This window comes from Candoia aspera, chromosome 2, assembly GCF_035149785.1.
Source record: "Candoia aspera isolate rCanAsp1 chromosome 2, rCanAsp1.hap2, whole genome shotgun sequence".
NCBI lineage: Eukaryota > Metazoa > Chordata > Lepidosauria > Squamata > Boidae > Candoia > Candoia aspera.
Window position 1 is genome coordinate 126,249,339 of NC_086154.1, and position 110,127 is coordinate 126,359,465.

Here is a 110,127-nt window from a genome sequence, read left to right on the forward strand (position 1 = left end):
CAACAGTGATAGGGGGAGATATGCCCAATTAAATGCAAAATTCCAGAGGTTAGCCAGAAGAGACAAGGAATTATTTTTAAACAAGCAATGCGCGGAAGTGGAAGACGACAATAGAATAGGAAGAACAAGAGACCTCTTCCAGAAAATTAGAAACATCAGCATGTAACCAATGTGAGTTAGGTCACACACACCAACTAAAGTTACTCAGTTGTTATTAAGGGAAGCCTCATGAACGCAACAGCACAGCAATCTAATCCAATCTGACAAACTGAAGCAGAAATAAAACGGGGGCTCAAAACACTAAGTGGAGTCTAGCCTGCACCAATACATAGTCAAAAGGTTTGGGCATTCCTGCCTGGGGAAGACTTATCATGCCTGTCTACTTTCTTAGCAAGTACAGTAGCAGGACACAAACCATTGGGCACTTTTCCCAGCTTTATCTAGATAACTGACTTTCTGTGTGGAAAGTGTGAAGAAGGTACTTGTATTCAGAGCTACAGGTAACTACCCAATGGGACATAGCAATCTAGATGGGACACAGGGCAAGTTATTAAAACTTTAAGTCCATTAAACTTATTGTAAATGACACATATAGCAATAGAATATATATAAACATTAAATGTGGCATTTTGGAAAAGTGGGTTTTTCCCTCATGGTGGGACTCAGGCTCTTTGAGAGAAACTGGCGGGACTGAAGATACAAAAAGTTGATTGGACCAGATATAAAATACTCTTTAAGGCCTATCCTTTTGTGTGGTTCAAATTCCAGTTCATTCATTCTCCATTTTGCTCCTTTAATTCTTAGGATTTTGTATGTCAAATCCACTGACGATTCTGCAGAACTCCAGCAAACCAGGCCTTTGAATATCAATGTTATCCCATAGCAGAAAACAGAAGTTTCTTTATCAAATTTCAGCCAATTTCTTCACACTCCCCTTCTTAAGTACTGATCAGCTACTAAATTCCCATCTGCCAGTGCCAGATTTAGCAATCAGTTGATTGGAGAAAGCTATTTTCATATATTACCATGGCAATATCTACATCCTTTCTTATTTCTTGCTGAAAGTGAAGTCAAGTAGCATGAAGCATATAGGATAGTAGAAATGTGTTAAGAAGAGAGGCAAGATGACAGCTGATTTTTTAAAGGATAAGTAGAAAACGTGATTGGAAAAGGATTCACATCTCTCTAAAGATCTCTGTCCTTCTCCCAGGTTTCCAAGACATGTAGCAAGGTCACCTGAACTGAGCCTCCACTTTTGTGTGTCATATGATTTGTGACATAATGTCTAATATTTTCCTCTTTTTCCTTCCATGGACAAACAGACATACTATAGAATATTTCCATGGAAACAGTGATGTATTACAGGAGGCAGACTACCTCTAGGTAAAGGAAGAAAGGGGGCCAAGAGAGATGGTTCCAATGCCAATTCTCTGTTAACAAAACAGCTTCTGAATTTCTGAACCTTAAAATATTCAAAATCTGTCAAAGGGTGGGAGACTCTATGGAGCCAATTGAAAGGGAGGAAAGAAAAGAGGAAGATAACATTACATCATGCAAGCAGAAGCCAAGTTACACAATGCTGGATTTTGCCCCTTTGTAACATAGCAACTGAATATTGAGGCATTCAGTGAAGAGTCAGTAAAATCCTCAATGAATACTATAAATGTAGCAGATTTACTAGGGAATTGACTGACCATACCCCGAATTTTATTTGAGCCTTGAATATTCAGTTGATCAATAAATAAATGCCACCCAATACTAAACACAGTCCTTAGTATCTCACGTTAAAAAACATGGGTAGCAAAATGTGCATCAGACTCTACTACTACAAAGACAACAGTACCTACTATCATCACTGGAGTAGACAATAGTTGCTAGGTGTTGGAAGAAAGCACTTGCTCAATTACACACACCCCCACATGCACACAGAGTAAGAACAGAACTTTATAGATTTAACTTGTTTTATGCTTTTTTTCTGCATCATGGTCTTTGTGTGCTTGTCTATGGGACACATCCAGTAGCCTTTCCCTCACTCTACTTCATATGGGCAAGTCCTTCTTCCTGCCCATGTCCTGGCAGGCCACTATGGTGCACAGAATGCTGATGACCTGATGGCCTGATCCAGTGGGGTTCTCCTTATGTTCTAAATGTCATAAAGTGCTAATCACTCAGTCTGCTATTATAACTGGGTTTTCCAATTTATTCAGGGTGACCAAAACTTCATCTTCAGTTTGTGTAGTTTCTTCAGGGGGAATTCTGTAAGGAAACTTTATACCTGCTGTCTATCCTAGGAGTCAAAGTAGCTCTTCTCCTCCTCTCTTCTCAGAATTTTTGAAAACTTCCCATTTTAAGCTGACATCTGTGTGAAGTATGGAAAGTGGCTAGCTAAGGCTGTCCCATTGACATTAATGACTGAGCAGGAATCTGAATCAAGAGATAAAACAGTTCTAGGCTGGAAATCAAGGACACAAATGGATCAATACCACAAGCAGAATGTACGGTACAGTTATTTATTGAAATACTTGAAAAGGCCAGTGCTGGGGAAAAATGGACAGGAGGAACCTCCATTTAGTTAACCCTCTTGGTTGGTTTAAAAATGCCACCTACAGGTCATTCCAGCCAAATACAGGATGCAGTACAAACCATGCAACTAATTTACGACCAAGAAGGGTAAAGTACAGGTGTTACTACTTCAGTTCTACCCCACACAGCTTGTAGGGGAATGACTTTCAGAACTAAGGGAATGAAATACAGACTTCTGGTGAATTATAAACAATTATAATACATTGCCCATAGGACTGGAAAAGGCTATAAAACATCAAGTGGAAGATGAGAGATGCACAGAATGGCACACGGTGTCAGATGATGATGGATTCCATTGATGATACCTCCTTTTCATTCAACAAAGGGAATACCTTCCTTCTCCCCCCTTCTCTGAACTGTGGCACATTTAGCTGCATGAGAAATAATAAGCTCAAGCCCAGTCAAATCTGCCACAGTAGGACACTCCTGTCAAATACAAGCAGTGGCTACCAGAAAAGTTCAGTTATTAAAGAGATTTTTTTTTTAAAAAAGACAGTCCTCAAACCCGGTATATCAAGAAAGAACTTCCAATACCCGTGAAATAAATAAATAAACACATGAACGCTGATTCTGAACTTACACCTATGCTGCCGAAAACAAATTCTAGTTGCATTCTCTCACTCTATTTGAAACATTTACGAATGGTAGTTCTAATAACCTTTCGGGACATTATGCCTCACTGCCTTAATATATACAAGTTATTTTACAATAAGTCCCTTTTGGCTTTTACAAAAGTAGCCAACAGTAGCCACTGTAATGCAAATCCTCTTTTCCATACCCTATGCAATACTGTGAGTTTAGAACTATTATTTAAAATAATCTTATCCATGAATTACAAATAATAAGGTACTCCGCATATATAAATATTTCTAGCAGGTTTTAGAATGTACATAAAAGATCCCCCCCTCACTTTGGATAAGCCCCTCCCCCCAAAAGAACCATGCTTTCCTCCAGATCACCGCTGTTTTAGTAATGCTCTGTACATGGCGAAGCCCAAAACAGCAAAGACTGTAGCACCAAAACTTGCTCGAAGCCAAAAGGTAGAGCTCTTGAGGTCTGCCTGTGTCACGTGCCTGAAATACAAAGAATATTTTTTTTTTAAAAAAATTAACAAATATTGAGATGATATGCAACCATCAAAATGTGTAAGCTCGCCTTCGGAGATCTACTATGTACGTTTTAAGGCATCTGTGAACTAAATGTTTTTGGTGAAATGTGGGGAAGTGCATGTTTTGCTGTAGCTATTCAGAAGAGAAGTGTTATATTTCAGTTTAGCTAACAGGTCAACCTGACTGATCTGTAATTCCATGAATTTTTCACAGCAGCATAAAGTAAGTAAATCATATTTTGTAGTATGCCACCCAGAGACACTTTTTGTGAGATGGCCGGCCACATAAATTTGATATATAAATAAATGTAAAATAAATAAATATTTAGGCTTCTCTTGCAATGTTAAGCCAATTGCTTTTATGCTGTTGTAAAAACTTGAGCGTGAAGCAGAGTCAACGCATGGCTTGTAAACTTGCAGCTGTAAAAAGACTAACAATCTAATCAAGGAATGACTGTTCTAGAATCATCTAAATATAGATGACTTATATAAGTTAATGATCAGAGAGCTGTCTGTCTGTCCATCTATCCCTATATATCTACCTAGTTTTGTGAGCTGCCCAGAGTCCACTGGAGTTGGGTGGCCAATAATTTTCAATAAATAAAACAACTGGAAAAGGAAAACCTAATATGGCCTGTGTTGCTTACTAGTCAGCATTTTCAGCAAATCTGTCCCTTCAGATTAACCACACAAGTGACTTTATATGCTAGTGTCTTTGCCATGGTGCTTCTATCCAAAGGCAGAAGGCCTAACCACAGTAAATAACTTCGAGCATCATCACACAGTAAAACTGTTAGGGACATTATATGAAACACAGGAACTATTACAGGTGAAACCAAAATGCAACAGAACAGTATGGTAGATGGAAGAAAGCTACAGGTTTAAGATCAAAATAGCAAAAGTTTATCAAAAACCAATGATCCAAGCCTGCCCACATGCCAGTTTGTAAGCACGCTCAGTTAGCTTTCATGAAAAACACAGCCAACCATAATGCAACAGATAAAAAGCTATCAAGCAAGGGTTATTACAATGACCTTAGTTCAAGGCATGCTGATTCTCAATTGAGTACTACAGAATTGATATAGGACTGCATTACAGAGTAGAACACAAGAAAGAATTCCCTGGCCTAAGCACTTTTACATCTAAATCAGAAATAATGGGATAACTGCAAAAGTACACACCATTATCTTCAGAAGAACAGATTCCAAAGTTTAATTTAAAAAACTACTGTAATGTATTATGCTAGAGATTCTTAAAATTTCTACCACCTACTTGAGAAGGTTGAAAATTACTGAATCAGCCATTCATAAAATGGCAGCATATATAGGAAGAACCAGAGGGCAAAACAATTATCACTTAAAGGAATATAATCTGATTTTTATAAGAGAAACGTTTATTTTAAGCAGAAAAAAAAGTCTGCTATTATCTTAAAAAATAACACATTTTCAGGCTATTTGCCTCTAGCTCTTCTCCCACCATCTAAATTGGGAAGTCAGGGGAGAGGAGCATGAAGACTTTGGGATCCAGCTACAAGAAGACTGGGACAAAGCCATAGTTGGAGAAAGTCTGGAACAAATGGCATAATCCAGTTTATCAGACCAAAATAGGTGTTCTTTTTTAGACATCTAGGCAACAACACTTTTAGCATTCTGCATAGCCAACAGCCTTGCTTGTTTATTGCTAGCAACCACTTAGCAAGCCGGGTACAAAACTATCTGCAGTTAATTCCCAAAGTTTGGTTCTTAAGGGATGTGACCTGAAGCAGATCAGCAGGCTGATGGGTTAGTTCTTTCCAATCTCTCAAAGCAAGACATTTACTAGATTTCTCCTCTATAAGTGGTGGGTTACCTGTCTTCCAGTAACTGTGGATCAAGGGATGACCCCATGAAGATGGAATCCTCTACCAAGCTGATGGCATGTACTTGGTGAACAATACTGCTCTCCTCGTCTGACAACAGCAAGGCACCCAACTCATCTATATGGGCTCTCAACCTTTTTACAGACATGCACACAGACGGCAGTTCATAGCAAGGCTCAAAACAGGAAGTTACACATCAATATGGCTTATAGTCAGCTTCAAAATCTGCTTTTAATAAGAATGTCTTTGCTGTAATGTGCAGGTTAATGAAGTAGCATGGAAATTAATGACAAGTTCCAAGGAAATATAAGTTTCTCCTTCTTTTCTACCCCAAGTAACAGAAACTTCATTCTTCCCAGAGTTATTATTATTCTGTTTATTTTGTTTTCAAACTACATTTATGTAGAAGTGCAATTTTTAAAAGCAGGCCTAATGCAACACTGGACAGTGGCAAGTAGAATGTTATACTAGCAAATTTCTGCACATCAGTTGATTAACACAAAAGCATTTGGGAAAGGAGTATTTTGATTGGAGTGTCTGACCAGTCCTGTTTCCACAACAAGGCATTTCCTCCCAAAAATGGTCTGGGATCTGGCTAGTGAGAGATACAGAATTGCTTATGTGGAAGAACCAGGGGCTAAACAAAGTTCTGGCCTCACATGACTGAAGAAGCACAGATATTTCCCTCATAGATTACATCCCACTCTGGGAGGGTAGGAGGACGATCCTAACTACTTTTTATAGTCAGGCACACAGAGGGTTAAAAATGCCTGTGCATGATCAATTATGTTCAGTGTTAGGTATGAGCTGGGAAATAATTGTTTCAAGTTCATAAAAGAGACATTCATATACTTGTGATTTAGAGAGACACCAAAATGCCTACCCCACTTCCAGATCCTGTTGTTCTAATTTTTTTCTCCTCCTGCAGAACAGGAGGGAGAAATGTTTAACTGTTGTTCTCCACTCACAATTTAACAGTAGTTTGCTGTACCATCCCAACTACAAAACTGTGGTTAAAATAAACAGTGACCCATTTTGAACAAGCCCGTTAAAAAAAAAACCTACAGCTTAAGATTGCTTTGCTTGCAATTAAACTCAGTTTGTCAGCCTGGATGGTTAATCAAAGCAGAAAGGAGCGTTTCTAAGCTCCTCCTCCCTGACATGCAAAAGACAGGGGAGGGGGGAACCCTGGAGGCGGCCACCCTTTCACATTTGCCTCAGCCAAAGATCAGTATGATGTCCAAGTGCTGTTGTTCTCTTCATGCTTTGTGCACTCATCTTCAGATATTTATGTATGAAGGACAGAAACTAAAGTAAAACAATTGCTCATTACGGGTCAATAAATACCCTTTCATAAACAAAGTTCTTTATTTCAGAATATTTTTTTTGAAAAATAATGTGTGAGGAAATTGCTGGGAATGCAATTCATCTAAAGATTTCTTTTTTGGGTCCATGAAGCATAAAACACACACACACATAATTAAATAGAAAACTATGTTTGAATTGGCTCTGTGAGCAAAAAGTGTATTAGTTGCCTCTCTTTTCATCACATTAATTTTTAGCCATCTATTATTTCAACATTATAGTCACTGGGCGCAACAGCAGAAAACAGCAAGATATAAACCAATTACATATTGGTTCAAAATATTAACAGAGAGGAACTATCAACTTTGCATGATTCCTAGATATATTAAAGAAGAAGACAGACCATGGGGAAGCAAGGCAACTATTTGCTTTGTATATTGTTGAATTCTTATTCCATCATCAGGAATTAGCAAAAGTTGCAACAGGAGTCCTGAATCCCTGTATTGGAAAACTCTAGATAGTAAGAGATCTTGTTGGATCTGCCATCAAATGTCCAAATCAGTGCCCTCCTCCCCCCAGTAAAATACGCTGCATTGGGATGATATGGTGCTAGATTTTATCTCTTTCATTCACTTAAAATGAAGATATGTTGGCATCTTATCTGATAGTACCAACCATAAAGTAATGTGAGTTAATTTCAGGCTAATCACTGCTGAAATGCTTGCATATTTTATTAGTCTTCAGACAATGCTTTATTTTAAAAAAATTGTCTCTGCATTTGCGACCTTCACCTGTTGAGTAAACAGAACCTACACATAGACAGGGAACATACTGGCTGACATATGCTATTTGCCAAGATGATTAAAACAAGAGTAGCCTCATTGGCCTCCCATTCATTTGCCTCCAGCTTCCCTTACAAGAGGGAAGATACACCTAATCTGGACCCCAACAGAATAAGAGAGACAAACTGGGCATTCACCTCCTCCCTCAATTATATTTATTTGCCAACTACATTTTAGGGCCTAAGGAGCTTCATTTTATTTTTCAGTAACTTTTCCTAGCAATCCCATGTTTTGAGCTTCATGAAGAGAGGGGCCAGAGATCTTGCCAAGACTCATTTCTCCCATCACATAAACAGTAATCCTGTGATTAAGGGAACATCGAAACAGAAGGCCAGGAATGTGGTGAGAAAGATAGGCTTACACGTGCAACAATGACTAGGACTCGTGGATCAAGAAGCCGAATGACCGGAATGCCCAGAATGCAGGAGGAATGCTCTGCAAAACTACATAGGACAAATTGTATGGAAAAAGCCAAATGTGGATGAAACTCCTTTCCAATAGAGTATATATATGAAATCCCAGTACCATGCAATTCGCTGTTTCTCTTTCATCTATAGTAAGATTCATTTCCATGAAACTCAACACAAACTCAACACCTGTCACCAAAACTTGTATTTTGTTTACAAAAAATGAACTTTGAATAAGACAATCTCAGCTGTTTAGAATACTCTCCAATGGAGATTCCCCTTTTTGAACTGATATGCCAACATAATCCACTAAGGTCTGGGTACCCAACCTCGCATGATGATGCCTCCCTAGAGACCTCCCAGGCTCTCTTCCCATGACTGTACCTTAGGTTTTTAAAATCTTATTTTAATTTTTTAAAAATTAAATGGAAGCAAGCATACTGCAAGCAAAGCACCAACTTCAACCACCATTTTTATTTCTAAAAGATAAAAGCTGGGTTTCACACAGGCACCAAAGTCATTCATTGAAATTAAACATTGTGGATGACTGTACACACTATTTACTTACTTTCTCTGGAAGTGTGTCAGCCTGCCTTAGGTAAATGGGAGCTTTGTGCCTCATTATGCCCCCTAGGGCAGCCAGGAGACTCAGTGTTGGTGCAGTGGTTAAGGGTATTGGACTGTCACCAGTGAGACCCAGCTTTCTGTGCCTCATGCACAGTAACTCACTTCACTACTTTGGGGTAATTGCTCTATCTCAGTGTGGAAAAATAGGAAAAGAGAATACTAAATATGCCCCCCTGTGCTCCCCCAAAAGGCAAGATAACAAATACTTTTTCTGTGAGCATCCCATGGTATGTTCTCAAACAATGACCCCAGCTGGCTCAAAAATTTAGGAACTTTGACATTAAAGTATACTAATTAAACCAGAATAAAATAAGGAAAATTCTATGAGAGGTACAAGTTTTTTCTTTTTAAATTGATGAGGCAGAGATCAATCTTTAGTCCAGTTTGGTCTAGTGGTTAAGGTGCTGGGCTAGATAATCAGGAGGCTGTGAGTTCTAGTCCCGCCTTAGGCATGAAAGCTGGCTGGGTGACCTTGGGCCAGTCCCTCTCTCTCAGCCCAACTCACCTCACAGGGTTGTTGTTGTGGGAAAATAGGAGGAGGAGGGTGTATTAGATATGTTCGCTGCCCTAAGTTATTTATAAAAATAATAAAGGCAGGATAAAAATAAAAAAAAAATCCATGACACATGCAAATGGCCAAAAGGCAACAGCCAAGCTGATGGTTTGAAAGCACACAATGAATTAGAAAGTATACAAAAATGTATTTTTTTTAAAAAGATGCACAGGAATGCAGTAAGAGGAGTGTAAGTGCCAGCCAGAGAAATGAAAACGAACACCTAGAGGAAAAAACAAATTAAATCAAAATAATCCAGCATGGTCAAATGTTTTCTTTTCCTAAGCTGTGTGTGGTATATATACACTGCTTTACATACAACCCCATTCCTTTTTAAGCCTGTACAGGCAGAGGTCCTGGGCAGTTCAAACCAACAATCTGTGTCTCTCAATGGAGACATTTCCACAATAAATGAAATCCTAACTTTATAATGATAGAATTCCCCATCCCACTCAAAAGACAGGTAGAGCTAAAGCCCTTGTCAAAAGTTCTAGTAGTCACCTTTAATATTCTCAGAATGGTAAGAACTTCACTGTCCCTGTCTTGTCATTTCCTGTTTACCAATGAGTATAAAATCTGATTAAATTTCTAGACTTAAGGTCAATAAATCCCTTTTCAAATAAGGCTATAATTAATGGAATGCATTTTCTTCATTAGAATACTAATTTCTAAAATATAAATGGTTCTCACTTATTTAGGCTTCAATTGCATGGCATTAAAATTGGGAATGAGCTCTCCTGACCTTATTGGGATTTCTGAGAAGAGATGCATGTAATTACATTATGTTAGTAAAACTAACATAACCCTCCACCACAGCTGTGCAAAAATGCCTAATAACAACTGTGTTACCCAGTGAAATGTGGGCAATCAGGAGGGTAGTGTGTAAAAAGAAATTCAGGTTATAGTTTCTTCAGTTCCAAAGAGACTGGTAACACATACCGTAGTTTTGACTGTGTGATCTCCCCCATCCATCCACCCTTTCAGTTGTGTGCAAAAGCAGGACATCACATGTGGGAAAAATAAGGGCTGCATCTTCCGAGCAGTGTAAAATCTGCTCTAACAGATCAGAATGGAACATGCCCTATTGAGATTGCTAATGAATTTGCTTTCTTTGAGAGAGGCTAGCTCTGGTAGTTAACCTGGAGAAAAAGCATTATTCTAGCACTGCTTAGATGTCACATGGAGGACAAGGGAGAACTTTTTTCTCAGTCACCATACAAGGGAACTGACAAAGCTCTCTGCTAACAACCATCTTCAAACTAAATTACATGCAGCATTCAGCAAAATTAACAGAAATACTCAGAACCCAGGGTTCAGAGAAGGGGATCAATCATATCACAGGATAATGCAATGGATGGGGAGAGAAATGGAATATATCCCATCCTCCCTTTGATGGAATATTACAGATCATATGACAAAGTACCACCATCACAGGTGAACCTAAATGTCTTCCTTCCAAATCAGAAATTCACAGGTGAGCACCAAATTTGATTTGCTTTTAACAAGGGCCAGACAGCAAATATTTTAGGGAATCAGAGGAAGGGAATCCTCCTGTGACCCAGCAGGATAGGCTGATGGCTAACCACAATATTATTTCACCTACAGCTGCAGATTTCTGCAAGACACTTCGGATAAAGGTAATTTCTACCACAACAAAGAAACCCTACAGCATTTGGTGAATATCCAGGCTAAGAACTAGGTAGCTTTCTCCAGTCAGCCCGCAAGTCTACCAAAGCCTCAGGTCTATCATAAATTAAGCTCAAAAACCTCAGGCTATATAGACAGATCTATAATTTCTTCAGTACATACCAAAACTTTCTGGATTTATTTTATGTTTCTGGAAGGCAATGCTTCCAAAAAGGCATCTGAAAGGCTGGTCTGGGGTAAGGTCTCTCAGTGACTTCTTTTACTTTGCTGGTTGGGTGTCTAACACTGTTAAATCAGGCCTCTGTATCTATTCTATACGGTTTAGAGATGATAAAATTGGAATGGATATTTGGATATTTCACTTAATCTGACTTGACACTGAGGAGAGTAAACTGAGCTATTTTACCCCAAATATTGTTAGCTCTAAGTTCAATTAAAATGAGGAGCTTAGGGCTAAACTGTCTGATTTATCTCAGAACATTTTGTGGAAGTTTATTTAACCTAAAACATTTATCATTTAAACTTTTTCATATGGGTACTATTGCAGCTTGTCACAACTTGTCAAAATTGGATCAGAAAAAGAATCTGTTTGAACTGGTTGAATGGTCAATTAAATGGCAAATACAGGACAATTTTAAGTAAGTGAAAAGTGATGCATATTGGGGCATAACACGGGTGGGCTTTAAGTGGCTGTTATGTATTAGGAAGAAGATCTGAAGGTTGCAAAGGATATTTCAATGAGGTTGCTGACTCAGTATGTTTCAGCTGTGAAAAATGCAAATTCCATGTGAGGAACCATTAGGAAAGGGACTGAAAGTAAAACCATCAACACTGTGAGGCCTAATATAAATCTATGGTATGTTAGCGTCTGGCAAACTCTGCGTGATTCTGCTTGCCACGTTTGAAAAAGGATTATGAGCTGAAAAAATGCAGAAGAGGGAAACCAAAATGATCAGCAGGCAAAAACACCATCCTTATGAGAAAAGGCTAGAATGTTTGGAGTTCTTTACCCTATAGAAATGATAACCAAGACAGAGAGTATGTGATCAAAGTGTATAAAATCGCACATTGCATATTGCTGGCTGGGGAATTCTGGGAGTTGAAGTCCGCACAGTTTAGAGTTGCCAAGGTTGAGGAAAGTAGATTGTAGTTTTTCTCCCTCTTAGAATGCCAGGATCAGAGGTCATTTGCAAAACTGAGTGAAAGATGACTTAGGAGAGACACAAAGAAGTACTTCTTCCCACAGCACATAGTGGTGAATGGTCACTAACTTGGATGGCTTTAAAAGGGGAATGGAGGACAGGTCTGTCTCAAGAGCTAATGTCAGATTGTGGACATCCTGCCTCCAAATACTAGTTGCAGGAGAGCAACTGTGAGAGAAGGCTACATTCTGCTTGCAAGCACCCCAGAAGCAGCTGGTTGGCCTCTGGGAGATACAAAGGCTTGAAAAAAGTGAGCTTTTGCCTGATCCAGATGTTCTAAGATGAAAGTTGGATATTAAATTACTATTTATGTCATATCCAAAATAATGAGTGGGAATCATCTGCAAGGACAGATTGCTTTTAAAACATAACCCTCTTCTTTTTACCACTACCATAATTCCATTCCAATGAAGAGGCACGGGGAAGGATTTTTAAGCAGTATAATTCCTTTGAGCTGTTTTACCTATGATTATATATTTGCTTGCATTTTTCTTATTTCATGTATATATTAGCACTGTGCAAATCCTCTACAGAAGTGATTCACAATAGGTGGGAAAGCACAGAAAGTGCCTCTTCACACCTAATTAAAGCAGCTGTGTCTTTTTCTAGGTCCATGTAGCTGCTTTGGAAGCTACTCCCAGCTGTGTGCATGCAGCTGCTTTGCTGGGGGAAAAATGGAGGAAAAAAGAAACTCTAACATCCTCCCCTCTCCCAGCATGAAGATAGGAAGTTACGTGGAGACTAATGGGAAGCCCCTCCTCCTCAAAGTTCAGCTTCCATAGGGACCAATGTGATGTTCTTATTTGTCTGCCTAATTTATATGGGAGACTAAGTAGCTAGTCCCCGGCCCTTAACAAACAAACAAAAATCTTAATCCCTTTAATTTAATTCCCAAACTTTCCAGCCACTGGTGTATTGAACAAGAAGCACAATGGGGTCTTTTACTTGAATACTTTTATATTCCTCCACACACTGAAATAGTGGAGCAGACATTAATGTATTCCAACTTTATATTTCAAAATGCATACTCACAAGACATAAAATAATAATGTAGCATAGAAGGAACTGCAGTACCACTGAAAAAGAATTTGATTTGAACTCCCATTCATTTGTTGGGCCAATTTGCCATGAACTGGACCATGTATTTAACAAAGGGTCCATTAAACCCTTTTTTGTTTGTATGGAAACGTTTAAACAATTTGTGATGTGGTATAAGTGAGATGCAGCACTGTTTGCAACAATGAAACAACTTTACTATTTCTTTATCTTGAATTATATTTCTAGTACACTAGAATATCCTGAGCAGAGAATCATTTGTGCATTCTTAAAATGAAAAAATAAGTAGCATGTTGTTAAAGAGGGTTGACTTAGTTGTTAAAACGCCACAGATCTTATCACACCATATCCATTTACAAGGACCAAACACAGATATTCTGAATGCTGGAAGTAAATGTGACTAATATCCAGAATGTTTATCAACTAATTTTCTGACTGCCAAGTTCAGAGGCAAAACCATGGCTTCAGGGCTTACAGGACTCACTGACAAGCCCATTTTACAGATGGAGAAATGAGGCTTTTGACTCCCTTCTCAAAGAGTCGATAGGAAAACTAGATGCTGATGAAGACTGTCCTGGGCAATTACTTCTGAATGACTAGAAGGAGTGTTGCTTTCACAAGCCGACTCAATGCCTCAAACTGGTACTGATGCCTAGTTGTCAGACTGATGTGCTTCAGGATTTGTCAATTGGAAGAAAAACAGTCAAACAGAAAATCTATTATTTACAATGGGATTGTCTTCTCCCAGCCATCTCTGTCCACCCAGAAAGTTCTAGGAGGGCAGGCGCCCCTGGAGTCACATCCTTGAGGGCCATCATCAGGGACCACGAGGGCCTGCCTTTTCTGTTGGTGCCCCTCTGCTTTGGGTCAGTGCTCCAACCAAGGCCAAGTCAGCACCAGCATTGTTGGTGGTCAGGAAAGTGGGCCTGGTTGTTTCAGGAAGCCTTTAAGTCTTGATGGTATGGCAGTTCCTCCCTGAAGGAGGCAATTATTAGTGTTAGGACTATATTCCTTGGTGTGCTACCATTACTGGAGTTTGGTTATTTTTTCTTTTAATTCTTCTATTTTCATTTTGCACTAACCTTAAGCCACACAGAGCTTTTGTGGAACTAAGTGGCAAATAAATAAGCAAATAAATAACTAGCGGAACATTTGGCTGCTTAATGGATATGGAGCGACAGGCCTGTCAGTTACAAAGTTCAGCAATTGCTTTAATTAATGTAATTTTCAAGCACACCTGGTACCTAGTAAATAAAATCAAAGACCTGTTAAGAACTGCAGTGAAGAGTTTGTTCTTTACAGATTGCAGCAAGTCTGAGTTGAGGAGGTTCTGACAGATGCAAAATGTACACCTGTTGCAGGTGCACAAACAGCGTAACCGGGCATGGCTGCGAAAACACACAGAAGGACAGGAATTGAGGTCTCAGGCAGAAACCATGAGAAATCTGAGCCAAAACCAAGAGAAATGGGAATTGGAACATTTGGGGGGGACAGGAAGCGAGGCAAGGGTAGGGTAAAGCTGTGCAGATTTCCAGGAGGAGCATAATTTAAGGGACTGTGCTGGTACACCTGCACCCCCATAAGCAAAGAAAACAATCTGTTTTCCATTTATGTTTGGTTTAGAAATGAAAGCCTAATAGAATATGTGCTTGCACAGCAGGGAGCAGCTCCTCCTTAATCCACAGAAAGATTGGAATCCTTCTTTAACTGAAAGTCATTAAGCAACAGCTACCCTTACCTCTGGCATCCCAACGAACATATACATGCTTAAGGAAATCAAGGGAAGAAAGTCAAATACACTATTGCTTATATTTCTCAAAACATTTAAATATCCCAGGTTGCCAAATGTATTAAGAAGAGCAGAATTTCCTGAAATTAAGTGTCTTTTTCTCCAAATCTGGACTCTCCAATGAAAGGAAGCAACTTCACCTTCACTGAACGACTACCAGCCTCCACCCAGCCTCACTGATCCTTGCACCTTCAAAATGCTTCCCTGTTGTCTAATTGAGTACAGAATGATGACAAGTAGTGTTTTTTTAAAGAAGAATTTGGCCTATGTCGACTGCCTAGGTCAATAGCTATTTACTGAGAGCTACAAACGAAAAGTCAATGTTCAAAGGCAGCATTCTTCCAATTAAAGGGTGTAAGAGCAAACAGGTGAAGCCTCTTGCCATATGGATTTTTTGGAACCCTGGAATAGAGGCTCCCATGCACACACATTTCCTTTGCAGAAAAGAGTAAGAAGCCTATATTCCAGCAAAGCCATATATATTGAGGCATGTAAGCCCACCATGAAGCCTTAGGAGGCACTTAACATCAGCTACTGCACAGTTCTGGATCTGCCATCTGAAGGACCACCTGAATCCAATCCTGCAGGAAAGGCCTGTCCTGTCAAATGCAGGAATTGCAAAGTGGGCTTGCTTGGCAACAGAGTGAGATGCTTTGTGAGCAATAGCAACCTTTAAGAGAAGACATCTCCAGCTTGACAATTATCTACAATGCGCAAAGCCCCGACTGTTCAATTTTACCAACAGCGTGTACTTTTGAGAGAGATAAATAAGCAAGAGACCATCGTCTAGCAGTTCTTCTCTGGGTGACTAGAAAGAAATGAAAGGTACACTTCAAAGAAAAATTAAAGCTTTCCATTTTAGCAATGATGCATGTCAGTTTGCTTTAGTATAATTATGCCTTGAAAAAAAAGGCCTTCCCTCCCCGCCTTTTACTGAATTATGAGATAAAGTGGAATGCTTTTAAATACGTAGACTGTTATATAAATGTCAATTCTAAGCCCATTATTTTATACAGCTTTTGGTAACTAAGGCACTGAAAGATATCTATCAAGTGGATTGCTAAAAAGCTCCAATCAGAGTAACACATACCTACTCTACCTTGTTATGGAGTTCACCACAGCAAGTCTTTTAATTAGAATATTTGTACCTTCCGACTATTTTAGGAGAATGCTAAATTCATATGTACTTTAGAGTGGTTATTTTTCCTCAGAGTCTGAAGTTCAGAAAAGCAAGCAAAATCATTCAAAAGAGCAGCAGTCCTTGCTTTAACTTCCTGAGCTGAAAGAGTATGCCTATTATTGTCCCCAGGGAAAATGAAACCATTTACAATTCAAGTAAGAATTGTCCCCTAGAATCATGTTACTACCCTTCATCACTATTATAAAATGTAACCAGCTGATGGAGATCTGAGGAGCTTGATTTTTATGTGATTTTTCTGATTTTTTGCTTTGAATAACAGGCTATAATGCCACATTTCCAAAACAACGTCAAACACTTGCTTATATAGAAGCGCTTTGCCACTAGGACCTGCAAAACTTCCCATCATGCAATGTCCCGACCTCAAAACAGGTCATTTCAAGTGGTCCAGATGTGGTCTAACCCCAACATGGGCTTGTTCCAATGTCAGCACACTCTGTGATGAAACATTTTGCACATTCCCCTAATTTGACATCTGGAGAGAGCTACTACACAAACCAAAGACCTAGTGGGCATACAGAACTAATTTCATGATCCTTTGGATCCTGGATCTTTTGTACAAGGGCTTACTAAGGAAATGGGCACCAACTGAATAATAAAGCATACTGAGTGATAAGCTGATGAGAACGAAATGATCCAGGTTTATACATATACCTGAAATTGGTTTCTTATCCATTTAGGAAGAGAAAACATTTAGTGCTGATGACTTAAAAGAAGACTAACACTTTATACAAAACGGTATTTATATTTTTTTTCAGTATAAGAGTCCAATCTTTTTGGGACAGATTCACAATTCTGCATTAATGAATGAGTAATGGTAACGAGCAATGCAATGCATGTGTATATGGAGAGAATCGAACCCCATGTTCTTTAAACTAGATCTAATTCTGCACAGTCTTCAGACAAAAATTCTTTGTCAAAGGATTATGTGCAAAATCTTGCAGATAAGAATTTTTTAAATTTAAAAATGTATTTATACTTCTCTGCCAATTTTGTGTTATTTCCCTTCATTTATATCCATCACTAACATCTCCCTCTGTTGCTAAACACAATTTCAGTGTGGCACAGAGTTCCATCCTTATGGCAACCACAGCATGCAACACTGTCATGATCCATGCAGTATGAAGATAAGGGTATTTTGGATACATACGGATACATGGCCATTGTTGTCAGTTTAACAAAGATATCTTTACTTGGTGCATCAACGGTGTTACAAGTAAAGGCTTGTGGTGGAGGCATTTTGTGTTTTTTGCAGAAGTCAGCTGGAGAAGTGCTATATTCCTGCCGAACTTCATGCAGGTCTGACTTGGCAGCTATCACCAAGCAAGGTATCCTGCTGTCCATGAAGTGTTGCTATATATTTAAAATAAAAAGGAAATAAAAGTTATCGACCAACTTGAATAAAATACATAGGTTTAAAATCTACAGAGCTGTGATTAGTGAACCCAACAGCCTGCTATACTTCCAGTACACAGGGTGCAATCTATGTTTTTATTAATGTATACTCCATCCTTCTTTCATGGAGTTCATGTACCACATATGGTTATAATGCTGTTTTCCTACTGTAGACACACAGCTGTTTTGTGAAGTAAGTAATGCAGAGCATGAAAAAGATTGGCTTGATGTTACTCAGCTTGATATGGAATTTAACACTAAGTTTCCCATGGTCTAATGATGAATGCTTTAAGTATCATCCCACATGGGCTAAATGAACACACAAACTCTAGTTATTCCCATTTTAAAATTCTGAAGAGACAGAAATAGCCACGTCCTATTAAAACTGCTGTTTTCTCTGCAGATTTGTCCAACTTTTTTCAGATGTTTAAAAGATATACACAACTTTCACCATCAGAATTAATTTCCCAGAAGTTCAGCTGCTTTTAAAAGCTCCTTGGATCTCATTAAGTAGATCCATTTGTCACAGATGCTTTAATGTGGATTTAATGTGGATTCTCACACTGAGCAGGATGAACTCAATACCCTATATAACCCCTCCCAAATCAATGACTCTATGACTCAATAATTTTCTATGTAGATACAAACCTTGAACATCCTGGCACAATATTCAAATGATTTGGGATTGCTGACATCATATACTAGGCAGACTACATCACACATGATTTCAGTGTCACATAAGAAGTCAGATTCACAAACATTATGTAACTGAAAAGAGAAAGACAACGTCAAACATTGTAAAGTATTTTACTAGTTTACTTCTTTGTACTCACTACAGCCCCTAACCTTTTCCAATCTATTCTGCAGGACACAGATAGGTGCTGTATTAAAAAACCCAAAGACCCAAAGCTGGTATTGCAATTTTTTCAGTGGGTTATATCTGGTTCCACCTTTATGCACAATATTGCACAGATACAGGCTTCTCTACATTTTATTGCCAGTACATGTACTGTTCAAGCAATGTACAGTTCATTTTATAGTCTCCAAAGACATACTCTTAACCCAAACCCAAGGGATCAATAAATACTCATGCAGGAAACACCACAATAAAGAAGGATGAGTGGAGCATGGATGTGACAGCTCCAACCTCAACTTAGGATATGCAACAGGCAGAAATGACCAGGCAGATGCAACAATGAGACTGGGATGATACATGTACAATAATATGGTCCCAATCTAGTATTTCAAACTATACAACATCTTCTTTGTTACAATACAGATCCATTCTATGAATATTTGTTATCCTGCTCTCTATACTTTCAATGTTTATATATTGTATTTTAGTTATTTTAAAACTTTTTAAAAGTTTAGACTGTTATCAGCAGTGTTAGGAAAATCTTGTCGTGAACAATAGGATGTACATCTTTAAAGTAAATGAATAATACTAGAAATCTGCTAAGTTCTTCATTAAATAAAGAACAAGCCTTGCTATGAGAGACAGCTGTTTGTAATAATCCTAAATTCCAACGAGTAAGAAGGTTCACAATAGTTCATTGTTCATCCCAAGCATGCTTTTGAACATAAACAATGGAAAAGTAAACAGCATTGGGGGGGGGACATGGATTGCATTAAAATACTAATGACTACTTCATTAGTCCTCATAAAAGGGAAAAAGTCGATTTTTAATGTTATTATATGGATAACTTACCAGTAAGTATTTTTCTTGCCCGTACACATAAACAGTATTAATTGCATAGTAGGATTTGTGATCTGGACGTATATGTCTCTGCCTCTGAAAGCATAAAGGAACAAAATTATAAGCTATCACATAGTTTTCTAATAAAGTGGTCTTCACAAATCCATTTAGGCCTTACCCAGACTATAATACAGGATTAGGCAATGTTGTGCCTCTCAAATGTTTTGGATCAAAATGATCACAATTTCTCTCATCACTGACCATGTTGGTTGCTTACCTTTTCAACATTGTAGCATAGGGGTCGGCAAACTATGGCCCATGGGCCAAATTCAGCCTGCCACCTGTTTTTACTGTATACAGCCTACAAGCTAAGAATGAGTGGGCAGCAGATTGCAGGCCTGATCCTCTGCTGAGCCCTTGGGGGTGAGGGCTGGGGCCAAGGTATCCAGGGCAGCAGTGGCCTTTCAGCAAGCTCCTTGCTGGCAGGCCAGTGCTGTCCAAAGGCTGCCACACTGCTTGGCCTGCAGACCTGCCAGCTATGCCAGGAGGCGGAGGAGGGGCGTGATCTGGCCCTTCACAGAAGAAGTTTGCGGACCCCTGGCATAGCACACATTCTTGATAAACAACCTTTAGTCTGTTTTGAAGACTACATTAAAAAAGATCAAATGCCAATATATTGCACTGAACTTCAGTTAGAAATATTTCCTCAGTCAGAGTAAGTTATTTTTCCATCTAGCTGTGGATCTGAATAGCAGAGCAGCAATGTCGGAACATTAAATGTTGGTACGTGACTAGCTTAGCAGCATGCTTCCTTTGGGCCCCAAAGGACCCACAGTTAATTGGTTGCACAGCTGTCCTGTCTCAAAAACTTTTGAGTTGCTGGGTCACAAATAAAAATAAAAAGAGACTGGATGAGAAGTTGGGATGGGGAAAGCTGCTAAAAATGATTTTAAGAATGCATCGTAAGAGCAGCGGTCAAGTGCCGCCAACAGGCAATTCCATCCTACCTCTAACTGTGGTTTAAGGGTCACAGTTTATCTTCATGGAGGAAATACAAGAAGAGTCTTCCTTACCAGGAGATTTCTTCCAAGCAGTGCATGGAGAACTCCACTTTTCCCACAGCCTTTCAGCCCAATTAGATTACATCTGAACACATTCCTCTGAGTCTGTTTTTTTTGAAGGTCAATCTTTTTGTCTCTAGTTACTTCAAAACAAAAACAATAAGGAAATCTTAGTTTTCCAAAATCTTCCCAAAATATGTTGGGAAGATTGCAGGCTATTACCTGTAATTGCTGATGCCTGGGATTCCTGTTCAGTCAATATTGAATATCCTAAATAGCCCAGATACTCAAGGCAGCGCTGTACATCCAAGTATGTAGTTAGTCTACAACAGAGAACAAATATGTTTCCCAAGTCCTCGGCATTCATTGTTGCCCTAAGGCACTTTGCAGTACAAATCTATCAGTGAAATCCAGGGCTGATTATTATTATTATTATTATTATTATTATTATTAGAGTATATAATGTAGTCATGAAATGGAATTTGCTCCTTCCCTACTTGGGGACTCTGAAACAGATTTTTTTAAGCTATCAGAGGCAGCAGGACACAAAATTATTATTATTAGTATCAGTATTTATATACCATTGCTCACCTACCAGATCATTAGGCAGAATGCAATTAAACAATACTGGATTTCAGCTCAAGATTTTATAATGCTAAGGTACATTATGCATTTATCAGTTTGCATGCCATGTGTCAAAAAGGCAAGATAGTGGAATGGGCAGCAGAAAGAAAGATCCCTATAATCTATTTCTATCCATAGTAAAAGTTTTCTTGGATCACCTGCTTGTTGTGTGAAACAGGCATGGGAAGCTTTATTAAGCAAGTCTTAGAGGGCAATTGGCTTTTAATTGCGACAGAGAATCAATTTATGAAACTTTGCCTGGATGACAATCATAGGATTTCTATACTTCCTCCCTAATTAAATCATACAGTATGGGAAGAAGGGTATTTCAGCTTCATTTCTCTTTCAAACACACTTGTTTCTTAGAGTGCAGGGAGTTTGCAGTCACATGGTCATGTATCTGCAAGTTGAAATGGTCATATCCAAAGAAACAACCAATTAGTACCAATCACATAAACTGTCTTTGAAAGTAATTCATTTTCACTTTGTACCTTTAAAAGAATTAGCTGATTCTAAACAAGTTATGGGCAATCCCTAATTTATATGCTACACTTACGTCCACTGAGAAAGAAATCCCTGATATGTTATCCAACCCCTTTCATTTGTACAAACAGTGCTGTTGACATCTGGTCCCCATGGCATGTAAGGGAAGATTTTGAACAAATCCTTGAGTTCATCAGGAGACAAAGCACAATCTCGGTCCTGAAAATAGATTTATATTTATTTACAGCCAGTTAGCTTTGCTTAGTAAGTCAACTGACATAGCTTGTTTTTCCATTGTTCTTTTAGTCCTGCCTCAGATGGCTCAGATTAAGAACTTCTGGGAAACAGAGCCATATATTTGTATGTAATACAATCACTTGATTGGCAAGTCCTAGAAATACACTATACAACAAAACAATTTAAATAATTTAGATATTTTAATCATTTCAACTGCCTTCAATAGCAAAGATAAAGTTTGAAGGATGTACACACAGGAAGTAACTGGGGTGGGGGCTAGATGGCAGGCCTTTCCTGGAGGGGCCTCCATGTTTTGGGATTCCCTATTCTCAGACATTCATGAAGCACTGTCTCTCCAAGTGTTCCATAAAGCAGTTAAAACAACTATATTCCACCGGTGCTTTTAACTCTATTTAATTGTTTATGGGCATTCATTTTGAGGGTGGGTTGAATAGTTTTAATATTTTGTTTTTTTGAATGATTGCTCTGTTGTATGCTGCCCAGAGTCTTCAGACTGGGGCTGGTTACAAAACACTATCCAATAAATAAGTAAGTAAATAAATAAAGTGTTGTGTGTTCATCTTAAAACAGTCCCAAAATCAGATTAAAAGCTTACCAAATCATGTTTATCAAACATGCTTTGAAGGAACAAATACGCATGATGGTTTAACTCTGTCGTGCAGTCAGAAGGTATTTTTAACCTGATTAGAGAGAAAATAGTATCTTTGAAAAAAAAACCCATATGTTTACTCAGCGTAAGAAGAACAGGTGAGTCCTCCAATTCAGACCAGAGGCATATTAAGCCCAGTACTCCTTATCTCCAATGACTAATCAGATAATCTTAAGAAGCCCATAACCAGGACATGAGCAGTTGCTCTTTCCTGCAGCTGCTCTCTAGGAGCTAATATTGGAAGATGCAATACTTCACCTTCTGAAAGTAGTATGTCCCGCATCATAACCAGCATGCATCATTTGATGCTTATTCTATCATGCAGGGTGCTTACATATACAGAATGTACCTAGACAAATTCAAGCACTTTGAAATCCAGTTTGCTTGAATGAGAAAAATTAAGCATGTTCAAGGAGTCTTGCAAGCATTCTACTATCATGGTTTTGTCAAAATCCAGGGCTATGTAGGTATTCAAATTTACTTCCACCTTCTCCAGAACTAACAGAATTGCCCAATAACTTTCCAATCATCACATACTACTTTCAAAATATAAGACACTGGCTAACAAAGTTTTCCTCTTAACGAGCCAGACTGGAATCATTTCTCGCTGTGTGAAATACTCTTAAAAAATAGGTCCAGTTCAGTAAACTATTTGTAGATTGAAGACAACAACTGTGTTACTATCTGGGGTAGAAATATCCAAAAAGTACTTGGTTGGCCACAATGGAAAACAACACTGGATTATATTACTTGGTCAAGCCAACAGAGCTTCATGTTCTAGAAACTCTGTACATAACTTTCTGCAGTGAAATATAGAATTTACATTTTATAGGTCAATAATGCCAACTAAATTTATGTGTTTTAATTCTGATTGTAAACCGCCCAGAGTCCCCTTTTTGGGGGAGATGGGTGGTGATGGAAATTTGAAATATATATAAATAAATTTAAACTAAACTAAAAAAAAATCAAGTCTATTGATACGTACAGGGGAAATAAATACTCTGGTGTGAGCTCTAGGTCATCATCGTACCCAAAGCGCCGCAACACTGTCCATGTTGTTTCGTGCCTCCCTCGCTGAATGAACAGTGTGTGAAGAAAAAGGAAGCCTGAAAAGACAGTTGTTCAGTTGCTAATCTAGAACACATATCAGGGAGAGATTTAGCATTTTAGACACAATAAAGATGCTTCAAGCAAGTAAGTGAACCTTCCAAGAAAGATCCTACCAAAAGCTAGGAGAGCATCCTGCTCCTTTAAAACTGGCTGAGCGCGGTCAGCAGGGCTGAGAAGCCATCTGGGGAAAAGGTGATTCAAAGCATGTGGGCACAGCTATCATTTCTGTCAGCAGCTCCTTAAGAATGTGCAGCTTTTCCTGGGCCTGCATGGGAACCCAAGGAAAGATGCTTTTAAGAGGTGCCAACAAGTATAACTTGAACATGTAAGCACACTCCAGATCACCTTTTCCCTTTTGAATCTGGAAAACTGCTAGTAGGCAGTTATATTTTCAGTGTAAAAATTCCAGTAGCCAATTCTCTCATAGAAGAGGAATTACCGCCACCCCTCCAGCCCACCTACAGATGCAGGCAATGTGTTGGCCCAGCTGTTTTGAGCTTAACAAAAATATATCTAGAACGTATGGACTAAGTGAGTTAATGGACTGCGTAAGTTATGGACTGAGTGAGTTAAAATGAGTTAATAAGCTGCCTTTTTGGAGTAACCAATTCCACACACAAGCTAATGGTCTATACAGGAAGGCCAAAGGATTAACATCACCTCAGCATAGCACATTTAAATCCATGCAGTTCTGTCGGCTTCCAAATTCATAAACAGAGATCAAGTCGTGGTTTTTGCTATAGCTCCCAGTTATCAGCAGATTCCCTTCCCATATTTCATACAGTAATGAGAAAGTAGGTAGTCCCTACCCTTCAACGTTAATCCATTATCTACAACTCCGTCGCTTAGGTTTTTCCTTACTACATTCTTTACATCTTCCAACGCTTGAGACGCCAGTGGTGTGTTAAAGCAAATTCTCTAAAAAGGAAGAGTAGAAATATTTCAAATCAAAACTCATTAATAAGGATTCAGAGGGCTGCAAACAGCTCCCATGATCTCATGTTAGAATCCCAGTTACATACAAGTAACACAGTAAACTACTAGCCCTGTGGTTAAACTACTAGCCCTGTGCAGAAGAAGCAGGTTGTGGCTTCTCAGCCAGCCGTGCAACCAAGCAGAAGCCAGTTGCGTCTGACCATCTTAGGGGACTTCATCACTTCTGCAAGAGAGTTCTGAGTACAGAATCCACAGCACTGCTGGTAATATAGAGTGGCTACATTCTGGCATCTTATTCCTCTCTCTCTCAGCAAAAAATGAATAGGGGGGAATGGGGGGAATCTTTAGAGTGTTGGTATTTTCCCCTGCTTCTCTCTAGGAAGAATGGAAGACAGAAGTCCAGTCATAAAGGACTGCTGTAGTTTTGCAGACACAAGCTCGTTGCTCCCATCTCTCTGAAAGGAGAGAATGACAGCAGAAATGCTGCAGCATTTTCGTCCTTCCTTTCTGCAGCAGCTTCACCCCATACCACCACCACAATTAAAGTCCTCTACAGGGAACACAGTGTCCTGGTTCTGATGGCTAAAACATTAAAATACCAGCAGTGACTCCAACTGAGGTATTTTTCTTGAGATTTAATGGACAGTTCAGGATGAAACGCAGCAGAAAATGGAGGAATACCTGAAAGAAGTTGAGTTCTGCATCATTCAGGGTGCCATCATTATCTTGGTCCGAAATTCGGAAGATCCGAGTTAGGGCTTTTATACAGGCAGGTTTCATCTACAGATTAAGGGAAACCAAAGAGTGGGGATTGTTGTACTTTCTTTCCCTGCCATATTTTGCTTCAACATAAAAACTCTACAGTTTCCACAAGACACAACCAACCAAAAGAATCTGAATAAATATTCTCACACAGGCTGCCTTCCTATTTCTTTCAAAACACCCACAGACATTTTTGTTTACATGCTGTAGATTAGCCCTCCTAAATCTGGTATGTTTCGGAAGTGTTGACAAATGATTCCCACAACTGCAGACAGTTCTGCTTAGCTTCATGTAGTAGAAACAGTATTTTATAATCTACCAGTAAGCCTTAAGTTAAAAAAAAAAAAGTAAAAAGCAAACCTGGTCTGATGCTTAATCCTTACTCCAAGAACATAAAGGGGTGAAGCTTGAATGCTGGCATGGTCATGCCTGGGAGAATGAAACCTATGATTGAATTAAATAGCTAGGATACCTTAGGGGCCAATCTGGCAAGGAATTCACTATCACATCCTGGCATTAGATTTGACAGTGATATCCAAGCAACTATAGAGGATCTTACAGGCCAATCTGGGGCCAGAGATGGTAATGATTTTCCTGGATGGATCACTTATGGGCTCAAGCTAGTGGTGTTCCAAAGTACTGGGTGGCTGACAAAGTCCCAATATAGATTCACAAAGAGATGTGTGAGTGGAAAGAAAGGGAAGTATGCAGATGAACTGTGGGCATAATAAAAGTAAGTTTCAACAAGAATGATAGCTAGCTTAGTATTCACTACCCAAAACCTCATGTTTGTAATATTTAAGATTATGCAGGGCTTTGGATTTCATCTCTGAAATGGGTCTTCCCCTCTGAAGCACTGTAAAGCTTTACCTATCCTGAAATAAAATTCAAAATTCAAAAGTGACATTTTCTAGATTATGTTTAGTTTAAGGTAGGTGGTTCTGATTGTTTTTTATTTTGGGGTTTTTGCCAGACTGGCCTCATAATGTCATTCATAAATTAGCATGCAGAAATAAGGTACCTGAATTCAGCCTCTTTTGCATATGACATTTCTTGCCTAAAGGCTAACTATGATAGCTAAATTTCAACATTTACTATCCACTGATTCCTTAAAGCATAGGAACCAATACCACTAACTCATCCCTCAATCTGCAAGCTCAAAATACCTCAAAACATCACAACATAAGACGTAGCCATTATATGAGGGAGAAATCTATTAAGCATTGAGTTATAAATTAGTCCATTGATTTCATTTAAGATTATTCTTAATTTACAGTCTACATAAACAGAAAAGAATAAACTGTCAGATTACACAGAATACTCTGTGGCCCAGAGTATCAAATTAATATTTACATACATTTGACAAATATACATTTTGCTCTAGACAGTTATATCCAACCTTTATTCATTTAAAATGATCTAAAATGGTTTCTCCTAAAATACAATAAAAACCAGAGAATAGCAGAAAAAACTGCCAAAAGATTAAAATAACATAGGGAGAAAATAAAAGTGCAACAGATTGAAATTAAGCCTGTGCCCTAAATGCCTGTTAAATCAGATAATTCTTCACCTTTAAATGGGAAGTGGAGTTTTGAGCCTAGATGCAACAGCCAGAATGCCCCATGCTTATCACCTTTATTCTTAGAGGGACACAGTGAAAGTCCTCATCACCTAAGTGCACTGACTTGACTTGTGAGAGAAGGGAACTCACATGGAAATCCAGTAGAGGTTTTAAAAATACTCTGAAATGGGCCAAGAAGCAAACAGGGAGCTAATGCAACTGACACAATACTGATGTTACAAGTACCAGTTGTAGGCTCCAGTTAGATTGCTCACTTCCACAGATTACAAAAAATTGAAGTTTCCGAACAGTCTTCATTAAACAGCCCCAGCTACAATATGTTATAACAGCCAACTTGGGTTCTTCTAAACTATGCTGACATATATCCCAATCACATTTTATTAACTGGTTTATCAACATCACAGAGTAAAAAGTGCTCCTAGCCATCTTTGTTACAGCGGAGCTGGGTCCTGGAATATTCCCAAATCCTTCTGCATTAGCTCACATGTCTTTTGAAGCCAAACACCTAAATCCAAATCAAGCTCAGCCATAAACAAACTGAACCCTCTTGATCTAAACTTGTTTGTTAGCCAACATTTAGTACTTCATTGTTCCCAAGTACTAATTTCGGGGAACAAAATTGGGCATTAGCCTCCAAATTACACAGCCAAAATGAAATGGCATCTTCAGGTAGCATAGCATCCTAGCAAAACACTGACAGAACCAAAGCTGCAAAAAAGTAAAAAAAACCCCAACAGACATATGACCCTAATAAATTGCTCTAAGTCACGTACTGCAGCAACAAAGACAGTTTCAGTCAAAAACAAGACCAAAAATCTGAAAGAACAGAATCTGCATCAATTAGATTTATCCAGAATCACCTGAAATTAATCACCCAAAATGATAATCTAAGACTCCCTGATAATTATTGAAATGAGCAAGCTTTGTCAACTCCCCTAGCAGTGTCCTAACCACTGCTTCTTTCTGACTACAGACACCCTATCCTCCCTAAGATGATTTCGGGACAGGCAAATGTCAAGTGAGCAGGCAGTAGGCCTCACTCTTCCAAATATTTTGCCAACATACTTAGGCTGCACAAGCTGAAAAGTATCCACACTGACAAGAAAAAAGTGGAGTTGTGAGAACATCCATTATAATATCTGTAATCAATGTGGAGTCATTTTTTCAGTTTTTATCCACAAATATTCATGAAGTAGTCATGTTGGAATATTGTATGTTTCCTACTTCCCCTTCACAAGGGGCCTGTGTGCAATATGGCCTTTGCCACTCAGAAAAGCAACACATATTGGTACTGTGTGATCATAATGCTAGAAAATCTCTTTGTTAAGTAGGCCCTAAAACAACTTCTAACTCATTCTGAAACTTGTCATTTTTTTCTCTATTACTGTAAAAGCCATCATCCCTGTCACTTCATTATTTCCATTTTGTAGAAAATCAGGAAGTTAGGCAAGCCTTTACAAATAGGAGAGATAGAAATCTTTGTCAAGGATTATACAACATGCTAAATCATGGTTCAATAAACCACAATTAACTTGGCATGCACAATGTGCTAAACCAGCACCAAATATATCACATAATGGCTCAGTATGATGCACTGACTTAGCCACTGGGTCAACCTTTTGGGTATTTCAGGAAACAACCAGTATTTTGACAGTACTGCTAGTTATGACCGAAGAAAACTACTCAAGAGTTATTAGGAAATCATCTATCTCATACAATCTTTCATCCCTGAAGTAGCAGGAATGCCCTCTTAAGATTAATCTCTACAAAGACGGTGAATTGATTACGGTGCTTGATGTTCAGGATAAAAACGACTGATTAAGAGAATGAACTGTCATGTAATCCTTAGCAGCAATAACGAAGAGAGGGTCAACGTCATAATGAAGGCTTGTAGAATAATTAGTTTGTAATCTTCAATAACATCTCTGTCTGCTTGGGAAAGTAGACTACTAGGGAGTGCATGGACAATACTGCAAACAAATCTCTAAAAACAGGAAGATAGGTGACACATCAACTCTGAACCTTCTAACTTGGAGAAGGACCAGAAGAAAGGAACAGTGAAGATATTTAACTTCTATTTTCTTAAAATGGTATATCTGATTCCAGCCACTATATTTCTCTACCTTAAATTGCACTCAAGCTTCCATCTTGGATTTTTTTCTCTAAATACACTGCAGATAATAAAGTAAAGAATGGCAAAACGCTGAGAACCAGAAGCTATAAAGATCACTTCAGAATATTCTGGGTGTCTCTTTTAGCTTTTTAAGACTGGAAATTAGTGACGAGACGGATTTTATAGGAGAAAAGTATCAATATACCTCTTTTTCCTCTGGACAATAGAGGGGCCCCGTAGGGTGTAAAACTGCTTTTTGTGCATAATAAAACAATTCAGATATATTCTTCAAATTCTTTGCTGAGCACTAGAAAAAAAATTGAGAACAATTTTGAATACTTTACCACAATATGGAAGAAAAAGGCTTAATATATAGGTATTAGATTAAAAGTTTATTCACCCAAGCATTTTAATCTTCTGTTTAACAAACAGCGTCATGATCGAAGAGGTTTATTTTTGTATTAATATCAAAATGGTTTAAACTTTTTATCTTGTTTAGTATGTAAAGTTTTAGTTCTCAAGCCTGTTACCTTGATCTTACTGTTCCATAAGCAGCAGTTTTAGTTTTAGTTTTAGTTGCTTAAATTTTGTTTTTAGATGCAAATCCTTGAAATTAATTAACATGAAAAATGATTTCAGGAACACTTGAGCAGTAAAAACAGTTACATATATCATTACTATTTCACTTAATTATATTTTAATCTTACTTTCCAAATAAATACCTTCCCAAAGCAACTTACATTAAAAAAAAACAACCTCTCAGACTTACAAGCTAGAAAACATTCAAGGAAAAAGGAATGGTAGGTTAAAAAATGACACTGGTATTCAATTGGGAACAGATTTCTTTTCTTGCTGCTCCGGGTTATAAAAAGATATTGGTGGCCCAACTGTTCATTTGTATAGCAAATGACAGAAGACAGTGTGTCCTTCCCCACAATTCAATAGTCCATGGAAAAACTACCAGTCAGAGCAGTACTCATTCTGGGAAAAAGGAGCTCCTTGTATCTGTACCTTTTTCTGACCAATAGCTGAAGCCAAGCTGGTCTTCTTGTTCTCCTGGCATTTTCTAGGACAGAAGAGATGCAACTTCTCAACAGTCCCTATTCCCCTAGCTGGTACAGCATGCGTCTCCCTTCACCGCTGCAGTCCCAGAGCTATTTAAAACTAGAATTCTGATTTCCATTAAACAACTATGAATACCCACAAACACATTTTTAGTACCTCTACACAAGTTTCAATCTCTGTGTACTGGTTCATGATGGGAAGGATGGTTTCCATGCTACTGTACTCAACCAGATCTGATTTGTTCCCTACCAGTATAAGAGGAAGCCTGGAAAAAAAAATTAGAAGTTCTCACATTGAAAAATAAAAAATAACTATTAGATGGCTCATAAACATACAGTAAGGAATACTATTATTTGCTATTCATATTGGTAATTCTGACCCCAATACTATAGAAAGGGAAGATAATTTCTGAATTGATAGGAACATCTCGCAAATCAAGCATGTGTCAGATAGAAAATTCTGGTTTTCTTTGGCCATATAACACAATAGTTTTAACTTAACAAATCAGTTATATGGCTGATTTGAAAGCTATATTTGATCTTTCACTGCTATAGCAGGGGCTACATTCTGATAAGTAAGCATGGCTAGGACAAAAGCCATGTTAACTTAATTTAAATTACTTATGCACAATTAATATGTTCATTAAAATGTGGGGAGTGGTTTTCCCTTAAATGGAAATCACAGTTTAGTAACAACTTCTGGCCTCCTGGGGGGAGGCAGGGGGTGTCCATGACTATAAGTACCTTACCATAAAAGGATGCCACGCAGCATTTCAATTATGTTTCAAATGCAAGTTAAGAATCTCATAATTTAGATTACCACCTAGACACTTTACATATATTCACTGAATTACCCAGTGCCGTAGACAAATTCACTTACTATTTCCAAACCATATGCAAATTACAGCCAGTGGGGCATAGTGGTTAAGATGGTGTTTCTCAGCCTTGGCAACTTTAAGACATGTAGACTTCAGCTCTCAGAATTCTCCAGCCAGCCATGCTGGCTGGGGAATTCTGGGAGTTGAAGTCCACACCTCTTAAAGTTGCCAAGGTTGAGAAACACTGGGTTAAGGTATTGAACTAGACTGGAGATCTAAGTTAAGTCCCTCACACAGCTATGGAAGCTCCCTGGATGACTCTGGGCCAACCGTCCTTTCTCAGCCCAATGAACTTCACAGTGTTATTGTTGTGGGGAAAAATTAGAGGAGGGAATGCTATGTATACTGCTTTTAGCTCCTGGATGAAAAGCTAGACAAAAATCTAACATAAATAAATAAAATTATTTTTTAAACTTCAGTTCCAGAAATCTAAGCAGTTTCCAATAGTACAACAGTAAGCATGCTAATGAAAAGCCCAGGAAATATACCTTGATCTTATCAATAATCTTCCTCTGAAATGTAATTATAATTGGTATGTATGTATGTATGTATGTATGTATTTATATTTCAAATTTCGTCACTGCCCATCTTGCACAAAGCAACTCTGGGCAGTTTACAATAAAACTAAAAATAAATACAAATTAAAATACACTAAAAACCATACTTAAATACAAATGTAGATATACATATAAGTATAAAACATAAAATATAAAATCCAAGATGGCTGTATTAACAGTTCTTAATTTATATTTGTAAATTCATAAAATCGCGGAGCCTCTTTAGGGCACTAACCCTAAATTCCAATAATACTCTTTAGGTAGGCATGGTTATTCAACTATCTGAGCTTAAAATGATCTTAATGTGCACCTGCTGTCTTTGTCTGTTCTTTCACTGATGAGAGGGATCCATCGGCTTGTTACCTAAAGCAATAAACCAATATTCATTTTAAAAAATTAGGCTACACTATTCTTTCCATTATATATTTCTACTTTGCTATTTGCTTTCTGGATGCTTAAAACTTGTTTGAAGAGGAGTGAGAGTGCAAGGGGTACGAACAAATGGACACCACCAGCTAATCCTTTGGGCAGATGTACAAAAATTAAGTTTGCTTTCCTTCACTGACAGTTGTGAAGTGATAAATCCCAGTGTCAAAGATAAGAGGTGAAAACAGAACAAAAAATCCATTCAGTGTAATTGTATGCCCAGAAAATACATAATCTGCTTTGTAGGAACTGCACGTCTTCCTCATAGATATCCACTAATGCTACGACCAATCTTCCCCCACCCCACACCCCAAAATGAGTGCAACTTATTAAATAAGTGGATCTTTCACAGATTCTGACATAATTACCACATGCCACATCCACTGAATTCAAACTACTTTTTCACTCCATGCCTAAAGTTTATTGTATCAACACTAATAACACAGGTTACTTATTTATTCTGGGAGAAACACCACAAGATTGCATCAGAGAAACTAAAAAAACTGTGGACTCCTTGGTGCTGAGCTTGGTTGTTTGCTTGCAGACGTTTCATTACCCAAGTACATAACATCATCTGTGCAAATGAGTCTGGGGTTTGCTCCTTGTTTATATACAGTAGATTGCCCTGCCCCCGTTGGTGGCGTTGTGGTTTTCTCCTTGGTAGCTCCTTGATTAAGATATTGTTTTCTGCTTGATTGGTTGTCTGTTGTTAATCCCTGGTTTGTCTGGTGTTAAGCCAAATCCAAAACCGCTACAGAATTCCTGGAAGCTTGGCATTCAGACAAATCAGCCATCAACAGACACATAGAAATAAACCATATTTACATGCCATTCAAAAGAGGCAACAAAAAGCTAAGAAGAAAGCCAAAAGACAACCTCTCCAGCAGCCAACACCCAGATAAGCAGAGCTAAATACCAGACAAACAAGCAAAAACGATACCCTTAATCAAGGAACTGCCAAGAAGAAAACCACACCCCCACCAACACTGGCAGGGCAAGCTATGGTATATAAACAGGGAGCAAACCCCACACTCACTCGCACAGATGATGTTACCGAGTTGGGTAATGAAACGTCTGCAATCAAACAACCAAGCTCAGAGAGCATCCAGGACTCCACAGTTCAGCCCTAAGCTATGCATATTCTCTTCTATGGAAACTAAAAAAAAAAGAATTGCATTCCATGGCATTTAATCTTTGTTTGAATTCTTTTAAAGATGGGATCTCTACTTTTCTCATCTGGAATGTTCAATCTGTTAAATTAAAAAAGCAAAATATGCCCTTTCATTAACTGATTACAAGTGAAAGGGCCACACACTATTAAGAAAACAATGCAATTCTGCCACACCTGTCAGGACTAAATAAGAAAACATCCTTTTGGATTGACAGAAAATTCAGCAAAGACAAATTCATTACATCTTTCAAAAAGGCAATCTTAATACCTGAAAATAAACATATTCAAGAACAAGAAGTATGCTATATTAATATGTGGAAAAAGTAAAAAGTGCTTTCCCCATACCTTATCAATTGAATTCTTGTTGTTAACTGCATATACTATGCAAATTACATTCGCCTGGGACAAAGAAGAAGCAAATGGTTTATAACTGTTAAGGTTTTCCTAGAACACATCTCAAAAGACGTTATGAAAGGCCACTTGATCGTTTCCTCTGATATTCAATAAATGTGAGATATTAAAATTGCGAACCAGCAATTTGCTTGTGGATTTTGTACTGTGGGCAACTGGAATCAAAATACAGATACATATATTTTTAAAGACTGTAAACTTGAACATAGTTTGGTGAATCCTAGAATAGGCCAGAAAAATCATAAATGGATTTGCAAGGATGTGGAATCATATGCTTCAAAGAGAATTGTACTCACAAAAAAATTCACTGACTTTTCCACCAAAATTTATCAGTAAAAGTTTCAACTTCTGAAAAAAGCAGCCTATTATTTCAATAGAAAGCCTTCTGCAGGTGCAAAGGACATTTCTCCCCCATCTTTTCCCCATTACATTCTCTCTTGTTGTTCTATGGGATGGGTATACAGAGGTTAGGTAGGAAAATTTCATTCCATAAGTGGAACTCAGTTCATTCTTCATTAAATCAGTACAAAGATCCACTTGCTTAAAAAAATAATCATCTTGTAGGCCACTTGTGCCCATTCTAGTCCAGGAGATGCTGCTCATGGCCACTTATGCCTTAGTCACTTCCCAGCTGGACTACTGCAATGTATTCTACACAGTGATACCCTTGAAAAACACTCAGAACCTTCAGCTGATCCAGACTGCAGTGGCACACGCAGTTCTGGGTGCACTAAGGTTTGTACCTGTGCTACACTGCTGTTGTGTGCGCTGCACTGGATCCCAGTATACGTCAAGATATAATTCAAGGTGGTTAGCACCTTGAATCAAGGTGGTTGGCACAGGGCTGTTACTTCTGGACTTCTGTTTTCCCGGCAAATCTGATAAGGTGGGCATGCTCCAGGTCCCCTCTATAAAACATCATCTGATGGGACCTAGGAGCTGTGCCTTTTCTGTTATAGTGCCTGCCCTATGGAATAGCTTCCCCAAGATCAGGAGTGTCCCAACCTTCCTGGCCTTCCAGAAGGCCAGGAAGACCTGTTTCTTCCCTTAGTCACTGGACTAAGATGTTAGTTGAGCCCAGCGCAGGTATGGGCGCATTGCGGGTTTATTAAGGTGCCTGCCTATTGTACTATGGTTATTTTTAACTTAGTTTGTATTTGTGTTTTGAGGTTTAATTGTATATTTTTTGTGAATTGTTGTTAGTCACCCAGGGTTATGTATTTAAGATGGACGGACATGTAAAATTTCTAAATAAATTCATAGGAAATGTTTTGCTTGAAGTTTTTTTCCATACCATTCTGGCTTCTTTGAAAACCTGTGCCTGTTCTGGATAACTACACAGCTGCAGGGATATACATTACTGAACATCCCACCCCAGTTAAGACATTTCAATTGACGGTCTAACGGGAAAGGGCAGAGACTGAGGGTGTTTTACAGCCTGAGGGTAAATTTGCCATTGTACAGGCCTTCCTCATTCCTACATCAGTACTCAGATAAATCATGTCCCTTAAATGATGATGTGGCCAAAACCTGGCTCACCTAAAGCAACCAAATCCCTTTGAAGATACAACATAAATGTATTGTGTGTGCAAACAAAAAAACTGTGTACACTGAGCTCCCAGCAAAGCACTGGCAGCTTGCTGAGTAGCCCTGAGGAAAAGCAGAACCAGGGCTTATATACATTTGGCCTACTACATTTCAAAGTCAAGACAAAGGAAAGGGCAGACACAGTGGAAATCACAGCACAACGTTGCAATGCTGTTGATAATCCCATCTGGATTTATCCCTTCCTACTAAGTCAGCATGTCAGCTATACTATCTGTGAGATAAGATGAATATAAGCCATTTGGTTTACTGGGCCACTGGTCTGATTCCTCCCTGTTGCCACTCAGGGTCAATCCGGCTTGCTGTGAATGCTTTATTACAAGGGCACTTTAGCAGTTCATATATGGGGGGGGGGAGTTGGCATCTAAAAGATCTGGTAGTGAATGCAGCTCACATGTGTACGGGGGGAGGGTATCTTTTACCACCACAATGATTTCATAATAATCAGAATGATTACAGTCTTTCTTGCGGAAAGAAATTCACCTGGGCATGAAGTTACAGAAGACCGGTAAAACACAAATATTTCAGGACAGAAGACACATTCCACTCACCTGAGATATTTCATGATGGAGCTGTTCATCACTTTGCTCAGTTTCTGCATAGAAAAGAATGTTATAGTTATTGATCTAAATGGTCAAAGAAATTCCAGTAAGTATGCTTAAGAAGTAAGAGACAAAATGTTTGCCAATCTTAATCAGGCTTTTGGTTGAAAAGGCATTTTATCAAGTGCAGACTCATTTTTATTTTGCACCTTGTACGTGCTATTTACAAATGAGTAAGTGAAGCAAGAATGCAAACAGCAACAGAACATATTTGTCCACTACAGCATTAAAGTTAAAGTGCCTTTTCTCTCCTCAAACACATTTTAAATTTTTTAACTATATCTGCGTCTACTTTTGCTACAGAAACTAATTCTACAGGTTACAGTTTATCTACCATACATGGATGCTCCCCAGAACTGCAAAGGAATTTGTAACACTGGTCAGGCACTAGGCAATTGCTTTTGAAAAGAGCTCTGAACATACATAAAACCACAGAAATGTTGCTATCAATTAAAATCACATGAAATCTGCAATAAAGTATTTTAGTATGGAATGTCATATTCATTGTTAACATGGATTTTCATGATGCTCCATTACAAACCACCTTAAGCATCTGCATAAAAGGTGGGGTATAAAATAAATAAATTTCCAAATACTATTCTGGCTTTCTGTTATCTCATCAACCAACATTCTCAAACCACTTAATGTGCTATTCCACTTGTAATTTCTGTTATCAACCCACTAAAAGCCAGCTGAGAAGTCCCTCTTATATTCAGCTGATATCATTTTGACTACGTAAGCATCATCATTTTGGAGCCAGAGAAAATGATGAGATCATTTTAACATACAGTTTCACTGCATTGGAGAAATAAAGTCATTAAGTTACTCTTTTTGGTTGTGCAACATAAGACAATCCTTGATCAGCTGTTATTTAGGTTCTAACCTCCCCAAAAAAGTCACATAAACTGGGAAATAATCAAAAAGAGAATGGAAAATACTGTAAAACCCTGATTTAATGGACCCCAGAAGAGAAGCAGTATCTATTCAATGCAAATGTCCATTAAATTTCTATTATTATTATTATTATTATTATTATTATTAACTGTTCAAGCTATAATTAAGACGCATAGTGCAGAATATAAGACCGACATAATACTAGTCTAAAATGAAGCAGGAAAGGCTAAAACACTGAAGGAATAAGCAGAAAAAGCATATCAGACCAGTGGCTTTTGACCTTTTCCAGCACAGATATTAAAGTACATGAAAGACTTCCAGACGCTATTGAATGATATTGACAAAATGAAAAGTATGCAAATCAGCAGATACAGCATCCAAGGAAAGTGAACAGAAAGCTGAAAACTCAAAACATCAAATTAAACATGTAGGAAAAAGTTACATCCTTCAAGTTAGATACAAAAATAGTAGCAGAGAGATGCTTATTTATTCTCAGTCCTCCTTAAATTTTAAATGGGAAGTAAGCCAGCAGTTAAAGGAAGGTTTTAAGAGTAATCCATAAACGTCAATGTTTAACACCAAGACATTAGTTTCTTCTTGCTGTGGAGAGTTTCTCTTGAGGTACGAAACTTAAAAAATATATAAATGGGGTGATTTAGGAGTGAGAAAGGCTCAACCTAGTGTCCCAAAGGGGCTGCAGCGTGGTCTGGAAAATGGTGATATCCCCCATCTCCTGTCTCCTCTAACCAGATTAGCGCCAACGCTGTTGACAATCGTCAGGCTACGAGGTGACATTCCGAAGTACAAATGGGGTGATTCCAAGTGTTTTCTATCCATGAAAACACTCTAGGGTAACAGGAAAAGCCTCCCTGCGCCCCCCAAAAGAGTCACACGCTGCCAGATCTGCCCGCTGAGCTCGCGGGGAGGCTGTTCAGTTGGCCATCTTCCCAGAAGTCGCAAATGTCCATTAAATTTCAATGTGCATCACTTGCATACCTTTATATCATTAGCAAAATTGTGCAATAATGTAAATTATGTCAATTGTCTGCACTGAATTCAGATCAGGAGGACTTGTCCACTAAATGGGGTTGAGCTACCTGCTAAATTGGGGGGAAGTCTGGATTAAAATTTTGTTTGTTAAATGTATAATTTGTTAAATCAAGCTCTGTAAAACCAAGGTTTTACAACAAAATGTCACAACAAAGAAGTATGAGAGTGAGGATCTGGAAAGAACTTCAACAAGTTCTTTTCTTGACTCTAATCTCAAAAGTAATTTGACAAACGGGAACTTTCCATGTTTACTATCTGTCATAAATGAAGTCAGTAGAAAAAAAATACAAAGTCATTTCTAAGAAAATGATTCTTGGTAAAGTAGTATTTAGGGAGCAATAACAATTTTATAAACCTCTATTACCTGGTAAAGTCTAAGCACTGAGAATTGCAGAGCCACCATTTCATAGCCTGCTGGGCTCATTCAAAGCTGAGATTCAGGCTTCACATAATCCTAACTAGGCTGGCTTTAAAACCATGGGACCTGTGAATATCTTCACTGAGGCAGGATTATATTTCGAGAACATAGTAATTAGAATCAACTCCTGGCAATTTGCAAACAATTAAAAACAAACAACAAACCTTAAACATAAAAGAGTAATCAATAGATAACTTAATATAGCAATCAATCAATCACAAAAACAATGCTGGCACCAATCCCAACCAACAGTAGCAAAAATTAGGCCTCAGGGCCTCTGAAAAAGCTCCTTCTTCACAGCTTTATGAAAGGATTAGAGAGTGGATACTCCTAGAGCTCTGGTAGAATGCTATTTCACATGATGGGGGCCACCAAAGAAAAACATGGCATATGGGCTTCCCCCTCCCCTTACTGCCCATGTGTGGGGAACACTGACAAGCATACAGGATGAGCCAACTCTATTTGAAAGAGGTGGTCCCAAATGTCTCAGACGACTTCAGGCTATAAATCTGTACTCTTCCAAAAATTCAACCCAGCATTCAGGTGCTAGATAAAAGAAACTTCAAGGACTTGATACCTCTATATAAGGTTCTTTACTGCATATACACAAGAAGTCACATACGTACAGAACACAAAAAGCAAGCACCAAATCTAAAGTTTGGTTTGAATCTTTAGACTTTGTCTCTCACCCTTTTAAGTCAATGGATTTTTAGCCGTTATTTCCCCAGCTGTATCTGCTCCATGTTTACACAATAGTTCTGTCAGGCCTTGGCAGCACTGGTTCCCACCACACAAGCTTCAGCCTTCACATTATTTTTAAAACTAGTAAAACACCATGTGATTGGTCTTCATGCTGAGTGGTGCCTAAATGGGTACATCAATATTAATTCTGATGTCTCATATTTTGCATTACCCTCCAGACTGAAAAGCAGAGAATATTTATCAATATTCAACAGAACGTATCTATGATGGTTACCCTTCCCCACAATAAAGCACCACTTCCAGTAGTATGCATGCAAGAGTCCCCTTTTGGGAGAGATGGGCGGTGATAGAAATTTGAAGAATGAATGAATGAATAAATAAATATATAACAGGCAATTCTAGCTCTACTTTACTGGTAACATTGGGTAGAACCCAATGTATTTCTGTATCAGCTTTACACTAGCACCCTAAACTAGTGCTTTATAGTTACAAACAGATGACAGACCAGCAGCTGGCCATTTTATACCATAAGTCAGCTGCCATGCATCTTCTCTATAATCTTCCTATCTAAAAAAAATCCCCATCTCATTTATTTTACGATATTTAGCAAGCTGCCACAGAGTACTGGCTCTATTGGGGAAATGTCAGAGGAAATTGCTCCATTTAACAGAAGCAGACTTTGTAACCAATTCATTATTTTATGAAAGACTAAAGGATTATTAATGCATTTGTGGGACTAAGGAAGGAGCAGAGAGACTGATTTTTTAATCACAGTTATCAGGGGAAGGATGCGTAAGCTATAAAGATGGAGAAGCACCACTAGTTTGTATGGATGGACAGAAGAGAGGATTTTTGGTACATTAACCTTGGAGTGCTATATGCTACTGCCCATATCCTTCCTTTCTGCAGCTGGCAAATTGTTCTGTGATACCTCCATCCCCAGGGCAGCCAGAAACCATAAAACAGAGGCATTACCTGAATAGTCCACTATATGGGTTGGCACTCTCTCTGGGGTAACATCAGCTGGGATAGTGATTTCTTCAGCTCGTGGAGGAACCTCGGTATATGAAAAACAGAAGTTTTAAATACAGAATTATTACATAAATTGCAAAGCCTGTAACTAATAATAGCACAAAACCGAGCAACTAGCTATAATATCCCATTAGACACCAAACCCAGTTAAGTAAAACAAGTTTTTACCATTTGCCATCTCATTTGATTTCACCAGTCTCTATTAAGGAAATTCAATATTGTGTATATTATCATAAAAGATCCAATTCGTTCCAAATTCATTTCATGACTGCTCTATAAATTGCCATTTCTAACAATTCCAAGTACTTCTGCTACCCAGCTTTCTAATCAATGAATCCTATGACTAAGGTTATGATATGAAATGACAGTGAACAGCTAGAACACTATATTCCTTATCCTTATTGATTTTTTTCACTGAACATAATGGGTAACAATGAAGCTCTTAGAGCCTATCCATTCCATTCCAAACTTTCAATGATTTTTAACAAGTCATTCATCACAATACTCAGCCTCATATATTGGCATATTTTAGCCTAATGGAAATTATGGCAATAAAATACTGCATGCTAGTGACTGAAATCTATTGTTAAACCCAGAGAAACCTTGGTATTAATAAAAGAGCCTTAGAGATTAAAGTGCTGAATAACTTGCATATGGTAAACATGCAAATTTATTTACATTATGTCACAATTTTTTAAAAGCCTATAAAGAAATCACTCTTTTGTGTACCTAGAAGAAAGAGAACATAAAATATAAACTTTTAGAAGCAATTACTCACATTGGACTCTGAGCTTATGATTTGGAGTTTCTACTAGGGGCTTTAAAAATACATTGAAACACTAATAGATTAACTAGGGGGAGGAGTATCTGTTATTAACAAACATCTGGTATATTGACAAGTATGTAATTAGTGTGATTGTATATAATTTTCCCAATCTATGTGAAGACATCATTATACAGACAATGCCAATGATGCAATCTGCATCAAACAGCATTAGCAAATGTTGTAACTCACAGAAGAATGCTGTCTTCTGTATGTGTAGTCTGTTACATCAGGATTCAGCAAATTGAGATTTAATTGCACAAGGATTTTTAAAAATCAAATTTATTAAATAACATGGAAACTTACCTCTTCAGGAAATTCTTCACTGACAAGAGACATAATAAGTGATGTCTTTCCAACTCTGGCTGTGAAAATGAGAAGATGAACATTCATGAAAGATTTCTATAGGCGATTCTTTGTTTTGGGGGGTTGGGGGGCAGAGACAGTACACTGACCAGCAATAAAGCTGTAGGCAAATCCGTATCAAAAAAGAGTCAGGCTTCCTTGAAGCGACAGATACAAAGGTAAGGCAAGTACAATAAATAGGTGATTTCTATAAAACTTTCTCATTTCTTTTTAAAGAAAATCTTAATATAGGTTAAGTAATAGGAAAAAATACCCTTGCGTGAATATACTGCAGCTCCTCTTCTATCAAGATCAGAACTACAACACCCTCATAATAAAGAGTTCTGACAATTTAACAAATGATACTTCAGAGAATCACCTTATATGCCAAATTTTGAAGACTACTTGATCATTATACACAAGGATAGCAAGTGATTGTGACTTTCTTTCTACAACACATTTAACTAGAACAGCTGTGGAGAGATTAGAATATTTGGAGAACATCATAACCAGTCAACTGATCTAGTCAACTAATCTCCAGGGAGACAAATATAGCCCAAAACATACCCAGTGTGCACAGAGTTAAATTAATTCTACCTGGTCAAATGTGATATAAGTACACCCAAATGAGTAATATTAATATTAACTGGCTGTAGTGGGCAAGCAATGCTTGCTGCTGCCAGGTCCATCAAGAAAGGGTTAATGATCTATGGAAGTCTCATTGGTACTCTCCTGATTCAAAGGCTCATGGAATTGCAGGAAAAGTGGGCTGGGGCCTATGTAATTCCAAAATGGCAACTTTTGGCCCAGTTTTTGTGATTGTGCACCACTTCCATTTTTAAGGAAATCTGACTAGGTTAGTGACTGGATAGGCTGTGTATGTTGTGGAAATGGGACTTAAATTTATACCAGCTAATAGCTAATATTTTTGAATGAAAGACAAATTGTATTTACTATAAATTAAATTTGCTGAGATTGAATTAAGAAGTGTCAGGAGAAATACACCAGGTAATGGTCCAGAATTCTGACTATTTAACCATGAAACAAAGAAGGGTAGATAGCACATGTCAACGTCATTTAAAGCTAAAGTTGTCATCTAAGTGGAAAAGGATGGGATATAAATTCTTGAAGTCTAGGGAAAGGATCCCCCAAAAGAGTGAGAAAAGTGAAGACCTCAGAGGACACTCCATCTGGAACGTTTCCTCCCCTTTAGTTCCATCTACCTCCGTCTGTCCTACTGGAAAGGTCTTTTTCAGTTATATTCTTCAAAATATAATTGTTACTGCATTTTTCTTTTTTCCTAATCCAGAAGCCATCACCTTCCCAGTTTTGGGGCTAATGGAAATAGTTCAGTTGGCAGGAGGCAACCAAACAGGATATTTTCTTGTAGAGAAAGAACAGGCCTCATAGGCCGTATGTGGTTGATGTTTTAATTAATGTCAAACTATGCAGACAGTGTACTGCACAATGTACTATGTTTGGTTCAAAATGCTTCACAACATCTTGGAAATCATGCCTAGGCTGAAAGCAAAGAGAAGAGCCACTCATGCTCTTAAAATAAAGTACTGCCATTTTAGGTCAGGCAAACTTTATTTTTATTAATATTTTGGAACATTATTTCTGGAAAGGTGGCTCTGGTTATCTGGGTTGACCATTTTTTACACGGATTCTATTTTAACTCTCTAAGACAACAGCTCAGCTTATACTAATTGATTTTATTCCACAGAGCAATATGGTGGTATGTGGTATTTAAACTTCTTTCTTTACTTTTTGGGAAGGCAGGGAAGCTGCTGCCTTCCTGTCACTTAGAATTTGGGTTCTTCTCTGAAAATTACTGCTTTCTTGACAGGCTCCTCCCCTTTCCACAAAATCAGGATTTCATTCTCAAAAACTCAACAAAACTAAGCCTGCACACAAAACTAAACTACAATAAAAACCCTGAAAGTGTGAGCAGAGGGACTAGAAGTTTCTTTCCTTACTACTGGTTAAGTTCCTTAAGATACAGTTACACAAAAGGTTTCTTAGACATCTTCAGTATTAAACAGGGAAAAATCCTTAAAAAATGCAAATGTTTTGATATTATGTTCACTGCTGTGAGACTACTACATGCTCAAAAATGGAAAGACTCTGATAGTCTTGTAGTACCACAATGGAGGTAAGGTTGTTGGAGATGATGGAACTAGCAGAGATGGCAAAATTAACTTGTTTGCTTAGAGAAAGATCAACAACTACATTTATTAGTGACTGGAAACCCCTTATGGACTTTTTGCTGAAAAAAGAAAAAAAAATGAACTTGTGATTTCTGGGTTTGACAGTTAGAAAGGGTAGCTTATGGAAGAAGGAAATTATGATGTAACCTTAGAGAGGGTAAAATATAAATGCATTTATAACTGCTGTCAAAAATATCAGAAGCTTCTTTATAATCTTTTCCTTTTCTATTTCTCTATTTTCTTTCTTATTTATTCACTATTCTTTTTTTCTTAGTTTCTTTTCTAATACTAGTATTGCTTTTATCTTGGTAAAAATTTCTTCAATAAAAATTATGTTTAAAAAATGCAAATATTTTGGTGAGAACAATATTAGCTACCCTATATCCACAATTTCCTGTGTATGCAGTTGACACCAATTATGAGTGGTGTAAGTGATTCAACAGTATCTGGAGATAAACTATCCACATTCACTTCATCTATATAGAGGACTATTTGCAGACCTTTCCTTCCTTCCTTCCTTCCTTCCTTCCTTCCTTCCTTCCTTCCTTCCTTCCTTCTCTCCACTTGCATACTGTCAAATCAATACAAACTAAAACAGTCAGCAAAAAAATCTGTAACAACGAATGTTCTTTGATAGATGCATGTTTTAAAAAAACCCAGAAATCATATTACTGCAATACCTTTATAGGGCGAATTCAGATGCATGCAAGTTTTCAAGTTCTGCAAAACTCTTTGATCACATAGTATATTTTTATTATTTAATATCTATGCCAATCGAATAAGAAAGAATAGGACAAAGCTAAGTTACTTCCCCCTGGGCCAAGAACACTTTTGATGATGATGCTTTGGAAGATTTTTTAAAGGCCTTTTAAAGTCTTTTTCTGACAGGAGGAACTGAATGAGCATAATGACTTCATGCAAAATGACTGCTGGCCAAATAGGATATTCAAATGACCCTGTGCATTTCCTAAAGTTAGGCCTTGCTGAATCTTGCTATCAGAAATAAAAGTGCTATTAATACTATGTTAGATTGCTGTAACTGGTAAAGCACTGAGTCTTCTTACAGATTAGCATGCAGTTACCTAGGAAATGTAGAAATTTTCTTTCATCTTTGTTTTGTATATGTCCTGACTGAGCTTGGCAACGCAAACTTAGTTCTTTATATTTGAAATCATAACATGCTGACTGGATTAGAATAATTTTCCTTTCTGTTTAAAATTTCCTTTGTTTTCTGTTCATATATCAGTCTGGGCAAAATCAACTAATAAAAACCCACCAGCAAGTTTATTTTAATTTTTAGCTTAGTGTTGACTTTGTGAGGCTTAAGACAAAAACATTCATGGAAATGCTTTGTGGAAAAGCAGAACCCAGTTCCTTTTTATTGCACATAAACATACAACTCTGTGTGCTTATAAGTAATCTCATATATGAAAACATTTCCAAATACAGGAAGCTCATGGCAACTGCTGAAGGAAAGGGAGAATTCAATCTGCCATTAGTATCTGTTCCACTATCAGCAGACCCTGGATATATCACTCTTTTGCTTTTAATTTACCAGATAAATTTACTGTAATCAACAAACATAAATAAATGGGCACAACCTTGCTATATTTTAAAAATAATTATATTCTTAATTATTATATTCTGAAAGTGAGCATTCTCCCTGAATTACAATTATAAGATTGCTTTAGAAATGCAAATTTAGAGGCACATTCATGCATATATTTGTACGCATGTGTGCAACTACCACAAATCAATCCAAAGGGCTCCTACATCACCAAACAGTATTTTTCTATAGTAGCAATGCACTTGTTCAGATTCAAGTCAAGTACTGTGATCCAGAATGATAAAATTATGCAAGGTGTGATTTAGCTTCCCATATCTCAGATTTCATAAAAGTTATTAAAAAATTGCCAGAGGCTCTCTTATGCAAAATTTTATATGAAGGCATTTTAGCTTTCCGAAATATTAAAGCAACTATGTCGCTGAAACTGAAGCACACTATTTCCAGAAAATAGCGCATGTCCTAATTCTCTTTTCAGAAAAAGTTGAGATACCCACACAACTAAACTTCAAATACATTGAATGCTTTATAGCGCACATCTACCACAAATATAGTTTAACAATTGGTATATTGCTAAAGTTCTTTCATGCCAGAATCTTAAAACAATTACATTAGCTGACTACCCTCTGTATCTCTCAACGTGAGAACTCTTTAATGCAGGAACAATTAATGCATTTAAGTGAAATCCTTCACTGCTATACTTCTGTTTTATATTGAACTTATGGAATATGGTACAAAATGCACACAGGAATATTTATTTAAATTAGTGATACGCAAAATATTTCAAATTAAAAAAAATACTGGATACATTCCAACACAGTTCTGATCATTCTGGAACTGTTCCAGAACAATTTCAGCTTGAAATACTTCCAGGATTGTCAATCTCCTAAATAAAAAACTGTAAATGTGCTCTTGATATAATGGGACGTAGGAAGAGAGGGAAAATATAAAACATATTATAGGAATTATAAAAAAAATACATCAAAATGTATCCATTGCAGTGATGCAAACCATTTTTCTAGAACAGAACGTTATGTACTATGACAATTTACGAAACCAATTTGGTTCTAAGAGGACACATCTCTATAACACTGTCAGCATGCAGGGTTTTTAAAATATTATTTTCAGAAAATATTGTGAAAATTAAATAATGTACTGAAAAGGTAAGTTTGGGGTTTCCTTAATGCATAAGTATGCATGACACTGCTCAATGTATGCTTTGGATTTTTTTTTCCTGGCAAACAGCATTTCCCTAAATAAGAATTCTGTTTTCTAAATTTAGGCTCTCAATTTCAACAGTCACTAGACAAATCAAAGCCCAGCTAAAGAACAGCTTGAAGATTTTGGTCTCAGACCAGTCTTCTGAGCAGCACAGATCTTGTCGTATATACTAGTATGAACCATTTCTTTTTTTAATTAAAGTTTTATTAATACTTTTCAAAATATAATTAAAATACAAAATACAGAATATAAAACAGAATACAGATCTAAAAAGAAACAAGTAAAACTAAAACAGTGCAAGGATAGAAAGGTATAAAAGACAGGTGACTTCTGACCTTCTTACTCACAGATATAAAAGCATATAAAAAGTTGATCTCTTACTCTTAATTAAATTTTTAAAAACATTATTTCTCTAAAATCATACCATTTAATTGTCAAAACCCAAAATCAAAAACTTGATTTTGTATTTGCTTGTACATTTTTTTCTGTACAAGCAAATAGTCCAAAAGTGGCTTCCAAGTAGAAACAAACCCATGCAAATTTACGGTATTTTCTCTTATCAACGCTGACAGTTTAGCCACTTCTGCCAGCTCCATTAATTTAATCATTCAGTCCTCCATTGAACGGATTTGTAAGTCCTTCCATTAGCATGAACCATTTCTGACAGTACTTTTCACAGCAGCTAAAACTCCCTCTGAGATAGCCAGTTTGGTGTATGGTTAAGGCACTGGGATAGAACCAGGAGAATGTGACTTCTAGTCCCGCTTTAGGCACAGAGCCAGCTGGGTGGCCTTGGGCCAGACACTCTCTCAGCCCTAGGAAACAGGCAAGGGCAAACCACTTCTGAAATCTTGCCAAGAAAACTGAAGGGACCTGTCCAGGCAGTCACCAGGAATCAACACTGACTCAAAGGCATGTACACATGCGTGCACACATGCACGCATGCGCACACACACAACTCCCTCCAGAGCTAGATTTGCAAGCCTACACTTTGATGGTTTTAAACTTAACTTCCTCCTGCTTAGTCAGATAGCACTGTAGTCTATTGTCCTTGTAGTCAAGGTATTCATCAACAGAACTTTACGAGATGTGTATCTTGCTGTGATTTGAGGACAACACACTTTATCTCAAATTGTCCTTTACTGTCACCCTACTGCCCAGCTTTTCTGATTTTAAAAGTTGTTTGCAATCTGCATAAAATGAATAGTCAAGCAGTTCAAAAAAGCCATGCTATGTATGGTTACAATGTAAATCTCACTGCTTGGCTTTAGGAAACTTTTCCCAAGGTCACAAACAACTAACAAAACAAGTCAAGAGACAGGATAATAATCTCTTTAAACAAATCATTCTTGATTTAAGTCTTCCAAGAAGATAAAACTCCCTCTCCAGGGCTGAATTCTCAAAGACTATTTTTAACACCTTTGACCTGGTAATTTAAACTAAACACAAATAAACTAATAGCTAAATACATGTACATTCTCAATGCAAGACTATTTCATCCTGCATACACATATAAATGTCCTAATGCCCTCTAGATAATTTGGACTTTATCTCCTATCAATCCCACTATCATAGCTAGCAGCAAGAAATATGAGTGTAGGAGATTAAAACTTTGGAGTGCATCAGGTTGCTATCCTGATTTTATACTTGGTGTGGAACACTTGGTGTGGAAAACAGGAATTCCTTCTGAATTATAAATATTTCACAATATCTGACAGGTATACATGCATGCAACAGAGTCCTCTAAGTAATTTAAAAGAAAAAATGATGGGGCAGATAGGAGAAAACAAGCTCAAATCCCATCCATAATCTCATCAAGGCAGTAACAGAGCTTTAAGGAACACTCCAAACTCTCAATTCTTGAACTATCCTAAATATATCAAATCAGTCAAAAGATTATACTATTTTAATTAGTCTCTCAATCAAATTTCAACAGTAATTCATAATTGCTAGCCCACAGACATCAGACTCATTAACATGCAGAGCAATCTCGGTAACTTTGCACAGTATTAGCAGCCAGGCATCTATTTTTTGACACTATTCACCTTTCACACATCATCCTTCAGCAACATACAACCCAAAAAAGCACATTCAATGACACACTAATCAGAAAATAAATCCTCACCAATCTGCATTACACTAAATAGGTTGCTGTTCATTCTGTAATAGATACGCATGCACAAAGATCTCCACCTGCAAGTAGCATGTCCATATTTAGATTACAGACCTATTAGTTTGAATTCCATATGCGGGACCCTTGATAGCCAAGCATAACATGCATGCCAGAAGACTGATGATCAAAGGCACGTAATAGTTCAGTAAACAGCTAGATCTGTGCTTAATTGTAAAAGCCACAGACAGAATGACCAATGGACAAGTAAAAAAACCTGGACTCTAATGTATTTCTGAGATGCTCTGTCAGTTTATATTATTTAGGAAGGAGTATATCTTCTGCAAATATATTTTTATCTCAGTGGAAAGCAGAACTCTTTGCTCTAAAATACATTGTTTAGGACACCTGCTGAGGGGGCATACAGTAGGTAATCTTGTTTAAAAAAAACCACAATTCTGACTTCCATATTTAGAGCTAAGATGAGTCAACAAAGCCTTAGGCCAGGCATGTCCAGCCCGCAGCCCAGAGGCCGCATGCAGCCCTGAACAGCTAGTAATGCAGCCCCAAGGATGAAGCACACAAAGAGTAAAATTAGAATTAAAATTTCTGATGAGCACCTTGAGACCTCACTGAGAACTGCAACCACTTCCATTGAACCAGACACTGATGCATTAGTTTCACAAAAACAAGGTCAAATATCCCACTTATGTTGCCCTTTTTAAAAAAATTATAATAAAAAAATAAAAAAATAAATGAAGCTTTATTACTTATATACATTAACTATATTATATATTTTATGTGTGGCCGAAGACAATTCTTCTTCACTCAATGTGGCCCAGGGAAGCCAAAAGGTTGGACACCCATGGCTTAGGCCCAGATCCCCAGACCTCTAGGTAGTTTATGTTTCAACAACCAGTGAAAGACTAGCAAGGGCATATTTCCGACAGTGAGCAGCTGATTTGGGGGGGGGGGGGGAGAGGAAACTTGGTGACTGTCTTATTTGGAGGAAGTACCGCTGGTGCCCTTGTAACACCAACTTGCTACTGAATAAAGACAAATGTTTTGGTCCAAAATATAAAAGCAGAAGATGAGCTGGTATTTACAAAAGATGGAAAGAAAAGAAAAATACCTTTTCCAGGTGAAAAGATCAAATTAGTTTGCACATTTCTATCCTCATCTGTCCTCCAGGGAACAGCTGGTCCAAAAATTAAAATAAACCGAATCCCTTAAGGAACCAGTCTCTGGGTGCCCATTGACACCTCTTCCACTTCTTCATCCTTCCAGTTTTGTTCAGCTTCTTCATCTGCCCTTTCTACACCCACTTGCCAACTTTCTGCATCTTCTAAAACTAATTCCCCTCTTCTTCAGCCTGCCCCCCAAGGTCCTATAAAACCCCATTTCTGCACACTTAACCCTCTGCTTTCTGCTTACTTTCTAACTCACTGTCCACTGTCCTTCCCATCTCCTACCCTCGCTTAAATCCCAACACCTCGTTCTCCCCAACACCTTCTCACCAACGACCCCCTTCATTCCGCTAAAGGAAGACAAAACAAGACACACGTGTATCCTACCTCGGTAACATCACTCTTTCTCCCCCTCCTCCCTGAGGCTCGGCCAGCCAGCCCTCTGCCCTCACCTGGTTCATTCACCGGGGCGGGCGAGCTGGCTTCCCTTCTCTCCGGCCCAGCCGGCGCTTCTCTGCCTTTCCCCTCTTTAATGCTGACCTTCCCAGTCGCTCCCTCCCTCACTCACGTTCTCCCACCAGCAGGATCCTCACGTCCTTCTTCATCGTGCTGTTACTCCGCCTTCTGGGCCCCGCGATCCGGCTGCCGCTCACATCAGGGCTCCAGCAAGGCGGGGGAGCCACGGCCTACTACGGGCGATCCGCTCGTGCAGCCCCGCCTCCAACAGCCAGCGTGCGCCCGCTCCCGCGGTCGCCCCCAGCGCCTCGTTCGCAACCTTTCCCTCCACCAACCATAGACGGAGGGCTAGAAGGACAGACGGCTTTGAACTTCCGGAGCTATGTTCGCCGCCCTTCAATGGCGGGAAAGGCTCTCTTCCGGGTGCCGCTCTACATCGGTTTGCTCTATAGTGAGCGCTCCTTAAGGTGCCGTCGGCGTTTCCTGGCCGTACGGAGCGGAGAGGCAGTCCAATGGGGAGCGAATCGGAAGTGTAGCCGCGTCTGATGCGTTCTAGAGAGTTTAATTTTTAAAATAACGTGTGTTCAGGAGCACAGAAATGCCTTGTTTTTTTATTGTAATTTAATTTAATTTGGAAAAAATTGGAAAGTAGCATGCAAGTACTTAGGGCCACAATACATATCTGCAATTCAACCGATTGAGAGAAATGGATTGCTGGAGAGATGGAGATAGATTTATCTTTGCCATCATTAGAGGTATTTGTTGTATTGTGTAAGATCAGAGTTCCTTTTACTTTCTTTTATTTTTGCAATTTGTATGCTGTCCTTCAAAATAAAATTTTCTAAGTTACAACTACTGCAATTACAATCTAAACCCGAAGGTAGGGCATCTGGCTCTTGTTCCTTTACTGGCCTTCACTACAGTAGTGTCAAAATCTCAAGTCTAAAAAGTTTTCACCTGCCGCAGACATAATTGATTGATGTGATATCCTTGTGATTACTGCATGAGTACATAAATCCACACAGGTAGCTGTCAATCATCAATTGATAGTCCTAACTTCTTTGGTGAGAAAAAAAAAAGCACAAGGCAGCTAAAATAAGCAGACATAATCAATTGGTGCATGAAACTCACTGGCAGGCAAAAAAGGAACAAGAGCCAAGCATCATGGATGTTATTTATTTTAGCTTCCAAAATAAGGAACTTTCCTGTAAAATGCATTACACCTTTTAACTAAGGTCCTTTAGATCGCTTTTTTGCATAGACAGCCTTCCGAAAATATGTAAATAGCCCTGTTCGTCTAGTTATGTACCTAAAAACAAGAATGTACTGAATTTTTTTTTATCTGTTCAATTCTGATTTTCAGAGACTGCCTGGACAAGTCCCTTGTCAAGGTTTTTCAGAAGTGGTTTGCCATTGCCTCCTTCCTCGGGCTGAGAGAGAGTGGCTGGGCCAAGGTCACCCAGCTGGCTTTGTGCCTAAGGCAGGACTAGAACTCATGGTCTCCCAGTTTCTAGCCTGTCTTAACCACTATACCACATGGCTCTGTACTGAAAGATAGAATAGTGTATTTCCCTAGTTCAGTATCTCAAAACTAATTCTTTTGGTCTGCCTTTGATCATAGCAATCCTGATGGCAGATCTGCAAGGCCTTGAAGGAGCTCTTGCTAAAAGTCAGGTCATTTAATGGCAGATTGTCCATTATAAATATCATCTAAGATTACCAGCCTGGACTTATCTATTCACAGTATTCTGAAATTTGGTTATATGAAGAGGATGAACTCCAATTTTTAAGAAGGGCTCATGGGGAGATCCAGAAAATTATATGCCGGTAAGCTTAACACCTGTCCCAGGGAAGATGGAGGGATGCTATTAAAGATAAAATTAGCAAACATCTGGAGACCCAGGCCTTGCTCAAGGATGCCCAACATAGCTTCACTAAGGGAAGATGCTGCCTAACTAATCTACTGTTCTTTTGAGGGTGTTAATAAACATGTGAGTGCCAGTTTGGTGCAGTGGTTAAGGCACATCAGGCTAGAAACCAGGACACCATGAGTTCTATTCCTGCCTTAGTCACCAAGCCAGTTGGGTGACCCTGGGTCAGTCACTCTCTCTCAGCCCTAGGAAGAAGGCAAGGGCAAACTGCTTCTGAAAAAACCTTTCCAAGAAAACTGCAGGAACTTGTCCAGGCAGTCTCCAAGAATCGGAGACGACCGAACAGATAAAAATAAATAAATAAACATGTGGATAAGATTGAGCCAGTAGACATCATCTACTTAGATTTTCAAAAAGCCTTTGATAAAGTTCCTCATCAAAGACTTCTCAGTAAGCTTAACAGCCATAGAATAAAATGGCAGATCTTCTTGTGGATAAACAACTGGCTAAAAAGTAGAAAACAAAAAGTAGGTGTAAATGGACATTTCTCACAATGGAGGGATGTAACTACTGAGATACCCCAGGGTTCTCTCCTTGGACCTGTGCTTTCTGACATATTTATAAATTACCTGGAATTGGGCATGACTATTGGAATAGCCAAGTTTGCTGGTGACACAAAATTGTTCAGAGTGGTAAAAACAGCAAGGGACTGTGAAGAATTCCAAAGGGTTCTCTGCACATTAGGGGAGTTGGCGTCAAAATGGCAGACGTCATTCAACATGAGCAAGTATACAGTGATGCACATTGATGCCAAAAATCCTAACTGCTCATACAGACTAACGGGATCAGAGCTAGACGTGACTGATCAGGAAAAGCAGTAATGGTAAACAATTCAATGAAGGTGTCATCGCAGTGCATGTCCACTGTAAAAAAGGTCAACAGTATGTTAGGGATAATAAGGAATGGTACTGAAAATAGAGATGCCAATTCCATAGTGCCCTTATATAAATCAACAGTGTGACTACATCTGGGAAATTGTGTGCAGTTCTGGTTGCCACACCTCAAAAACCTCATGGGCTAAGACCAATCTTCTGAGCAGCAAGGATCTTGTCACATATACTAGCACGAACCATTTCTGACAGTACTTTTCACAGCAGTTAGCAGTTAGTCTTACAGGTTTTTTTTTCTTTGTAGGCTCTTTTGTTTCATCCTTTTTAGTTTTATGTATATCTTGAAAAAAAATTAATAAAACATTTAATTAAAAAAAAAAGCTCTTGGGCTAAGGAATGCACTCCCTCTGTAGGTGCATTGGACTCCCACTTGCCAAGTATAAAAGGATATAGTGGAGCTAGAGAAGGTTCAAAGGAGGACAAGGGCCTGGAGAAGCTTCCCTATGAGGAAAGGTTGAGACATTTGGGGCTTTTTAGTCTAGAAAGGAGGCGAATGAGAAGGGACCCAATTGACATGTACAAAATTGTGCATAGTGTAGATAAAGTGGACAAAGAAGCTATTTTCCCCTTCCCAAAATTCTAGAACCAGAGGTCACCCAATGACATTGAATCCTGGAAGATTCAGGACAGAAAAAAAGGAAACATTTTTTTTTACACAACAAGTAATTAAACTTCGGAATCCGCAGCCACAAGGTGTGGTGCTGGCTACAGGCTTGGCTGGCTTCAAAAAGGTGTTGGACCAATTCATGGAAGTCATGGGGATCAATGGCTATTAGGCTGGATGGAGTGGGACTGCCTCTGAAGGCCCTCTGCTGGGAGACTAGTGGGCTTCCTTGTGCAGTTGGTTGGCCACCGTGAGAACAGACCACTGAGATAGGCCAGTGAGTTCAATCCAGCAGGGCAGTGCTCCTGTTCTCATGAGGTATATCTTCACAGTTGTGTCCACCTAACTACTAAGTTATGTACTAACCAAGAATTAAGAGGAGATGCAATTGCCCTGATCTAAAAAGAGACCATCCTTTGATCAGCTGACTGCAGTCCACTGATTGTGCATGCTTTTCTTTGTTGTGTTGGCTTTTCTGGTGATGCTGCCTAGCAAAAGGACCAGTAATAATTATTTTTATGGACAGATTGTCTATTTAAGATGGACTTTAAGGCAGGGAACAATATACTGCCTATGGGGACTTCTCTTGGGGCCTGTGTAAAAGTATGTGGGAAAGACTTTGGGTGACAGGGTGAAGCGATGCTGCCTAGGGAACAGTCAGAAAAGAGACAGTATAGTCCACAGCTGCATAGTGGGCAGAACAAGAGGCTCAGAAGGGACCCTCCCTAGTTTCTCAGGCAGTAAAGGAGACAGTGGGAGAATTGTACTTTCAGCCTTGCAGGATTGATGTCAGCCTTACCGGGTAGGCCAGACAAGAAAAACAACCAGATAAACTAATTCTACTTTATTGTAAAGCTATATTAACAGAATCTTGCAAGTCTGAATCATTTTAAAGCATTAAAGATTTTAAACCATTAAATCAACCAAGATTAAATGCAAAAATACTAGAGATCTTGCAAGATTTGACTTTTGGGGACCTTTTTAAATTCCTTGCACTGTTTTGTATTTTAGAACTGAGTTCCATTTAGGGGCATAGTGGGCACCATCCTGCCAATCCTCACCTTACATCTTCAGTACAGATTTTTGTTTTTAAGGTCACCTGTTTAAACTTGCCTTTCCTGAACAGATAATTAATAACTCACATTCATCAACTTGACACTTGGTTGAATTTCCAAATCATACATATTGCTAAGCCCAGTTTCTTGAATAAGTCACCAATGGCTGGTTTCAGAAAACACAGTAAAATATTAAACTATGATTTACAAACAACAATACTATATTCATACAGCTTACTAAGCCAGAATGAAACAAACGACATTATCACATAATGCAATGTACAAAACCCAAGTTTTATTGTCTGAAAGTAGTTTGAAACATGTATTTTTTAAATGTATACAAAGTCATCAACTAACTATAAATAAAACAGTTTTAGTGATCAAGCAAAAATATTTTTGTTTTATAACTGGGTTTGTAAGCTGGCTACTTCGATGTATCCTATGATAGAAAAAGCAAGGTGAAATTAAATAAAATAAAAAAGTATTGTTTTATTTATTCACATCCATCTCTATTCCTCTAAAAGTTCTTACTGCATTTCTGGATATATGAGTTACAAGGCTGAACGAAGTACTGCATGTGAGGGTTTTTCCAGAAATGTTGCTATTTTTACTCTTCTACCTTTTCCTTTTGTCACCTGTTATCAAGTTAAGGGTCTGTTTATTTTATAAGTACTTTAATGACTCTGCACATAGTACATTCTGAAATAATTACTTGGCACAGAAGCATACTCACTTGCAAATATACAGGGCTACATCTGCTCACCATCCCCCCACATTTGATTTTATAATAGTGCTTCCATTCTAATTTTCATCTGGGCACACATGGAAGTCCCCTCTCAATCCTGCAAGGTACCTGGATTGAGGGAAAGTAATGCGCAAAAAATTACTCTGTGAACCTCATGATTGCAAGAGAATTGGGGTCTCCTTAGTCTCTCTCTACTTTTTTAATGCCTTCATAATTATGTTATATGGATTCTCAATTATTATGTAGTGATTAAAAACTAGAGCTGATAGCTGGAGAACTTTAACTGTTGGATTACCTGCTGGTTCTCTACAACAATGCTGAGGTTATTGTTCTTACAGGACAGGGAAGTGTAATGAATACGGTAATTTGAGAACGCTGGTGACGTTTCATAAATTACTGGAAATGTAAGATTATAAAATATGAAAATCTAGAACATAAAAGTCATATTGCATACATATTAGGTTATAAAATTTTAGGTGATGTCAAACTGCCTGATTTTTCTGCCCATTTTCAGTAGGTAAGTGTTTAGCCCTAAGAGTTTCAGTAAACCCCACTGTCAGCCATGACGCTGCTGCAAAGGCAAAGTCGTTTGAAAGTACTAACCGGCTGCTCAGGGATTATGATGATAGCTGACAATGAATATGTATGCATCCCAAACCTGAAGCTCCTTTTGAAACTGTACATCTTCTAACCGCCATCCAATGGCAGTGCAAACTTCCAACAGGCCAAACTCATGTAAGACTCCTTCCCGCTCAGGGATCGGGAAAGGATGAGACACTTCACACGTCGAACAGCAAAACATCAGAATCTCAAAGCCTCTTTAGAGGGCAAATGCTTATAAAGGCAATATACATTTGTAGTGTGAACTTAATGCCTACTGATATCATTTATACTTAAAAACTCACCAGCAGTTAAACCATAAATCCAAAAAGCAGGGTAAACTGGATTGGCTGTATTGATCTGAAACTTGTGTAAGCACGTTTCTTTATCAGTAAGAGAATAAAAAGACAAACTCTTCGTTGGAAAGTCAAGGAAAACTCCAACCTGCAAAGGTTTCTCTTCAGTAATCTTCTCTTCTTGATTGTTGTGCCATGCTGAGATACATTGTGTATTCCATTCTATGCACCAGGATAGTTCATTTCTCCCTAGTCGGTCTTTCCTGCCAATCTCCCCACTGGCAACACCAATGGCCCATCCAGAAGATTCCTTGGTGCTCACTTCCCAGTAATGGCAGCCTTCAGAGAAACTTTGGGAACCCAGCACCTGACTGTTGCAGAATCTCTTAGGAGAACGTTCATATTGTCTGCGAATGCGGGACACTATCACTTTCCTTTTATTGCCTGCGAGCTCAAGCATGCAACCAAGTCTTTCATCATCAAATGTAATGTTGGATATCCCTAAATGAAATAAAATAAGAAATGTTCTGATCTAGGAGCTTTAAATCAAGGAGATATGTTCATAAACCAAAACCCATCTTCTCTACTTGCAACATTTTTGCTTTACCTCCAATGAGGCTGGATAATGCAGCTTACTTCAACTAGGGAGGTGAAATTGGGACAGGTAAATATATAGTATGATAACCACAACATGCAATAAGCAAGTTTATAGGATATTAAGATTGCCTGATCATATCGGGTATGTTAATATGCTGGTCAAGCAAGACTGTCATATCCAAGAACAGTTTTGTGAATAGCCTTATATATATTCCATTATCCATGTCATCACTCTTGCATTTTATTTTCCTCTTGGGAAAATACAATGGGCATTCAAAGAAATGGACTGTACTTGACAAACATTCCAGCCTTTCCCAACCTGGGGTCTTCCAAATGTGTGGCCTTCAGCTTCCCAAATTCTCCAGTTTCCATGGCCATTGTAGGGAGCCAAGGAGATGAACCTGAAGGCACTACCCAGAAGCCATTAAGAATACAGAAGCAAGTTGCAAGCCTGCTTGTGTTTTCCCATCCCTCTCTCTTAGCCCCAGAGAGTTGGGGGGAGCCAGTCTGACTCTCTTTCTAATACTTTCCCACTTCCATAGCATTGGTATCAGCCATATGGGGTAGACCAGATCAGGAAACTGACTGCACAGGAAGACTATTCCTTCCTGATCCCTTGGGCTCAACACATGCTTTTGCATCTGCTGTCTTAATGGCTTCAGAATAGTTTCTCCAAGGTCACCTCTGTGGCTCCCTACACTACTGAGGTGAATATTTTGGGAGGGTTGCCCAGGTTAAGAAGATTTGTCTTATTTTGTAATAAATACATTAATGTTTAAGGCTCCCCTGTTCATCTGAGGAGGTAGAGGAGAGATAGGCCTTTTGATTACAATTAGGATCATTAAAAGATGTAGTGGACAAAGCATCCATTTCTGTTAGGATACTAAAGAAGACAGAGCATTAGTCAAAATCCTGTAGCAGATCAGCTAGTTTTGTTTTCAGTAAAATACATAAATAATCTCCTATGTAGAAGGAGAATCAAAGAAGGAATAAAACACTGAATACATAGCTTTGTTAAAAGTATTGCTGTTGTCCATGCCATCATCATCATCATTTACAAGAATATGTTAAGCCATAAATCAAAAGCAAAGTGTCTGCTCTATGGACTATGGAATAAAGAATGGTGAATGCCCTTTACTTGTGTCAGTTTCAACTTATTTCAAGGCAAATTGGGATTTTTGGGGGAAAAGTGGAGGGGTACCAACACTTTTGTCTGTGTCTGTATGTTGAGAGTTCTGGGAATGATTCTAGATTAGGGAAGGTGTGCATTCTCAAGATAACCATCTAATATTTCCTCAGCAGGGAAATAATTTATTACAAGATTATAGTCCGCACAATTTTGGAAAGCTCACTGCGGTTTCCAAATGCTATGTGACTAAGTAAATTATCGTCCCAAGACCCCTGAAAGCTAACCACATTTTGTTTCATTAATACTAGTAAATTTATTTAGTAAATACTATATAGCACTGCTTCTAAAGAAAGCAAAATAAATGTTGTACTCTTAAATGGAATACAAGTTATCTGTTTAAGGAAAAATAGGTCGTAATACCAATTCAACAGCTGGTTTTCAAATTATTTCTGGAAGGGAAGGTTTGAACGTTTCATGTATACATCTCACTATTTTGCATATGCATCGATGTATATACTTACGCGGAGAAAACCTATTTGAAATCATCGGCAATTCTCCATCCCTAGTAGATGGCACTGCTGATGAAGAGCTGCTTGTTTCCTGAACTGAATCTTTGGATAGCGCTAGTCGAGAGAAAATATAAAGAGAGTTTCCTTGTTAATTTTGAATTTAATTGGTTTCAAGGAAGGGATACTTAACCTATAACGGGGGGTTTCTGCCAGCTAATTAGCTATTCCAGAACCATTCCTTGGGACTGTAAACATTATTCTACTTCTTGCAATGTTTTGCAACTCATTATTAACTTAAATACAGGCAGACATGCCACCCACGGTCATTGTCCTTGGCACATGTTAGGATTCCCTCCCCACCTGCAGTTTTATTACTCTAATTACAAAAAATTCAACGAGAAGCTGGCATCCTGCTAAGAGCCAATCTCTAGTATCATTTTTATTTCCAAGAACAGTATCACATAGATCCCACAGGCAGTCTAAGAAAATAAAAAACACTTTTTGCCTTTTCATGAGCAAGAATAATTTAGATGGTGTTTTTCATCCATGCCAACTGGGAAACTGGTCGCACATGTCCCCACCGCAGAACCTGGCGATGGATTCCAGGATATCACAACTTGAGAAACCCCCAAAGGACTATTTAGAGCGATAAGTGACAGAGCAGGGCAAACAGATACAGCGACAGGCAAGGATCGGCATAGATATGGTACTCCCACATTTACCCCGAATACTCACAACTTTTCTCCTTTTATTATAAAACCATGAAACAATGGGAGATGACCAGACAAGTAGGAGATTAATTTTTACTCCAAAATGATACTTACACTAAGTATAGTTATTCCTGAATATTAATTCCATGTTATTCCTGTAATCACGATTTGAGCGAATTAAATTGGGAAACCACACAAATGTATACTTTAAAAAAGGTCTAGCCAAGTGTTCCATTTGTTTTTCTCAATCAAATCAGGAATGTCAGAGCAGCTGAACAACATGAATCAGTGGAGGAATGTGGGCAAGGGAATGATTCCCTCGTGAAATAATGAGTACGCGCTCCACAAAATCAATTAAGGTAAATAAACTACCTACAGGAATTACAGGAAAAGAACATGTCTTCTGCCACATCAGCTGCAATTTCACTGCTGTTGCTTGTTCCTGGAGAATGCTCTACAGTAAAAAGACATCCAGGCTGTTAGTCACTGAACCTAGAAATTGGCTGAGCAGAATACAAGTAGCTGCTTATGTCTCAGCCTCAATCTCAGCTTAAGAAGGAGATCTAGCTGATCCATTTTAGAAGGTTCCCTTATTATTTTGATCAGCACTTTATTTCAGAGAAAGGTCATTTTCACATGAAATGGGTGGAAGGAAGCCGAGGACCACCCATACATTTCAATTCAAAGTTGGAGAGTTTATGGCTGTCCACATGTTGCATAATGACAATACCCATTAACCCACAGCCACTGACAAGGAATGATAGGAATTGTGGTTCCATAACATCCAGAGAGCCACATATTCCACCTGTCTCTGCAAACAAGGTTTGGAGATACAGCTACTATTGCTTAGGGAGCCAGATTCAGTTTTGGAATTGGCAGCTGCTGATCCCTATTGCAAGGATAAGATATGAAAAGCATTCGGTATAAATATGCATCATGTAATGATGATTTTCTCATTAAAATTCCCAAACATATGCCAGCACCTCCATATGCTGAGTATAAAGTCTACAGCTGCCAACCAGATCAAACCTGTGCTGACCTGTCACTGGCCAATTGAGATTTAAATACATTGTCCTATAGGAAACACACACAGATGTATTCCTTGAAATATTACAAAAAAACCCAACCAACCAACCAGGCTTGTGTATTGTAATAGAAGGTACCATTGATTGCTAAACAGGAAGGCCTTTTTATTTATAAAGTTTCTAGTAATACACCAGAACCATCTCAGCCACAGAGAGAAATAAATATCAAAGCCATTCCATATCCATATTGCCAATGAGTTCAACATCTGGACAATGCTAGAAAAAGTGCCTGCCAAGCAACAGACATAGAACACACTTTAGGGATGCTTATGAGTGAGGCCTGTTAAACTAATAGGTAATAGCCATGGATATAAAGGATCAGATGAAGGAACGAAGTAAGATTCAATAACCAAAAACAAAAACAGTGGTAAGTTCAAATGCATCACACCCTCATTTGCCATCCAGGTGGCATTTGGTGGCTACAGAACGCCAGTCAGGGTAAGGTCTGATCCAACTAAGGGTAAGGGCTGATCCAACCAAACCATGCTTCCTCAGGTTCAGCATCAGATTAGAATAACAATGCCAGACCATGCTGGTTTTACTTCCTTAATGATACTCAGAGCTTTGTATTAAGTCAGCATATGTTTACTCTTTATGTAAGAGGGCAATGGAAATTCCACCAACTCTGTGACAGTGGCTGTACTCGGTAATCCCTCAAAACTGATGCTTCCAGCTGTCTCCTGAACTCTTCAACCACACTGGCAATACTGCTGATCTTCTGAATGGAAAAAGGAGGTGCATTCATTTGGATGGGATTGCCAATGTAAGCTTCTTGTTCTGATGAGGTATTCTAACAATTAAAAAAAATCAATTAAACAAAGCACCATCAATATTTCAGTCAAGAATTTCTAACAATTCTGTGATTAGAATCTGAATAAATAACACATGACGGAGAAACAAATGAAATTAAATCCGAAGAAGGTGGAGGTTCTGTAGACAAAGAAAGGGCTGGATTTTGAGTTTCAGGTTAAGCGTGTTCTAGATGGGGATGCACTCCCCCAGTGAGAGCAGCTTTGCAGTTTGGGAGTGTCCTTGAACCCCATCTGCCACTGGATTTGCAGATTATGGCTGTTGCAAGCCTTTGAGTGGTTAGTGTACCAACTCCAGTCCTTCCTCAGTTGGTTCAACTTGGTGATAGTTGCAACCGGTCTTGACTGCTGCAGTGCGCTTTATTATGGAGTTCCTCTAAAAGCAGTCTGAGAACTGCAGCTGGTGCAAATGCAGCAACCATCTACAGGGATCATACAATGCCTGTACTAATGATATGTCCTGGCTACCAGTTGCCTGCTGGATACAATTTAAAATGTGCGATTGACTTTAAAAGCCCTAAAAGAGTCTAAGACCAAAAACAGCCACTCTTTCTGCTGGCCTGCAGGTCCCTGACTGCAGCAGAATTCAGGAGTCTAACCCTTAATTCCAATTAATACATTTTCTTCTTTAAAAAAATAAGATAAATGCAGCCATTGGGCAAAGACAACAGAAATGGTTACAGCACAGGGGGAAGAAGTCATGATGATCTGAAGATTGCTCCCCACTTCTAACATATACACTTGCCCGAATATTCAAGTACTTTTATGTTGCTTACACCCACTTAATTTGAATAATGCCCATTGGACATACAGGTAGTCCTCATTTAATGTCCCCTCATTCAGCAACTGTTTGAATTTACCACAGTGCTGAATGAGGGGGACTTAACAATGGGTCCTCATAGTTGCAGCCATTGCAGTGTCCCTGCAGTCACGTGATCCTGATTTGGGAGCTTGGTGACCAGCTCACGATTACAATGTTGCAGTGTCCCATGGTCACATTATTGCCATTTGCGACCTTCCCTGCTGGCTTCCAATGAGTAAAGTCAATGGGGAAGCTGGCAGGAAGTCATAAATGGCTATCAGGTGACGTCGCGCCTAACAACCACGCAGGATTTGCCTAATGACGGCAACTGGGACTGCCTGAACTGCTGTCATAAGTTGGTGCAGTCATGTGGTGTTGTGCTTTACGACCGTGTCACTTAGCAATGGAGTTCCCAGTCCCAGTTACCGTTGGTAAGCAAGGATTACCTGTACATTTATTCAGATATCTAATTTTAATCTGCCCAATGACAACAGTTTCACAGAGTTTATTAATATACAAATTGCACAGCATGGAGAAAAAGAGATTTTGATATTTTATTTGTTGTATATGCTCAGAAAGAAGCAGCAAAGAGGAGGAGGAGGAGGAGGAGGTGGAGGAGGAGCCGCCTTTTCAGTAGTGGTCTGTAGCACAGAATATCCAGAACTCTCATCTCAGGGTAGGGCTGGGTGGGGAAGAACCCTCAGAATACCATCCTGAGCAATCAAACCAATACTGTAGTGTGACTGTGCTATTCAGAGAGCACTTGCATACACACAAGGTATCTTTGGTTTGCAATCATGACACGGGTGTTCCATTAACAGCAGTGAGAATCCCTTTGAGATTACATCTTTAGGATCAACAAGTTTAATACATTTTTAAAACCAGCCTATTCTGCATTGGAAGGGCCACCAAAGCACATTAGCATCCCAGTCCTGCCCTTCTTTGTTCAGAAATAGTTCTAGGACTTCCAATGTTTTAAAAAGATCTTAATTAATGGTATCATTAATGCAATGTTTTACCTTCATCACTTCTTCAGAGTTGATCTGCAAATCCAAAAGATTGTGAATTTTTCCAGTGAGCTGCTTATCAGTTGAGTCTGTTATTTGTTGAGCCACTATCAGTTCTTCCTCAATAATCCCTAGCACCATTTCCTCTTGATCACAAATGCACTTCTTCATAAAACCGAAGGCTTCTGAAATAGAGCTTCTGGTTTGAGACATATAATCCTAAAATCAGGAAAGAGACTTGCTGATGAAAGACTTACCTCTATACAGAAGTCTGAAAGTTTTCAACTCTTTTTCCCTCTAGAATTCTAACAGAAGGCTTCAACAGTTTGAGAGCTAAACCAGCTCTTCTCACAATCAAGCATTCTCTTTACTTCTTAAAAGTCTTCTTTGAATCAAACTCAACTCCTGCTGACTTCATAATTATATCCATGTAGTTTCTGGGCATCCCCTTCTTCCAGAAATGGTTTCAGTTCCCAGTCTAGCCCACAACGCTGGGATGTTCTGACAGTTTCCCAGCCATGTACTAACCAGGCCCAGCCCTGCTTAGCTTTCAGAGATCAGCCAAGAGCAGGTAGGTGGCTTCAGCTGGCAACATCTGTCTCTCCGCATGTTGCTTCTAGAAAGTAAAGCCAGCCCCCTCGTAATAACCACCTCCTTTCTTTTAATGACTGTTCTCCCAGGAAGTGCAGAAAAGCAATTCAGGAAATGCCAAAGGGCACAAATTAGCAATGGAAAGAAGAGCAGAAACCAGAAATAAATCAGATAATCAGGATTGATGTGGTTACCACATTCAGTGTAATAGCTTTTAAAGGAAACACAAGGTCCAATTCACAGCTGACAGAAGAGAGAGCAGACTACAGTATTCCAAAAGCCATGCTAGGGAAGAGCAATTTCTCTATTTAATAGTGGCAAAGCTTTTCCTTGATTATAATCCATCAGGTGGTGAGCTGCTGCATGTTATGCATGCTTCCCCTTGAAAATATTTTGCATCCTATTACAGTAACAACCACTGCAGAGATTCTTCTGGCATCAACTTTTGTGAATTATGTCCACTAATCTGATGCACGAAGCAGAGCTGGAAACGTAAAATGGTGGGATTATTATTCCCAGCAAACAAAGTAGTGGGATTCTTTAAGTAGTGGGAGTGGTTGGCACCCCTGATGATGCTCCTGTACATTAATTTAAGAATTTTTTAACCATCTATTCCCTTGGAATATATTATTTATTTAAGGTGATTGTTTTTATAGTGTTTTATTTTATTGTATTTTAACTGGTATTTTATTCTGGTTTTATTGTAAACTGCCCAGAGTTGCTCTCTGAGTGAGATGGGCAGTGACTAAATTTGAAATATTAATAAGTAAAAAATACCAGAATGTGCAATCTACCTGCAACTACCAGCTAGAGAGGGAAAAGGCAGATTGCAACTGTGCAATACCTACACAAAGCTTCGGTAGGAAAAGGGTGTCAGATGTCCTGGAAAGGGTTAAAAGCTCTTGACCAGATCACACAAAGGACATTTCAATACCAACCTTCATTGCAGCGCTGTCCTTCCTCCAGGTTGTGATTGTCTCCAAGACCATTTGTATTTGTTTTGGGATTTCGCTTATTTTCACTGTGTCCTAAGGAGGAAAACCAGCCCTCCGCATTAATTTTAATGCATTCATTTTAATGCATTCATTTTGAACTCCCGAAAAAACTGATTTGAACAGAAGTAACTGGTTACATTTTATATATGCATATATGCAGGTAACTGACACCTTTATTCTAATAAGGTTACCTTTGCAGAATAAGATGTTGCAGAATGTAAGGACTTATGGCAAAAATGCAGAAAATGTTCTATCAATGCTGGGTTGCTTAGATCAAATATAACTTTTAAGAAAACAAGGCACACTGAACAATAGGATCCAGACGGTTCATTTATCTCCTCTCCAACATTGCCTGGTCAAGCCAAACCTTAAGTTAGGTTCAGACAGCATATAAGAAACCATCTCTCCCTTTGGGAATGAAGAGGATACTTTAGGGATCTATGTGTTAACTTTCCAGTTCCTCTCGCTCGATCAAAAGCTTTAGTGACAGCAAAAGTAAAAGTCACACATTGCTCAATTGCCTTTTGTTTTCTGATGGATGTTAACAAGAAAAATGCAACTTACATCCAACCCCCGCCCCCACTACCACACACTTCAGGATCCTATCTTGCAGAAAAGCAAACATTGGACTATTTTTTTTAAATTATCACTGATATACAAGAGCTACTATAGAGTCACACAGGATAGTAAACTGTTTTTTCCTCATCTCTTGTTGAATAAGCAAGAATTGACAAAGTTCGCACACCATGGCTTATAAACTACAATTAGCCAAGCCAAAACCACACAATCGGTCAGTACCATGTGTGAATCTAGCTCAAATATTTGGATCCTTCACAGCTAAATAAGGATATTTATTACATCATTAATAAGTCCCTTTAAAAGGGCCTGAATCACATGTAGAAGCTTTGACAGCTGATACTTCAGAGCGAAGAAAGAAGGCATAGATAAAAACATAGCTTGGAGTAATTCTTCTGAGGGCAAACTACACTATCTGGCAGTCCCTCTACAGCCACACCTTTTTCTTAATGAAAGAAGCTGGAAGCCAGCAGCCTCCTTGGTGAACAGAAGACAGGTGTGAATGGTCAGCTATTTCCTTTTCGATTATTTGTTTCCCAAGGAAGAAGACTTTAAAACAGCCTCCACAGGTCACTGGTGCAGAAGAGCCCAGGTTCAGTATCAGCCCTGAATGGGATATACTGAGCAGTCCCTGGAGTTGGATGCTTACCTTTAGGTCACACCCAAGGAGCCACAATCTGACTCCTTCCAGAATTTGCCAGGTATGATAGCTAGAGAGGATGGAAGCTGATTTCCATCTTGAAAGGTAAAGGCTAGGGAAGGCTACTTAGGTTTTGTCTTAAATTTTAGACAATACTAAGGCTCCAAGGCTCACTGGGTAATGCAACAAAACCTATTATCGGAGTGGTGACCCTTCCCTTACCCCAAAATATCCATCCTATTGACAGCAAGCTCTTTCATTAGTGTGTGTGCAGGTCTGGGTGTGTATATACATATACACACATACACACAGAGGGAGAGAGAGTTAAAATGTGTCACACATGTAATAACTCTTTCCCAACCAACCTAAGTCTGCATTTCATACAGTATTGCAGACAGAAGGGCGAGATTGGCTAATCTAAAGCTATCAGCAGATGCAGCGTGTGAACCTGGGATTTCCCCAGCCCAGCTCAGTGCCTTAGAATGACAGTAGCAGCACAGAAGGCCACCCAGCCGGTCAACCCACTGAAGAATCACAGCTAGACCCCAATGTTAGGGTCGCCAGAGAGCCCTGCACCATTCCCTCTCACCTGAAAACCGCGCCTGTCGGTGGCGAAGTCCCTCTTGCACCCCGACCCGTCTGGGAAGCCCGGCTGTGCCAGCCGCCACGAGCCTTGCAAGGGAAGCTGGTCGCTAGAGGATGCGCATTTATACCGTTCCAGGACCAGCTCCAGCAGGACGTTGCGTTCAGGCAACTTGTCGCCTAAGCCGCACTTGCAAATGGGACAATTGCGGTTTCCGTGCTGGCCCTTCAGCCATTTCTGGATGCAGCCCAGGCAGAAGCTGTGGCCACACTGCATCGTGGCCGGGTTGCTGAGGAGACCGAGGCAGATGGAACACTGCAGGTCCTCCGCCTTCAACCACACGGGCATTTGCCCGTCGGCAGCAGAAGCCATAGTTGTCAGCCGCGGAAGGCGCCCGAGAGCGACGGAGCTTATCGGCCTCGCCTGCTAGACCTCTTCTTCCGAAGGGCGTGTAGCTGCACGAGAAACAAAACAAAAACGACGGCTCAGGAGGAAGTAACCATCGCAGGCTCCAAACAGAGCATGGACTGGATTTCCGAGGAAAGTGGAAGGGATCAAAAAGAAAGGAATAGCACTGAAATGACATGGATTATGTGCAAAAGCTGGGTTGCAGTTAAACCTCAAAAAAACCAAGATTATGCCAATCAGCTTGATTGATAACTGGCAAATAGAGGAAGAAAACATAGAGGCGGTGACAGACTTTGTATTTCTAGGCGCAAAGATTATTGCAGATGCTGACTGCAGCCAGGAAATCAGAAGACTTTTAATTCTTGGGAGGAGAGCAATGACAAATCTCGATAAAATAGTCAAGAGCAGAGACACCACACTGACAACAAAGGTCCATATAGTTAAAGCAATGGTGTTCCCTGTAGTAACATATGGCTGCGAGAGCTGGACCATAAGGAAGGCTGAGCGAAGGAAGATCGATGCTTTTGAACTGTGGTGCTGGAGGAAAATTCTGAGAGTGCCTTGGACTGCAAGAAGATCAAACCAGTCCATCCTCCAGGAAATAAAGCCAAACTGCTCACTGGAGGGAATGATATTAAAGGCAAAACTGAAATACTTTGGCCACATAATGAGAAGACAGGACACCCTGGAGAAGATGCTGATGCTAGGGAGAGTGGAGGGCAAAAGGAAGAGGGGCTGACCAAGGGCAAGGTGGATGGATGATATTCTAGAGGCAACGGACTCGTCCCTGGGGGAGCCGGGGGTGACATCAACCAACAGGAAGCTCTGGCATGGGCTGGTCCATGAAGTCACGAAGAGTCAGAAGCGACTAAACGAATAAGCAACATGTTGTTCTTTCCCTCTCCTGCTATGCTGTTTTACACATTCATTTAATATGACTTTAAACTATTGTTATTACAGAAATAGAAAAAAAGTACACAACTGCTCTTTCCTTTCATGCATGCATGCATGCCTTCTAGTCAGTTTTTGACTCCTGGCAACTGCCTGGACTAATCCCTGCAGTTTTCTTGGCAAGGTTTTTTCAGAAGTGGTTTGCCCTTGCCTGCTTCCCAGGGCTGAGAGAGAGAGACTGGCCTAGGGTCCTGCAGCTGGCTTCGTGCCTAAGACGGGACTAGAACTCCCGGTCTCCTGGTTTCTAGCCTCTTAAGTAAGTAAACATTTGTTAAGTCTGCTGATTCAGTTGCTAACTGAGACATTTCAGGTCAACCAAACTTCTGAAAAAGTATTAGCATAATTCAACGTGGCAGGCAGCTAACTGCATTTCTACCTTAGCTATTTATAAATCACCCAGTAATTGCAATGGCAATTTATTACAAAATTGGATACTATATCAGCTCAGGGCAGGCACCAAATACTCAAGACTACAGTACAGCACTCCAACAAACCTGTTCAGTTCTAATTTCTCTTTGAAGACGAACACTTCTCTACTTTTCTTAAAGAAACACAGTGTTCTAATTCCTTTTTTTAATGGAGAAATGTAGATACATGTTCAACACAGGCTGTTTGAACTGAATTGATGTATTTGCCTTTTGTCCTGACCAGATGATAGGTGAGAGAGGGTGTGCTACGGCAGTTAAGGTGCTGAACTAGGAGCAGGGAGGCCCAGGTTCTAATCTACCCTCAGCCACAGAAGCCAACTGGGTGAGCCGTACGTATGCCATCTTGAGCTCCTGAATGGAAGACGAAATATAATTCAAATAATAAATGCAGCTAACACAGGAATACTCTTACACATTGGTGGGGGTTAGAAGTTGCCAATGCTTGAGCCATAATTGGAAAGAAAAATTCTACCTTCCTGTCTTATCCTCTTGAGTTCATTCTGGGCAAACAGGACTCCCATGGGATCAGTGCACCTAACTGAAAACTCACTTTTTAAAAAACAATTAATGACGTTCCCTATCTCATCCCTTCCTAGTTGTTTGTACAGGCAACTATGGACCAGGCTCAAATTATCCTACTTCGGACACATTATACAAAGATGTAGCTCTCTGGAAAACGCTCTAATGCTCAGTTATGGTGGCAATCAGGACACTAGTGGAAAAGCTGAAGGACCAGGTTAGGGACAGATTGCCACAGAGAAAATCTATCTATGTGGTTGCTGGGATTGAAAATGACTTGATGGCACATAATAAAAACAATACTTTTTGAAAAAATTGTGTCATGAAACAAAGTCAAAAGGGATTCTTCCCACTACCACTGTAAAAGTGTACAGTATCTACATTTGCTATACAGTATGACAATTATTTACTTTTCCAGGGGATATTATGTAGTTCAGCTTGGAATCTTTATACATGGAAATAAAAGGGCAGCAAATGGAGAAGATAGTTGATTTTCCAGCTGCAGCTGTGTATCAAGAAATTTCATTTTCTACTGCTGCTTCTAGGGGGAATGTGACATGGGGGAGGCTCTTTCCCAGGGGACAAATCAGAGCTTCCTATTGTTTTAGTATGACAACACCCATTCTATTCCACTTAAGAGGTGGTGTAGAAAAAGGAGGGAGATTTCCAGAAAGAGCTCAGGCATTTGGAACATAGCTCTAAATGTTTATAGTGCCAGCTTAAGATATTCTTGCTCCTCGAAACAAAGCCCAAATCCATTCTTCTCAGACACTTCAGAAATTTGTGCTGCACTTTTCAGTCATGAATTCACAACTTCAATATGTTGTCCTCTTCCCCATTCACAGGGCCAGCTGAATATGGTTTCACTCTGTAGCATAGTATGATTCAGAATTGCATATATTTTGATGCTTTTTATTTTAAAATTCCTTCTAAATCAGAATTCCTCAACCTGGTGTCCTCCACATGCATTATGAATCTCACATGGCTGCTGGCTGGGAATTTTGAGAGCTAGAATCTCAATATATCTGTTGGGCATGTGCATAAATATGGTATTTCATTCTGTGCATTTCTCTTTGAAGACACAGGAGAGTTAACTGGAGCATGTGCAGTGCAACCCATCAGCAACAGACCCATCAGAAGCTGGAAGAAGAAATAACAGTATATTTTCTTCCCTTAAGCTGGTTTTTATGGAAACCTCAGGAGTTTATGGGAACTTCAGGATTGAGAAGTTTCACAGACACTAACCTAAATGGGTCCTGCTGCACAATGCAGTTGAGTGATGTGGAGGAAGGAGGATTGAAAAGCTATCCAGCTGGCCAATCTGAAAATGTAAACATCAGTGCTCTGGCCACAGCCAGTACCTTACCACCTCTCCCCACCACCCACCGTCCCCATTTCTTCCTGCATTTTCTTGCACAATGAAGAAAATCCAAACTTTGGCAGATGCAGAAGAGCTGTTTCTCTGCCCCTGAAGAACAGGAGGGTGATAATATTAGGGCAACTGGCCATTTAGCTGAAGGGGGGAAATTCCAGCAGCTTAATGGTAGGACTAGAATTTTCCACTAATGGGAAGCTGTCCGACTCTGAAGCTGCAGGGGAAAAACTGCAAAACTGTCTTTGCAGCCTTCACTCTGCAGACAGAGCGAGTCACAAACCTTATCATTTCCTTTCTCAGCAAAGCTGGTTGTAGGACTCTATAATGTAGAGATTGTATTTACAGCAAAGATGTAAAGTACCAGACTGAGGAAAGAGGCTCTGCTTTACACAATTTAGGGGTATACAAGTCCCAATCCTCAGGAACAGATGGTATGTTTTGAAGGGCGCAAAAAGAAGCACGTCCTCTTCTTAACTCGTCCAAGAAGCCGAGTCTTTTTAGCCAGGTTCCCAAGTTGTTCCGGGCTTTCGTGGCAGGCGTCCATGCCCGCAGCCGTCTCGCCTTTTGGTTTTCCAGCGATTTAACGATTGGGAAAAAAAGAGTTGCTTGCTGCAGAGCAGTTACTCCGAAGCCCCTCTTTCGAGGGATTTGCGTAGCCCCGTCCTAATGCAATCTAGAAGAGAGAAATTACGAGACCACGTGCACCCAGGAACATTTTTCCGCTGGGCCGGAACTATCCACGTTGGTTTTCAAGGCCACCGGTACTCTGCTTTTGGGGACAGGATGCGGGGAGAGGAGGAAAAATCTCGTAGCGCCGACTAGAAGAAGGCGAGGATGAGTCTGAAGCACTTTCCCGGGCTCTTCTGGGGCGGTAAGGAGACGGCGTGGGGGACCGCTGCCCTTCTAGCGGCCGAGGGCCTCTTTTGCAGGCTTTCCTCGCGAAGGGAGAACGGAGTTTGCAGAGGCCCTGCCCCAGGCCTGAGCTTCCTCGTCTTTTAAAGAGGGAAAGCGAGCGTTGCCAGCTTGTGCGATCAGAAAATATGATTTTGTCCACCTCTGCCACCCTAGAAATCTAAGTAATATTGGCTAGATGGGCAAGACTGGTGGTGGTAATGCATTTGCATCCAGGAAACGGAACTAGTATTTGGCCTGTTAATTACATGCCTGTAAGATATTCAGTGATCCCAGGTAACAAAATATCTCAGCCATTTTCAACCCGGTGCCCTCCAGTTGTGTGAGGCAATTTGTAATCCATCACAACTGGAGGACACCTTTGGGGAAGGCTCAATAAACATACTTTTTGGTGTTAAAGGGAGACAAGGAATACATTCTGTGCATGAGGCTGGTGGGGACTGCTCATGTTGGCAGCGAGTCTTCATAGACTGTCCCCAACCAGATTTTAGGCAATGGAACTAAATTTCTTAATTTAGCAATGAGAATGGAGCAAATTGCTTGGGTACAGTTTTCTCTGGTACATTGACTCTGTGCTGTGAAGAAGCTAGGGGCTTGTAAAAGTCTTGTTCCTTGATAAGATCAGTAATGATGGATAAACTCCAAAAATTGTAGAAGCTGCTTACACTGTTCGCTTTTACTACTGCAGGCATTTTGGAGTGTGCTTGAGAGTGGAGCTAGGCAGAGATCTAGATCGAAGGGCAAAATGTGATTTGGAGCAAGTATGCACATAGCATCTTTTGGGAACTTCTTAAACCAAATACATCTTTGCCTGGGATCATATATCAGCTGCAAAGGGCAGCTGTAGGAGCCCAGGAAAAGATGCGGCTGTTTTAAGGTGTTCCTGACAAGTGCTGTGTGCCTTTCCATTTGTGCTTTGAATCTCATTGTGCCTTTTCAGTCCAGAAATTTGCACAGATACTGTATATTTGACAGTATCCTTTTGCACATGGTTTTGAGGTTTAACTGGGTTTGGGCAATGCTCAGTATGAACAGAGATGTGGAATACCTTGATTTATGTTGGAAAATCTTTACCCCTGTTTGTTTTTTAACTGGCACCTCTTGAGATGTTGTTGGCCAGATTTCACATTAAGTGGTTTGCTTAACTGTAGTTTATTCAATAAATTACAGTTGGCTGGGTTTGCATGATATGCTCAGCTTTTTTTAATTGTATGGCATAGCAGTTTGGTGTTTGAAGAAATCCTTGTGAGGTCCAGCAGCCAGATGTGTAGACTATTTAGCCGTGACAAGTCAGGTTGCCCGGGGTGCACCACGAGGAGGCTAGTCTACATTGCACCAAGTTGGGTTGAGAGAAAGTGACTGGCCCAAGGTCACCCAGCCACATTTCATGCCTAAGGTGGGACTAGAACTCACAGATTCCTGGTGTCTAGCCCAGAACCTTAACCACTAGACTAAACTGGCTTTCATATGCTCAGCTAAAAAGCAGAGTGAATAAACATACCGCATCATTTGAAATTGCACTTTGTAGTTTTCAGAGTCCCATGATTGCAAAATAATTCTGCACTGAGGCTTACAACCAAAACTGGGTAACCAGAAACCCTAAATAAGGTCTGTTTTGACTTCACGCAGTAATGTGAGCTATAAAATGGGGGCATACAATACTGAGTTTCTAGCTTTGCACATCAGACATATACAGCCTAAACAAGCAAAATAACAGCTGGAATCACACAACAGGTAAGTTAACACTGTAGTTTCTTTAAACGGATTTTTAACTTTAAAGATCTCCAAATCCTAAATGCCCTCTTGCTGATATTTTCCCTTCTATTTTACAGAGGATCCACTCTAGTAAACAATTAATAGGTCAAATTGATGATTTTAGGGAAAATGGCTGATTTGCTCCAATTGAACACTAGAGGCTAATCTTCAGACAAAACTCTGGGTTTTTTACTAATAGGAAATGTATTTTCTGAATCCTGTTTATTGTTTAGTATTTTATACGAACTTAGACAATTGTGGATTATGAATAAGCCATGGCTCAGTACAACAGATCAACCTCAAGCAGGCTTCTCTGAATGTAGAAAGCTGATCCCTTTCCTTTCTCCCATGCCCCCAAAGAAATAACATAACATTTGGGGCTGTGGTAGAAAAAGAGACTGAGGAAGGACACAATAGAGCTTGGTAGAGCTATGCATACAGTAGTGCTGAAAAAATGCAAATGCTTTCTCATAAAATTAATTGAACAAAAATTTGGGAGAAAGAAAATGGTTCAGCTTTTGGTAGAATGTGTAGGATATGTGAATAATACTTTGAAAAATTCGCAGATGAATTGAGAAAAGTGTCTTAGCACTTCCTAGTAGACCTAACTACTATCCCACCCGGTCAGGCAGAGAGGTCATGTTATGGACCCTGTCCATGAGGGACTGCCGATTGGCAGGGTCCAGGAGGAGGGCCTTCCCTGCCATGGCCCCCGCCCTTTGGAATAAGCTACCCCCGGAGGTAAAGCAGGCCCCCACTCTCCTGGCCTTCCGGAAGGGGGTTAAACCTGGTTATGCCGCCTTGCCTGGGGTGGGAGGGGGGATAGCCAATCATGGGGTGGTTGGCCCCCTGATGGGACCAATGATAACATCACTATTTCCCATCTTGAATTTTATATTATTTATTCTATATTGCTTATTTTATATTTTTACATATATTTATATTGATGTTATATTGTTTTAATGACATTTTATTCTTTTATTTCTAATTGTCTGTAAACCGCTCAGTCATCACTGTACAAGTTGGGCGGGGAGAAATATGGCAATATAAAATAAATAAATAACTATTGATATCTGACCTTGTAAGTAAATGCTTGAACTAATTTTGTCACTGATGTTAGTGGAATGATTCACATATACCTTTATTTTCAGGAAGGAGATGCTTTCTTCGGGTTCCACCTGCTTCATCTTGGGGTCTTTGGTATTGTAAGGAATCTGCAACTGTCATGAAACAGATCTCCCCGTCAGCAACTGAAGCAAAACATGCAATAGATGACTTGTTTTCTTCTGAGCAGCAATCTGTTATTTTGCAGTTTCTCAATTCAGCATCCGAAGAAGAACTTTCTGCTGTTAAATTAATGCAAGGAAAAAGGTCTTTTAATGTAATAGAGTATAGAAACAAGCATGGGCCATTTCAGGAATTACAGAGTTTACTGCAAGTGCCTTTTTTTCAGTATAAAACAGCCGTTAAAGTATGCAACTTTATTCTCAAACCTCTAGAAAAAGAAGAGAAAAAAACAAGCAGTCCCATGTCTGGGATGAAATGTATCCATCCTGCAATTAAAAGAAGCAGGTTGAAGGTATGATTTTCAGCAGGTCTCACTATTTTCCCTTCATCCTAATGTAGAGTTTACTTTTGTGTGGTTGGGAGTTATTCTTTCAACACAGCTGCCTTTCCAAAGTTTAATAATCAAATGTTGCTGTATGGTGTGACTCACTTTCAAGGGGAGAGGATAGTGGAGACTTGACAGGCAGCTAGCATAGAGATAACTGTTAGAAAAACCACTTGCGAAATTACTTTGCACTTTCAGGACTTGGCAACTGAGAAGAAGGGGGTTGGGCCAAGGTAGGAGTTACTTACCCTCTGTAAGTAACTCAGAGATGAATGGTGAATAAGCAGCCTTAAATTACAAATAGATACATTTTTAAAATGATGCCAGGGTGGAAGTGTCTGTTAAGAAAGTGTTAAAAGTCCTTGGCAGGCGCCTAAAACTAAAAGCAATTATTTTCCAAGCATGATTTTCACAGAGTTCTCTGTAGTAGGACTTGTTTAGATGGAGATAGATTACAAGAATTCCAGCAATTTAATTATTTTCAGTTTAGAACTGTTGTGACTCTGTATGTTAGGGGCAGAGACTTTCTGATTTTCCAGTGGCCTTTCTGTGATCTGGTGAGGGAGTCTCTTCAGTGATTTTTAGGAAAACATAGGTGGTTGGTTACTAGCAACCTTCTCAATCTTTCTCAATTTGGAAGTAATTATTTTAGAAAGGAAGGCATGGCCCACAATTAAGAGCAGGACTGTGGAAAAGAAACCTGGGGCTGGGCTGATTCACAGGTGGAGAAATACATGGGCTGTCCAGGGGAGCTACCTAGGCAAGGCATGGGATTCTGAAGGTTCTTTTCAGGCATCCTAGTCCCCAAACAGACCTGTTTTAGGACCATGGAAATCTGGCAAGGGTGTAAACCAAGCTACTTTATGGGCCTATTATTGTCAGCATAACGTAATGCGAATGTATTGCCTGCTAACACTCCCAGTTTTCGTTGGCCTGTTTGTAAAATAACACATAACACTATTAAGTCCTTGAGATTATAAGTCAGTAAACACCGGAATGCATACCAGATTTACAGTATTCTTCAGTTAAGAGTATCAGGTTTAAGAAGAATTGAGGATTAGATGTTCCTCTACCTTCCTCACCTGTATATGGCTTTTTGAATCTTAGATTGTTTGGCAAAATTACATGAAATGGTAGGAATTCAAAGAGCCACTCTAGAAGGACTGAACCTACTTTAATAAACTTAAGTATGCCTGGTGTTTTTAGGCCTTTTCAGTAGATCCTTCTGCCCTAACACAAACTAATATTTAAATTTCAATTCCAAAAACAGCTTATTTGATATAGGCCAGTTGTTTGAAGTATGAGCAAAAGTTCCTCAAATGTGCAGTATAGTATCTTAGATCCTGTGTCCTGGGTCACATTATGGCAGGCTTTTCTACCTAGGCCTTTTGGCTGGGAATTGTGGGAGTGGTACTTCCAGTTCTGGAGTGCCTAAGTTCAGGGGGCCTATATCGAAAGTGGTGTGCCAAGTAGGGTGGCTAAATAAATACATTTGATGTTCATGCATGGAAGTGTTCTCAACCACCTGAGTTCATGAGTAACAGGCCTTTAGTATTAAAAACCATCCTGTCTTTGTGTTTTAAAAAATCCAAATAAACGTATGCTCATACTAGAATTCTGTAGCTATGTTCTAGAGCAATTTCATGTTCTCTAACAAGTGGAGGAAATCTCTTTACTTGCACCAGGAAAACTGTGTTTGTAAATACTTAAGTACTGATAACTCTTCCATTTTCCCTTTCAGACTGCTAATAGTATTGTATCTATCATTTTTGGCATGCAAAAAATTTCATGGGCTCACGTTAATAGAGAATTGGTTGTGCAGAATTGGCATTTGGAAATCTATAGAAGTAAGGAAGAAACATTCACACCAGCAATGTACTTTAGTACGGTAAGTCATCTTATGTTGCCTTGGTGGGCATATTTTTCCGTAAAGCGTATTCATTCTTGAAGTTTTATGGTTTTAAAGCAGCTACGTGGTGTGTGTGTGTGTTATGTCACACATCATGCTAACTCATGATGTTAGTTTTGCCATAGCCACCCATAGTCTTATGGAGTTGGCCTCAAATAAACAGTATCATGGGTGAAGGTCTTCTGTTAAGCCCTGTATCATGATGTTAGTCTGCTGTCTGTGCAGGGAATGGTGGAAAGATAATTCTAAAAATGGAGAAGAGCCTGGAAACATGATTGAAAAGTGCAGGATGATTTGGGGAGTAAGCACTCCATGTTTGTGCAGCAGGAAGCTGGAATGGCTGGCTCCCTTGCTGTCTCATTTTACAGGGACATGAGTAATCTGTTGAGGGTAACAAGGGGGAATTACTGCTTCCCACCTCACCTTGCACAGATCAGCTTCAGGCACTACTGGGTTTTCTGGAATTGGAATTTGGAAGCACAGTGCAGCCAAAACGAAGTGTGTGGGCAGGCATTCCACCTCAGGCATTTGTCAGCATGCCCCTCAACTGAGATAGGCTTCAGGATGGAACTTGTGGGTGGAATAGGTCCCTGAGGTTAATGTATTGTATTTGGGGGGGGGGGGGGTTTGTTGATTTTTGTCACTTTTAAGATGGTTTTAGTCCAGGCTGTCTGTGTTTTATCTCTCTTTATGGATTTTTTTGGTTTTGTATGCAAGCCAGAGTTCATTGGAGTTGGGCAGCTATAACAAATGTAAATAAATAAATAGTGCTTTTGTCAAGACCCCAGGGCCTGGATGGCCTAATCTGGCCACCTAGAGCTTCCCAGACTGTTTCCCAACCAGTGAATAACCTTTGGAGTAGACAGCGTCTTGCCCTCTGGATGTATTGAACTATAATTCCCACAACAACTCTTGCTGTTTGCCACACAGGCTTGGAAAGATGGCAGTTGAACACATCTGAAAGGCAACAGGTTGCCCCCCTCTAATCTATAGGGTGTAGATAAAAAGGTTTTGGGCTTATGATTGAGCTGTGCAGAGAACTCAGAGATTGAAACAATGCTGTTTCAGCGCTTGAGCTGGCATCAGACTACTGTATAGGTGTGTGACTGCTAAGGCTGCTATCCTTATGGTGACCAGATTTTCTTGGGAAAAATAAAGGTCAAACCTGAAAAAGAGGCAAATCTGAAAGCGGTACATTGGGATTTTTAAAAAAATGTTTACATTTATAACTTAACAAAGGAAAATTCAAGAGCAAAACCAAAATAAATAAATAATTAAATTAAATAAATCTGAGAGACAGCTTTCTGAAAGGACTGCCCTTTATAATAAAGGATGTATGGTCACTGTAGCTATACTTGATCATTTGATTTCAATATAAACGCTCATAAATTGGGAAAATGAGGAGTTAGTCCCAAGTAGTTCTAATAATCCCATGGGGATGGAGTATACGTGTCACTACTTTGCCACTTTTCTTTCTCCATCTGTATCGCCCACCTCTGTTCTCGAGGGTACCGTAGCTTTTTGCAGGGACATGCACAAAAATAGCCTCCAACATGTTCAGCTAGTGAAAGTCTGCCAGATCTGTAGCCCACTTTTGAGTAGAGTGTTCCCATCTAGAGGAAGTTTTTGATGGACTGAACCCATTCTGTATCGAGTTACATAATGAGTTTATATGCTTATATATTCAAAGATGTTATTAAGGTGAAGTTCAAAATAATTTCATTGTATATTTTTGTAAAATCATTACTTTCTGGAGGTTACCTGGGGAATGTATATATAATTTCTCATAGATTAATAGAACAAATGCCTTAGGATTTGTGGTGCTGCATTCTTCAAGTCTGATAAAATTGACTCATACTTGTTTTTTTCAGGTATCTACTATAATATCTAAGATGCCTGAAGCAGACTTTTATGTTTTGGAAAAAATTGGACTTCCTCCCACACATGCTGCCTTGTTTCCAGTAACATTGCATCTTCGTATAATGGAAGCTGTACTTTATGCATTATTACAAAAAAGATTTGGAGAGGATGGACAACACAAAGTACTAAGCATGGCCCGAAATGCTGTGGGCAGATATTTTGGACTGATGTTAGGAGATGTACGAATTAGTGGAATAGACCTTGTAAAACAGTTTCTGCTGGGCTCTATTACACAAACATCCCGTGTGAGCTTTGCAGACAACTTAGCTAGTAGACATATGCATATAGTGTCAGGTAACATATGGAAAAGAGAGGAGGAACTGTGTGATTCATTATTGCAGGCAATAGCTTTTTATGAGCTTCTGATATTAAACACCAATGAAATTTCTTAAGAATTAAATAAATTCATGATTGTGCAACTTCTGGATTGTACATTAGATCTTTGACATTCGATGTAACAGTTACTGTGTAAAGTAACAAAAAAATGAGCAACTTGTTAAATGTTTCAAACCCATTGTTGGCGATCACTCATAGCTGAGTAAGATTATCTTCCAGGATTAAAACCTTAACAGTGGATCCGTAAGCGGCTATAAAGGCCAATTCTGGATCCACATAGCCTCCCACAATGCGGGCATAAATTTCCAGGTGGAAGATGGTCACAATGAGGATTTGCTTGACGTGCCTTCCTCTTAGCTCGCTTCTCCCTTTCACCCTGTACTCGTGCTTCTTCAAAGTCTGTGGCACCTTTAATAAGGGCTGATCTCCAATTTAAACGCTCATGAGTTAGGACTTCCTAGTTCTCAGTGCTGATATTAAAATTAGCTTTGAGAACGTCTTTGAATCTCTTCTGCTGTCCACCAATATTGTTTTCCGTTCTTAAGTTGGAAGTAACGTAGCTGCTTTGGAAGACGACCAGGCATTTGAACAACATGGCCAGTCCAGCGAAGTTGATGTTGGATGATCATCATCTCAACGCAGGTGGTCTTCGCTTCTTCCCTAACATTAGTCTGCCTATCTTCCCAAGTAATTTGCAGTATTTTACAGAGGCAGCGTTGATGGAATCTTTCAAGAAGTTGGAGGTGGTGTTTGTAGAAAGTCCAGGTTTCACAGGTGTACAATAGGGTTGGTAGTACAATGGCTTTGTAAACAAGCATTTTGGTCTCCCTGCGGATGTCCTGATCCTCAAACACTCTACACTTCATTTGGGAGAAAGCTACACTGGCAGAGCTTAGGGATGCTGAATTTCAATGTCAATATCAGTTTTTATAGATAGATGGCTGCCAAGATAAGGAAAGTGGTTGACATTTGCCAGTGACACACCTTCAAGTTGAATTAATGTGCTGTGGAGGGATTAGTTCAAACTTGCTGGTAAAGCACTTTGGTTTTTTTAATGTTAAGTGAGAGGCTGAGCTTATTGCATGCTTCTGCAAAGATGTTTAGGATAGTTTGAAGATCTTCTTCTGTGAGCAGGCAGAAGATCATCTTTCAAACCCATAATATATGTCTGGTACAGGATGTTAAGTGCTTAACTCAACTGCATGTTTCCAAGAGTCTTTTACATAAGAATGGTTCTAACGGTTATTTTTTGGATTGGCCAACTTGCAACAGACTTCAGGAATTACCAAGTATGGAAATATTATTTTCTTTACTATAAGCAATCTTCATTATTGTTAGGGTTAAAAGAACTATCAGGAACAAGGAAATTACCTAGGGAAAAATAAGGAGTAGAGCCAAAAGTTTGTATTTTTACAACACAAAATCACTGCATAAAAAGTTATACCCCTCCTTTCATATATTTTATTTTATTGTATCGACAGAAACTTAAAAAAAAAACAAGCATTGGTACAATAACACACAGTATAAAGAGATTTACAGAAACCCAGATAAATATTACAACATAGCTGTAAAGAGCTGTTAATGTAACAAAGGGATTTACAAAATTCATTATTTTCCCTAGTAGACTTTTCCTGCTAGAGACAAATATACAGGTCTGCACATTCGTACATGCATGCACACACACCAACCAATTCAATCTAAAGAAGGGTAATTGTTGAGAATCAACATTCGGTTAATCTGGATCTACTGATAACAAACATTTTAACAGCAGAAAACCACATCTTTTTCAAGTCAATCCAGTTGATTTAGTGATAAGCTTAAAGATTTTTTTAAGCATCTATCTGAATTGATCTACTGTAACACAAATTAAAAGCTGATCTGGAATGTGGAAAGCAACTAGTTGGTGTATCTGCATCCTTCATAAATAAAAATTCAAAATATAATTGTTTTGAATATACATTTATATTTACAATGTTATTCTTGGCCACCTTTTTAAGGAAAGTCAGTTGCCAGGCTGTTCACAATTTCTTTGGGAAGATGAATCCCTTCCAGATAGTGAAGAAACCTGTTTGAAAAAAAAAGGCAGAAAGTTAGATTAAATTAAGTATGCTTCAGATGAAAACAGCTAGTTGATTGTTTTTAACCAGAATATTTTATGTCTTTTGTCTTTTGTTTGTAACTCATATATATACTTACACTGTATTCCAACACACCTGAAATGAGCAGTTACGGATTGCTTACCTTCTTTTTGTCTTCCCCTGTTCTTTCTGTTTCTCTGATTTACAAATGTTGCGAAGAATAGGCATATATTCCATTACACTGGCTTGTCTGCTATTAAGACTTAAAGGAGTACTGGAAAACACAGTTTTGATCATTTCTATCCTCTTCTGTGCATTATAGTGAATACTGTAAAAGAAAAGTGCATAATATTTTCTATCATGGTTATATTTTTATAAGTGAATATATACTGAATATTGCTGAATTAACACCTTAAGTTTCCTAACCTTCTCCTAGTAGTATCCCTGAGCAGAGTTCTACTCTACATGAAAGCTGGAATATACTTAAAAAAAACAAACAAAAAAAAAACTCTCAGGAATCATGTAATAAGCAGAGATTAAGACTGGATATTAAATATAAAAGACATACAAATGAATTATGCTAAATCCTCCATTCTCATTTTACTACTTCTAGCCTCTGTCTCAGTTGGGTGAATTATAGTACAAAGAGCAGCAGCTTGGGCAAGGGTAAATTTTTCCTCACAGAGTTTAAGTTTATTTGCAAAGTACTTTTGTTGATAAAACTGCTCTCTTCCACCTCAGAAATTAGTATGCCCATGCTAGAGTCTCTGCCTTTGGCGTCTTCAGTTTCAAACTCAATTTCTCCTAACAAGTGAAACTGTTAATACCCAGGCCTTAATCAAAATAATAATATAAGGTTTTAATATTACAATTTGCTACTCCAGAGCGTTTATGGAGTTTTGCACAAGTCTTCATATCCAACTCTAGAGGCAAGCTGTTAATTGCAACATTAAAATAGAAGTGAAAACTCTGTTCCCCCTAGCACTTCTGATTTACAGGTGAAGGACACCCTTTTCCCATTTCGTTCTGTAAAACCTTAGAAATATTTTGAATTTACCTGGAATTAGCTGCTGACTGGCCAAAATATAAATCAGCTCGTTCTTTTGGAACATGGAGAGTGAGCTCTTCACGTTCTTTCTTCCCAAGAGGTTTACCACAGTTCAAGCAACTTTCCATGACTTTTGAAGTGTTCTTGGAGCATTTATTGAAATTTAATGCTTCCACTGTTGCTTTCAATTCACTAGAGCTTTGAGAGCTCCACCAGTCGGTGTACTCCACACTAAATTCATCAGACAGACCATTTTTTATTTTCCCCTTAGTCCAAATAAATTCCTCGTATTTACCAGGCTGCTCCGATACCTGTGTCGGCCCAGTGAAACAACAGTCCAAGAAAGACATATTGTCCAGAAATTCAGTTAAGGAATCTAAACACTGGAAGACAAGTACAGAATCCTTTGTGTTGGCCGACATTCCACTTTTCAGTGACGCTGACGCTGTGCCAACACTCATAGGTTCCACCGTGCCCTTTCCTTTTAAGCGTGAACTGGTTGTGTCAGGTAGCAATGTAACAAACCCAGAATAATTTAATTCACTTTCAAATAAATCACTGTCTTCCAATACAGCAATTATTTTCTGGCACCTTGATCGTTTAGCCTTCTTCACAGGAGGAGCTTCCTCCAAGTAATCCGTATCAACGCATGTACTATTTGAAGACTTTTCTGCAACAAAGCTACATGCGGGGCTAGCTATTTTGATTGCTTCTGGAATTACATTAAGTGGCAAAGATGACATGATTTCAAGGTTGTTATAAATGAAGTCTGTACTCCTCATCTGGAATTCTGTGAGCAGATGTATCAGCTTATTCCAGTCTTCTTTTGTTCTGATTTCATGCTGTAGAGAAATAAACTAATGATTTTTCATTAACAGATTTGGAGCCTACTTGATCCCAAAGGCTGTCTTTAACCATGCAAGAAATAGTTAATAAAATCACATACATGAAATCTATAGGAAAGGGATATTTGTGTTTTTTAAAGAGTAATTTTCTAAATGTCTATAATTTCTGTCTTTTAAATCACACTTTTGTTCATATGAATGTTCTAATGTTACTTTTTTCAACTACTTTACTTAGATAGAACTAATTTCAGAAGGTCCAATGGTTTGAAAAAGGCACACTGTTCTAGATTTGATTTAAGTCTGTAAAAACTCATTGCACATATTTTTACCTTTAAGTTTCTAAGAGTGTTTTCGTTACCTGCATACTTTTTGCCCAAGAAATTGTGTTATCCTGCATCAAATTCAAATTCTGTAAATGCATAAAAATGCTGATTTGGTCTTGTGAGGTGGGGGGAAGAAAGCTAGTGGGTCAGAGAGGGAATTGTCTTTTAGGACTGGAGCCCTGACTCAAACCACTCTCCCCTGTAAGTGCAGAGAGATTATTAGCAGTTCAGCAATAGCACTAAAGTCTGAACTCATATATAGCATCTTTGGGGGGTGCGGGTAGGGGGGAACCCAGAAGAGCTGCAATTCCTGGAAAAGTCCAGTGAGGCTCCCTTGTTCACTGACTATGCAGCAATACAGCTGAGGGAAAACAAAGCCAAGGGCAAAGGGGAGGAGAATGGATGATATTCCTGGACAGCAGCATTTCATGCTGCAACATTTGGCTGAAGGTTCATTTCTCGTTAAACACTTTAGTAAATATACCTTAAGAAATGAGAGCAAATCTTCTGAAGGCAAAAATATGTTCTTAAGTCCAAGCAGATTTTCAATGCAGCCAGTACTACATTTTGGAATAGTCTCAGGAACAGGTTTCCTTGACTTCAAGCTAGTTGATTCTTTGATGGAAGCATTCTGTTCTATGCCATTTATCTCTGTCCCTTTCCCTACACAAGAGTTTTAAAAGTTTAAGAGTGTTAGGCTATGGCATCCGGATATATACATCAATATATGTAAGTATTGTATCTAGACAGACACATGCAGTGTAAGGTTTTTAGCAGAGACTTTTTAAATAATACTGATACTAATTCTTTTTAATACTGATATTACTGGTATTAAAGCTTTTTAATATTGACATTAATTTTTATTTGAGTATTTCCCACATTAATAAAGCAAGTTTTTCCTGGTCAGCTTTAAAAATCACACTTTAAAATGTTTTAATTAAGTAATTAATTAAATTAATAAAATAGCATCTAAACTGTAAAAGTAGAGAATAATTAGTTTAAAAATTCCATTGCGGCATAGTAATGTTATTCTCCAAAAATGCTGTAACTAAGGTTTCTTGTTGCGACTTCATTCTATTTGCCCATTTCTTGCATTCATCTTCTTCCGTACAATGGAAGGTATTCTAGAAGATGCTTTCAGTTTCTATGGGTTGAGTGTTCTTATTGCCTGAAGTGAATGGACAGCATATTCTGCAGCATGGCCAACATTCTCCTGCACTTGTGCAGATGGGAAGAAAGAGAAGGCACTGGGGACATTGTAGGGGAGGCTGGTTGGATACGCCACACTGGGACACTGGTGACTAAGGGGAGGGAGGGAAATAAGGGCACTGTGATGACTGGGCACAGGCACGATGGTAAGATATGCTGTACTTGCAGCTGTGAAGGGAGAGTGGGTAACTGGCATCAGTTACTTATCCCATCCTGATTTTGTCTTGTCTCCAATGTGGAGCAACCCAATGTTTTAGGCTTTATTCCTGCTGAAGCTTGGCTAGTCCAGAGCAGTTCAGAACTTCTGATGGTCTGTTCTGAGTTTAAAACCAAACAAAATTTCCATTTTGTATGTACCTCTCGTTTCAAAGATAAAGGGACTAGTATTACATTAGTTAACAAAGTAGTGCTTTGTAAAGGCAACAATTATTGCCTTAAGGATTAAGAATGGCAGGTACTGATGTAGAGCACGGATATATAACAGATGGACGAGCAGCTCTGAAAAAATGGGTGGCACCAAAGATGCAAAAAGAAGTCAGAGTAAACTGTAAAATTTAGAATCAAGTTTGCAGCTGACATCGGGTTAAGACACTGACGGTTCATGGGTAAGCTGCAAACATTCCTACCGCTCAAAATTGCAGAGAATAGAAAGCCACCAATTTACTTAATCCCAAAATAGACTGATGATACTACATCAGAGTGAACTAGAAGATGGGCCATTCTCTAGTTAGGAGATGCATCTCTTCCCAGTTTTGACCTCCTGCTTTCAGAAAACTATTCTGGGGACCGTTCCAGAAGGAGCCACTTCAAAGCAACTGGAAGGGGCTGGATGCGTTGCAGGCGTTACAGGATGCCTACTAATAATGTTCTGTCTCTGCTACCAAATTACTACTAGATCTGTAATCATATAGTCAGGGTACGTTCATCCACCCCACACCAAGAAGAATCTGGCCCTCAGATTCGCCCCTGTCAACAGTGTGGTGTGGATCCCGTTATTTCATACTAGGATTTTACCCCTCCAGTTTTGTCATATATCAGAAATTCCATCCTATATTCACATTCCCACATTCCTGCAAGCTTCATTCTATTCCCTGATCTCTGCTTCTTCTCATAATCTATTTAGAAGCCAACACAATAACTCATGTCTTACATATCCACTTTGTACTGCAACTTGATACTATAAACATGTTTAAACATAAAAGTCTAAACACTGTCTTCAAAGGAATAACTGGAAATTCTTGTGTATGTTTCATTCAGTATTTTAAATGAGTTGTAATTACGATAGGCTGCCATACCTTTTTCTTTCAAGTAGCCACCACCACTCTGAACCCAGAATTGTAAGTGTAGAATACTCTGCCTGATGTCACAGTTATTCACAGTTAACAAGGCAGCAAAGTCTCTGATGTCAGTTCTTAAGTTCTCGGCCAAACACAGAACTTGGAGATAGCTAGCCACGTTTATCTAAATATAAAGAGATTTAAAAATTAACAATACTTACCTTTAGTAAACATATCAAAGCATGCTCTTCTGCAAGACTAGAAACTATATTTATTTGCTAGTGTTGTCAAAAGTAGGTAGTTATTGGCCAGATTAGAACGTGTGATGTTAGATGTTCATTTCCAGAATATGTTTCAATAATTAATTCTGTTATGCGATGCATTGTTTTTAAAGCCTTACACAGTTATTATGCAACAGAAAGCATTCACTGTACATTATAACTAAGAATGAGAACATATTTTATGGTATGTAGAGAGCTGAACACTACAACGTAGATAGAGAAAAGCTCGTTCCACAGCACAAAAGCTGGTTTTCATCTGAGAACCAACCTGAAAAGACTTTTAAAGCAGGTGAGTATTATTTTTGTTTGGCTTGAGGACCACACTGGGCTTTGAGCTGCCAGTTGAAGGCTGCCTATAAATGTGTTCTGTAATGCCTGTCTTTTTTTTATATCTGTTGTATTAGATAATTATGCAATTCTGTACTTCCAACATTAAAAAAAAAAAACCTTGGCAGTGTGGAAAGCTGGAAGACAGAGCACCCTGACCCAAAGATAGATGCCAGGATCGGGAAGCAACAGAGGGAAATACACCAGGGAAGATGAAAGGATATGATGTGGGATTGGGGAAGCCAGTGCAGGGCAAAGAGGGAAAATGACAGGAAAAAGATAATTGCCAAGAACCATATAGGGATGGGAAGAGTCTTGTAGTGTGTGGCTTAGGAGAGGACAGAAGGTCTGGCAACTGCCCTTTTTGCTTTCCTGTTTTAAAGCAATTACTCTACTCTACTATGGGAAAATTAGATTTCTGGGGAGGGGTATGCCTTAACCATACAGACACAGACTCATATAAAAATAGTCTATAATGTCTTTCTGCACATTAATGAAATGAAGTCCTTTTGGTGGATGATACTATTCTCTGTGTAATGTCATAAAATGGTTAAATTAAACTGTAATTACAGTTCTAGCCTGACACAGTTTTATCATACTAAGAAACTGTAATCTGCATTTTTGGAATTCCAGAATTGAAAAGCTTACCAAAGAAGGTACACTGAAAGTGATTTGCTCAAAGCAGCCGTCAAATGTTTCACCAAACAATGGATCTACACAGAAGATTCATAACAAAGGCTTTTAACATTTTATCATACAGAATGATTTTTCCTTTTATAAGATAGATAGGGAAACATTTGAAAGGCAATATTAAAATATCTCCTTTGTAGCGGTTATGTAGAAATACTCAGCAAGTTTGAAAGGAGAGCACTGAACTTACTAGAAGTATTACTTTATCTGGATTATTATCAATATGACTGAGGTTACTTCTTGGTTATGCTGAAGACAAAGTACAAAAAGGAAACAAAATTCAATGTAAAATATTACTATTATAACAAGAACAGAGGTACCCAATAAATGGAAAAAAATATAAGGCCCACTGGATGGTTTATATCTGGACCAGGTTGTAAATGGTAAAATAGGATACACAGAAATGTTGGGCCCTTTGAGTGCATGCTTGCCAGCACAAATACGTTTTCCTCATAAAATCTTTTCACTCAAATCTTCTCCATGTGGACATACGTATAGAAAGAGAATACCCTCCTTTACCATACTTGTTCACATGGCCACATGGACACCCAAGTTCCCCTGCAGGCACAATACAAATTCTTTTCTCTCTCTCATCCACTTGAACACTCATTTTCCCCTGCCTTCTCCATCCTCCGCCAACAAACTTAACATCTGGGTAGTCCTTGGCTAATGACCACTCATACACCAACCTTTTGAAGTTACAACAGCGCTGAACGAGTGGTACTTACAACCAGTCCTTGAAGTTCTGGCCATCCCAGCAACCCTACGGTCACGGGATTGTGATTTGGGCACTTAGCAACTGGCTTGCACTTACAACAGTTGCAGTGTCCTGTGGTCATATGATCACCATTTGCGACCTTCCCTGACAGCTTCCCACAAACAAAGTCAATGGGGAAGCTGGCAGGGAAGGTCACAAGTCGCTCCCGTAAGTCACTCCTGTTCCCGACACTTCCCTGTGCGCCCTTCTACCTTCCGGGAGCACCCAGCCCACACCCAGCCATGCTTGTGCTGGGCTGCAGCAGCTACCCGCACACACTCCCACACTCTACATTAGAAACCCCCCGCCCGGCCATGCTTGTGCTGCAGCAGTCACTTACCTGCCAGCCTGCTTGCGAGCCGCCTGGGACTTGTGACTTCCTGGCGGCTTCCCCATTGACTTTGCTTGTGGGAAGCTGGCAGAAAATCACAAGGAGGTCCTTGCTTAACAACCCACGATCCTCGCTTAACAACAGCAACAGGGACAGCTAGGATTGCCATCATGTGATACCTCACTTTATGACCACATTGCTTAGCAATGGAAATTCTGGTCCCAATTACACTCATTAAGTGAGGATTACCTATACATCAATATTCACAAGAAGGAAGAAGAAAGCCACATGGTCCCCATTTTCTCCCCAAGGAAACAGATTAAATTTTTTGCTCATTTTGCTAATGAAAATTGATTTTACAGCACTATTTAAAGGACTGTACGAGAAAATTGACAGTTTACTGTAGGAAACTAATTTGCTGGTGAAGTTAAAGTGGATTAAAAAATACTGGACAAACAATTTACCCTTCAGCAAACTGTTTCTTATTTCCTGAACTAGCCCTCAAGGATATTGGGATTTCTGTTTATGGTGGACTAGTCCCCTGAAACTGTACCCAGTAGTGCACTCTCAAAAATTTGTATTATTCCTGGGGGAGAAATACTGATACATATTATATGGAAATATAGAAATACTTGGTAACCAGGGCCATCTGGGTACTGCAATCCCTCAACAAACAGACCAGGATGTTTCTCACTGGTTCCCTCACACACACGATTATGGCCAAATGTAGGGATATTTTCAGGACAAATGCCTGGTCCCCCTAAGTCTGCACTGACTTTGTTTTTGGAAATGGAACTAACCAACTATTTCTCTGGACAACAAAAATATAAAGTTAGATTTCATTTTGCAATTGCAAAACATTGTGTCACTGCGAGAAATCTTATTTCCAATGACTTGTGATTTTTCTCAGACCAAATTATCCTGTTGGTTAATCAAGGTTCACACTGCTAGGATGAAGCTAGTGGACCACTAAATAAATAAGCTAGTGGAACACTAAATAAATCATTCTTCAACTTAGAAGTTAGAGTCCACAAAAACAATGGTGCCCAACCTGTAATCTGTTCTCCAAAGAGACCCTGGAGCCCAAAACAAAACAAAACAAAACAAAACAAAACAAAACAAAACAAAACAAAACAAAACAAAACAAAACAAAACAAAACAAAACAAAACAAAACAAAACAAAACAAAACAAAACAAAACAAAACAGCTAAATGGGCAAAAACTGGGAAGATCATCCAGTCTGATGGGATTTTGGCATTCTTGCCCAAAATCTCAAAACAACTCATGTGGCAATTCCAACATCACATGACATTTTGCAATTGTAGTATTTAATTTTAATTTTGGGACCCTGAGAACTCCTCTAGGAGGGGGACATGCACACGCTATGGTATCCATAGTCACCACACTGCTGATTACTTAGTTTATGCAGTAGTCCTCAAAATTTGTTGATGATACTACGGAAGGAAACTGTTGCCCTAAGGAACCATAATATTTCAATGCACAAACAGTAGCTAGACTGTTCATTTTTGGAACTGTCCTCTTGTAGTTAAAAGATTTCAAACTGTTGTTTTAATTAAATCAAAAACAGTGTCTTCAAAATGCATATTTAGTATAAGATTAAAGCAGTCACACGGCTGAAGAATGAAATAAATGAAATCTGCTTACCATTCGTAGTTAGAATGACAGGTCTCTTGGTAGTGCTCATGAAAGTCTTTATTGCATTTAGAAATCCAACATCTTCATCAAATATTACATCAACCTAGGAGAAGCGGAAAATATTTTATCTTCTAACTATTGTATCATTATCTTAGTTTTATGTAACTGGATCTGGGTTAATTCGAAAACTAGAAAGCTATCTAATTTGGGGGTAAAACATCAATATTTTCAATTAAATATAGGACATGAAAAGTAAGCTACGTGCAATGGTAAATCAAGCAAGTTAATATTTCGAATTACTAAGATTCTATTTGTTGGAAATATAAAAGTTGAGTGGACCTACATTCTGAACTAATAAATATAGCAAAATTATATTAAAATATTTTGAGACAGACTTTGGTCTTCTTTTATTCTTGATACTGCCACAGAAAATAGAATCTGCATTTAGTGTTACCTCTTCAAAGAGGATAAGAGAAGTCGCACATGTTTTACTGGATTCCTCTTCCTTGTTTCTCCTTTTTCCTGATTTTATCTGTGTTTTTTTTGCAGCTAAGCTTTTCCTATTTTCTGTGTGAACAAAAAGTAAAATCAGATTTGTATCAGAGAGGCAAAAAGTAACACAATACTGGGTGTCAAAAAAATCACGGCTCCCATGCTTTTTAAGTTTAATTTTACAATGACATGTAATACCTACGCAATTGTGGATAGTTAGATTAGCTGGAAATAAAATGTGGAAACTGACAACATACAGCAGCTGAAGAAAACAAATGGCAGCAGGGATATTTGGCTTGTTGGACTTCATACAGGTCAACAGCAGTAAATGTAACCAATAAGGCAGGACAAATGTTTGTTTATTTAATTAGTTTTAGAGGCAGCCTAACTCCAAACTGACTATGAGCAGCTTACAATTAAAAATGGAAAAATAAGAAAAAGAATCTGTGCGCCCAGACAATAATCAGGGTTCCACAAGCACCCCACCCCAAGGCCTCGAAGAACAGCCAGGGTCTTAAAGACTTCCAGAACATTGTGGGGATAGGAGCCAAATGATCTCCTGGGGGGGATAGAAGTCTTCTATCCTGGGGGATAGAAGGCAGGCCCTCGGCCAGAGAAAGGATGCTTTCTGGGCCCCTTTAGATGGCATCGTTCAATCAAAGGGAGGAGGCAGACACAGTATTATGCAATCTTGCATGGGCACCGGCATTGAATAAAAAAAAAAAAAGACGAATTTCACCTGAGATATGAAGGCTGCCAGTTCTTGCAAGATATTGGCAGTCTCACTGAGATCTTGCAACATCAGGTGAGAATACTGAAATCACCTAAGATTTTAGCCATAATTAAAAAATACATTTTTAAATTCAGTAGTGAAGCTTCTTGTGCACTAAGCAGGGACGTCATGAATTTTATGTCGCCGACCTGAATGGTAAGGGAAGAACAGTTTCTAGGTGATCTTCAAGGGCAGCCCCTTGTAGAGCAAACTGTAATTATCCGAACCACCTGTAAGGCTTAAAATACATGTTTTGATTCTGAATTGTTTAAAATGAAAAAAAGGACAAAGGGCTCGTATTTCCCTCATCCCCGAAGATCACATGCGACATTGTTTCAACATCTATAGCAGCTAACAGATCACTCATTGCATCTAATTGTACCATGGATTCCATTTTTACCAGACATATCTTGTACTCTATTTTTTACAAGATCTCTGTACTCTATTTCTAAAGAATAAGTGCAGGTTATCATATGGTAAAGCCTACCTTTATTGCTCCTTTGCAACTTTTCTTCTTTATTCTTCGGCTTGGAAGTTATTTTAAAATAGTTATCTAGTGTTTGGGGCATTAAGCCTTGCTTTAATCCAACTCTTCTGGGTGAAACTGGAAGCTTCCTTGGGGACCACTCTTTTCTGGGAGACTGCTTTTCTATAATATCAATTTTATACTTAAGCTTAAAACAGGAAAATATTGACATTTGTATTACAAAAACAAGAAGCCTCGTGTGGCGCAGAGTGGTAGGCGGCAGTATTGCAACCAAAAACTCCCCCCACAACCTGAGTTCAATCCCAGTGGAAGCTGGATCTCGGGTAGCCGGCTCAGGTCAACTCAGCCTTCCATCCTTCCGAGGTTGGTAAAATGAGTACCCGGCTTGCTGGGGAAGGCGACAACCGGGGAAGGCAATGGCAAACCACCCCGCTATAGTCTGCCAAGAAAACGTTGCAACAGTGGCGTCCCCCCAAAAGGGTCAGACATGACTCGGTGCTTGCACAGGGGACCTTTCACCATTACAAAAACAACCCTTTTCCATAATATAATCCTGCCATTTCCAAGGGAACTTATCTTGAAAATAGGCTGCATTTGAGGCTAAGCTAAATTTGTTTTAATTATTGTTAAAACTAAATGTAGCTCAGGGTTGTTGTTGGGTTTTTTTTTTCCTGCCTTCAAGTCAGCGTTGACTCCTGGCAACTGCCTGAACTAGTCCCTGCAGTTTTCTTGGCAAGATTTTCAGAAGTATTTTGCCATTGCCTTCTTCCTCCTAAGGCTAAGAGAGTGACTGGCCCCAACTCACTCAACTGGCTCCATGACTAAAGCAGGACTAGAACTCAGGGTCTACTGGTTTCTAGCCTACAGTACTGCCTCTAACTGCTACACCAAACTGGCTCTCAGCTCAGTTTAATTATATTTAACATGACTCCCCATGTGTTGATTACTTTCCCCTGTTATTAGATTAAAAATGCAGTAATTTAGGGGGAGGTTCAGAGGGCGGTTAGAAACTGTCACCTGTGGATTTGGGTGTCAATTTTTACATCTCCGATCATCCACAATTTGAGGGAAAAAATGAAAAAAGGAGAGGCCCAGGAGGGCTGGTTTTAGGTGAAAAAGATGCAGTTCTAGCGAACCACTGGAGCTGGGGGGAGGAAGAGTTGTATTCCTGGGACATGCCAAAGATTCAAATAATAGTCATGTTCTCTCAGGATGTGCATATCCTAGATGTTCACAAGACCAGAACTTCTGAAATAGCATTTATGTATGTATTTAAAAGGTCAGTTTTAGGTTCACTGACTTGGCCAGAGCACTGATCAAATATACTCTATTCTCATCTGCCATTAACATTTAGCAAGTGGCTAAATAGTACCGGGAAGGAGATTCTATAATCCCTATCAACAGTATTACTGCTACTATAAACACAGTATAGACACAAGCCCAAACAGGTGAACCCAGGTAGAGAGAACACCCTCGTTGTCTCCATATAGTGCTGATGGGCTACAATTACAAGGAAAGCTGAGGCAGTGCTCTTTACATGCAGAGACAGATTATGTAGTGCAACAGAGACAAATGGTAATTAGTCAGGTAAGACTGAAGTTATCCCTGTGTGAAAATACAGATATAATGAAGTTATTTTATGTCAAACAACAATTTTTAATCACTCCATCCTTTTCTTTAATGATTGTGCAAAAAAGAAGAAATATCTTACTTGGCGACTTAGTGCTGCTGTAATGGTTAAAGAAGCAGGGCTTATGAGCATGTACACCTTGTTTGTTCACCTGGTGAGACTGGGTAGCTTCTTTCAGTTGCGAGAGAATCTGCCTTCCAGTGCGCTGGCAAGAAGCATTCACTTCAAATATCTGCAGGGTAATCGCAAAGAACAGATTAGTTTGTAACACAACGACTCCAACTCCACTACGTTTACAACCAGCACAAACCTTGAAGCCAAGCTCCTGCGCGCAAGCATAAACGGCTGCTGTCTTCCCTACGCCCGGGGGACCGATGAGCAACACGGTATTGCACAGAACGTTCTCTTCATCGCTAACTGACGCGTTGTCTATGAAATCCAAACTCTCCAAGGAACCTGCCAAGTTACAGAATAGCACAGAAAACAAAATTGGTCTTAATTGAGCCTATAAATCTAGACCAATTTTTAATTGTTGGTTTCATTATCTATATTCATTTCAGCATGTATGTCCTGTCATTCCATGAGAAAAACAAAGGGTAGAAGGCATTTAAAAAAACAACAGATCAAATAAAACATTAAAACTTTACACAAAATGTATACCCCTACTGGGCTGTTGATTTTGTCAATTACAGTAAACTTGATGTTTAATACATTTTATTTTAAAGAATGGGGAAAGATTCCAATATACCGTCTTTACTGCCATTCTTCTGTTCTTTTTGATTTCTTTCTTCCCAATCTGCTTTTCTTTTCCATTCACACAGCCACCTAAAAATAAAGATTTAATACTGATTTGGTGCCTAGAAAAAATCAGGTGATTAAAAAAAATTAAATTATCCCACTAAACAGAAGGAGGGCAGAATGCTACCTATCACCAGCAGCAATACATTCTTATGTCAAACCCTCCATGTTTCTGAAAGAGTAAATAAATAAACAAAAGCCCTACTTTTCTGGGAGATATATTTCCTGAACCAAAGTCCCTGTGGGGGTTTCCCTTTATACAAGCTACCTGCTTAGCATTCATTGTGGCTACCATGCTAGCCAATGTCGTCTTCTGCATGGAACAAGCCACAGGGAATCCCTAGTCTGAGTTTCCCTGTCTGCTTTGTTCCAGCTGGAAGGAAGCATGTGCACTATTTGGATGACATGGCAACTAAAGATTAATGCTTTGCAGTCATGGATATACACAGGATTTGGGGGACTTAATGAAGTTGCAACGTGCATCATACAGAATCAGAGCTACAGAGGTATTGTGACAGGCAACATCATTAAGCTCTCAGCTGTAATTAAGGATCTGGAAACAGGCGCTTATTTAAGTTCTCCTCCCTTCTTAGCGCTAATTATTGTGTAATATTACAACAGATAAACACAGGATTAATTTAAACCAGAGCCTGAACGCTAACAAAGCAGATCAAATACACCGAGAGAACCAGATATAGCAACAGCTGTCATGGTCTGTGGGAATATCCTTGAGAGATAGGAGGAGGAGAACCGCAGCCAGGGCAATGGTCAGATAAGGGATGCCTCAGTCAACTGAAGGAATGGGGGCCTGGTATACCTCCCAAAAGGGTCCCTCCCTTGTTCCTGAAAAGTAGAGCAAGTGGGGGGAGAGATGGGCTTTCAGACTGCAAGATATTGTAAACTTACAGTAAAGGTAGTGTTAGTACTCATGGTATTGGTTTTTTGTCTGGACTACCTTGAAGGGCTGAAAACAATTTATTTTTAAAAAAGTTATTTCTGACCTATGTAGCTTTCTAATTGCTTCAGTGTTGCCTATAAGTTCACTGGAGTTTTGTGGCTGGTATTTTTCTGTCCAAAGCATGTCTTCATTTGCAAAATCTGTAAGCATGAACACAGATTTATTCATTTTAAGTTATCCCATGCATTTAAATAAAACAATATTTATTACATCAAAACCTAGTGTCTACCACACCTAGCAGTTATTTAGGTCAAATAAAGGTTTAAATTCTAATCACTAAAGTTAATGTGATGGTGTTCTAACATATAAGAACAACACTGCATTCTGACATTATCCTAAGCGATACTGCTTGAAGGTTCATTCTGACTTCAATTAATCAAAGTTTAATATCTGAATCTAAAACTTCAGTTAATTTTAGTTATCATTTTAAGCAAACTAACTTCATGATACAGATGAGAATTTGCTTCTTTCAATAAACAGTAATGAAAATTAACTATAGTTTTTCAGAGAAAAGGACAAGATGGGATTAATCTAAATTAGAAATTAAATCTCTTGCAACCATACCAGGAGGAAGACAGAGAACCACACAAAGGTAATAACTACAGTTTATTCTTTTCAACTTAGTCTCCTCCAAATTCCACGTGTTGGCCTTTTGCTCTCATAATCCCCCAAATGAGAGTGGTTAAGGCACCAGGCTAGAAACCAGTAAATTCTGAGTTCTAATCCTGCCTTAGGCACAAAGCCAGTTGGGTAACTTTGGGGAAATTGTTCTTCTCAGCCCTAGGAAGCAGGCAATGGCAAACCACTTCAGAAAATCTTGTTAAGAAAACTTCAGGACTAGTCCAGGCAGTCACCACTGACTCAAAGGCACACAATAAATAAAATTTAAAAATCCTCCAAACAGCATAGGCATGCCACATTGGTGGGGATGGGGTGGGATTATGGTAGTTAAATCTAACAGATCTGGAGGCTGCTGGAGGTAAAGAAGACTGTGCTAAAATCTGGGTATCTCATATAGGCCCCCAAACCTCTCTCAAATTCCAACTTCAAATTTATAATTTTATTGTCTTGTTTCAACCCAGCAGCTGTAGAACACAGTAATTTAAAGCAAATTTATTTGAAAACAGGTTCTACAAGCAGCTAAGGATCTCAGTATTGTGTAAAGTCCTAATGACGAACAGGTTAATTATTATTAGATTTGATTACAATTTGTTTAAAATAAAATATGACATATGATGGAACTACTCAGTCTAAAGTAAGTCCCATTAATTTTTATTGCAGTATCAGTAGATAATAGATTGGAAGTATGGATTAACTAAGATACCACGCAGCCACAGCATACAGTTCACAGTTTAAAAAGCCTAAGATTTATAACTAAATAATCCAATTAAAATAGCGGCATCTTGGATTCAACATTACGCTGCCGAAGCAGAAGGAATGCCTGGGAATTCATTGCTGATTAACCTCCTAGTCTGCTGTTCATTACATGCCTCCTGATTATTATTCTCTGGTGCATGCACTGCATTACCAATTTAGGTCTAATCAAGCTGTTCTATAATAAAGTTTTCTATAAATAATGTACTCCATGCTAAGAAAAACAAGGAAGGTTCCAATGTAGGACTACCACACTTATTTTCTAAAGCATTCAGAGTAAAGTCAATTACCAGAAAGACAGGTGTTTTCTGATCCAAACCGAGAGCCTTCTGTTGTTTTCATCTCAGATTCTTCCACCTTATCCATATCTATTATGTGGCTATTTTCTGCACCAGTTGGTTTTGTACGTGGTATTTGGGAAGGGTTTTTTGATAATCCAGACTGTGATTTTTCCTTCTGGTTCTTTCTTTTGCATTTGCGATCTTTAGTTTTTCGTTTCCTTTTGCCTTCTTTCTGAACTTCAGCCATGTTTGTTTCAGAATTAACTGCTTCATATTTATTTACTAGTTATAGAGGAAATACATAAGATGTCATACCTCTGTGCAATGTCTAGCATCAATTATTTAACTTATCCAATAGGAATATAGTCCAAAGTATTGTAAAGTTCTGTGCATATTTTAGCACTTTCTTTCAAGTACCTGAGCTCTCAAAAAGAACCTAGTGAAAATAAGTGAATCCTCCAGGACAGACTATTCTATTTTTTCTGGAGGATATCCTTCCCTCAACTAAAGATCTTACTTGTCAGTAAATACATTTATTTGCTATTTATACCTAAACAATAATTTTAATTACACATACTGCTAACCTTGTTTATTATTTTCAGGAGGAGCTTGTTTTTTCAAAAGTAGATCAAAAAATAATTTCACAGGAAACTGAGTGTTGGAAGACTGAATCTCATCCAACAAAACACTCCTTTGTATTTTGGAAAATACTGGTCGCCACCCAGACAGCTGTAAATAAAAGAAAACAAATGTTGTTTGCACACTGAATATTTCTGGCAATTAAAAATTGTTTGATAGCACACAATATTCTCTGGAAACTATACAGTTAAAAATGTAATGCAACAAAATTCACTTTAATAATTAAAATTGTCACATAAAATTTATTCACATGCATTATTCACACACAATTTTAAGTTACAATTTCTGAGAATTTTGCCTTATCATTCTTGATTAAATGTAATCCTTTAGAGAGGACAACTGATGCCCCTTTCTTTCTGTTCCTCTCTGGGTTTATTTTCTTTGTCATTGTTGTTCCTTTGTCTTGTGCTGTTTTTGTGTTTATTGTTCTTTGTTTTTAAATGTTTTAACAACTGCAAACTGCCCAGAGTCACTGGTAGTCAGGCAGCATATAAATTTAATATATTATTATTATTATTATTATTATTATTATTGCATGTACCTGGTCATTCTCGCTCAGCTCCTGTACTTGAAAATACAGCTTCATTTATCAAAACCCACAGAATGAAAAAGATTAACATGTCACATATATAAATAAATATGCCTGGTTCAGATGCATCTAAAGTATTTCTACCTCTTTTTTTAAGAAGAGGTACCATTCCATATATTATTGTATCAGTAAAATCACATATATAATGCTACCCAAAACACTCAGAAACACCAGTAAGACATTTCTAAAACATAGAATCCACAACAATTTGTATCAAGTAGGAATCTAAAGACAGGGGCTAAACTTAGCCTGTAATTCCTGGCTAAGGAAACTTAAAAAAAAAAAAAGTAAACTTTTTTTGCTGAGTTCCTATGGTTATGAAAACCATTCCCTCTACTGCGAGAAACAAAGCAGGAGCAATCAGGCAGCTGCACTAGCATGCTATTTGCGAACAATACTGAGAATTCTGGCTCACTAAGGTGGCAGAACATTTATTGAAAATGGTTGTAAGGATGATTATAATATACTAACCCCAGTAACTTCAGGATCCCTGCTATTAGGCTGGGTGTTTAAAACCGAGAGTTCACCCAGTGGAAGAGTAAGCTTTGCAACATGAGTTACTTCAGAGTTCACATCCAGAAGTTTAGTTAAGAGGGGGCAAGAGGGTGGTGCCAATCTCCACATCAGGCATCCTACAAAAGAATAAAAACTCAGTTAACAAGTTTTAGAAAGATGTTCCTGGATAGAAATTATAGGAGAATCAAATGATGGGACAGTATTCATTTGTCTGCAACACACTAGTTGGTGATTAGCAGGTTGCTTGGAAAGAATGCTAGACACAGTACTGCAGAAATTTAGTAAGAGTAATGTCAGGTTTAAGAATATCTAATCTTACTCTCATTATATACAACATTGCTAGATTTTCCCTGGCAGCAATTAAAATGTGCAAATAAATAATTAAGGGTATTGGGCAGGGGTAAACTTACTGAGAATTTCTCTTTAATTTTTGTTTAGTGTTTATCTGTTTTTGCATCCCTTTTGTGGCCTTTAGAGCCCCCCTTTTAGTACACAGTCTTAGTATTAAGAATTTTTATAGAATCGTCTTAGTGTTTTAATGTTATAGTATTGTGTTAGCAATCACAGTTTTTAGTTACCTTTTATTTTATCTAGTTTCTCTGTCATTATTGAAATAAGTGTAAGTTTTCCTGATTGTATTTTATGTCAGTCTTAATTAAAAGGAACAGTACTGCAGAAATCAATATTGCACAAAAAGAAAGACCCACTCTAATGGGATAAACCTAAACAAAAACAACCCTCTGACTGTTAAGTTCTCCCAACCAAATTCATTGGTTGGCCTGCCCACTAACACAGCTGCAACATTACTACACACCTAGTACTTTGCACTCCCATATGTCTTGCATTTGTATTTCTAGGCTCTTCTTTTGCAAACTCTCCTTAATATCTGGTCTCTTATTCTGCTAAAGTACTAAGGTTCTGATGTACAACACTTCTGGAAACACAAAATGGCTGCATCATCCGATATTCTTAAGAAAGTGTCCTAAGATCATTAATTCTTGTAGCGTTAGAGGAAGCATAGAGTGAATGAATTATGCTGTTTACTTTGATTCCTACCTTCTTCCCTTATGAAAGAAGTGGATCTTAGATCTCTTTATTTCCCCAATTCTCTCCCAACCAAAAAGCAATTACCATGAAACCTCACTCTATCAAACCCCTATTAAGTGGATTTTAGATGCAATACACTCAATTTTCATCTGAACATTTCCCGAAGCTAACATACAAGTCAGTTGAATGTGAAGTAGTTTAGATGAGGCAATTAAATTTATATTAATTGTTTTATATAAATTGTGAAATACTGTCATTTCACAAAGCACCATGATATACCATATTGGAACAGATATTTAGGAGTCAATGACACCCCTTTCCCCCAAATAGTCTGCTGAATCAAGGGTCCACTGTACTCTCAAAGCCAAGGTATTAAGTATTAGACGTGCCAATAAACTTCCTTTTAAGTAAAATGGCCAATAACTTAATATTCATTACAAGAACTTCAAAAGATCAGTACTCACTATCATCCTTCTGCTGAACATGGACCACTTTTTGAAAACAGGAATTAGCTGCAAAATATGCTTCCAATGCCGCTGCTTTTTTTGCAATTTGCCGCTTTAAAGATTCTGGCAAACCACTCATTAAAAATTCACGTTTTGCTTTGAACTCTGTGTCATCTTGCGAGTTTTCAGACTCACCTTCACTAAAGAAAATGACAACCAAAAATAGCTACGCTTCAATACACAGCATTTTGTTACAGCAATGGTTTCCGAGAAGATCCCCAAAAGCTTACTATGAATATTCAGTAAGATCAGTAAAGAAAAAGAAGCTTTTTGGAAACAATACTGCCCTCCCCTTGCAACACAGAACCACGAGGGAGTATCAAAGGCTCCCCATTTGAAGGGCGCCCATGAGGCCAAGTAGACGAAAGCTGCAACTTTTGGCTATCTTCAAAAATACCCAGGAACTCTCTGCAGCACACCTTTCACACAATCTTTGAAGGAAGAGAGTTAGAAAGCCTCAGCCCCAGTACATTCATGTGTATTTCCTATAGTTTTAAGGGTGCTGCATATTTTGTAATGAAAAATAGTAAAAACCGTATTTCTTGACATTTATCAAGTTCTAGAACAAAAACTTCAGAAATATTTGCTGTTTGTTTGGGATTTAAAACACCAACTAAGCTTGAGAACATAAAAGGAAGATAATTTCCTTTTCTTAATTTAAAAGAAACAGCTATTAATAGGAAATGTACCTTGGTGTATTTCCTGTCCAACTGAAGCCTGTATCCTATTACAGTGGCAACTATTATGCCACCGTTAACAGCAGTGTAATATAATCAATGCTCCATAGTACCGTAGGCACAGTACACAGTGAACCATCTGGCAACTATCAGCCCAAGAATGCCCATGATCTTCTCTAGCTCTCATCATACCTGCTTTTGACTGCAAGGATGCTGTAAGTGTGAGGACCAGGCGTAAGGCACTTTTTCCAGCACCATCATAACTTTGAACAGTTGCTAAACGAATGGTTGTTAAGCAAGGACTACCTGTACTGACCGGGAATGAATGCCTTTATGTGAAGTTGGGCCATAGGGACTAAGTTAGGGCTGCTGCTGGTGTACTGACCACCCTGCTGCTTGACACCGGCTCTTCCTAAACTGCTAGATTGCATATTGGAGCTGGTTTTTGAAGCCTTGTGGGCTTCTAGGGCTGAGAGATTTCAATCCCCATGCCTTGGGCGCAGATTCTGGATAGGCTCAGGATTTCGTAACTTCCATGGGGTTGCCTCCGGTGTTCTCAGTCTTAACATACTTTGGCAATTGCACATTAAAACTGATTTTCATCTTGGAACAGATGCATCATTATCCAAAGATGGAGGACACTGCTGTCAGATCATTTTCTGGGCGATATACAATTTGTTGGTAGGCTTGCCTTCTGCAAGAATGGGAGACCAATTAAGATAGAGACTATGGGCGTACAGGACTTTTAGGGCTTTCTGGGGGTGAATGGAGGTAGACAATTTGTTCTGCACCTTATCGGATTCTGGAATACAGAGACAACAAAGGTACTGAAGATGGCCTGAGTGGCATCTCATTAATAGTTGCTTGGTCTACAAAGGCACTCTGGATGATGAAAGGGCTAAAAAGATACTTAGAACAATGGTGGCAAAAGACAAAGAGAGAATGTGACCAAACACATTCACACACATGCGGTTAGATGGCCATGTCTGCATAGACGGGAGAAAAAAGCATAAGCACTGGAACTTTGATTTCACTATAAATATAAGTATACAAGCATTGTATTCATCCATACCTATCAACACATCCTTTTTCCAAGTAGAATATGATATGCAATCACGCCTCTATCAAACACGTGTGTGAGCTCTAACTGATGCTACAAATTTTTGCATCAAGAGGCATCTGGCTGGACAAATATCAGCAAAATGCAACCTTCAACTTAATTTAGAAATACAATAACTCCCATAGTTATATCATTCTTCCATGTAGCTATAATGATTATTATCATTGTTTGCCCCCCAGAGTCACTTGTTTGAGATGGGCAGCCATAAAAATTGAATAATCAAATCAAATCAATCAATCAATCAATCAAATAATGGACTGACCTGGATTTGCCCAAAATAACTACTTCATCTGTAGATTTTTTAACTTTTTTCCTAATTAGCGAAGACATTTTCTCCTTCCCTTTAAAGATAACATATTGCTAAATTAGTATTAAATTACACATAGACAACACTATAGTCCTAATTTAGTACTGAAACAACATAATAAGAGAAATAAACATCTCTTAATGAATCATTCATTCTTTATGAATCTTGCCAGGCACTATCCCACAATCTTACACAATGGCAAGGGCACCCATTAATTATTCTCTCTCTAAATATGGCCCAGATTTTGTAAGATTTTGGCGATCTCAGCTGTGATCTTCTGTACTCTTGCGCAGTAATCTTACACGATCTCATGCAAGATTGCTGAAATCTCATGAGATTTGAAGTTCCTGTGAATTCTGCAATTTAAAAAAATATTTTTATTTAATTTTGCAGTTCTACAGATGCTATCTAGGGCTACTGCAAAAATCCTGGGCATCTGTGACTCCATTATTATGTTTTGCATATAGCATTATTTGGACACTACAGGTAGCCCTCGCCTAATGACCATTTGTTATGATGGCACTGAACAAGTGTTATGACCGGTCCTCGAAGTTACGGCCATTGAAGTGCCCCCGCGGTCATGTGATAAAAATCCAGGCACTTGGCAATTCGCCCATATTTATGACCACAGTGTGTGCTTCAACTCCCCCCACCCATCTTTCTCGCCCTGCACTTCACCACTGCCCATCACCCCCAGCTGACCTCTGCTGTCCTCTTCCTCCCCAAAGGGCACACTTGGCTGAGGCAGCTGCTGGCCCTTTGCGATGATGCTTTGTGACACCTCCACAAGGCCTTGCAACACCTCGTCAGCAGCAGCAGCAGCAGATGGCAAAGGTCAGCTGAGGGTGGCGGGGGTGACGGTGTGCAGGGTGCCCCAAAGGGCAGAAATGGGGAGGGGAGATGGGGGGGGAGTTGAAGCAGCAGGGTGGCAGAGCCTCATCTGCTGAAGGGGCCTCACCAGGCCTGGCTGGAGAGGAAGCCTTGGGACGGAGCTGGCAGTTCACGCAGGGCAGGAGAAGTGTGAAGTCCTCACCTAATGACTGCAACAGGGACTACCAGAACTGCCGTCACTAAGCGGTATGGTTGTGTGATGTTTCACCTAACGACCGCTTCACTTCGTGAGGGAAATTCTGGGTCCAATTAGGGTAGTTAAATGAGGACCACCGGTGTATTTCAAATTCTCGGTTGAAGCATACAATGTCACTTCCCCTTACTGTATTAAGTACATAGGCTTTAGGTGAATCAGACATGGCTACGTTGTTTCTACAGTTCTAGGATAGATGTAGTAATAGTAAAGGCAAGTATTCTCACAGTATCTCCAACTCTTAATTATCTTTCTTGTCTTACGGTGCAGACTTTAAAGTATTCCTGCTCACAACTGCCTTTGTATCTTCTTCCCTTCCCCCCCACAATTTTTGACAACTTAATTTCCATGTTTTAAAGTGAGAAATGTTACAATAGAGGTCATTTTCAATGTATTAGCTTCCACTGGGTCATGCTAAATTGTTCAAACATTGCTGATCAAAATCTCTTCCCTGCCCACCATGGTTGTCCCTGTCCCAGGCAGCAGATTCGTGGCTGTTGTTCACACCATTATCAAGAGAGAGGATTTGCAGTCACAGCTCTCAGATGGGCTCTATTGCAGCCACTTAACACACTGTAAATCAGTAAAATTTATTACCATTTGACTTCTCAGGTGCCTTCACAATTCCGGTCTTTTTCCCCATTACATCGTTTACACTTTGGAGTTTTTTTGGATTTTCTATGTTGTCTGAAACAGTGATAAGGCTGCTTGTGCCTGAATCCAGAGGATCTGAGTTCTGAACACAAACAAATCAATATTAAGAAATTAACATTACTGCCCAAAGATTGGAGGAATTCAACAGATTTTTAAAAAAGATCATGCAATGTTAGTGTGTCCATGGAGCTCAGGGCATACCAAGTGCATATACAAATAAATATGGCAAGCCATTATAAACATGGTTTATCATGAATAGATCTGCATACATCCACCAGCCCCTTTCTCAACATGGCTCAGCTTTACCATGCAAGCAGTTCCAGGTGCAAGTAATCAACGCCCTCCCTGTAACAAATCTACAGAAAGGGACGAGGGTGCTCTCTGGTTAGAGGAGTCCAAAAGTACCCTGCAGATGACCCAGTAAGTCCAAAACAAACTGTGGGCAGCTGCTCTCTCACTGCCACTTAGGGGAAGAAGCCAGCAAGTAAGAGCAAGGACGTTCAAGAATAAGCTTAAGACTGAAACCTTTCTTATATGACAAATATTTTGATGTATGCTCTCCTTCATCTCCTTATTTCCGATGTTATATTTAATTTTGAATGAAAAAGCCAAACAATCATAATGCTTGTAATATTAATATCCTACACTGTAACTAATATTGATAGAATATCCACTTTTTCTTTCCTCTTCTCTATACTCTAAGGCATCATTTCTCAACCGTGGCCACTTTCAGATGTGTGGACTTCAACTCCCAGAATCCTCCACAGCCTTGCTGGCTGTGGAATTCTGGGATTTGAAGTCCACGCATCTGAAAATGGCCAAGATTGAGAAACACTGCTCTAAGGAATACTCTAAGGTACCTAAATAATAGGATGTTAAGAATTTATTATGTAAGTATCATTGTATTGAAATAACATATTGTATCAAGATTTATACTAACACAAGAAAAAGGAAAGAAAAGAAGGCATGCTTACACATTGTTGTGCTATCCAAATATATATCTTATAACTTCAAAAACACTTGGATTGGTTGTAAAGTTTCTAGTGCATGTTTTGCTATAATTAAACTTTACATGAATATAAAACAAAACATACAAAACAAAGCAAGTTTATAACATCACAGGTTATTTCAAACTCGACAGAAAACAACGGCAAACAATTGTTTAAGTTGTTCAATTTTAAAAGCAAAATTATGATTCCATAAATCAGTTGATTTCAATGGACTTACTTCTATTTTTTCTAAAAAAAACTTTTCAGCAAGAGCCCGTTGTCTAGAAGAACGTCTTAAAGATATATGGAATCCCTCTTCCACGGTCCTTGATATTCTATTATGCTGCACAGCCTTTGCTTTCTCAACCAATTTCTTTGCTTTGAATATATTTCTAGAAACTGAATTCATCTACCACAAAATTAAACATAATCATTAATACCTATGAGCATAAATACATGCACCCTTCCCAAAGCATGATAAGTGTTTTTTCCTTCCCATAAGATACCTCTGAATATAATGAACTGTATTCAGTTCAACTGTATTTAATACCACATATCAAGTACATCTCTGATAGTTATGGTGTAAAATAGGAAAGTAGTTACACAATTATAGCAATTGCATTACACACACAGACACAAAGTATGACATGTCATGGGGCTTTTCAGACAATACTCATTTGTAAAACCTCTAAGTGCAGCAAGATCAGTAAGTGTCTCGAATTTGCTTTCTTTACATTGCATTCTGTAAATGTAATATTTGACCACAAGATAATGCAGGTAATTCAAAATTTAACTTACATGATCATAAAAATGGCATTTCCTAGCTTCAGTGGAAATGTTTTCCATGCAGTGAGAATGGTGGAAAAAGGCCTGCACAAACATTCTGTCGCTTGTGGGCTTAAGAGGCAGTAGTATTTCCATACATCATTCAAAGATCATTTTTACATTTAAAACTCAACTGTACCACATTTTTTTTACATAGATGCCTCAAGGGCTTACTTTCATTCAGATTTATCATACCTTTACATTCTGCTGTGTAAATTTTTCTGATGTATTAATTCGGGTGAATTTCATCCTGTATAAGCAAAAAAACAAAACAAAACAAAACCCCACTATAATATTAACTTTTTAAAAAAAAAATCCAGCTTCACTATAGTATGTTAAGAAACCCTGATAAAGCACTGAAGTTGCATATATTCTGAGTTCCTATTCCTGGACAAAATTCTAAAACAAACATTACTTCTACTCTCAAAATATGTCAGAATAATTTTACCTTATTGGACTGTTTGAATCAAAGAGTTCAGTTATCATCTCGGCAGTATACAAGGCATTTTTAAAGGATCTGTTTGTTTTAGGAGTAGAGGTCTGCAGAGGGACAGCACCTGGTGGATTTTCAGTAACAACCTCTGAAACCATGGCTTCTTCTGGTGTACTCTGGCTTTTCTTTTGCCAACAATGTCTTCTCAATCCCTTATTTTTTTGAGAAAATTCTCCTTCTTTCTCATTTGGTGATGTCCTATTTATTTGACCATGAGCATTACTGCCCTGGTTATCATTAATATTTAAATTTTTCTCTTTTGCTGCCACTACCCCCTTTCTCTTTTTGAACTGATTTTTTATTTTGGTACTATCACTTTTTTCAGTATTACTATGGGCAGTGCTACTCGCATAAGCTACCGATGTACTATTTCTAGTTTTTTTGTTAGAATCATCCTCACATTCTAAACCATGTTCCAGTTTATGGTTTGATGAGTTTTCTTCAACTTCTTTCGGCTTACCAGGTCCCCTTTTACCTCCATTTTTTACTATATCTGCTCCTGGCTGCCTAAAAGCTTTCATAAATTGGGATCGTTCTTCTGCAGTGCATTTCAATTTCACAGATTCTGGACCGGTACTTTCTAATATTGCCAGTTCTAACTCTTCTTCTGCAATCACCACATTTGATTTTCTTTTTTGAGTCATCTGTTCAGTGTACTCGGTTTCCGAGATAGCTGGACTCCTTTGTTCTTTGGCTTTGCTTTTTTGGTTTACAAATATAGAAGCAATTTTCTGAGAATGGAGAGATTTTGGAGGGACAGAATGAATTTGGGCAAGGACAGTCACTTTCTTCAGTGGCAAACACTCAGTACCTTGACAAATGTCTGTTTTATCAGAGGCAGCAACATTATCAAGTATCTGGTTTTTTGGAATCTGTTCAAAGTTTTCTCCTTGGCTTTTTAAGAAGTCTTCAAATGATACAGTTACAGTATTGTCACTTAACTGTGGTGTCTTCTGTATGTTAGTCTCAGAATCCTGAATAAGTAGTAAACTTTTATTTTCTGATTCAGTGACAGATGCAACTTGTTTATCAGTTTCTTTACATGGATCCTTTGTCTGTATCTCGGTGGTAGAACTTGCAAACAAGTCCATTTCATTTTTAGAGTTCCTTCTTTTTAATCTTTCTGCATTACTTTTTATATTTCTTTCTATCTTAGTTTTTCTTTCCTCAGTTTTGTGGCTAACTGTGTTGAGAGAGCTTTCAGTACAAACATTTAATGTCTTTTCCATATATGTGAGGCCAGTCAATGCAACATCACTGTGACTCATGAAGCTAGTCTTACAGTTCTCTTCTTGTGGACTGACTGTCTCTTTATCATTATCATTATTCAATTCTATCAAAGGCTCAAGCTCAAGTGTTTTCTCAGTTTTGAATTTATTATTTAAGTTATTCCGCTTTCCTCTCCACTTAACTCTTGATAGAGGCTTTGCAGAATTTTCCAGTGATGTTGAGTTTGCTTTGCTTTCCTGCTCCAGTAGAGGTGAAGCAATATTCTCATTTGTAGGAGTTTTTTTAAAATAATCCATTATATTGTTAGACTTTGGTGGCGACAATATTCTCTCAACATTTTTCCCCAACGGAGAAAAATAGCTGGTAATTGCTTTAATAGAAAGGTCGTCTTCCTTCCGTTTTGTACATGACTATAAAGAAAGAAGATAGGAATAAGTAAAATAAAATGCAAACATAATATCTTGTCAAGGTGATATTTACTTTGGTATTTTTTAAAAAGATTCTCACTATATCACTCACAAATTCATGGCATGTATTTTTAAGTGTGGGGCAGTGCTTTGGAATCACTTCTCAAAAGACGTTTTAAAACATGTGGGACTGCAAACATAACATCCTTCTGCAACTCTTTAAAGCAGACATGACTTCTTTCAGGACTGAAGTATCTTTCTGAAACTGAATCTGAAGTGCTGCAGTTTTTTAATTTGGTTAACGGACAACAAATTCAGGCTTCAACTTAGAGAACCTAGTCCAACTTCCAGCTGAAATATTAACACTGGTGTACAAAAATGAAGAATAGGCTGAATTGACATACAGGACTTACTTGTCTTTTGTATTCCAGCAGATTGCTATCCGTTTCCCTCCCTCCCACAGGTCAGATAAAACAAAGTAGTATGCATATTTAAACAATAGAAGGCCAGTCAAATTGGCCAAAAATAAGAAAATGCTCTTAAATAGAGAATGCAAGGCTCTCCATGACATTGGATAAAGTTTTAACACAATTTCTATAAAAGCCTTTTTGAAGAAATCTTGACAATTGTAGTTCAACTAACTGTCTAGGCCATTTCTTGTCTGATACTAAATTCCTAAAAAAGAAGGAATAACTTACTAAAATCTTTGACCACCGCAGAATCGGATGGCCGTTCTTGAGCCCTCTTAGTTGAGAATTACAATATGCAGAAAGAGTTTGTTAGAAAGCCAGCAAAAACAGTATAATTTTGGCACTTCCTCTGTACCAGACTTTGAAGCCCAAGCATCAGCTGCTATGGATCATTGGTTTTGGGAGGGATCGCTAAACAAAGTGTGGGTATGCTGTAGAGAACGTATGAAATAAACATGCTAATGCAGGCAAAGGGGAATTCCATTTCCTGCTTAAAAGCCAGATTTATCTGCAAATATTGCATACATATGTTAAGGGGGAGGGAGAAGATGTTAAAATATTAAATCCAGTTACTGGCGCCTATACAAAGAGATCTCTGCATCCCACCGCTTTCCCGTCCCGCTCGTTCGAGCAAAAGCAGAGCCGCCGGGTGGAAACACCTCCTCTTCCCTTGCTCTCGCGTCTCTCTCCTTAGTCCTTACCTGAGCAGCCCCGTCAGTAGGTGAAACTGTAGCGGCCGCGAACACAGCCATCTTCCCTGCCAGAAATTCGCCCTCGCCCTCCGGAGCTCCTATCCGCCATTCAGCGGGAAGAGGAACCGTATCAGAAATTCCCGCGCGAGACTACAATCGGACAAACCAGAAAAGACCGCGTTGGAGACAGCGATTCGGAGCGCTGTGACACTGGAAGGGAGGGGCGTGCGGTCCCGGGGCGCACGTGACAGGGGAGCCGGCTAGGGACCCGCTCATTGCCTGGTGCCATGTCATGTGACCCTCTAAGCCAATTAGAGGAAGGATCCTCGCTACGGGGCCAATGTTTTGCTTCGTTTCCAGCGGATACAAAGTGGTTGAAGACTCTCTAGAGTTGAACTCGGTTCCTGGTGATCGTGGAGTTATTTTAGTAACAATATGGCATTGTGTTCTTCTGGGATGTTGTTTTCAATTCATGGTTTTGAATGAGGGTAAAGTTCTAGAGAGAGAGCCATGTTGTGTGGAAAACTGATGTAAAGTCTTGTAGGTGTGCCTGAGAAGCTTCCAGAGCCTCGAGTATTGAAAGAGACTTGAAAAGTCTCAGAGACTTGAAAGTTGCAATGAAGTTGTAATATTTCTCTGAACTGAATACAGGTGTGCATGAAAACCGGTATGGTGTAATGGTTAGGAGTGGAGATAGGCCACCCTCAGCCACAGAAACGCTCTGGGTAACTTCAGACCAAAATACTTCAGAGGGTTGTTGTGTGGAAGAATCGTAGGAAGCCATTATTATTATTATTATGGTTGGTCACTCAGCCAGATGTTTAGACTGGATTTTGCATTTTTGTCCACCTATCGAGTCCTTTCCAAGGACCTGGGATAGGCAGATGTTGTTTAATAATATTAAAGGTATCGTTGCAGGATGTAAGCTGTTCCAAAAAAAGCTTCCTATTGCAATTGACTGATGGTGATTTTGTCAATGCTGAGGGTGTTCAAGTGGTGCTCCAGATGTTTTGGTTGGAATTGTACTATATTACTATTGGTAGTATCTTTCTGCTAGCCTCTGTTCTGTTATTTCTGATTCTGGATGTTGTTCTTTCCAGAACTGGTGCATTCTTTTCAGATATCCTTTTCTGGTTGGACTTGATTTGTAATAGCAAATCATTATTTCTTTGTTTTCAGTTTTTATATATTTGTGACAAGTAAGCAACTTTTCTTCCAGTAGTTCTACAGCTGCTGGCCCTGGTTGCTCAGCCAACAGTCCTGTGGCCCACTTGTCACCAGATGTCCAGGAATTCCAACACCTAGCATGTACTTGTTGACCCGGGCAATGCCCAGTCCAGTATAGGTTTCCGTAAGTTACATGTGACCATATTGTTTATGGGAGAGACACTCTTTGGCTGGCTCCTCTGATGAGACCAGTCCAGTATGGCTGAACCTCTGGCATAGCTCTCATGTTCCTCAGAGCATGCAAGCCCCACAACCATGTCAAGGTACTGCCTCACTGGGGGTTGTTGTTGCTGATGTTGTTCTTTTAAATTTATTGGCCGCCCAACTCCAGTGACTCTATATAACTCATCTCAAGCTCCTGAATAAAAAGTGGAATGTGATCCAACATACTAGCCAAACACTTTGTTGTTTGTTTCAAATTGCATTCCTAACTTCTGGAATGGCTGCAGTTCAGTAGAGATAAAACCTGAAATATTTTGGTTGTTTTGGGACACATGTCTTCTCTCCCTCCAGGGTCATCAGTTTGCTTGCTTCTTTTTATTTCTGTGCTTTTCCTCATGCCTATACCATGTACAAATCATCATTCGTGACATTAACCCTCCGCAAACAGGATCCTGGAATGATTTTATGAGTTGACGAGCACAAGGCTGGAGCACATCACCCTGTATCTACCTTCTTCCTTCTCATGGCCTGTGCACCAGTCTATCCACCCCCATCTTCCTAGCACCTTTCCTTGCCTATCTCCCCTTAGCTGCCTGCTTTATTCCAGATAAAGACCACAATACATCATAAAATGACCTTACAGGAGGGGGATCAGATAACATTCTGACAAAGGTTTGTGATGCTGTTTAAACATAGTAACTGACTTAAGTGAAATTTCCTTACCAATAAATATGTAGAGCCCCATTGAATCACATAATTTTAGATCCCCTGGATCGACTGAAATGTGTGTTGCAGCATTCTGACCCAAACTCCTCCCCTTACATGAAAGGTGAAAGGTCCCCTGTGCCAGCACCGAGTCATGTCTGACCCTTTGGGGGGACGCCACTTTCACAACGTTTTCTTGGCAGACTATAGAGCGGGGTGGTTTGCCATTGCCTTCCCCGGTTGTTGCCTTCCCCAGCAAGCAAGCAAGCTGGGTCCTCATTTTACCGACCTCGGAAGGATGGAAGACTGAGTCGACCTGAGCCAG

At 39.0% G+C, this 110,127-nt stretch overlaps 4 protein-coding genes across 9 annotated transcripts; 1 reads left to right on the forward strand and 3 right to left on the reverse strand.

Annotated features, from left to right (window-relative positions):
• Window positions 1-2,496: 2,496 nt before the first annotated feature.
• Window positions 2,497-49,941, reverse strand: RHOT1 (ras homolog family member T1). Of its 4 annotated transcripts, XM_063293573.1 has the most exons (21): window positions 49,683-49,941; window positions 40,784-40,842; window positions 39,598-39,679; window positions 35,508-35,551; window positions 33,286-33,339; window positions 31,654-31,706; window positions 30,066-30,174; window positions 29,050-29,151; window positions 25,069-25,167; window positions 24,261-24,369; window positions 23,327-23,447; window positions 22,288-22,372; window positions 21,508-21,653; window positions 20,550-20,650; window positions 20,340-20,470; window positions 19,279-19,362; window positions 18,219-18,338; window positions 17,326-17,528; window positions 14,433-14,576; window positions 5,540-5,683; window positions 2,497-3,656 (listed from the first exon to the last, which is right to left on the reverse strand). In XM_063293573.1, the coding sequence occupies exons 1-21, from the start codon at window positions 49,717-49,719 to the stop codon at window positions 3,539-3,541; spliced, it is 2,145 nt and encodes a 714-aa protein (XP_063149643.1). In that variant the 5' UTR covers window positions 49,720-49,941; the 3' UTR covers window positions 2,497-3,538. The 4 variants fall into 4 exon arrangements, with proteins under 4 accessions (XP_063149643.1, XP_063149640.1, XP_063149641.1 ...); XM_063293570.1 differs by lacking the exon at window positions 5,540-5,683 and having other exon boundaries at window positions 14,454-14,576; window positions 49,683-49,934; XM_063293571.1 differs by lacking the exons at window positions 5,540-5,683; window positions 14,433-14,576 and having other exon boundaries at window positions 49,683-49,930.
• A 4,384-nt stretch (window positions 49,942-54,325) lies between these two features.
• RNF135 (ring finger protein 135) lies at window positions 54,326-66,129 on the reverse strand. 2 transcript variants are annotated; one of them, XM_063293565.1, is made up of 7 exons: window positions 65,731-66,129; window positions 63,869-63,958; window positions 62,352-62,558; window positions 60,346-60,511; window positions 59,013-59,090; window positions 57,939-58,040; window positions 54,326-56,192 (listed from the first exon to the last, which is right to left on the reverse strand). In XM_063293565.1, exons 1-7 carry the CDS (start codon window positions 66,094-66,096, stop codon window positions 55,663-55,665), a joined length of 1,539 nt encoding a protein of 512 aa, XP_063149635.1. In that variant the 5' UTR covers window positions 66,097-66,129; the 3' UTR covers window positions 54,326-55,662. The 2 variants fall into 2 exon arrangements, with proteins under 2 accessions (XP_063149635.1, XP_063149636.1); XM_063293566.1 differs by lacking the exon at window positions 62,352-62,558.
• Window positions 66,130-70,183: 4,054 nt separating this feature from the next.
• TEFM (transcription elongation factor, mitochondrial) lies at window positions 70,184-77,932 on the forward strand. Of its 2 annotated transcripts, none has more exons than XM_063293567.1 (4): window positions 70,184-70,276; window positions 73,224-73,651; window positions 75,426-75,572; window positions 77,465-77,932. In XM_063293567.1, the coding sequence occupies exons 1-4, from the start codon at window positions 70,240-70,242 to the stop codon at window positions 77,903-77,905; spliced, it is 1,053 nt and encodes a 350-aa protein (XP_063149637.1). In that variant the 5' UTR covers window positions 70,184-70,239; the 3' UTR covers window positions 77,906-77,932. The 2 variants fall into 2 exon arrangements, with proteins under 2 accessions (XP_063149637.1, XP_063149638.1); XM_063293568.1 differs by having other exon boundaries at window positions 70,191-70,276; window positions 73,572-73,651.
• A 1,361-nt stretch (window positions 77,933-79,293) lies between these two features.
• ATAD5 (ATPase family AAA domain containing 5) lies at window positions 79,294-107,914 on the reverse strand. Its single transcript, XM_063293569.1, has 23 exons — window positions 107,718-107,914; window positions 104,865-106,549; window positions 104,612-104,666; window positions 103,830-104,000; window positions 102,546-102,684; window positions 100,820-100,898; window positions 98,719-98,900; window positions 97,163-97,323; window positions 96,048-96,192; window positions 95,473-95,745; window positions 93,852-93,948; window positions 92,801-92,877; window positions 92,363-92,508; window positions 92,134-92,284; window positions 90,423-90,584; window positions 89,126-89,238; window positions 88,681-88,774; window positions 85,886-85,950; window positions 84,648-84,813; window positions 82,628-82,806; window positions 80,985-81,817; window positions 80,091-80,255; window positions 79,294-79,914 (listed from the first exon to the last, which is right to left on the reverse strand). Exons 1-23 carry the CDS (start codon window positions 107,766-107,768, stop codon window positions 79,842-79,844), a joined length of 5,262 nt encoding a protein of 1,753 aa, XP_063149639.1. The 5' UTR covers window positions 107,769-107,914; the 3' UTR covers window positions 79,294-79,841.
• Between the last annotated feature and the right edge of the window lie 2,213 nt (window positions 107,915-110,127).

What these genes read in the sequence shown, in the direction of transcription:
- RHOT1 (XM_063293573.1), bottom strand. Translation starts at nt 49,719, where the DNA reads ATGAAGAAGGACGTGAGGATCCTGCTGGTGGGAGAAC. An exon ending in ACAAGAATTCAATTGATAAG is followed by an intron (nt 31,707 to 33,285) that starts GTATGGGGAAAG and finishes TTATTGCTTTAG; the next exon opens with GTAACAAGCCGATGGATCCC. An exon ending in AGATTGAAACTTGTGTAGAG is followed by an intron (nt 29,152 to 30,065) that starts GTACTAAAAATG and finishes TTTTTTTTCTAG; the next exon opens with TGCTCAGCAAAGAATTTGAA.
- RNF135 (XM_063293565.1), bottom strand. Translation starts at nt 66,096, where the DNA reads ATGGCTTCTGCTGCCGACGGGCAAATGCCCGTGTGGTTGAAGGCGGAG. An exon ending in AGGACAGCGCTGCAATGAAG is followed by an intron (nt 62,559 to 63,868) that starts GTTGGTATTGAA and finishes TCCTGATTTTAG; the next exon opens with GATTATATGTCTCAAACCAG. An exon ending in GTTCTTTTCCTGTAATTCCT is followed by an intron (nt 58,041 to 59,012) that starts GTAGGTAGTTTA and finishes TCTCTCGACTAG; the next exon opens with CGCTATCCAAAGATTCAGTT.
- TEFM (XM_063293567.1), top strand. Translation starts at nt 70,240, where the DNA reads ATGAGTCTGAAGCACTTTCCCGGGCTCTTCTGGGGCG. An exon ending in TCCCGGGCTCTTCTGGGGCG is followed by an intron (nt 70,277 to 73,223) that starts GTAAGGAGACGG and finishes CTTTATTTTCAG; the next exon opens with GAAGGAGATGCTTTCTTCGG. An exon ending in TTAAAAGAAGCAGGTTGAAG is followed by an intron (nt 73,652 to 75,425) that starts GTATGATTTTCA and finishes TTTCCCTTTCAG; the next exon opens with ACTGCTAATAGTATTGTATC.
- ATAD5 (XM_063293569.1), bottom strand. Translation starts at nt 107,768, where the DNA reads ATGGCTGTGTTCGCGGCCGCTACAGTTTCACCTACTGACGGGGCTGCT. An exon ending in TTACACAGCAGAATGTAAAG is followed by an intron (nt 104,001 to 104,611) that starts GTATGATAAATC and finishes ATTTTGTGGTAG; the next exon opens with ATGAATTCAGTTTCTAGAAA. An exon ending in CTTTCAGTGTACCTTCTTTG is followed by an intron (nt 84,814 to 85,885) that starts GTAAGCTTTTCA and finishes CTTTATATTTAG; the next exon opens with ATAAACGTGGCTAGCTATCT.